A 144,179-nucleotide genomic window follows, 5' to 3' on the forward strand; every position below is an offset into this window, starting at 1 on the left:
GGCAGTAAATGCAGTCCCTGAGGGGTTGATCTGTGTTTGTGTCTTTCCTCCAAGGCTCCAGATCTTCTCTGCAATGAGTAAAAGACAAATATTCCCAGAGTGGGAGAGGTGTGTGGCTGAGCAAACGCTTTGCTGAAAGCACCGAGGAAAGGAGAGAGCTCAGGGAGAAAAGCACTCACAGAACTTAGGGAAACCTCGTGAAAACATGAGCCTTTGTCTCCAAGAGTGTATTCTTCCTTACACTCAAATTGTCCTCTCCATAACTGTAACTGATTGACAGTTAGACATAAAATCTGCAGGAGTCCTGGACATGGCATCTCTCTGCTCCCAGTTTCACTTGTGGGGCAATGAGATATAAGTGCCTTCCTCTGCTCAGAAAGACACCAACTGCCTTAGGTTTTGGGAACCTCTACCCTATGTTTTCCAAACCACAACTTTCTTCACTGTGTTTCTTGAAGCCATTGCTAGCTCAGTTGTACTGAACCTGAGCAGACTGGTGCTATTTCAGAAGAGACTGCAGACAACAAATAGCAGCATTTACTGAATACATGACTGCCCGATTCTACATGGAAGAGTAATAAAATGTGAAGTACATAACTCAGCTCCACATAGCACGGTCTGGCGGCTTGCCCTTTTGCCTCTGAATTGCTTTTTGAATCCCTGCCCTTCCCAATACAAGTGAAATTATTCTAATTATACCGTTTGAAAGAGTCCCTGGTGACATGCTGGATAGTGATCATTTCCTAGTTCACTGCAAAACAATTTCACTTATAATGCAGATTACACAAAAGGGTCATGAGCTCATAGCAACTCTGAAATTGTCTTGTAAGCTTTGTGTTCTCCCTGGGTCTAGGTCACTTTTGGGTATGGATTAAAGAAAGATGCTGAACTGTCTGATTATTTCAAGTAAGCTTCTTGACATTTTATTCTCCATAATTTCAGGCTTCAATCCTGTAGAGAAATAGAAATAGATCTGCTCTTTACTCCAATTTCAGATGCATGATGAATTAAGCAGGTTGTGCTTGTCAACTCTATTTATTAAGATGGATCACAACCAAGCCCTAGAACCCAAACAACACGATAACTAAAGGAAGCTTGAAGTTGGATTTTGTTGGTTGGTTTTTTTTTTGTACCTGTTTTCCCCTTTTGAATGAGCCAAATCCATATTTTAAGGACATTTTCCACAGAACTTAATCTGTGTCTAATGACTAAGAAGAAGACCTGCACAAGAGTCAAAGTTTCTAGATCAGAAAGAGATATAGTACAGATATAAAGGTCTGGCTGTTTTTCAAGAATCTTTTTTTCCAGGCTTTTGCAACAAAAACTTTTTTTTTAATCACTTTTGTGGTTTAAATTAGCAGTCTGTAGAGGCACAGGAAGGTGAAGATAGCATCTTTGGTTATCACTTTCTACCTTTGCCCATGACCTGTCTGAGTGACTCAGACAATAGCAGTGTTCTACAGTAACATTGACCCAACTGCAAGGAACAGTAGGAATGGTGGGTTTTTTTGCTGGCTAGTGTCTTTTAGTCTGATATTCATTAGGACATGAGGTGATGGCCTTAAGTTGCATCAGGGAAGGTTCAGGTTGAATCTTTGGAAAAATTTAGTCTTCAAAAGAGCTGTCAGGCACTGGCACAGCTGCCCAGGGCAGTGGGGGAGTCACCATCCCTGGTGGTGATCCAGAGCTGTGGAGACGTGGCACTAAGGGACGTGGTCAGTGGGCACAGTGAGAATGGATTGGGATTGGACTTGGACATCTTAGGGGTCTTTTCCAACCTGAATGACTCTACGACTCTACACAATTATAACTAAAATTCCATATCAATTATTGCAGTTCATATAATGGAATTATGCAGGCAAATACATAAAATGAGCATTGTTAGTCATATTGGTCTCTCATAGGGTGAAACTGAGATGAACACATGCACTTTACAAATCCCACGTCAAATATTTTTCCAGTTGCTTTCTTATTTTCTGTCATGAATGTTGAATTTTCATCAGAATCTGAAAAACAAAAAACTGTCAGCATGGCCTACCAGCAGATTTAGGCTTCTTTTGGATCCGTAGCTTGGTACCTCTGTTTGTAATACTGAGCTTACAGGCTCTGACTTCAGGCTGATCATCAGTGGCATTAAAATTATGAAGTGAGAAAGAACTACATTCAAAAGAAATTAAGGTCTTTTTCTCTTCCCTTTCCCTGTTCCAAGCTTGATGCATTTCCAAGAGTCAAAAACAAAAGATGTGGTCTTCTGGTGTAATGACTTCACCTGCAAAACACTACACAGAGTCATGCCAGCACAGATTTTTCATGCACATATAATATGCAGCTATCCAGTGCTGTTTTTCAGATCATCCTCTTTTACTCAGTAATTTCATCAACAGAAAAAATAGCCATGCACCGTATAACAGCATGATAATAGTGGGGAAACATTAAAACAAAACATTACCTGTGATGCTAAGGGTAGTGATCTTGAATAGTCAATAAGCAAACCCATTTTTCACACAAACACCTGGACACAAATTCAGTCCTTGTGTCTTGTTCTATCCTCTTCATTCCCTTCTTTTTGAATACTAATTTTTTTTTGCTGATATTTTATTTTTATTCTTTAATTTCCAGTGTAGCAATGGAAACAGAGACGCAGAAACCTATCTTGAGGTAACTCTTTCAGAATACAATGCCTTCTGTGTTTACTGCAGATCAGGAGGGTTCACAGAACGACAGAATCATTAAGGTTGGAAAAGACCTCCAAGATCTCCAACTTCAACTCCAAGCCATCCCCACCATTGCCACTGACTGTGTCCCTCAGTGCCACATCCCCTTGGTTATGGAACACCTCCAGGGATGGTGACTCCACCACCTGCCTGGGCAGCTCATTCCAGTGCCTGGCTACTCTTTTTGGAGAAGAAATTTTTGCTAATATCCAACCTGATGTGCGAAGGTTCAGTGGAAGGTTCAACCCTTCCTACCTGTTTGGGTTTTTCTTCTCTTGGTCCTTTCCAGTCTTAGAAAAAAAATCCCCTCTGCTTATGGTCTGTCCAATACTTTGGAGTGAATGATGTCTTGCCATGCATTGCACAGCTCTGGAAAAAAAGTATGGCCCATGCTCAAAGTTAACCTTTGGGTTTCCAGGTGTAGAATTAAAGGCAAAATCAGCTCTGGATCACAAAAAATGTAGGCACAGCACTTATACAGAAAGCTTAAAACTCTCCAACCTTTGAATCCACAATGCTCCAGCTTATGACTGCTAGCAAAGTTGAGCATGGGACTGAGGATTTTTTTTCTAAATTAAATTTGGACTGGATGTTTTGGTGAACTAGTCTCTTTTTTAATAAATATTTTCCCCCTAAAATTATGGAATTGTCTGCTTCATTTCAAACTGTTTCTTCACCCCAGGATTCAGAAAGAGCAATGTTTTTTTAATGTGGAAATTTCTGCCACAGGTCCTATTGTCCTTCGAGCCAAATCCCATTTTACGTTTCTTAAAGATTTATTTATTGATACTTTTTTGGCCCACGTGATTGGTTACGCAACTGCGTATCGCAGATGGGATGTAACCACCAGTTTAAACACCTTTTTGAAATGTGACTTGAAGCAGCCAGAGACGCTTTATCAATACCACACTGATTTATTTAGCACATACAATGATTTACTACAGCATTTGTGTTTTGCTTAATTTTTTTTTTTTTCTTTTTGGTCTCTTCTGAAAAGTTGACACATCTAACCACTATTGTGTTCTATTCTAATCTTTTCAAACTTTTAGCATTTAGATCATCTCTAATAAATAAAAAAACTTTCAGCTGAAACAGGAGAAGGAAACTTTTTCTTCTTTCCAACTACTCCTGACCATATGGCAAGTGAAAAGTTTTTTTTTCTGTTTTCTGCTTCTGTTTGTTTTGTAATTAAGAGTCCTCTTGAATATATATATATCTTGCCGATCTTGGATCCTTCCTTACTTGTAGAGCCAAACTTCTTTGAAGTTTCTGACAAATCCCATTATTTTTTATCCTATTACATGCTAAGTTTCCAACTCTTAGCTCAAGCTGGAAGTGCTGAAATGGCAGAAGCAGTCAGCATTGCAACTCCCATGAGATTTCCAGTAACGTTTTGGCAGCCAGGAAGGCGAGGCTCTGGGTATTTTGGATAGGTATCTAAATTAATCTTTTCATACCTGTGTCATTCATCAGTGTGGATGGACTAGCCATTAAGCTCTGTCATGCAGGAAGGCATTGCCCAGAGCATAAATGCGTGCACGTTTTAGCATTCCTGCACTGCTGCTGGGAGCCAGCCCCACCGCACGCTGCAGAGTGAAGAGATGCTCCCTAGCCTGGAAGAGCTTACACTGTAACTGTGTTTGTTATTACAACTCCTCTCGTTCTCCCAAACCCTTCTGTCCATGGGGGAAGTGGGGTGAGTCCTAATTTAAGATGGGAAATTAGAGCTCACAAGTGTAAATGATTTGTCAAAGACAATGACGGAGTCAAAAGGAAAATGCAGAGTTCTTGACTTCTTCGTTAGTGCCAAAACCACCAGAGCATCATTCTCTCCCCTTTGCAAGGAAAAATCTTCTGCTTCACATCTGAAGGGACAGATTTTCAAAGGCAGAGACCGTTGGGATTTTCAGAATTACGCAGTTGTGTGGGAGTTTGGTACCTAGGCATGAAGCAGCTATGTCTTTTCCAAACAAGTCCCTCTTACGTTTTGAAAGTTGGACCTTTCACCTGGGCATGGCACATCCCATGGTCTGTACTCCGAAGGTTTCAGATACCTCCAGTTGTCATTTTTGCCCTCTTACTAAAACATTTTCAATGCCAGGCAAGGATTTGACATTTTGCAAGGAAAGACTGTTCCAAGCTCTTCACATGCAGTTCTAATCATTTTCCCAGTTGATAAATACGCCATGGATGACTCCCACACCTTCTTTTCCTTTTCCAAAGACATAAACAAGCTACAGACCATTCTGGGTTTGAATCACAATCAGAGTAGCAAAGTCCTGAAATCCAGCACGTTATCTCATGTTAAATGCACTCCTGCTCTATATGAATAATATGCTTTCCACTTAATTGAAGTGTGACACACAAAGCAAAAAACGTTAATTGAATTTTAGAGCTCAAAAAAGTTGCCAGATTCCTGGGAGATAATTTTGCTGAGAAAGTAACTTATCCTTCTGATTTTTCTTTCTTTTTTATTTTGGAAGCATTGAAGGAGTGTTAGCTTGGAGAGACAATACATTTATTCATTGGCCTCGGTTTCTTGCAGCTAATGACTGTTTTATTTTTCAGAAAACACACCTAGCTTGGCTCTTAACTACAGTTTGTGAAAAATATCATAAAAGAAGAAAACCTCTTCAGCAAACCTCTGAATTTGAGACTAATCTTAGATTTGATCTCAGTTTGAAGTGCAGGCTGGCTCCTCTTTTTCAGTGAAGCACTCCATCACCTGCCAGACTTCTCTTTTGAAACACAACTTTTATGTTCCATGGCAGCTTAGGCTGTGCATATTTTCATAGTAGTCCCTTCTGGGAAAAACTGCCCAAATTTTGCGATTCACCGTGCATGACCAATTAAGACGAGAAAACAGCTCATTAGAGCAAGTGTGGTTGCAATGACTGCTATAAATGATTATGCATGGATTTGGGATGTTTAGGAGTCTGGGTGGTTTTTTTGGTTGTCTTGTTTTGTTTTTTTTTACATACTGAGTAGTGACCATCATATACAAATGAAGAACTTCACAACAGTAGTTGGTCTTTCTGTAGTACCTTTAAAATTCAGTAGCACTAACAATGTGATGCTTTGTAAACACACAGTGTTGATGTAGAGACAGGAATTGAGCTCCAGAGGTGCGTGTACACTTCAGAACACTGAGGTCACTGGTTTGGCCAAATATTTGTGCCATCAGCCTGAATCTTGGCGGTCAGAAAGAAAAGGGAATTTGATGTTTTGAAGGCAAGTCCTCTCTGCAGCCTGTGCCCAGCTTGCTCTGTGCATTGGGAAGATAAATCTAAAATACTAACATGTATATCCTCTGTAGCAATATCACTGATTACTCACAAGCTGTTGAGTAAAAGCACTGCTGGATCTCTGGTTACCTCTGGGCCTACCACAAAGAAAAAAAAAATCACTGCATATGACTTCATATAAAGGTTTGATAAAAATCCTCTGCTGCTGAAATCAAGTGTTGGAGCACTAATGAAGGCACCTCATATTTGGCTCCTACTTCCAAATTATTGAATACTGCTGACTGTGTTCTTGATAACCTGCTCCACTGAACAATCTTCTGGTGTCCCATGTAAGAACAGAATGTACAATACTAATTAGTTACTTTGCCCAATTACTTAAAATATCTTGCACATGCCAGCAAATGTAAATACACAATTAGGATGTATTTAGTTAAAAGGCAAAGCAAGATAGAGTACAGCTATTATTAGCCAGGACAAAAACCTTCACAGTCTTCATCCATATTCAAGTCCAATTAAGTTTTCAAAATGTGCAGATCAGCTCAGCTGGTTAGGGGAGGTTTGGGAAGCAATCCTAGGTTAGAAAGTGGAGTGCTAAGAATGTAGATGCTGCGAGTGACTGTGGTTTGATGACTGTTGTTACAATTAGCTGTTTGTTGTCTACACACATCCTATAAAAAACTCACAAGCCAAGTGCAAAAGTAATTAGCATGAGAATGTTTTGCTAATAGGAATTAGAGAAGTAGTCGCAGGAGATCTTCATTACAGATGAACAGTGTTAAATGTCAGCTGTGTCAGATGTTTTGTGTTGTACGTCTTTCTACTGAAATGTAGGAAGTAAATAAATTTCAGCTCATTGTCAGCTCGGTTTAGTGACAAAAACAAGATTGAGGGGAAAAAATGAAAAAACATGTTCTCTCATTCTTGCTGAGCACTCGCTGATTCCGTATCCAGAAACGTTATGCTCTTAAGTGCTTGAGATTGTCTGGGATTATAAAATGCTGAAAGGTTCGGTGCCAGAGAAGATAAAGAAAGACTTTCTTCCAGAGAATTTGGAACATTCTTCACTGCCGTGGATGTTTTTCTCAGGTTAGAAGTAATTCCCCTCAATCTGCAACAGGAGGTCTTTGTTCCGAGCATTGCCTCCACACAAAGTAGAGCTTTGCAGCAGCCTGACAGCTTTTATCCTTTCAAACTTACATAGGGAAATAATTAAAAGAGAGTTGCCTAATTTCCATTGCAGAGGGTTTCAGCTTGTCTAAAGGCTGACTGAAACTCACTGCTTTGCAAATAGTGCTCCCATGCCCAATTCATGCAAGGTCCACACACATAGAAATGGCAATGTCCTGTGATGAGGTTTTGGTGCAAAACTCACAGCTTTATAAAGCAGGTTGATGGTCAAAACTCCAGCAGGTGATGCACATTATGATAATCTCTCCAGTTGCACTTAGTGCAGTTGCTCTCAGGACTGGTAAGCGAACCCCAAAAATGTGTCCAGCTGAGGTTAATCCCTACCTGTTTTATAAAGATGTTTTTCCTCCTCATGCCGCTCCAGAGCCAAGTGAGTTTCAGCAAAACAAAAGAGAAGCAATTGAGAGCTCATTACTACTGATAACACACCACAAGCTGGCAAGCTTTGTGCTTGTTAAAAGCGTTTGCAAGATCTAGAAAGCCTTTTAAAGCTAAGTCCATCCTTCTCATCTTCCAGGTGCTCCATTTCTGTGGGCTGGAGATACCAAAAATCACTTCTATCTCCCTGGTCTTGTAACAGTGCTGAGCAATGAACCCTAAATGAACTTTGATCTTTCTCGAGGTGTTGCAATGTGCCTCGTGGCCACAGACAGGGAGAAAGTGCGAGGGATTTCTATGGAGATAAGTTTCTTGCCCACTCTTCAGAAATCAGCCCTCTAAGAGTCCGTCATTAGAGGCTGCTGTGACATTTGCTCATGTGTTATGGTTCTTCCAGATGTGTGCATATATTAATATTGCTGCTTCAGGGAATATTTTAGCAAACTGATTTTCCTTGTTCTGAGGCCAGGGCTTTCTGTAACATTCCCAAAGCAGAAGAGATGACAATACAATGTTTGTATTTCCCAGGTCCTTGGTACTTCAGTTCAACTAAGGAAAACTTCCATCCTGGATGGAGTCTGTCTGAGAACTGCTTTCTTATATCTCTATAAAATAACAATAAAACAAAGCAAATAATCCAGTCTCAGGTGAAAATTCGGCAGAGTAAAGCCACAGGTCCTAATGTTCCATCTTCCATTGAATTCCCAGTTTCCTCCTGGGTGGAGAAAGGTGAATTCCTGATAGCCTGAATTCAATTCCTGATAGCCTCAGCTCTACGTGCTCAAACACTCAGGCACTTCCTAATAAAGGGCTTTGGGAAAGTGGATGTGGATTTGGCCTACCCAGATACCCACTTTCTTTTCCTTTTTCTTTTTTCTTTTTTTTTTTTTTAAATTTTCCATTTACTGAGAAGGAAGGAAGTGGTGAGAAAGCTGAGCTCCGTGCCCAGCCACAGAATCCCAGAAGTTTACAATATTCCCATATTCTCAAGGACACTCATATTCTTGGCAGGCTGATGCTAGTGGCAGGCTTACCCCAGTGTGCTTATGGCTGCTGTCAAACCCTTCATAACATGGCAGGGTACATCTTGTTTGTGGATACCCTAGCCTTTTCTTATTCAATTTCCAACTGCTAAATTATCCTGTGCACTCTTGTAACTATATAATCACCGTCAATTCCTGCACTGTTTGGGGTGACTGAATCCAAAGCATTTGGGCTTCTTTGAGTCCTGTGTGCCAGACCTCAAAGTGACCTTAACTTACAATCCCTTGTTTCTTTTCCTCTTTCATGTACTTACTTTCCAGGATCAATCTCTTTCCAAAAATAATATTAACTTTGGCCCCACATCCTACTCTGTTTCTCTCCGCTATATGTCTGGAGCAGTGAGGATAAGAACAAAGCTTTCTGTCTTTAAAACACTTCTCCTTCAGCCACAGTTGGGTCCTTTACATCCACTGCAGTTATAGGAAGAAATATGGAGTTTTTTGCAATAAGAGAACTCCATGCCCAGTGCTAGTGACTCATGCAGCATCTATCAGGGCTGTCTGCTGAGCTAGGTCCCATTGCATCTGAGTATCCTCTGGGCATGAAGGGCAATTCACAACCCAAGGGCACTAATGCACCATCTCTTTCTTCCAGCTTAGAACATTTCTCCAATGCATTCTGCATTGAAAACACAAAATAAAAAAAACAATTACAGAGTAAGTGAAGAAGGTGAACAGTGTAAAGAGACAGAAAGGGCAGGAAAGGCTGAAGCTGGAGTAGTGTGATGTTTTGGTGGCTACAACAAAAGCCAGTAGCTGAAAGTCACTGATTGTAAGGTTATAACAAGAAGCTAGAGCAATGCGTTTAACAGAAGAGTGCTATAATCCTTGGAAAGAAATTCCTGCCAGAGTCAGGGAGACTTTTATCCCTTTGTACAAGGCTGGGTGCCCTTCTGGAAGATACACCAAGCTGAAACTCACACTTCTGTGTGCTGTTAACCAGGGAAGGACATTAAGCAGAAGCAGAGTAGTCTTCACACATCTTAAGCAGCCATGAATCTGTGAAAAACAAATTCCCTCCTTTTGAATGCACAAGATTTCAGCCTTGACAGAATTTCATAGGGCACATACCCATGAAAACTGCAGGGAAGATATGATCCTATCACTGTATTTCCTCCTAGTGAATGGGTTAAAGAGCTCACTCAGGGGAACAGCACCGTTTACATCCTTGCAATGCTGAAGGTGCTGCTTTGCATTTCATTCAGCAGCTGTTAGAAAGATGAGATATTTTTCCCCGTGCAAATTAATGGGGAAGGATGTGGGCTAAAAGCCCGTTGAGTGCTGCAGTTAGTATTGGCAATCAACACTTTTGCCCCATCGCTTTTAGTGCTCTGGGCACCTGGGGATGACATGTCCATGTCACATCAGCAGCAGGCAGGGATGAAAGAAGCTGCTGCCCTTTGTCTGCATCCCCATTTTTGTCAACTCAATAACAGGAACCGATCTGCGAGCAGCACTGCGACTCCAGCAGAGAGCTGTGGGATAGGATGGGCAGCTTAGGAAGAGCAAAAGGATGCAGAGGTGTCTGTTCCATGTTCCATTTGCAAATCGCAGGGCAGGGCAGGAAGGGTGAACTGGAGAAGTGTTAATGCTCCATTAGCTTATCTGATGGGTGGAATTGGGCCCTCTGGGTCTAAAGTTGTTTTTTTTCTGTGTGTGTGGCTGTTTTTTCATGTTTCCTATGGACAAACATTCCTCTTGCCCTTCCTCTCATGGGGAGCAGTTAATTATCATCCCTCCTTCCTCTCCACCCAAGCAGGGCTCTGCTGATGTGATGAGTGGGCACCTGTCCCTGTGCTTCCCTCCATCACACACCATCCCTGCTTTGCATCCTGACTTTTGGGGAGAAATCCCTCTGTTTTCCCATCCGTGCCAATTACCTCAGCAGGCCTGACCTATTTTTACTGCCTGTGGTTCTCTTCTTTCTGGGAGCAATGACACTGGTATACAGTAAAGAAAGGGCTCTATCTGAGCCAAGTACTCTTTATTTAGAAGAAAGACTTTTATGTAGAAGAAAGACTTTTAAGAGAAAACAGATTTCAAGGGCAATAAATCATTCTGTATCTCTCTACCTAGAGCTTATTTATCCCCCTGATGTTAGATTGACATTTTTGAGTTTTCTAGAGTTGGTCCTCTTTTAGGCAGCCCTTGATGCTGAGTGCCCCTGGGACCCAAGGAGGTTGGGTCCTGTGATTCCTTACACCCAGCAGTGGCTCAGCAACTGTTACAGTGTGGCTGGGACCTTGAAATTGGGCCACACTCTTGTAATTGAGTCCTCAGCATTTGCTGAGAGATGGTTTATTGTGTTGTCCTGCCTGTTCCCTTCCCATTCAGACAGGAAAGTCTTATACAATAACTTCACCTCGTGGAAAAGGTCATTCACAGAGTTCACTGTCTCTGTAGTCCCTTGTTTACTGTTTAGTATCCCTATGCCCATCCCATAAGCCACAAAACAGGGAAAGAAGTTTAAAAATAATCTCCAGTTTGGCGCATTCCCCATAATTTGGCAGTATTTGGGTTGAGGCTTTTGGTTTACATTTATCCGAGTGTCAGAAAAATCAGGACAAAGCTCAGCTGGAGTTTCACAATTTTGCTGAGCTTCACAGCGAACCCCCATGCAGAATTGCCGCAGGTTTTATAGGTCTCCATCCAGCCCATAAATCAGTTGAGGTCGTCTTGAATCTCAGCCCAGGTATGCCATGACACCCCAGCGGCCCCGGGACTGATCCAGACAGCTGCACAAAGGCTCGCACAGAGCTCGCCTCTGCTCAGCTCCAGCTCTGCTGCTGCCTTTCTGCATGTCCCGTCCCTTGGCCTCCATGCCTCCTTGCCCAATGTGCCATCATGCAGCCCTTGCGCGTTAGCAGCATCCTCAGGTTGGTGATGTCCCAGTGCAGAGCTGTTATCACTCACTGCAAACTATTCTTTCCGCATATTTGTTTGAGTGTCAGATGTGGAAAACAGGACAGGATGATCACTCAGCACGCACCTCGTCTCTGCTGCCTGCTGGAAAGTCAAGGCAGAAATGAAAAATGAGCAAGGGAAGAATCTAGAAAGCACTGAACGGTTCAAAAGGCAATGGGGCAAATCGAGTCCAACTCTGCTGTGGTTTTGCTGGTATTGATAGAGTTGCACCAAGAGACACATACTCAGATGTTCCACTGATTTGTCAGCAGGCAATTGGTAAAAATCTTTTAGCACTTTTACTTAACCAAGTGATCATTTTTTCTTCCCGCAGAACTCCTGTGGGTAGGATGAGGCATTCCCCAAAGAGCACTGATGATCTCATCCGGGCTGACCCTACACAGAAACCTTTAGCCCAAGTATGAGCACTGATCACTTACACAGCACAATTACCAGCTGATGCTCAGTTTCATCTTGCATCAGTTTACCCACAAAGGTTTCCATGGAAATTAACGTACAGCATCATACCTGTTATATCATGCCCAGATCTGCTGTTTTTCCATGGGCTGTACCACATACCAACCCTATAAATCCTTGAAAAAACCTCTGTTCCAAGGTCTAGTAATTATCCAATGTGCATGGAGCAAATCCAAAGCATATTCAGGCCTTGTGGAGCTGTAATTATGCTGCAGGCTGCATGACTAACAGACTGCAGCTGGTCACAAGGTGTAATGTGACCCCCACGGCCACCACATCTGAACACCTTTGCAAGGATTTCGGGGGTTGAGTGTTAAGTCAGCTGCTGTATACCTAGATTTGGGGTTTAGACCAGATTTACTGCGAGCACGCCTCTATGTGTGCATTGTCAATGTGATACTGCTGTGCCTGTGTTGACAGGACAAGGATCAACATTTGGGGGTCATGCAACGTCTGCATGCCTGTGCCTGAGTTGTGCAATGGAACACACTGTGCTCCATGGCCCAGGCCTCTTCCTCCAGCCTTAAAGAGCTCTTCAGCCCAACAGTCTGAAAAGCAACAGTAGCCAACAACCACCAGCATCACCCATGGAATCCACCTCGAGAAGTGCTGTGAGCATCCCACATGAGCATTTGTGCACAGTGTCCTTGGCAAAGCTGCCAGATCCCTTTGATGGTTTTCTTTGCTGTAAATTCAGACAGGAATTATTTCAGATTTGGAAAAAAATAAGCGAGAGAGAGAGAGAGTAGCATTAATGGAAAACCTTAGGTTACTGATGGCCCAGCAGTGGGATAAAAGGCTGCAACCACACAGTCACATCCAAGCAATTCTTTAATTTTCACCTTGTCTCATTCAAAGGGCCTCTGGTTTCAGCCACCAACCATCAGAAATGCTATTGAATTACCTGTGGAGGGAAACTCAATTGTGTTGATAGTAGGTTATTTTCAGTAGCAGAAGCTCTTTTCTGTGAAATTAACTGCTTTGGAGAGCAAGCCTGCTCATGTTCAGAAGAAGCACGTATGATGTATTCCTTTGTCCACAACCTATCAGTCTGATCTGCACGTTCTGCCATTCTGCCAATTAATTATGTCTTCCAGCATCTACCCACGTTGATGCCGCTGGGACTTGACAGTTATTCAGTGTGTGCTTGGGACAATCTCATTTCATATCCTTCTGAAACCTCAGAAGGGACAATGAGATCCCTGGAGCACAGGTTACTCTGTGAAGTCCTTGTAGGAATACAGATAATCTATTTGCTTTGCCCAGGAGTTAGTTTTGATTCCAAGCACGATTTCATGTGGGATTCTGGAATTTCTGATAGCTTTGATACAATCACTTCTGTGAGTTACTGAGATATTTTATTCCTGTTTACAGCTCAGGTATGTGGCAAAAAGAAGGGATGGAAAGTAGTTGTAATTGAAATAAATTTTTCCTTCCTACCACTAATTCATCAAAGGATAATTTTGCCAGTTAAACCTTTACTTGTAAGATGTGTCTATAGCACAAATTCAGGCAGTGAGTGCTGATATGACATCTCTGATGGGAGATGGGGAAGTAACACTAGCAAGATGGTTAAATTGCATATAATGACTGCCTTTCTACTGTGTTCACCTCCAGCACAATATCTATGTTTTTACCCTCTTCTTTCCCCAAAGCCCATTTATCCCCTCTAATTTTTAAGGACAGCTATTGTAGCTTCCAAGACTTTAATGGCAAGTAAAGTTGTTTTCTCCTTCAGAGACTGATCAAGTGAAACTTATATCTTGCAGCTGCCTTGGTCGCTCTCTTGAAAGCATGCTCACCTCACTCCTCCGGGCAGCAGCATGGACTAGGGCTGCCCTTCCTCTGCCCTCTGCCTTGGGCTGAGCTCATCAGGAATGAGAGAGTCTGGGCTGCTGCTGGAAAGGGGATCGATGCCCTAGCTGCAAAGAAAAGAAACTGACTCACAATAGAGGTTGCTGGAGAGAGGGCTTTTGAAAACATTTTCTGTTTCTAATTTTGGTAAGGAAATAGGAAATTACTGTCTTAAAAAATTAAATGTCATGAAATTTCAAACTCCGTTTGGTTCTGATAAATATCTCGCAACTTGTGACAGAGGTTGCTGGAAATCTCTCCTAATAGCAGTGCCATGTTGGCAGAAGTCTTTGATCTCTGCCGTAGCCTTGTCTTCATGTGGGCTGCACTGGCCTATAGTCAGATAAAACGTCAATCATCTGGTTAGTTAAGTTTTTAAAAATAAATTTGAGTCAGTCCGTTTTCACTTTATAGCAGCTATACCCAAATTATCTGGAGAAGCAGTAAAAGACTTGACACAGGCCATTGTTAAAACACCTTTCACCAACTTACATTCAGACTCGCAGAAGGAGTCTGAAACCTTGATCCAGGCCTTGTTCAGCTTTGGTTGAGCTCTGGCTGTACCCCAGAAACTCAGCCAGATGCCATGTCCTCTGCTGCTCACAAAGCAGGCAGCAGTGTTTATACACGTTGCCATCTTCATTAGGTCATAAGTTCTGATGTAAAACATGAACACTGTGTTGAGTCTCAATGGCCACACAGGTCTTTGGGCATCAGCTTGTCTTTAGTCTTTGCCTTAGAAGGTTTGTTTGGATCTTAACTGGTTTTATATGAACCTTCTGCTCCACATAATGTAGTCTGCACGTGTAATTATTCATTGGAGTTAGGAGAATACCCTCAAGCCCATTGAAAAGACAAGCATCAAAGTTGGATTTTAAGCTGAAGAGCCTAACAATGCAGCCAGTCACCTCATGGGATTTTCTAAAGGACTTCTAGGTCTAAGTCCCATTCATTTAAATGGACACTCTGGCTTCTAACAGGCAATTACTTTCAGAAATTCCGCCTCCTTTGCCTGCTCTGTTGGCCCAAACACTTGTAAGCACTCTCTTCTTTTCTCATCAGATGAACTCACTGGTGATTGCCCAAAAGGTCTTGAGCTGGTCTTCATGCTAATGTGTTCAGCTTCAGAGAATGACAGAAGATGCTTTATTCCTAGAAGTGTGTAAGGCTTCAAGATAGGGCAAGGAAAGTTAAATGTGCCACATTCATTTGGACTGGATTTTCGTTAGGTTTTAATCATCTGTGAGAAAAGTGTCACTATGTGTTGCCTTTACACTGCCCCAGTTGTATCAGAAGCAGCAAAAGCAGAGTACTGTACGTGGTGGGATAAGATGCCAAGTCTAACAGCAGCCTGGGTTTTGACTCACATTTGTGATGGAGCACAGCTCATCTGTCACCACTACTACAGCCTGCCTCAGGCAAGGGGAATTAATTACAAAGCTTGAGAAGAAAATTCAATAACAGAATTGAAATATTCCCATTGGTTTCAGTTGAATTAGATCACTGAGATAACGTCTGTTCATTGTAATACATGATGCAAGGTGAGATAATATTGCTAATTAGAGGGACACTACACCCAGCTCCTGCAAAGCTCCATGGAGTCATGCACAAACAAGCTCCAAGGAGGAAGGCTAGGTATCAATAGGGATGACTTTAATAGATTCGCCTCTGATAAGCACATTCCAGTGAGTCAGTGCAGGATGAGTTGGTGCTAGAATTTGCATTCATGGAGATACAATGTAGTAAAGAGAGATCCAGTAAAGGCCTTTTTTTTTCCTTTTTATTTTTTTTCTCTTTCTTTTTTTTTCTCCACAGATTGTATTTAAAATTCTATCCAGTATCTTTACTGTCATTCCAGGATGCTGTGCTCATGAGGTGGTGCTTAGGAAAATGTTACAGAAGGGTGGGAAGTAAATATACAAAGAATTACTTGCAGTTGGTGCTGAGGTGGGCCCTGAGTGACCCAAACCCCTGTGCTCTGAAACAAATCCAAATCATATTAGCTCTGCAGGCTGGCTTCTGATTCAGTGTGGAATTTGTTTTTCCCATCATGGGAGAGGGAAAACTTGCAGTCCAAAGAGGGAGATGTCAGCTCATACGCAAGTTTGCTCATCAGAGAGAAATGACTGCAAACACTCACTGCAGAGAAGCAGGCTCAGCAACACAATCACTTGCTGCAGTGCCTTGTGGACAGAACTGCCTTTGAAGGATTAATAACAAATTGAAAGCTCACTGGAAATATCTCCCTTGTTTGTTTTGGCTTCCAGAGCATTTCTGAGAGTAATTACGAGCAGTTGAGAAATGGAGAGGACGAAAAATGAGGTTAGTGCACAGAGTGGTGACCCAGGAGATGGAGGTTGATTCCTGACCCCTGCCATGGTCCGGTGTCAGGAGAGGCAAGAAGCCCACTCCCACCCACAGCTCAGCTCTGCTCCCAGCCCTGCAGCCATGCGGAGCTCAGTGGCAGTGATGTCTCTTCCTGAAGGGTCACCAGTGCTTGTATGTAAGCCTTTCTCAAATGCAACACACTGCTTCAGATGGGGGAAAATCCCAGGTTCCCACGTGCAGATGCATATGCTTTTAAGCCAGTGGATATGAATGGATTTGTGCTCCAGGGGAATTAATGTGTTTATTAAGATACGCGTTTGCTGGGCAGTGACAAATCTTTCCTTCCAAACACAGTGATTAAGGTTTAATTTTATGCCGGATTACAGCCAGCTCCGCTTGCAAACCAGCCCTCATCCAACTTTGCACACATATTGCCTGGAAATGAACGTTACTCCCCAACTGCTTAAGCAGCTTTGGATAAGAAATGATGGTTTCAGGCAGATTAGGAGCATAAGAAAGATCTCCAGGCTCAGAGGAAGTTAAGGGAAAGCGTCATCAACAGCTCAGGAAGAAATGCCACCACCTGTGAGAGTTTGAATCTTCCAAATTGCATGAGAGAGCCCAAGAAAGTCAGTGGGAGACTGATGGATTAGTGAAGGGGGTGAAATCAGAGGTGGTGAGCATGAAGCCAGCTTATATGTGCACCTGTATACATATATATCTATACAGATGTATGTGTACGTACACACACATATATATATCAGAAGGAAAAGGTATGATCTTCAGCCTACCTGTAGCAACAAAGCAGAGGTTATGGTGCTTGAGTTTTTGTTAAATTGTGGCACCCAGGAACATCACGGGGCCTGAAGTTATCAGTGCTGCCCTAAACACAGAAAGCATGCTAAAGGCACATTAAATAAACTATTCTTGAGCACACGTATTATGGTTGTACTGCAAGGCTCCACTGAGAGAGGACAGCAGCATACTCGAATGACTGGGCATATCCTGATCTGAGTGCCAAACTTCTGGGTGGACCTAAAAGTTAGCTTTTAAACCAGGAAAAATAACATTGCAGTCTTCCCTAATTAAGTAGATTCTGCTTGTTTATTGTTTTCAAGTATCTGCAGCTCTTCTCATCAATTTTTCACAATATTCTGTGGCTATTTTCTCATGTTCAGCCTCTGCCTGTCTGATGTTTTGTTCTCTGGGGATTTCTTTCATAAATTTTTACTATTTCCTTGGGGAGTTTTTTATTATTGTTTTGTTGGTTTTTGTTTTTTTTTTTTCCTTTCTCAACTGTCTGTTGCCACTGCTGTGCAGTGCAGTGAGAGGAGAAAGCCAGACAGTGGAAACTCCTTTAACTGAATGACATGGAAAAACCCCTCCGGCTTCCAGTTGGCCAAAGAAGGTCAAACGTGGTCCGAGCTATAACTCTGTCAATGGATCCCAAATCCACTATTTAACATTGATCTCTTTGCCATATTGACACCAGTGACATCAGTCCTGATATCAGCATGACGAAATACAACCAGGGCATATAAAAAGGGGCTTCATAGTGCCAGATTTGATCACAGCAACCACTGGAACGTAAATGAAAAGGAGCTGTTGTAAGTCTAACAAGTTATTAGTAATAGGTTATTAGTAATAGGTTATTAGTAATAGGTTATTAGTAATAGTGCTTTGTTAGAGGAGCTGTGAGGGTTGGGTGGGTATTGCTTGCTTGTTCCACATCCGCCTGGGCTGCTCAGGGAGGTTTTGAGGTGATATTGTGAGGAGTGAAGTGCTGGTGTAGCCCAGCGCTAAGCATGGGATGATTCAAAGGCTCCCATTGCTGAAAGCCAGATGTGAACACGACAGCCAGCCTGGGGACATCCTGTCTGAATTTAACACCTACAATCAGCTTTATTAGATCACACAAAGACCACTGGAAGATTTTGCCAAAGGGAGAGTGTGAAGTGGCTGAGATGGTGCATAGGGAAGTGGTTATGAGCTGACAAAAATCACATGGTGACTATTTTTTTTTTAAACAAAATGGAGGGAGAAGGAAGAGAGCAATTCAGATTCTCCCTCGAAAATTTCACAAAACCACTTTTCACATACCTCAGTTATCTTCAGATTCATTATATGTATATGAATATATATATGAATCCATGCCTACAGAGTGAGTCAATAAAAGCCAACAAAAGGAGACCAGTACGAGACAGGTCTTTGGATTGTATAAATAAAGCAGAACTTAGGTGACATCATTGGGGTAACAGTGATTTATACCAGCTGAGGATCTGGCCCATAAAGCAGGAACAACTCCTTCTGTGCTGTGATTTATGTTCTCCAATTATTGACTGCTTAGGAATAAGCCCTCTGTTGTAAACAATCTGGGAAGAGAAGAGGCAATTGTATCTTAATGAGACAGTGGTTCAAAGCACTGCCCCGCTACACTGACCCTTCGATAGATCAGAAAGTCTCCTTGATTTAATTACAGATCCCCAGACTAGACAGCTCCAAAACTCACTTATGGACTGATATATATATGTATATTTGCTTTTTTTTTTGGGGGGGAGGGGGAGTTGCAATTCATAGATATTTACAATTCAGCCAAAGGATGACAGTTAGTTAGAGGGGATCATCGTTTGTGTGCAATCACATTTTTCCTTAAGAAAAAAAACAAGTCCAATTTGAGTCTATACAGGTCTTGACTTCTTTCCCAGGCACAAATAATAAGTGGTTCTGCCTTTTAAGTCTACAGGAGAAAAAAAATCAAGAATAGAATTCTGGGATTTTAAATGAGAGTCAAACACACTGTGCATGTGTGGAAGGTTCCCATGTGGAAATCCCCCATCCGGTCCTGCATGTCGTTTTTAGCAGACAGTTCAGGGTTGTTCCATTAGGATTATTTCATCTTCAAGGAGATCTATTTATTTTTTTTTAATTTTTTTTTTCTTCAAATCTGTGGTATAAAGCAGTGGAAATAATACAGCATGCCATATTGCACGGCACTCCATGTCCAGAGAGGGCTGATGGCCACTAAACCAGCATGGAAGCTGTCTGCGTGCTACCAAAAGCCCTGATAAATATTCCATAACGCCTGCCTCCTCATCAAGCCTTTGAAATATCTCCTCCTTTAGCTTTCCCCTCATCTCTGCAGATTCAAACACTTTCCTGTTGCCAAAAATCCCTGCATGATTTAAAAGCTGAAATCCCATTCCATTTCATGATTTACAGTTGGCTCCCAGAGTGAAAGGCACAATTCCCACTCACCTGACTGCTCATCTCCCTATAGCATCCTATATTCCCTCAGTACCCGCTTGGTACCTCTTCAATCCTTTTCTGGCTCCATCCTTCTGGCACTTCTTGTATCCCTCCTTTGGTTGACCAACCTTTAAAGTCACCACCTGTCCTTGGCACACCAGGTCTCATTCATATACTACCGTTAGTTATCTCATGTCAATCATTACCTCAAACATTCAAAATGCAGCAGAATTTTGGAAGGAAAATGTATTGGATATCAGCATTTTTTAATGCCCTCTGAGTGTAGTTTTGTCTATTTCCAACTCCCTTAAGCAGGAATTTACACTCCCTCCAGGACTGAAGTCTCTTGGGCAAAGTTATGGAATATATTAAAAAGGAAACTTTAGCCTATACTGTAAACCACATATTAATATTTAATAAGCCCTGCCTTCTTATAACGCAAATAAAGTATTATGGCTCTCTGAGCTGAAATACTTTTAAATAGAGCAATGATTTATATTTTTCCAAAATGAACAGTCCTCAAGCAAAGTTCTTCTGAAATTATTTTAGAAATATGTTTGTGAATGAGATGTGTGTCTAAGAATAACTTTGTAGATTAGAAGATCTGAAAACATCAACAGTTATACTGTTGTTATTCAATTCAAGGGACCCTACTTTTCTCTGGGTATCAGGAAATTTTTGCCCTAAAATTGAGGGCGTTTTAATGGATTCTAGTTGAACACTTAAATCTACAGTCATAAACTTGTCTGGAAAATAGAGTGTTGTATTTTTAGGACTGGAAAAGGACATAGGGAACTTGTTTCCTCCTATTAAAATAATCATCAGTGTCTCTCCTAATAGAAGAGGGGAAAAAAAGAAACAGAATAATGTGACAATTGTAATGATCCCACTCTGTCATAAAACAAGTATGTTAATGGTGAGACGCAGCCGTCAGGCAGCAGAGAAGTGCTGACATCTGGATGGCATTACTGGAGCTAGAGCTGTGCTGGGGCCACAGGGCTGGGGCAGGTGGGTGCCCAGCTCCAACCATGAAGGTTGCCACTGCCATGCAGCACCATGAAGGCAGTCCCATCGCTGTACACCAACCCTCTCTGTGCACGGCGTCGATCTGCAGCCCGGAGCAATGCTCCCTCTGGTAACTCCCGTGTCGAAGGACCCCTGTAACAACACCAGGCAATGGGGTGCTTGCACCCACCAAAATAACTTGTGCTGAAACAAATCAAGCAAATGAATCCCAGCAAAATCTCCTTTTTTAGTTATTCTGCTGCAAATGTTTATACTATATGCAAACAGTGTACAAAGGGTAGCAGGATGAGAAGAACCTTTCTAGGAAGAATCTCTTCTCAGAAAGAGAGGTTAGGCATTGGCACAGGCTGCCCAGGAAAGTGGTGGGGTCTCTCTATCCCTGGAGGTGCTTAAGGAAAGGGAAGAAATAGTACCTGGGGACATGCTTTAGAGGGCAGTACTGGTGGTAGGTGGAAAGTTGGACAAGATGATCTTGGAGGTCTTTTCCAGCCATTATGATTCCATGATTCCATCTGTACTGGGACTCCAACAGAAGGAAGCTTTGCTCCATAATACAAGTTTTGCCTGTAGCAGCAGGAGAATCACAGAGTATCCTGAGTTGGAAGGGACCCATGAGGATCACCAAGTCCAAAGGACCAAGTACTACTGTCGTGCCAGTCCCATTCCCTCCATTTGTGCTGCACGGGAAAATGTAAAGGCAGCAGGCTAATGATAGGGCTCCATAAGGCAAAATTTCCAGTGCAAAATGCTGTGCTTCTGGAAAAGAAAAAATTCATCCAAAATAAATAAACTAAGGGAAACTATACTTTTAATGGACAAAACAGATAACCCTATGTAAGGATCACGTCAATTTTATAGACTGTGGTTAGTAAGCTGAGCAAATAGAGTTACACCTTAGTCATTTCAGAACTAGTTGAGCAGAGGTAAAAATGAAGATCTGCATAGGAAAATCATTTGTCTATAAAAGAATGGAGTCAGACTTGTTGATCCTTATGGGACCCTTCCAATTCAAGATGTTCTACGATTCTATGAATTGCCAGTGGAAAAAAAAAATGGAAGGGCTGTTGGTGGAGATCCCAAAAGGATTGACGTAAGGGTTGCCAGTCCTGCTCACGTCACTGCAGCCTTCAGCACAAAGCACAACTGCAGCAAGGCTTGGAAGAGCAGAAGGAGTGGATGTTGACGTGCTTAAGCAGAAATCTGTGACGTAGGGCTGCTAATTATCTTAATAAAGGGACCTAGATTCTTACAGGGTGGTGACATTCAAGGCAGCATAAGGCAGCTGCACCGCCTTAAGCAGCAAAGGGTCTGGCACCTAGTAAGCCATTAGCAACATAGCTCCCACAGGGCAAAATACAAAAGGAAAACAGCTCGATGTGAAAAGAAAAATGACACCAATAACAACATAATGAAGCCTTCCCATGTATCAACTGGCTGAGACAGCTGCAAGCAAATCCTGGGTATTATCTGGCAAAATATGATTAAAATTATGCCTGTAAGCTCTTTAGGGGACAGATATGAAAGCTATATATACTTCAGGGTTTTCCTGTCTCTCTGCATTTAGATTTGCAGTTTTCTTTCACAAGGCACTGGAATGGGCAGCTCTGGTGCCTCACTGGCACAGCCAGACAAGCCAAGCCAGGCTGCTACCTTACCTTACAAATGGGGTGAGAGGAACAAGAATTGTGCTGAAGCACATTATTGACAAAGTGTCCAGGCTTTAGACTAATTGTAAATCAACACCATACCGTGGAGTTTCAGAAAGTAAGATTGGTTTCGGTGTTACTTCAGTGATCTGGAGTTTCTTTAAATATTAACTAAACCCTGCTCTGCAAAACCAGAGATAGTAAAGGGAGAAAGAGCTTCTCGCAAGGCATCCCTTCCCCTGAATTTTGTGCTCAGTGTTCCTAAATACTTTCCTTACCCTGGTTTTTAGTGTTCCCAAGTGATGGGGACTCCTATCCAGGCAGCAGCTGAGCAATCCTGTTTATTTATAAGAATCAACCCAGAACCACACAAAAGGTTATGGCTACAGGCCAAGTGTCTTTGACATCATAGCCTGTCATTAACGGCATAAATCCTCCGTGATTTCATTTCCCAGTCAGCTAACCAGCATCTATCACAGATTATTTTAAAGGAAAAAAATGTCTAAACATTTACCTTCAAACCCCAAACAGATCATATCATTCTATTTTGCCTTTCCGATATTAAATATATTCTCTTGGATATGGCAGTTTTATTACAGGTTGTGACCAGTCATGGAGCTTGTCTCGGAAAGAAACATGTACAGAGAGAAGTTTTCTTATTGCTCCCTAAGGGAAAACACAAAAATGGCATTTTACTTAACAAAACCTTTGCTAAATACAGGGCTTTGCTCTTTTTTATTTTTTATTTTTGTTCCTCTGCTCGTGCACCAGATCTCTATCTGCTTATTCATTTTAAGGGAGAGAAATATCGGAGAGCTTGCTCTTTGTGCTCCAGCTTCCTAAAGCTGGGAACAACTCATGTGGACAGGCCAGAACAGTTTTATTTTACACTGTGACTGTCCTTTCTTTTGCATAAAATCACTGTGGTTATGTGCAAAGCGTTGGCAAATGGCTCAGGGTATGAAAGGATCTAATGCACATGTAATGCCTTTTAAGATAAAACGCCTTGGTATTTCTGGTCTTAGTAACTTTAGTATACTTTATAATGGAAAATATATTGCTTAATAGTATGCCTTGGTATTTTAGCAATCTGTGCTAGTTACATGAGATTGGCCCCAAAAGCACCTCCAAATTTCTTCCAAAGCTTGGCTGCTGCAACAGCCCCAGGGCAGAAAGGGAAATTCTAAGCTTATATGCAAAAGAAGAGTGAGCAGTCGGTTTAAATCTCACCTTTCTTTGCATATAAAACTGGAATTAGCCAGGAGTGCACCAGGTGAGAGCAAAAGAGCCTTCAGGGCTGCCTTCAGCAGAAAAGCCCTGCACCCAGAGCACAGTGTGGCTCTCACTTACCGGCTCCCACCTGCAGGTGCCCTCAGCCTGGGAGGTACACGAGGATTTCCCAACATGTTCCTGTGCCAAAAAAAACAGAGAAGGGCACACACTGGATGCAGCCTCCCCTCTGTTTCTGGCCGTTCTGTAGTGTTCAGAAGAGAAAGGGCAGAACTGGATCTGGACACTGTGGCACAAAGTTCCCATCCCTCTTGCCTTCATCCCACGTTAACTTTGTACCCAAAGCCCTCACCACATGCAAGGAGGAACAGAAGGACCTCACGCATACCTTAGCACATATAAATTAGATGTTTCCTTTTTTTTGTATGGACTGGAATCTCAGGAGACACCTACAAGTAAACGCTACCCAGACGTGCAGACAGCACGGATGTGTCAGAGCACTCATGTGAGAGCCAAAGCTAAAATACGCCTGCAAAGCACCAGTAGCTCCATGCTTATGAGTAACACATCCCCAAGGTGCCATAACATGCACTGATGCATTGAATTCTGGGGCGCTGGAAGGCATACAGGGGAGGAGGATCTGGAGTTTCTTAGGAAAGCCAGCAAATTATTTTTCCACCATTTATCATGCTACTTTTACACTGCAAGTTAGCCTTTTCCTCTGACTGCAGAGATGAAAAGTCACACAATTCCAGCATGGATTAAGCCAGCCAAGGAAAAGAAAAGCAGCTTTCTCTCCTGCCCAGGACGCACACTGTGGCTATTCGTTCACATTTTTGATACATGGAGATGAACTTCAAGGATGGAATGTGGATATCTCCTATCTGAAACAAAATCTGCCCTGTTGGAATGGGCCAGACGTGCTGGGAAGGTGTGTCAGGGGCAGCAATATATCTGAATGGTAACACTAATGTTTTTCAGCACAAGCAATAGTGGTGCTATTATTAAAGCTCCCAGGCTTTGCTTGCTCCCATGGATGAAAAGCTGAGTTTCAAAGGAACTTTATGAGCCTGTAGAGCTGATACAGTCACCTGTGAGAGTGCTGAGAGGCAATGAGCATCTTCTGCATCTTTCCAGGGATGTGGAAATATCTATGAAAGGAGCCCTGCAAGAATTGAAATGAGCAGCCTGAGGCTTTTAAGCAATACATAATTAATTGCATATCAAATACACGCATATAATTTACACGTGGAGCAAAATCTGAATTCTGGAATACGAAAGACTGCCACTGTTTAATCATTTACTGTCAGAGCTGTATTGTCATTAAAAAGGCACCAGGATGCGATTCTTTGCAGCAGATGATGAGGAGGGACAATGCATGCAAATGCTACTTGGTTTTCTTTCCCTGCTCTCCCAGTGGTTTAATTCATATCTGATGAGAGTACGGTTTTGAGAAGGAGAATGGCAGATTAGTCTCACTGGTGATACCGCTTCGGATGAAAGCACTCTCATTATTCCTCTCTGAGAGCTCCAGATTTGCTGAAGCAAGGACTGTCACAACATGCTGAGGTCCAGGGATTCCTCAGAGAAAGAGTCTGACATATCTGAAGCTGATCTGCCTTAATTTATGGATATTACACAGTCTGTTTGTCCAACAGCTCTGAAGATGTTTAGTCAGTGCATACCTTGAGTTAATTCAATAGAAAAACTGTCAGATAATACGCCGAGGGATGGGCACAGCAGTCCTGGCAGCCCCTCCTCATTAGGCGCCAAGCAGAAAGAACAGCAGAAGGATCTCATTGTAGGAGTTAACGAGCTACAAATATTGGAAATTCCAGCTCCATTAAAAAGTTGCAGCTATAAAGGTAAATGCGAAATCTGTGAGCGTCCTTGAGATCAAAGCCTGTCGGAGGGTGTCACCGGGAGACACTGCTCTCCAAAACGGAAACGAGAGAGAAAAAGGATGGGGAAGGAATGAGAAGGGCAGAAATAAACTCCCGGGCCCATTGGGAGAGAGCTTTGGAAAACTTGAGATAACGACTCTAGTGCAACTCAAGTACTGGCTCTAATTAGGATAAGTCAGGGCTTTTAATTGCTTTTAATGCCCCTGGCTTCTCTGAAAGCATCAGTGATGGCACAGCCCCGCTCCGGAGGGGAGCTGCCCTTCGGGTGGAGCTACAGAGCTCGCTGGAACCAGCAACTAGCAACGTTTGCTCGCTCTGCTGCTTTCCCTCCATCACCTTTGAAAAGCAGTGCGAGCATTTGAGCTGCTCCATCGCTTTGTTCACTTTATTTTTCTGTGAAGCTTTTCTTCTTTCAATTAGCCTCTGGGCTTCTTATTAGAGGACAGGCATCTCTTGCCAAACTCTTGCAGAAGGAAAAAAGGAATTCCCACCTTTTCCATTTGTAGATCACAGATGTGTCCTGAGTCAACTGCAGAGAGCCAAAGCACTCTTGCCTAAGGTGTAAACAGAGAAAATACCAACTTTTGATCTACTGCTGCCTTTCCAGTAACATGGACTCACTGCAAGTATCAACATGGCAAGAAGGAAAAAAAAAAAATGATTGGTTGGTCTGTCTTGAATCCTGTCTGTGTGTGGATGGGAGTGCATGCAAAGGGCTCGCACAAAAACAAATACAGAGGTGGAGATGAAAATGTTTTGGCTAAAGGTAGAAGCTCATCCCCCTGGGAGCTCACAGCCACTGTACCATTCAAGAATCTCAAAAGACTTCGAACATAGAACTGAAGTATTGTTTCCCTACGTAATCTCTCTGCCCCAAGATGAGATTCATCTCCTTCCATCAGGACCCTGTGCTATGTAACTTCAGAAGTCTACGTGCCGTGGAATGCAAACATTGCCACAGCTCAGGATTCGCTTCTGCACGATTCCTCAACCAGAGGGACTCAGCAGCTATTTCACATTTTAATGGATGTCATTTCTATGAGTCCCATTGTGGATATTTAAAAGTTTCCAAAGTTTACGTGTTGGAATCCAAGCTAGAAAGGAAGGAAAAGGAAAGAGCAGTAATTTTGGAAAAGACTAATGTAAAATGCATATATTGCTGAAATAGGTGTATTTCTGGTCCCTTCCTGTCCTGCCCATCCAAACCTATAAAAAGCATTGGCTTGCATGGAGCAGCCTACACTTGTATGCTCAGTAACACTGCCAATGGTGGTGCTGGATTTAAGACTGTACTTTAGAGAAAACTTTGCAAGGAGAAGGATGATATATTTGAAACTCGTCATTCATTTCTGTACTCTTGAACTTTCCATAATCCTCACTGCTTTCACTTTTCTGTCCTGTCCCCAAACACTGGCAAACCAGTAGAAGCATCTCAGCATCCTCAGGAGAGGACAAAGTGAAGGCAGTGCTATGGATGAAACAGAGAGAAGGGCTTTCCTGGTTTCAGGTGGCCATGAGGGTGATGAACTGCTTCTAGCTCCTTACAAGATGAGGTCTACCTTATGAGCTGTGGTTCCATCCAACTGCAAACAGCATGGAGCAAAATGCCACAGCTCGGCTCCATGACCATTCAGTTGGTTTTCCTTGTACTTCTTTTGGTGGTTTTCCTTCTACTTTCAGTGGAATATCACTGCAGAGGATGGCCTCCACCTGCCGAGGGTCTAAACCCGTGAAACTTGCTCCCCTGAAGCTGTGAGTTCAGCTTCAGCGTTCTCTGAAAGCATGGGCATTCCTTTAAACATTTTTGGTCAATAGGAAACCTGCAGCCCTCAGCATGAGTTTGGCATGTCAAAACCATCTGCGAGCACTACTCATTCTGTGAGTAGACAGGAAAAAGAGGGAGCAGCTGGTCCATACATCTGCCTCTAGTGCACTTTGCTGTGCCATACCTGTGCTGAATGCACCTGCCTGGATGAGTGTTCAGCGAGAGAAGGGAAGGGCAGCAGCAAGGGAGAGTATGAAGCCCCTGCCCACTGCACACAGAGGCTGGAAGCAGCGAGCCAGGGCTTGGGGCTGCCTGGAGGAGGATTTCAGCAGGGCTGTAAGAGGATCCAGGCTGTGACAGCCAATCTGTGCCTCTAAATCCAGCCCTGCAATTATTATGATCAGCTTTTCGAGAGACCATTAGATTTTGAAAAGAGAATTTGAATTTATAAAAGGAGTTCTTCTAGATAAGGTCAGGGCTCTATCAGAGGCTTCATTTACGAGCTGTATTTAACGAGCATTACAGACTGATGAAAAGCTGGACAATTCAGCAGAGGTCAGAGCCGCGTTGCAGCACTGAACAGCCGTCCCCAGCCTGTGCAGAGCGTTGCATTCCAGTTAGATCAGCATTTTCGAGCTGAGTCACCCTTGCGCAGCTCCAGTGTCTGCCCTGGAGGCCACACACACACACACACACACACACACACACACACACATGCACGCAGAGCAGGCACTGAGCTCCCCAGCCCTCTGGGATGGGCACAGAGCTTCCCAACCCACCAGGATGGGCACACAGCCCCCACTCTGTTACCCCAAGGCCTGTTCCACTGCACCTCCCCGTCCTGCTGCACAAGAACACAGCTCCAAAGGCTCAGGGCTCTGGATAAATTAGGCTTGTATGGAGATGACAGACAATGTGTTTGCACTTCAGCTCAAATGAAGAGCATCATTTCAATAGTGAGATGCTCCAGGGACACATGAAACATGGGGAACTGAGGATGTTTCTTGCTTAATTTTTTAATCCTTTTCCAAACGTTTCAGCACGCTGGCTTATGCTCTGCACATTCACTTCCCCTCTCCCTACGCTTTGTAGTTTATGTAGACTTTGAGCTTTCTTTCTGTTTCAGACAACTTGTAGCTAATGATGTGGAGCTCTGCAGTTTCAGGTACGACCTGAAGAAAGCCAGTCAGTCTCTCTGGGACAGATCTTCTTTTGGTGCAAGCTGCACAGCGTTGTGTTTGTGTTCCCATCTGGCAAATAATGACCGTATCACCTTTCCTCCTGCCTTTTGTCAAGGGAGAGAACGACCTGTCTCTTCCTAAAGGCTTCAGACAATGGCTGTGCTCAGGGACAGGCATAAACACAGCTGTATTATAACGTCCTGTTCGTTCACATGCATGCTGCATACACCACTTCATTCTCAATTATTTTTTTTTTATTTATTTAGAAATAATAAAATAAGACATAATATATAAAAATCTGTACAATCCACAATTTGTGCAGTACATTAGGAAGACTTTGATACAAAAAGACTGCAAACAGGAAAATAGTAATGGACAACTGTCAGATGTCTAGATTGTTCACCTTACAATAGTTGGAGGCCAAAAGTCATTACAAAATCAGTTTCTCATTGGCTGTGGGATGGCAACTACGCAGCACCCTTCTACTTTACAAGGGTCATGAGCAGCCATAATTTAAAGACATTACAGTACTTCTCAGTTTTACCTTGTAATCCATTATGAAAAAGAAGACCTAAGAAAACAAATCAAATGCCTGGACCCTTTGTCTTTCCTGGGAAAAGCAAGTGCTAAACAAACCACACAAGTGTTAGCACGTCTGGGCGAGTATCATTAAGTACAGCCAATAAGGACTTGACTCCTGTTACCTACCAGCAGACAGCTTGCACAGAAGAGACAGAGGAAAGAAGAGATCCCAACCTTCCTCAGACATGCTCTTTGTCACTGTATGCAGTATTGTGTTTCAGACATCAAGTGTCTCGTTCAAGTATTTTCAGGGAAGGGCAGAAATAACATATTCCCCCCAGACCCTAAGCAAAATACAGTATAAACCTTCTGTGCGCCCCAGCTGAGCCAACTTTGTCCTTGGTAAAGAGACCAGCCCTGCAGGAGCCTACGGGTAGAGCTCAGTCAGTCCAAAGGGCCCCTCCTTAAACATCAGCTTAACCCAGGATCATCAGAAATGGACCAAATGCTGTCACCCACTCTGTACTCCTTAAAAATAACATTTTCCAATTGACCAACCCAGCTGCTGCTGTAGAAGTGTGCTACGATAGTCGGTCCTACACTGGGCTCACCAAGGCATGTTGGTAAAAACAGGAATGATGGACGAGGGGAAGGAAGGGTACCACAGCGTGCACATTGCAGGTCAGTTTCTAGCAGCTTCCCAGAGCCAGAGGCCGAGTGCAGCTCTGCAATGTGAGAGTCCATCAGCAAAGACAAAGGGTGGTTAAAAAAAAGAGGAAAAAAGAACTCTGCAGAGAGTGCCACGGATTGCCTCGATGCACACCCTCAGTAAGACTAGCACTGGGAAAGCTGGTAAATTTAAAAATGCCAGTAGCTAGAACATGTTTTCAACTCAAAAGTCCATGCGTAAAAATAAATAAAGAGTTCATAGCATTAGGAATCCTATAAGGCTTGCAATTATTTGCTAAAACTCATGCTAACCGGTAGCATCTAGGTACTAGCTAGCCGAGACTGCCGAGCAGAATTTATACTTCTTGTGGCCTTTTCTTTTTCTTCTTCTCCTTGTCCTCCTTTACAGACTGCTATTTACATTTGGCTTTAAATATGAAAATACTTGATAAACTTTATAAAATGTACATTTTAAAAATAGTTCTGAAAAACCGACTTGAAAAACAACAAAAAAGACCAAAACAAAAAACCACAAAACAAAACAAAACAAAAAAAAAACCCCAACACCCAAACCCCAAACTTCTGCACCAGAAATGTTAAGGGGAGGGGATCTTTGTAGTTTTCTGTTTTTTTGTTTTTTGTTTTTTTTTTTCTTCCCCCTCTGAATTTCTCTTTAGAAAAACAAGCAGAATCCTGCATCCCCTTCTCCCCCATCTCTTCCCTTGGGCATCTCCAGTATCATCCTGCAGAGCACTGTGCTCCTGGGAACACTGACCTGGAGGAGAGGACCCTTTCTTCCTCCTTGGCGTCCCACTTCCATCCCTTCCCCTTTGCATTTTCATGCCCCCTCTGTTTCACTGAATACTCTTTGGTTTAGGTATTTCCTTTTCCAAGTATATCACAATAGCAGCACTGGCAGTACTCAGCTGTTTTCACCAACGTTGACCCAGAAACTGCGACCGAGTCGCATTGCATTCAGCTCTCCATTACTTCCCCCCACCCCAGTCACCGCCTTCTACGTGCACTCAATCATCTGCCCTCTCCAGTCACCAAGTCTACGTTTACAATGTCAAATTCCCACCGTTTCACACCCAGATCCCATCTGACCAGACACCGTTTCATTGCAGGCATTTCTTTCAGGCAGGGCTGGAAGGGGCCAGCAGCCTTCACAGATATCTGTTTGCAGAAGACGTTAGACCTAGAACAAGCTGTTTTTTAATGGCATACAGTGATCCAATACTGTAACAGTGGACTAGAGTTGCTGTCCCCATCACCTCCCCTCTGCAGCAAACAGCCGTGCCACAAAGGCAGTGCATCCTTCAGCTTGGAGACACAGAGGCTCTACAGCCTGGGCAAAGGAGCCAAACACCACAGAGCCAAAGTGTGCTCAGAGCCCAGTGGTGCTTCTCATCCACCGGTCATTGATACTTGTGGAGAACAGGAGGCAGGAACACGCTTTACAGCCCTCACTTTTTCTGACACCTTCACCCTGCTGGAGAGAATCACCTTCACAAATCTTATCACCCCTGTGCCATTCCCAATCATCAGGAAAGTTTTTTTCCCTGTCCACTACCCTCTCACTTCCTCTATGGGAGGTTTATGCATTGGCTCTTTATGCAATGCCCTCTCCAGCCGTGCTGTGTTGCAGCTCTGGCCAGGTGTCACCCCAGCAGCACATCCAGTGGCTCAGGATGCTGGGGCTGAGATGGGGCACTGCTGCAGTGAGCAAGTGCAGGGGATGGGGGTCTGTTGTCTGCCATCACCCCGCTGTGCTTCCCCTTAAACAAGAAGGGGATTTCTTCCATTACAGAGGAGGGGCGTGGGGAGGACCTCTAGCTCACTATAGATCCGAGTCTTAAGCTTTTAGAATAAGGTGCAAAAATAAAAGTTGTAAAAAGAAAAAAAAAAAAAGAAATCAAAACGAACAAACAAAAAAAAAAAAAGTGTCTGAGGTTTGAAATTCTTTGTTTGTTTAAAGCAGCCTGTTCCTTTTTTTTTTTTTCCTTCTCTTTTTTTCTTTTTTTTCCTCTTTTTTTCTTTTTTTTTTCCTTAAATAAACTCCACTGTGCAAAACTGCATTTTCTTTGGTATCCTCGTAGGTAGTTTTAACTTAGTACTTTTCTTATGCGTCTATATAATATTTTATTTCATCGCTTCCTTTAGACAGAGAATTAAATTCTCCCCCCAAAATTCATACTTTTGCTGGAGGTTACTGATTGGCCTGATATTACATAATGCCCCTTATGTAATTGGAAAGAGAGAAATTGATTCTAGCTATCAAACTACTGGCCTCAAAAAAAGAGTTTAGACTTTCTGGCAACGTCGGCCTCTCTGAAGTGATCACGAGCTTTTCAACCCCAAAAAGTTCAACACTGACCTTTTTTTTTTCCTTTTTTTTTTTTTTTTTTTTTTAAATTACTCAAGAGAAAATAAAAACTACACTGCAACAAAAATAACCATTTGTGTTCATGTAGTTAGCAGCAGCTTTTTAAAAAATAATTATAATAATAATAATAAGGCAGATTCTTGCCTTTGTTATGCCATTAAAAACATTCTTGTTCCCTAGAGAGAAGCATTCTGGAAAAAGTTGGAAAAAAAAAAAAAAATAATAATAACCCAACCAAAGCTTGCCTGCAAGTTCAAGTTTTGTAAAAAAATATATACATAATTTATTCTACAACATATGTGCCTTCTGTTCATACTTAGACATGTTTAGTGCTTTGTGTTTAGAGTTCATTCTCTGTCGTCCCTCCTCTGAGGACAGCCCTCAAACCAGCCGGGGTTTCTCAGGTCTGCTTGCCTTCACGCCGCTCTTCAACAGTACCGTTGTCTGAAAACTGTTCTGGGCCAACTTCTCAGGTCAGCGTGCCTTTGACCGATAGCTGTTTATTTATTTTTCTTTCCTTTCAACCGAAAGAGAGAGGAATTGTTCGCCAGTCATATTTCCGATTCACGCCGCAGCGGCCGTGGCTCTAGGGGCACTCCTGCCTGGTTGTGATGGTCCATGTCGGGGTGGGTGTCTGTGCTCGTGCTTTCGGGTACCCCCGTGTCGATCTCGTCCTCCTCCTTGCTGGTGAGGGCCACTTCGTTCTCGTAGCAAAAGGAGTTTGCGTTCGAGAGAATGTACTTCTTTTCTGCTAAGTCTCTGGCACTGCAGATGGGTGTGTTGGGCACTTCGTATGTTTTGTGGAACCTCGAATAGTCCACTTTGTAGTAGTTCTTTTCTTCAAAGAGTACGGGCTCATAGCGGTGGCCCCAGAGGATTTCGTTTGCCAGATATGAGCTGCGGCACTGGGTAGTCATGGCAGTGGCTTCCACCATGCCCTCTAAAATGACTACAATTTCAAAGTCAGCATTGTCCATGTCTTGTTTGCTCAAGTCGTATAAAGGACTGTCTTCATCTATTTCGTGTACTATTGTAATTGGGGAGACTAGGAATATGCGGTCTATCCCACTGTCGAACCCTACATTGATGTCTATTTGATCCAAAGGGATGTACTCCCCTTCTGACGTGATCCTGGACTTGAGGAGCTGTGCTCGTACGTGTGCCTCAACCAAGTGGCTTTTCCTCAGGTTTCCGACACGCCACATCAGGCACAGTTTCCCATCTCTCATGGCCACCACGGCGTTGTGGCTGAAGACAAGAGTTTCGTTTCTCTTTTTTGGTTTAGCCATCTTTGCCATGACGGCACCAATGATGAAGGCATCAATGATGCAGCCCACTATAGACTGGAAAACCACCATGAAAACAGCAATGGGGCACTCGTCTGTGACGCACCTGAAGCCGTAGCCGATTGTGGTCTGGGTCTCAATGGAGAACAGAAAGGCTGCAGTGAAGCTGCTCACTTGAGAGACACAAGGCTTGTTATTTTCTTGGTTCTCCAGATCCCCGTGCAACAGCGCAATCAACCAAAACACACAGCCAAAAAAAAGCCAGGAGAGGATGAATGTCAGGCAGAAGATAACCAGCATCCACCTCCAGCGGATGTCCACGCAAGTGGTGAAGATGTCTGCCAGGTATCGCTGTCCCTTCTCACCCACGTTAATAAACTGGACGTTGCAGTGGCCATCTTTTTTGACAAAGCGGCTCCTGCACTGCTGCCTCGTGTGTACCTTACTTTTTCCATTCCCAAAGCCGTTGGCGACGGCCATGGTTGCCAGCTTCATGCCGTCCTCTTCCGAAGACACGATGCTGTAGCGGTTGGTTCGCACGCTGCCCATCACTACTGCTGTGGACTGAGGTGCTTCTGCTTTAGAAAACAGTCTAAGTTTCTGCAAAACCCTTTGGAGAAACAGTTTTGAAAGTTCTAGAGGAACACACACACACAGAAAAACTGGGGAGAGGCTGGAATCCCCAAAAGCCCTTGGATCAACCAAGGACAGTCTTCTGGCATGCAGAGTTAGCTTAACAAGTAACCGTCATAGAGAGGGCATGGTCTGTAAGAGAAAGAGAAATGGCATATTAGATCCTGGAGGAAAAGGATAATGAATCAAGCCTGTGAGAACCATGTAAAAAAAATCACTCCTCTGGAGTTGCAGGAAGTTTCTTTATTCTTAATGGCAGCATTTTCTGGAATGTGTGAGCTCTCTGAGCACAGTTCTCTATTGACCAAAGTGACATCATTACTGCAGAGCAGCCACTCTTCCCAAATGAGAGCCCTGAAATGATCATGTCAAACAAGTCTCTAAGCAATATTCCACTTCAAAGTTGGGCATGCAAAGAATCTATCTACTGTTTGCAATGGGGCTTTTTGTTTATTTTGCAACAAATAATTAGCATTAGCCTCCCTCTGTTCAAATAATACTGAAGCAGGTTTTTAAACGATGTGCAGTGTCTGTCTCCTGGACTGCTTTACCTATGCCAAACAAGAGAGTGTGCAAAGGGAAGACAACATGTACTGAGAAAAACAATAAAGTTGGAAAATGCAAATATCAGTTATTTCCATGAGATTACACCACATAGAACTTAGATTTTTCTATTAAGTGGGAGTTATAAAAGGAGTTGTGTGTTTTCTGTGAATGGCAGGAAGACAGGCTGCATCAGTGCCTTTAACTCCATCAATTCACTGCGTTTGGGCTGGTTTTTACACTCACATTAGGGTGAGTTGTAGGGAGCAAACTAAACATCATAATGGCCCTCTGTGAATAGGAATGACAGGAGGCTCCAATGGTGGGACTGCATGGGGGTAGGACTGCATGGGGGTAGGACTGCATGGGGGTAGGACTGCATGGGCATCTTCAGAACATCTCAAGGTCTTGGATGCCAGCAACTAAGGCTCAGCATAGAGGCTGCAGAACCTTCTTCCCGAGGGTAGAAGCTACCAGACTTGTTTCAGGGAGGTCTGGCTTAGACCCAGGTTTAGCTTTTAACAAGTGCGTCATCCATTAAGTCATGTACTGTATATCAGGAAATGTAATTGAAGTACTGCAGAGGATAAGAGATGCATTAATGCAACTGCTCCATCCATACATTCACCTCATGGAGGAAATAAAACCAAAACCAAGCAGCGAGGAATGTCTGCTATCCATTTACCCTAGAAGAGGAGACTTAAGTACTGTTTACATTGGTGGGGGATTAAATCACCGTCCTCTTCATAAATCAATATAATCACAACTCATCTGAGTTTGTCCCAAACCCAATACATCTATCGCTGCCAAAGAGCACAACCTCTGCCCATGGCACAGCCTCAGTACCACGGCTGCTCCTCTGACTCAGCCCAACAACTGCAGCAGATAGCAGTCCATCTCCTTCCCCCAGAGCCTCACAGAGGTGTTCCAGCAACTGAAGGGATTTCAAGCAGTTCCTCGGCCCTCCCACATCCTTCCACCGCATTACGAGGGCTTTAGGTCAGCAAACACTTGTTGGGAAAAAGAGCAGGTGATAAACAGAAAACAACGGCGTGCCTGCAGTTGCGTGCAGGATGTTTTTCCCTGGAGGATCTCTTTGAGTTTTACTTTTACCTTCCCTTTTTTCCTCACTTCTGTTTGTTGTGCAATGGGTCCCGCCGCCCACTTGCTGAGATTACTCATCTGTGACTGCAGCAGCAAACAAGACATTTTGGCAGCTTTGGATGGGTTCAGTTATGTCCCATTTGAGTAAAACTCTCAGCAGTTTAATTTATGGGATGGTATAGCCCTTACACAGCGTACGCAAGATAGTCAGATAAGTGTAAGGACTCACTTTTTCCCTCACACCTTTTTAATCCCAGGACTTCTCAAAAATACAAAGGAATTCTTTGAATGCTCACTTAAAAAAAAAAAAAAAAAAAAAAAAAAAAGGACTTGAAAGGACTTAGAGAAACCTGAGCAGAGGGTGCAAGTAAAATTGTTTATGCATTCCACATGCAAACATCCCCGAAAAACCACTGCATTGGTTCACAAATTGATCACTTTTCTAAACCACATCCTATAATTGCAGACATGTTCGAATTCCACATTTGGAGTCTGTTTTGTTCCGAGCTGATGGAAATACACAGCCCAGGAAACAGCTCATTCTGAAGAGTTTTATTTCCCCTCTGCTTTGTCTCTTGGATTTTAGAGGAAAAACTTGCAGCGGAGGGAAAGATAAGCTGTAAAGTCTCAAGTGTCAGAGCAGGCAGCCCCCCCCCCCCCAGCGAAAGTCTTGACCTGGGGACGTTTGTTTGAATTCCATAAATCACTGAAATCCTAACGCCAACTTCCTGCAGCAAGCTGGCTGCATTTACAAGCTTGGGAGCTGAGCGATGCAGCACACGCTGCTGCCATCCCATTCACTTCTACCTGCTGCACATCTGCCCAGCTGTGCTGCCTACAGCTGCGTGCTGCCGGGAGCGGAGCTGCACCCCTGGATGCTGAGATCCTCACAGCAGAGGTGTGACTGGGGACGCGCTTAGCCAAGTGTGCAGGCTGCTCCTTGAAGTTTACACACAACGACGCTCTGGCGTGCTCCTGCTGCTTGTGGGAGAGCTCTTTTATTTCTGCACGGCACAGATTGGCTCTTCCCTGTGAGCGCTCAGCACGGGGAGGATGCGAGATGGGACTGGAGGCAGCGGGTCTGCTCCTGGTCCTGCTCCATCCCCTGTCAGTGCTCACCTTGACTCACAAAGCTATTTCATTAGTTGTCCCCCAAGTCCCACAGATGATCAAGCAAGCTTGAAAATCTAACAGTACTTTTTATTTTGCTAATCCACCTGCTGCTCAAAGGCTAAATGAGCTCGTTCCCCCAGCATACCCCGGCAGCAATGTGTTGGAGGCACCGGAGATGCTCAGCTAGCTTGGGACCAGCTCTGCAATCCTCACCAGGCTAAAGAAACCAAGCCAGAACCCACAAACCAGCCCAGCCCTTTGTGTAATTGGGCCCAGCACACTGCAGCCAGGCACACACGCACGCGTGGAGCTGTGAACTCAATCATCACTAGGTGTGTTATTGTCATTAATGCATGCTACCTTTCCTGCTGGAAGAGAATGTGAGATTAGAGTGATGCAGCTTGTAATTACCAGCACTGGAACTGATGCAGTGTTATCAGGATGGGATGGGATGGGAGAGCTCTGCTGCAAGGGGATGCTTGGAGGAACAGAGGAAAGGGGGGCTGTGCTGTGTCTGCTGCATTTCTGAACTAAATTCAGTGCAACTCCCAAGCCCCCACTTAGCAAGCATCCCCCCTAAACGTTTCCCCAGAGGAAAGACATTTACAATGCACATCTAAACATCACAACCAGCAGCTCGGAGGGAATTTCTGCAGAAGGTCTGATACCCAGCAAAACCCATTAACTGCCAGAAGAGCAGAGGAGAAGAGGAGCACTAATGAGCACTCGGAGCAGCTATTCCCAGGCTGATGCCACGCAGCCCCGCACCGTGAGCCGGGCACATGTTGCTAAGAGAGCAGAAGCGCTACCTTAGCAAAGCCTTCCCCCGCTGCCCTCGGTAAACAGAACAAAGAATGATCGCAAGAGCAGAGCCCGATCCCACAGCCCGTGCTCATTGCTGGGCACGACCGCCCAATTGCGCTCCCCAGCCCCGGGGTCACCTCCAAGGCATTGCCCAGCACTGCTTTACCGGGACAGGACTCAGGTTACACCGAAGCTGTCTTCAAGGAGAAGGATCTGTCCTGCTCCAACAGGCAGTGGGAAGTAAAAATAAAATAAAATGGAAAAAAAAAAAAAAAAAAGAGAAAAAAAAAGCAGATGATGTAGGGAAATGGGTATGAAGAAACAGGAGAAAGGACACAAGTGGCGTTTGCATCTGCTATATCCACAAAGGAGCCGGGTTCGGGATATTTCTAGCTGATGACAAAATAGCTACGAGTGAAATAGCCATCACCAGGGGGTGTACTTGGTGCACCGGCTGGGAGGATGGAAAAGCAAACAAGTGTAAAGGTAAGGCTGGAGCGAGGAACAAGTGCTGCGGGCGGGCACGGTGCGCGGCCCCAACACCTGCAGCCCCGCCGGAAAGGCACAGAGCAGCTCAGCCCCCATCGCTAAATCTGTCGCTTCTTATCGGTATTTTTTTTCCTAGTCACGAACTAAATTGAAACAATGCATCCTCTCCACACACTCCCCAGCTGCAATATGGTTTCTTTCTTCCCATTCTTGGCAGAATGATCGCATATGAAGAAAACCCCACGTTCCCATAAAGCCAGTGAATGAAGCTACAGGTTCCTTTCATGTCCCTCTGAAGTATTTCGGACACTCCTCTATAAATGATGCATCTGATAACTCAGATTTGATAGTTTTGACCTCTGTCTTACACGGGAAACAACAGGCAAGAAGAGCAAAAGGGATGGAGCGGTGCTGCGTCTGCACGACGGAGTTGTCATGCAAACTTCCAGCCCTTCCCCCGAACAAAATATCTCGGGGGGAGCAGCTGGTGCATGGAAAGTTATGAACATAAACAGATGCTGCAAGCAGATGCTCGAGTGTTCCCAGCATACCTATCTAATTATTTGAGGCACCCAGAATAGCTCGTGTATGGTGCACGAGAAACGCAGGAGTTCCCCCTCCGAGCGGTTATGCCGAAGCGTACAGCAGATCCACGAGCACGAAAAGCGCTAACTCGACAATGCTGCATTAAGCCCCGACACATCGCATCGTCCCGACCCCTGATGGCACCTCGGGGCGTCCCGCATAGATGGGGAAAAGAAAGCGCTCCTTACCTGCCGGTGGCTTAAACAGAGGTGCTTAGATAGTTTAAAGGGTGTTAAGATCCGCGGGGACGCAGCAAGCCAAGCCAAGCCAATCCCAAGGTGCCCGCCGGCCGCCGCCGCACCGCTTGCAACTGAGCCACTCAATGAGCCGCTGCCCCCTTTTTGCGGGCTGCCATGTGATGTTTAATAGCGGCCCTGTCGGCCCCGCCCTCGCCGCTACCCCGCACCAATGGCAAACGGGAGGCCGGGCCGCACCGCGGGGCTGCGGGGCTGCGGGAGAACGGCTCCGGATCGGGGGCGGTGCGGGGCTTTGCGCCGGGAGATGCTGGGCTGTGTGCGGGGCGATGCGGGGCTGTGCGCCGGGAGATGCTGGGCTGTGTGCGGGGCGATGCAGGGCGATGCGGGGCGATGTGGGGCTGCCCCCTCTGGGCTCAGTGCCGCGGTAGATGGAGCGCAGCCCGCGGGGAACGGCCCTACCCCAGGACAGCCCCGCAGCTCCGGGCAGCACCTGCCCGCGGCTGTTACCCCTCCGGGGAGGCGTTCGGTGGGTCTGCTTATGAAGATGCCGGGTGAGGCTGCTCGCTCTGGTCTTCTCTTGGGCTCCTGTGTGATGCCTCGTGTAGTAAGGAACAATAGCGGCGTAAAGCAGTTTGGTTTCCTTTGGTAGTCGTGTTCCATCTTCACGAAATGCTGAAATGTGTGGTATCTAATCACAAAGACCCAGCCTTCACACACACCCGGAGCAAGTCCAGCACACTCCACTCCATCACTGCTCCTTAAACTGATATCTGATGTCCCTCTCAAAAGCAAAGTTCTGTCCCCTGGTCTAAGACCTCCTGGAGCAAGCAGAGTATTGGCGTGCTGCAGTGTTTGGGTGCATCTCTTTGTTCCATACATCACTTGTAGAAGGTTGTCCTGTCCGGCCATGGGTGAAAAGTGCAGAAATCAAAGTGGCATTTAATAGCTTGTCCTCTCTATGGTAGATGTGGCCTAAGACATCTGACAAAGAAAACAGGGATGAAATGTTTGGCCGGGAGCCTTGCAGAAACAAAAACAGCCTTGTAAGCATGCTCTGGAGTTTGCCAAACTCCAGCTCTGATGGACAGTGCAGGGGTGTGAGTTTCCGAGGCAGGTGTCCCCTGCACAGTGCTAACAGCTGAGCTGCAACACGGAGCCTTGAGCGGTGGGCTGGAAAAGTCAGAGTGAAGGTGACTGTCGAACGCAGAGCACACGAGGCTGTTGGAGTTGGTGAGGGCTCTGTGAGCTGCACCTGGGACTGCAACAGCAGCATCTGTAGGGACAGACAGATCCTCCCCTCCTTCCCGTGTCCCTGACAGGCTCCAAAGATGATTCCATGTTTCTACAGCAAAGCTTGCAGTCACTATTAGGTTACTTTAAGCTTTGTAAGCGTGCAACTCTGACATGAGCATGTCTTGAAATGCTCAATGAAAATGTTGTCCCCAAATGCTTTCTCGTGTAATGACACTAAGAAAACACTTTTTTTTGCTGTCATTTACAGTATGTGTTGAGTTCCCCATATTCTGAATGAGGAAGCATTGGTGCAGCAACAAACACAATGGCCAAATGCAGCTGCCTTTAGCAGCCCACAGCGTGGTGTGTGCAGGATGCATGGCTGTATGTGGTGTGGGAGCAAAGAAAAGACAAGTGATTGTGTACATTGAGCAACCTGACGTGTTGGGCAATCGTTGTTCCTGCATTGTTTTGGGTGATTCTATCCATGTTTAATAGGAAGAAAAGCTCTCTAACTTGGGCGAGTATCTCGTGATTGAGGAATAATAAAAAATTGCAAGAGGGAAAGACAGCAATTATTTCATCCATCCAGTAAGACTGAAGTCACCCACCAGATTTGAAGTCCGTAGTGGCAAATGCTACAAAGATTCATGGCAAAAAATCCCTTGTGTTTCTGAACGTGTCAGTGCAGCTAAAATAGCAACAATCTGACCCACCTTGATGAAGTATGTGCTCATCTAAATGGAGTGGAAATAAAGGTGCTGTGATACACCGAGGCTCAGAAGCACTCTGCTGAAAATACATGCAGTGTGCTGGAGGGTGGGTTGGACACATCTCTGCACAATGCCCACGAGATATTACCCATTAAAGCCTGACCTTGCAGACTCTTACTCAACCCTTACTCACCAAACTGACTGATTAACACTGCTAACTTACGGGACCCGAGAGCCCAGATCCACTGAGATGAGTAAGACTTATTCACAGCAGCACAGCCCTGCAGACCAGCGTTTCGTATTGAAGAAGACTTGAATGCACACATCAGGGCTGGTTTATAGCTTCCTTAAACTCCAAGCTGCTCTGTCCAGAAAGCTCTCGTTTGAATGAAATATCGATTTGAATCTATTACACAGATTACAGGAACTGTAACAAAGCCACCTCTCGCCTGCCTGAACTTCAGCAGAGGCACTTCCAAAGCCCTCAAATGGGGAAGTTGAAGTTACAAGAAAAGTTTCTAAAAAACTCTTTCCTGTTGCAACGAGCCAGGACAAAGAGGGTGAGGAACAGCTGAAAATTTAACCCTCAAGAGTGAGCGAGGCTTTGTTTGGCTTCCCTCAATGTTTTCTCTTTTAAGGCAGTCTGGGTGCGGGATATTTCACTGCCTCCTTTCTGATGTACTGAAGAGTTATGTGAGATGGCCTGAGGAATTTTCAGGGTAAGATCTGCTCTCTGCAGAAAGAAAAACACTCTCAGGAGATAAGAAGGGCGCTAGGAAAGCAGAATATTTATGTTTCATACGGGTGTAGGAGGTGTAAGAATAGGAGCATCCCAGGGCAGGATGCTTTCTCTGATCCATCTTGCAGCTCAGCCACAGCAGTGGAAGGAGAGGCTTTTCTCCTCACATTTCCTGAGCATCTCCTCAGTCTTGCAGAGATCTGCAGATGCCCCGTGGAAGCAAATTAGAGTTGTGTTGCAGGCACAGTTCTTGCCAATTGAAACCCAGAGGCTCTAACCCCTGTCTTGCTGCATGTTATTAAATTGGTTTTTCTTCTTGGCGGTGAAAGGGCCTAATTATCAGATTGCATTAGTCTTCATCTCTTAAAGTGGCCAAATCTGCTTTGGTTCTCAAGGATTTTATTGCCAGCTGAAAATAGCTTGATTGTATTGTACTTGCAAAGAAAACACAGTCTGGTCAAATCAAAGCCGTCAGTTTCCACTGGATGAGAAGAAATGCTGTAAATAAACTGTTGGGCTTTTTGTTGGTCTCACCATTTCCATGCATGTAAACTGGCACACGTTAGCCTTTCTTCTCTAACCGTTAAGTCAACTGGAAAAAATTCATCAGGAAAAGGTGGTTTTCCCATTCACAGTAAATCTCTGGGGTTTAGACATTAACTGGATCTTTATAGGTCTAATGCTGTGATCTCCAAGGAAAAATGAAGGCATGTTTGCAGTAGAAGGAATCGGTAAATCCAATGTAAATTCTGAAGGGAGATGGTTACATGTTTGATAAGACTTGAGAGAGCAAATAAATACATTTTGAACTTTGCAAGCAAAGAGGATATACAGAAATGCAGCCGGTGACACAGTTATAATGGATAATACTGTGTTTGTTCATGCAAGGAGTGAAATATGACAAAGGAAATTGAATTGTTTTATATCTCTGAGAAGAGTGGAATTCACAGAGCCTTCACATTTTTTCTCTCTTTCCCAGACACTGAGTGCCCAAAATCTTTGCTTAAGATTTCTGTCTGTCTTCTTCAGCCTGATTCTAAAATCAAACCACCAGCTAGTGACTGTAGTTTGAAATATAGGAGTATAGGCTTTCAGTCATTGCTACTGCAGATGGTGGATGTGGGAAGCAAGGTGAAGAAATGTTGAAATAATGAATTACAAAGAGTAATCCATAGCTAATGGTAACTATATAGCTAGAAATCCAAATGCAACCCATGAAGATCTGCCAAGGAAAACTTAACTTCCAGCACCATATTCCATGTGGTTCAATTTTCACTGAATTAAGGTGCCTCATTTAAAGAATCTTTAACTTCCAGCTAAAGTTTTAGACCCGAAAAGATATGGTTAAACACAAAAAAAGAGAATGGAGAGGGGAGCTCTTCCAAACTCTTACCTCTACAGGGTCAAAATCCTGTAATCAAATAAGAAATGTCAGTCTGTTATTTAATGTATGCCTTGCACAGTCTTCATTTACTGGAAGCTGTGCTTTAGCAAGACAGTTATATAAACTTTTAGTTATCTGTTTCCATAATTTAGGATTATGGATTGTCTTTGGGAAATGCAGTGAGCTCCAGGGACAGCTAGAATTATTTGTGATGTTGCAATGTTTTTTAATTCAAATCACTCAGCCCTCAATCACCTGTGGCACTTCGTCCTCCAAGGCAGCATATGTCCTCAAAGGGGAATATATGTTCAGATTAATGAGAGGGGCCTTAGTGTAAGTGATAAAACTGCCCAATGATTTATATTTTAATAAGGATAAAATTTCCCTATGAATCTCAAAGTTGCAAAATGATTTTCTATGGTTCCCATTCTTTGGATGTCTCAAGGGAAAGGGAGTTAATGGTTAATAAACCAGCCAAAGTGGTGAGAACATGCCCACGGAGCCGACATAGGGAACGTGACAATTCCTGGAAGGAAAAGGGTTAAGAGCCAGCAACTTACACATACAAAATGATGTGACCACACTTTCATTCTCTGACTTACAGCTTCAGTTGTTTAGTTTTATTAGTGTGCCAAAATCAGGATAGGCTCAGGCTCAGCTGAACAGAATAGGGCAGGAATATCTTTGCATTTCTCTGGGTTGCACATTTGTAGTTATGCAAATGCTGTGAAGAAGCAGCAGGGCTGTCATGGGAGCAGGTCCTCACTGGGTTTACAGCTCTCACCTTCCCATGGGCTCTGAGCAGCCAAGGCACCTGCTTGCTCAAAAGTCCACGTAGCGTTCAATCAATTTTCCAACCTACCTTTTGGTGCTGTGTACCAGAAAGGAAGGAGCAATGTTACCAGCCTGTATTCCCCCTAATTCCACTTCTGCTGCAAGGGATGAAGCTGAGATCTGCTTTGGTCTCTGTTACATTGTGTGTCGCCACAGGCAGAAATATGATAATAAAGAACAAAAGCAAAAAATGTGGTAGAAAGTGCTAGAAATCTGTAACATACAGTATTCCTTCACCTATCCTACCAACTCATTTATTTTCACCTGTGTGATTCACTTCCCAGGTGATGCTTGGCAATTCCTGAGGGAAAGATGATGTGAATACATGGGTACACACTGCTTCCTGCTTCCAGGAGCAGTAGGATATACTCAGAAGTGACTGAAGTTCTCTGCCTTGCAATGTGCATGTTGTATTTTATGCTGCTGGTCATTCATTATCTACCACTGTGCTTTACTGCCTATCAGTGTGTTCACTCAAGTGAAAACGGCATCGATAAACTCGGAAGCATATGGTTTGTGTTAACAGTGCTCTGTGCATAAGCGACTGCTCTCCTCACTCTCTCACATTTTCTGCTTTAGTGTAGTAGCTGAGATGCAAATGTCCTCAATGTTTTCTATCAGTTTGTACCAGAAGCTTTAAACTCGCCTGCAGTGTGTGGCCGCAATGTAAATGACAATATCAGAGTTTATTTGCTCTCCCGGAGAGCAAATAAACTTTGCTGAAAACAGAGGATTAGATCATTGGCCATTGTGGAAGGAAAAATGGCAGCATACAGTAGCAAACAAGCTCGGATTTCCTGAGGAGCCGACGCTGTGCCGATTTACATCCAATGTGAAACTCCATCTTGACGACCCATATTGGTGCTGCCTGGCCCGGGGCATTGCAGCCTCCAAGCAAATCCTCTCCAGCACAGAACACAGAGGGGCTTGGAAGCGATGCCACCCTGAGCTGGCACATCTCCCTGCCCTGTGCTAAGCCAGGAGTGCTGTGGAGAGCAGGCACAACATGGCAGCCCAACCCTGCTCGTAACGCCCGCGTGGCTGGGAAGGAGGTTGAGAAATGTAATTAGCTGGCACCTTCCTAGATTTCCCTTAAAACTAAAATTGAACAGATGAGTAAAATCGTACCAAGCTCAAACCGTTGGCTAAGCTTCCTGATATTGTTTTTGACTGATTATTTGGACTGGTCCTTCAAGGCCCACCCACTAAAACACCTCTGTCGTTTGAAAAATCTGTCGTCAGAGAGGAAATAATCTTCAGCAAGAAAATACCGCAGTTTCCTTTCTTTTTCTATCGTAATCTTGTGCTGCTTATTTGCTTTTCTGATGTCATTTTGTGCCTCCAGGCTGATTTCTACCTCTGGTCTGTGCAGATGCAGAGGGGAAGAAGGATTCCCCACCCACCCCCGGGCATCCTTCATTAAAACTGCACGTCCTGCACCTTTGGGCCCTGATTAAATCACATAGAGAGAGGGAAAGGGTGGCCACAGAAGGAGCCTTTCCCCTGTTTGGTGCTAGTAGATGTTGTGCCCGTGAAGGCATGAGCCATGCATTTCTTTGTAATCTCTCTAATACTTCAAAAGTTGGCTTTGATCCTCTAATATTATTTGAGCTACTGCCCAAACCCTATTAAGCAACCTTGTGACAGAGACTGGAGGCAAAAGGATTGTGCCGTTTCTCATCAAGTATTAAAAAACATGGAAGTTCATGAAATGTCAGAGTTGCTGCAGCCCACGGTTACATCAAGGCCTGTGGTGGCACTGCAGGTCCTGAGGTCCTGGTGGTTTCCAGGGGCTGTGCTCGCTCTGCCCATGCAGTGGGTGCTGCAAAAGTGGTGTGCGTGGCAGGGCAGGGCTGCTTGCAGGGCCCTCCCTGCCTGCAGGCTGACGCAGCTCAGAGCCGCCTGCACTTCGTTGTTGGCGTGAAGCGATCTGCAGAAATATGCTGTCAGGCTCATGAGGAAGGCGATCTGATCAAGGGAAGGTCACACTGCTGAGTCCTGAGACCAGAAACCCACCTTCACTCAGAGCAGTGCATAGATCTCCGTGTTTTGCTTTAACCTCAGTTCAGCTTCAGAGCCAAATGCCTGCCGAGGACACTCGTGGTGGCTCAGGCAGGAGGGACGTTCAGCACTCAGGTTCTGACCTCATTGTGGCCTTCCAGTATTTGAAAGGAGCGTATAAACAGGAGGGAGAATGACTGTTTATGCGGGTGGATAGTGATAGGACAAGGAGGGAATGGTTTTAAACTGAGACGGGGAGGTTTAGGTTAGATATTAGGAGGAAGTTTTTCACACAGAGGGTGGTGATGCACTGGAACAGGTTACCCAAGGAGGCTGTGGATGCCCCATCCCTGGAGGCATTCAAGGACAGGCTGGATGTGGCTCTGGGCAGCCTGGCCTGCTGGTTGGTGACCCTGCACATAGCAGGGGGCTGGAACTGGATGATTATTGTGGTCCTTTTCAACCCAGGCTGTTCAATGACAGTGACAATCAGAGAGTGAGGGAGACAGCAAGAGAGAGCTGAAGAGAATGAGCAGAGCCTCGCTGTGTTGCTTGCTGTGCTTCTGCAAGGTGCTTGTGTTCTATGACAGCAAAGGTGACACAAAAACCTCCATACAATAGAGCAATAGAACAGGGCTCAGTGGACCAGTTTTGTTCAGCCCTTCCTAATGGGGTGACTCCAGGATGGAGTGCCAGCAGTGCCCATAATTTCTGGGTGCTTTGTTAAGAACTCTCCTGCACATTTTCAGAAGTTGGAAACCACCAACCAGCTCAGCTTTCCTTCATCACCATTCCCAGTTCTGGTCACCAGGTAAAGGCAGGGTGGGAGCACAATAAATATAAACCCTTTGACTTGAAAGCAAAAGTGAGTGCTGCAGAGAGCTGTTTGCTTTTCATTATTCACACTCTTCAGGCTCTGGCAAATTGCTTTTCCTCCAACCATACTTCACTCTAATTTTTTCAAGCTGAACTGGTTTGGATAGAATAAATATCTGCTCTGAATCCTCATTAGACATTTCAATTGACTTTGAATCTTTTTGGAAGGACCAGAGAGAAATAGAAGACTTTCAAGCATCTTTGTGCCTTTGGTGTTTGGAAGTGGCTTCTCTCACAGGGGAGAAAAGAAAAGAAGCAGATCTGTTTGAGTAATTTAATCTGTGTAAGGTAATTTACTACAAGGCAACACTTCAGTGCTCAGTGCTTTTTATTTTCCAGCACACAACTATCCCTGACCTTGCTCTTTTCTAACCCCACTTGTGTGTCAGCTAGCTCTGTAAGAAGAAGCCTCCCCAAGGAGAAAATCTACAAGTCAAAGTCATGATTTCCCATGCTCAAAAAGGATCCAGAAGACTCAGCAATCAGCAATACGCATCTCCTCCCTTCATATGGTTAGGCTGTTCCAGTGTTTTCATCATCTCTGGTAAAATTAGCACTATAGTAATTACCCTGTGCCAAACATCAGCTGGTGAAAGTGCACATATTTCAGAGCGAAGAAACTTGAGATGGAATTGGTAGGCACTGCCCCACTTATTAAGGCTGATATAAGGAAAGTGATGGGAGTTATTTCAGTCCCACATCCACACGTGTAGACATATGCACTCGTATGTGACGGATTTTCCCTGCTAGAGCTTGGCACCCAGCTTCCTGCAAGTTGCCAATGCCAGTGTAAGGCTTTCACAGTCATCCCTGCACATCTTTGGTCTTCTGTCCTACCAGCCAGAGGTTTGCTGGAGGGTTTTGGGAAACAGCTTGTGGCTGTGGGGGATTCGGAAGGGCTAAAGTAGGATTCAGAAGGACTACATTTGATATTTCTCCTGGTGCTCCTCTAAAAAGATGGATAAACTGGAAGGAAAGAGGAATAGTGTCCAGTGAGCTTATGGTTATGTGCCCTCCAAGCAGAGTGGCTGCCAGCTGAGGAGTGACACCGTGCTCTGCCCTTTTACATGACACCAATGGCAAGGGAAAGGTGGACTTTTTGCCTATGGAAAAATGAGATCACTGAGGAGAAAAAGTTTTCAGCAATACGCACAGCAAGTAATGAAACATCTGCAGTGAAGTACTTACCAGAGGACTCCTGCCAGGCTCATATCCCACCACAGGTCACTCTGGAATCTGTCCTATTGAATTTGGTGGGGTCACCTTTACTCAACATGAGTAAGGCCCTTGACCCGGGTGTGCAAGGAAGCCTCCCCTATAGTACACTCACCAGGGGCTGTTCTGATTTCCACTTGAAGACCTGAAATGAGACCTGCCCGCTTATACTCAAGTTATTTTTCACACCCTTCTCAGGGCATGCTTATCTCAATGAAACATTTATCAGTCGAGGTTTTGAAAACTTACAACACACCCAAAAGGCAACCCCACCCAGGAGACACATTTCAAGCCACAGCAAGCAGCAGTGACACTGGGGAAGCTCTGGGACCGTCTCCTCTCTATGCTGCTTTGCACAATGGTCACACAGAGGCTGCCAGCTCATTTTGGCACCTGGGCTGAGCACGAATCATACCGAATGAACATCGGACCAAAAATAGTTCCTGCCCTGTCAGGCAAGTCTGAGAGACACCCTGTGATCAAAGATGGGGAAGCAGACACAATGCCCAGTAGTCGCAGCAGAGCAGCTGCCTGACACTTGTGGAGCTTCTTCCACGCACTGCTGCGAAGGAGAGCCTGAAGAAAGGATGTGAAGGAGGATGATGATATAGATGGCTCAGCAGATGTTTCATTGGAGCTACTCCCATGCGTGAGAGAACGCACGAAGCTGTTCAATGGAAAATGTGCGTTCAGAAGTGGACATGGCACTGAATATGAGATAATTATTAAGGCATTTCTATTTTGGAGCTCTTCTGTGTGTAGTTTTACATAATAAATGTTAGCGTTGCCTTTCTACACGCACACACGATCCCCGGCGCAAACAAACAACAGCTTTTTTGCTTCTTGTCACTGATACCTCTCGAAGTTAAGTATCTTTGGCCACAAATAGATCATTGCCCTATTTGAAAAGTTCCTAGTGGAGTGTAGCCAGTTTTGACTGGCTATATATACCTAAGCTGGCAAATCGAGCAACCTCTCAGCTTTTGCTTCTATATATAAAGAGGAATGATATAGAATAAATCAGCTGGACGGAGCATATGTCATATCAATTTTTATACCAAAATTCTTTGCTTTATGAGTCGGCTTTAGAGCCTGAATGGGCAACTATAGGAAGCCCTAAACTCAGGTTTGGATGGGATGGTCCGGCAGTACTAGGAACGTTAAGTTGCCAACAGGTTTCCACGTGCCATTTAGGGATGGCTGAGGAATCAATTTCCGTGGGCAGCAGCTGTGCCTCCTGAATTATTTTAAGTCTCAGGTAGCACCGTAAAGCTGACCCCTGAACAAGTGCTGGAAAAGCATACAGAGAGATATGTAGGCTTCAGTCGAACTTATGGCCCTCTGCTCGTAGCAGAACCCAGTGGGAAGCCCCGTCGGTGAGCGCAGGGCCGTCCTTTCGTCCCCCTCCATCCACCCCAAGCCACGCACCGCAACAGCGGGACAGGGCCCTGCGCGGGGGGGGGGGGCGATGCGGCAGTTCCACTGGCGGCCACCAGGTGGCGCTCAAGTGCCCCGGCGCGGCCGCGCTATGAGGCAGCAGCGGCGGAACGGGGTGGGCGCTGCCGCGGGGGGTCGGGGCGCGGGGGCTTCCGATAGTGCCGGGTAACTGCGGATTGAGGAGCGTGAAAGGCTGACTGACGGCAGGCAGTGTCACAGCTTCCCAAATCTCCTGGCTTTCTAGGGAGCTTGGAATGACTGGACCCGCTGCAGTTTTTTTCCCGATGTTTGTTTGATTCCCTCTCAACCATTCAGACTGGAAAGATTTAAATTCCAGGAGTGCTGTTACTTTAGGGCCCGTGAAAGCATTGATCCACGCTTTGCAGCCCAGACTGAAGCTATAAATGCTCATTGTTTCATTCGTGTTTCATTTCTGTCCTGCTTCCTGCTGTCTGAGTGGAAGTGAATTTACTGCCAGCTGCCCCCTGGGCCCACCACAGAGACACCAATTCCCTGCTTGCAGGTTCCCAGCTGGAAACCAGTGAAGATTTAAGAGCTAAAAAGGGCTTACAACCAAATGTTGCATCCCACACAAGCGCTTCTGATACGCTGAGTTGTGCCTCTTATCTCCTGAACCGAGTGTAACCGTACCAATGTAATGCTTTTGCTAGACAGGCAGCTCAAGTCAGACCTCCCGTGCAGTGTTTTAGAAACAAGGAATAAATGAAGGGATGTGTATTATGTCCCACATCTGAAAATCAGCTTCACATGAAATATGCACTAAATGATGCATAATGATACATGATAACGGGGAAGGAAATGCCAGCTGCCTTAATGAATGGTGGTAGGCAAATCTGGAAAAATAAATTATAGAATGATCTTGTATTATATTCCCTTTGTCATAAACTTATTCTGACCCAGAACAATACTGCTGCTCTCCAATAGAAAATAACTGAGACACAGCTATAATCATGATACAGGAGTCCAGCGCTCGCTGGTTTGTATTTTCTCTTTGTTGCTCACATTTTGCTTCATCTGGTAAATGCTGTGGACAAGGCAAGAACAGAGTGAACTGCTTCCAGCTAAGGCAGGAGGAACAGCCAACCGCTGCCTCTGGGCGGCTGGGAAGAAGAAGCAGAGCTTCAACCCAACGCTTTGGTTTTCTCTTGAAGGGAGAGCAGGAGGGTGCTCGTGCTTCACTTCAGCTCCCGACCTGTAATGCAGCCAGGCACTTTCTCTGGGACTTTGCTGGGTTGTTTTGTCCATTTCAGTGGGAATGAGTTGAGGATTAGGGCTGTTTTTCTGCCATGACAATGCATGTATTGCTTTTGCTGGGTTTCTGAGAAGCTTGCTTGCTCTGCAAGGGGGATGAATGAAAGAAAGACGGAGAAACCTTGGAGAATATCCTCATCCAGAGCAAGCAGATGAATGTAGAAAATTCTCCCTTCTACTCACCCAAAATAACAGTACAACAGCATACTGCAAGTGTCTTTCCTAGATCCTCCCCTAGACAAAGAGGACTGGCCCTATCTAAACGTACTTAAAGGATTCTCTGCACTTAGTGCTCCTCCATCTCGTTCCCATTTTATCCACCTGGCATTCTCAGATGTCCTTCATCAGGTGAGGATACTGCTTTGCAAGCTCTAGATGCAAATACTATGCACCAGGTGTGCATGTGGATGTCTGTGTGGTGGGCTTTGGGAACTCACATGGAACTCAGAATTTATGTGTGGCTCCTTCCACCAAATAAGCAGAATTCACGTTAAGAAGCTGCAGCAAAACGTGTTTATAACTTTGTGGTTTTGCTCATGGTTTGGCATCTTTTAAAGTCAAAAGCCTACTCTGCACCTTATAACCTTTCCTATGACTTCTGAGTGTATAAGCTGTGGGAGCTTAAAACAGTGACCGAATGGAAGGAAAATAATGTGTGCTCTCACAAGGTGTGTGCGGTAAAGGCATGTTCTTTATTTCTGTTTCTTTATTCACAAAAATGCAACACATGCTTTACTATACATTATAATACATCTTTTTATATACTCTGATAAATGAAATTAAAATATCAAACAGAGAAATCCAGAGAAAGCCAGATGGGTTGAGAGCAGTGGTTCAAAGAGTATCCTGTCTCCAGCACTGGCTGGTATCAGATGCTGCAGATAAAAGTAGGAGAAACTGTATAGTAGCCTGTTACGAATTAACATGCCCAGGAGAAAAGTTTCTTCCTGACCCTCATCAGTTAGTGGTTGACTTATATGCCAAAGCATACATTACTATACACACTCACGTATTTATGTCTATCTATACCAAGAAGCATGTGACCAAATGCCAAATCAGGCTCCTGGTACTTTCACTTACAGGAAAGTCATTCCAAGGAAAGAATTTTCTTCACCGCAAGAGGCTCACACAGTGCATTGCTGGGAGAGGGAAAGCTGCAGTTCACAGCTTGGTAAGGGAAACTGCCTTTACAAACAGCACCTGAACTGTGTCCCTTTTGAAGATAACTGGGCAATTGCGATTGTGTATCTCAAATCTCTTAAGTAGAGTTACCTATATCCACCTGCACCAAGATTACACACCCTCAGCCTGTCCTGCCTTCTTTGCAGCAGTGCTCCCTAACTCCACCTTCCATCTGTTTGGGTTCAGTTTAAGCCCACATCTTTCTGTCCTGTCCACCAGATACGGAGTATCCCTCTCTTTTGATGCTAGTGATGCTTCTGCATATGAAATGGGCCAATTAATGAGCTTAAGAATAACAACCTCCACTCAGGCTTCTTAATACGCTTGGTTTTACCCAAAAGGGATCACGTAGCATCCAGAACTTGTACAAGTGTGAGCAGAAAGAAATGCATGATACATTAAAATAATGCAGTAAGTTCCAGAAAAGGAAAAGGGAAAGGAAGAGGGAGAGGAGAGGAGAGGAGAGGAGAGGAGAGGAGAGGAGAGGAGAGGAGAGGAGAGGAGAGGAGAGGAAAAAGCAATCAGTCTGCTGGTTTTCTTTTCATTAAATGTGATTAGCTCATAAAAACTTTGAGTTAGTCAGCATGATGGGAATGACTCATCAGACCTAATTTTAGCTGCTTAGAGTTAGCCAGCATTTCCAAAACAGTCATCTCATCTCCTTCAACAACAAACAGGGATGGATGAGCACTTCCAGCATAATGCCATCCTATTGCCTTCAGCTCCCCAACCACTCAGGTGGGGATGGAATGGACTCCTCTGTGAAGACAGAGCAAAGTTACAGCACTACAGAGAGCCTTGGCCAGTAGGTGGTACTTCACCTCTTGGTGGCTGAGGTCAAGTGAGATAAATTCCATTTTAGGCAACCATAAATTCAGAGTCAGTAACTTTTACATCAGCAGGATAATGAAACATAACATAAATTAGATGTGATCGTCATCAGGGGGGAAAAAAAGCATGATGAGATATTGTATATCGGATAACAGAGATGTGCAGGGTGTGGAACTTCCATGTCATGGCAACTTCGAAACACTGACGTTTTCTTTCTTTTTCTTTTTGCAAATGGAGCTGACAGCTGAGTGTGTTGAATTTCTCTGCAAAGGATCATTTTTACAGTCATTTCAGATGAATAAACATAGTTCATTTTGACAAAATCATGCCTTTTGGTCTCTAGATTTAACGATTTCTTTCTAAAGCAGTGTAACACAATAAAAGCAAAAGCAAGACTGGCATTCTGAAATGAAAAGGCATTTTGATGTTAAGAATGGCAAAGCTCCCTCTAAAACCAGGCTGCTCTGTCCTGAGGCTTAACACGATTGTGCTGATTTTCACCTCAGGCTCGAGATTCTATTTTGATTTCTGAAGAGTGCAAAGGAGCCCATTTGACCAGCCTTCCTTGCTGACAGAGCCAAGCCTGCATGCAGCACCATAGCATGCAGCTGACAGAGCACATAGATTGAATTGTGAGGCTGTGGCATTACTGGGAGCAGCTCATGACAAAGAAATGAGAAAAGCTCTGCAGGATCTCATTGGGTATCTCAGAGAACTGAGGGTATAAGCAGGTTCTCAAAGCTACTCAGTAACACTGGGTTCCAGTACTGCCAGTTCGCTCCCTCTTACATAGAACAGCCCTGCATGTTCCCCAGTGCAACCCCAGGAAAGGGGCTTCACCTGAGCTACCAGAGAGGGGCAATTGTCACACAAGAGCAATCACTTTCTGTGATAGTAGGGGAAATTCAGAGCCTCCCAGAGGGGCAGGGAACTGAACTCCCAAGTAAGTTAGGCAGTTTTGAAATGTCTGACCTAGAGGGCACGCTGCATTGTTCTAGTTCTCTGCATAGATCTTTATCTCTCTCTGGGTGTCTTCAACATTAGTCCCTCCAGGGTAATAAAGTTTAGAATAAGTTTGCTCAAGCACAGTAGCTGTCTAGTCAACCCAAATATAAGCTGTTTTCTTGTGCCAGCACTAATCTGTTACTGATACCCACACTAACCATTATGAAGCTCCTTTTAGCAGTATTTTAATGTAGGCATGCTGACAGCGTGAGGCTTATAATGTAAATACTTGTGCACATGAGTTCATTGTTTATACTCTAAAAGCTATGCTAGGAGAAATTGTTGGAACTGATTTTAATTGCAGTGAAAAGCTAGATTTGTGACTCCAGCGATAGCCTGCTTAAGGTCACAGCTGCTTTCTGATAAGATGCTTTTCCAGAAGGCTGACTGACAGTTGCCACTGAGTCTTCTGGATCTTCACAACTAGTGATGAGGGCAACTGCACTAAATGATTTCTGGTTTTCACTTAATGATTTGATTTCTGTCACTGATGTCTCTGCTTCTTTTTCCAGCATCTTCTCTGCTCGATTCCATTCTTGCTCCTTCCTGTCCAGCTGCATGGCACTGCAGTGAGGAGCATAAACCTCTGTAGTTTCCTCAAACTGCAAGCAATCCACTTTATAGTATTTCTTCTTTACATGTAAGACATCATTAAACCTATAGCCCCAAAGAATCTCTCTGGGCACGTACGAGCTTCTTGACTGATGTGAAGTCCCTGTTGAATCCCCTGTGTAGACAAATGTGACCAAGATCTCAAAGTTGTCCTTGGCCAAAGCTTTCCGGTCCAGACCATACAAAGGACTCTCACTATTAATTTCATGCACTACTGTCACTGGTGTAACAAGTATGATCTGGTCATTCAGCAGCTTCAAGTCTTTGTATTCCATTGTCATCCTTCCTTCCTTGTCTTCCTTGTAGCGCAGGAGCTGAGCTCGTACAGAGCCCTCCACCATGTGGTTTGGTCGGAAATCGCCGATGCGCCACATCAGGCAAAATTTATCATCCCTCAGGCCTACCACAGCATAGTAGCTGAAACGAATGGTTTGGGCTCTTTTTCGAGCCGTGGCCATTTTAGCCAAGGCTGCTCCGATGATGAAAGTGTCTATAATGCAGCTTAGTACTGACTGCAGGATAACCATCAGGATTGCCACAGAGCACTCCTCTGTAACGCAGCGGTAACCATAACCAATGGTCGTCTGGGTTTCGAGGGAGAACAGGAATGCCCCCATGAAGCTATGGACATTTGCAACACAGGGGGTTGTTTCTTCATCATTCAATAAATCTCCGTGTTGCAATGCTATCAGCCAGAAGACCAGTCCAAAGAACAGCCATGACAGAACGTAGGACAGGGAGAAGATGACAAACATGTGACGCCACTTGATGTCCACCAGGGTGGTAAATATGTCCACCACGTAGCTCTCCCATTCCCCAAAGATGTGTTTGAAGTACACATTGCAGCTGCCATCCTTGTGGAGAAACCGCTTCTGCTGTCTTTTCATCCCCCTTTCTGGGCTTTTTTTGCAAGAGCCTTTGTAACTGATCTTATTTCCCTGTATGTTTACAGGCCTATAGCAACCACTCTGTTCAGTCATCTTTCTCATATCTGCCTCGTGGCATCAGTTTACAAGACACACTTGTGGTCCCAGGGGCTATTTGTTTCCTTTGTTCATTGGAAATCTATGAAATAAAAGAAAAAGTTCATTTTTGTTTTTAATTTCGTATGCCAAACTCTGTAAAACTAAAACTAAATACACTCTCTGGCCATCATGAGCAATTTTCTGAAGAGTACAAACTCTGACACTGATTACGCCATATAGCTCAAAAACTCAGAAATTCAGCTAGAAAATCAACCAGCTAGAAATGTCCACATCAATCTTAAAATCTGTTATTTAGATGTAAGCAGAATCCAAAACTTTTGTGGTGACCCCACTGTATCTCTTCCAGAGTTCTGGTGAAGTAGCAATCAAATCAGGATGGGCTTTCATGAACACTCACAGGGATGGCATGAGCTCTCTGAAAGGTAGCCAAGCATTTAGGCTTGTTCCTTTAGTCAGTTTAGGCATTTAGTCAGTTGTTCCTTTTTGTTCTGTGTTTGTTTTCCCACTCTAGAAGAAATGCCTAGGTAAACGTTCTCATTCAGCCATAGAATACAGTGTCATGGACCGACAAGTTCAGCTTTAACCAGAAAATGTTTCAACCACACATTTGTCATTATTGATATTTCAATATGGCACAGAAAAAAAGATGGGTCAAGCGATTTCTTTTTACTGATCTAGAGCTAAAGAAATACATTTGCAGCCCACGGGAAAAAGAAACCTCTCTGAGGTCCTGCAAACCCTCACAAATAATTCCTTAAAACAACAACAACAAAAATCCAGTTGCCAAGAAGTGTTTAGATTTTTATTAACGAATTTGGAACGAACATGCGCTAACAAAATGTGTGGATGGCACAGCTTTAGAAAGTGATGTGAATTAGGAGATTCCTCTGTCAGATCAGAGAAAAAATTGATGTCTTGGCAGATTGTAACCGTATGAATTTCAGCAGTATGAAGTGCCAGGCTGTGCATTCATTGACTAATAACAAGAGTTTGTGTTAGAAACTGAGACCTCGTCAGTTGAAATCCATTAAAAAGCAAGGACTTAGCTGAAGTGATACAGGATGCTTATGAATTACTTGTAGGATACAGCACTGAAAAAAGCAGATGCCTTTTCCTACAGCTCTCCAACTCATTCTACTATATCCCAACCCCTAACACATATAATGCTGAAAAATCCGAAGCATGTACCACTTTTTGAGGAAAAACTCTCATTTTCCAAAATTGTAAGCTTTCAGTGGAAAAATGGCAAAGACTATTCCCGTTTTTAAGCTGGTTTCATGTGAGAAGAGTTCAGATGTAGGCATACAATGAAGCCAGAGTATTCATGGAAAATGAATTTACAAAAATGATTCCCAGCCGTAGTCTTTTTTTCTCAGCTCTTCATTCACTTTGCAAACGTATAAATGACTGCACACAGTTGCAGAAGAGAGTCAGGCCCATAGAGTGTAATATACATTGGATGGACTAGATTAACAGACTGAGAAAGCTTCTCCCATCCAAGTAACAATGACAAGCATGCATAGACACTATTCCAAAAACACTTAAAAGCCAAACATAGTTTCCATTTCTTTTTTCTTTTCTTTTTTTTTTTTTTCTTTTCAGTACAGAAATGAATGTGACATATGGTGTCGTAGCCTCAGAATGTGGCCTGCATTAAAAAACACAACATTAATGTTTCCAAAAATACTTCTTGGAATACAGTCTTTGGAAACATTCATATGACTTGCTTTACTCATTGCTTTAAACAAACACTTTAGCTTAGTCCATTGACGACTCCTGACCTAACATCTTATAAGTCATAATTAACAACAAACAAAAGCTAGAAACTGTTGTGCAATTGTTTGAAGAAGCTCATGATGTGAGGTGTGAAAATGAAGCACATTGTAAGCAGGAGTCAATATGTCATTATACACAACACATACCAAGGGTTATGCTGTTATTCTTATTGACTGCTTCGGACGAGCGTGCCTTTAAATTACTCACAAACATCTTGCTGCTCTAAACAGAGCTCCGAGTTCATGAAAAAAAGACTACTGAGTTGATTCCACTTGCTGCTGTTGCCTTCAGCAAATAATCTTATTTCAGAAATGGTGTTTTGCTGGTACCATCTTTAAGTACTGATGGTATTGGCAACAGCGATAGACTGTCAGACATGCAACTAAGTGGAAAAGTCCACCCAAATTGTACAGTAGTCCATGATGCACTGGAGAGAACTCTGTGATTCCTCATGCATTAAGACCCCACCCTACTTAGGGTCCTTCTTAAGCACAGGTGGTGGTTATATATATATTCCTGTGAGTGCCTCAGGTGGGGTTCTGACTGGTGTAAATGAAGCCATGCATTCAGATGCTGGACTGGATTTTGCAAAACAATTGTATGAGTATGCCTATAATATATAATAAATATATAACATAATATACAAAATAATATATAACATATATATATAACATACAACATACATAGCATTTAACATATAATATGTAATATATAATATATGATATAGAGAGAGTAGATCTATAAGAAGAAGAAACATGATGCAGAGCCTTTTCAACCAGAACCAAATAATCTACCCCTGGAGCTAGGTGGATTAGAATAGAATCAGTGCAGAGGAAAAGTAACACATATATTGCTCTCAGTTAATCTTTCTCCATCGTGTTGAAAATTGGCTTGCTCAGAGCCATTTGGCATTGTGCAGTGGAGACGTGCCCCAAATGACCTAAAATCCCAAATGTGCTTGAAAGTCTTAGGAAATAGCCTCCTCAGTCACTCAAAAACATCTACAAATGTTGCCCAGTATTTTGGGTGTGCTTAAAGGTGAGCCAAATCTGAACTTTTCCAGGCTACCTCTTCAAGTCTCCTGAGTGCAATAATAATCATGCATCATAATTAATAACTCTTTTATATTGTCTGATGTTGCTCAGAACGTTTTAAGTTTAAAAAAAAAAAACATCCTTCAATGTTCCTGAATTATGTAAGCTTGTATTACGGTCTGCACTTCATTCATGGGGACACTTTTGAAAGTGATTTTCCTATTTCAACCAAGAGGCACTGAGGCCAGATGTTCATCGCTTGCTCTACGGAGACATTCTGCCTTTTGCAGAGCGGTCTGAAGGCTATTATTACTACCTCAGTTTAAAGAGGAGAAGACCACAGACTTATAACCAGACTTCTGCATCTCAATCTGGGAGCCATGTCAAATATCTTATTTTTCAAAACGGACAAAAGATTTTACACATCCCGAGATGCCCGTAGGAATTGCATTAAAGACCCTACTACCTGGTAAAGATTAACAAAGAGTATGGGGGAGGATTTAAAAACATTCCCAACTCACTAAGGCTCATGGATCACTTGCTGTAAATGATTCTCAGATGTTGCCAGGAAGTGTATTCACCTTCCTCTAACAATCACAAACCCTCACCCTTTTTTGTCTTGCTTTTACTTTCTGTATGTGTTTTATTTTCCCCCCTTTGCTTCTGGGCATGTTTGTACACATTATAAGCCTCCTCTTGCATACTATCCTCTTTCAGAGCAAGAAGTGCATGGAAATTTACAGTATTTTTAGTAACCATACATATAGGCATATTTAACCCCTACACACTGGCTTATTAGAGATAAAAATTGAGCAGCAAAGTTAGGCAAGATAGAAGGAAGAGAGTAATTAAGAAATCTCAAAGATTTCATTAGGGTAAATGCCAGAGAGAGTTCAGAAGGTCTTCTTTATGAATCAGTCTCAGAGTTCAGAAAATAAGCAAATACTCTGAGCAAATTATCTGAGCCAAGGCTAGGATCTTGCTGTGTTGTGTACTGCAGCATTGCTGCTGCAGAGAGCTGTGTTCGTAGGGTCAGCACATGGACCCCCAAACTGGTATCTCTGAAATTCCCTCCCTGATTAGATAAAGGTAAGTACATACACTGGTTTAAAAGGCCATAAAGTAGTGCAGTGGCAGAACTAGGAACAAACTCAGCACCCAATTACATCCATTTAAGAGTTACAACAAAGCAAACACTACTAGAATCAAGCCTTTGTATTATATTTATCATCTTAATCTGGTTCCTCTTGAATAGAGCAGTTGTACAAGAAGCACTCTTGATTGTCATCAGCTCTCTCAGAAGCTTTAAGCATCATGTTAAGGCTTAAAGACTTTTAAAGGCTTTCAGTAAGTGTAACCTGCAACTTCGTTGTGATATTTTGAGTTTAGGGTTTAGCGTTTTATGGGGATAATTCCTGTACTGCACCTTAACCTAATACCTAACGAGTTGTTGTTACACCCATTTTATGACTGTGTTTTCCCATTATGTAAACATGTAGAAGCAAATTTTTGTTCAGTGACAACTTCAGTCAACAGTCTGTTTGTAAAGCATTAAGCAAAACAATGTGAAGATCTTGGTTCCAGAATAATTATGTTCTGAATATGAGATTAAATCAAAAATAAGACAATTTCAAAGCTTCCAAATGAAGCTGGGTCCTCTCTGCTCAATTCCACACACGTGGAAGTGGATCCCTCTCTGGCATTGGCTTAGCAATCACCTCAGTTTCCCACTTCATTTTGGAAAAGGTCTGAAAGGTTTTCAATTTTAGTCATTGTTGTGTAACCCTGGAAGTCTTTGAGCTCATAGACCAGAAATGTGACAAGTAGAAGCCTTTTGAGCTGCCTTGGAACTGACTCAAATACTTGTTCCCTAAAAAAAAAATCCAACCAACAACAACAAAAAACCATCACAGAAACTAAATAAATCTATTGTAGAACAGTTGAGACTCTTCTTTTCCTTCCTTCCTTCCTTCCTTCCTTCCTTCCTTCCTTCCTTCCTTCATTCCTTTCTTCCTGCCTGCCTGCCTGCCTGCCTTCCTGCCTCCCTCCCTTCATTTTTAGAAAGGGAACCAACTACCCCTAATACTTGCATCAGAAAAGTCATATTCTTGTTCTGTGACATGGAGAGTAAGAATATTTATATACTTTTGTATTTATCTCCATCTCATCTTAGATTCCCACAGATTACTGAAGGGTATCTCTGCAAGGGGAGGGAAAAAGCAAACTCCCCTAAACTGAGCCTGACATATTCCCAGAGCCAGAGCCCTGGGGATCAGAGCTGAAGGAGAGGAGTCTCCATCCCTGAATACAAACCAGAGCACTGTCAGATCATACATGCTCTTGTGTTGACTTCAATGAGAGGAGCACACCCAAACCATGAGCTTTGATTGCAAAACTCTTAAATTCACAATGATTTATATGCAGCCATTGGAGCAAAGCTTTAAAACAGCTCAAATTTCCCTAAAATTAAAGTTTCCTTGTACTAATCACTTCAGATTAGATGACTGAATGCAGCAGAGGTTGGCTGGGCTGCAGTTCAACCAGCAGTGTGACTGAAATACACAGTTGTGAGAGCATTGTCTTACAAGGAACACCATTCCTCTCCATCATTTTGTGAATATAGGTCTTTCAACTGCAAAGATTCCAAATACAGAACTAAAAGCACACTTTAAATATGCTAAGCTTGGAGAAAAGGATAATTCTTGGACTTCTAATTCAAAACCTCAGTGCAGGAAGAAGACCTGGAATATCAGTGTATAAGTGTTTATTAAACATTTTCTAAGATAGATACAAATAGCACAAAGCAGCAGACATTTGCACGCATTTTAAAGTATTGCAACTGTGCTGCAATCGACACTGAAACAATTCCCAGTAGGAGATATATTGGCATTTAATTCATCTAAGTGAAACCAGATCTCCTTAAAACTAAAGAAAAAAAAAAGAAAGAAAGAAATTTGCCCCTTTAGTTTGAGATGACAGGCTCTGATGGTTACTTCTTGATGAAGAGTGGATACCAGAGCCTTGGGACGGGTTTATAATGAGCAAGGCCCCTGATTACAACTCAGAGAGACTCCCAGAATCTGTAGAAAGCTGAAAATGTCTATTTTAATCTATTCACACCATATGCACTGCTTGGTCGTAGCCAAGAGCAAGCAGTGGAAACACTGAAATACCAAGAGAAATGGAAAGTGCTGGCAACTTGAAACTCTTTATTTCAGGCCTCACTGCCATTCTTTGTCTCAGACAGTTTGGCAGGGGTGAAACCTGAAACTGCTCACACTCAGGACTCTCTTCCCCTTTTCAGCCCTGAGCTCCCAGACACTCCTATACCGGGACAGCTGGGCACAGCATGCTTTTAACAGCTCCAGACCCATGCCAGCATCTCCTGGTGCAGCTGTAGGTGGTAGAAACACATGCGACATGCAGTGCACAGGCAGAGTTCAGCCAGGGAGCAGCCACCTCCCTGCATCAGTGCTGGGACTGCCTTCATATGCTACATCCCCAAGCAAGGAGCACAGCAAACAGGAGGCCAACCCTTAAAGGTGACCCTGCTGTGTGACCAGTGCTGCCCACCCCCCTGCAGAGGAGCAGCAGAGTCCATGAATCATCGTATCATCATTTTCTGCTGCCTGAAAAGCCCTCCTTCTGGTTCTTAGCCCATGAGGTATGAACCCTGTGCATTTCAGGGCTGAGCTGATAGGATCAGAGCTTCTATCTCTGGTGGGGTTCCTGCAGCCTCAGTTCTAGAAAGTGGTAAAGCTGATGCATGTAACAGCTATGCAGATATGGAACTGAAAATATTCATTTTATGTCCAGTTTTCCTCCAGTGCAATTCAGCAGCCAACCTCTCAGTAACTTCAGCAGGCACAGCCCCCTGGGCTTTAATTTTAATCTAAGTTAGCTGTGAGGCAATTGAATATAAGTATTAGGACTAATTACAGTTTCCTTCTTCCTGACACACTCATGTCAAAATCTGCACACACTGAAAGTTAATTTCAATAGCTTGGCAATATTCTCCACACATTGAGCTTTGTGAGTTCTATTCAGCCTACACGAGCACAGAAAAAAATCTTCGAGGAACTTTTCCACTGTATCTTGCTGGCAGGGAATAATAGAACAGTTTGTTGCAGCTCTTAATAGACATGATGTAATAATGTATTCAACAATAGGTAAGTGGCAGGGCATGAACAATGACAGAATGAGATCAGATCATGCCCGCCACTTTCGGTTAACAGGACCAACACCCTCAGCTCTGTTGTTTGCTACAGTTCAGTGTTGCTGTTCCTCTTCTCTAAACACAGGGGGTTGTTAAGAAGGTATGAGTATGGGGGCAGAAAAGAGACAGTATTCTACAGGGGTTCTTCCACTTGCAGGGGCTGTTTTCTTTACTGCTCCTTGAAACAGAAAGCATAATCCTTTTCTTCTGTTTTCTGGAGTACGCTGTAAATCAAATATCCAGGGAAGGGGACATATGAACACAGTCACTTATCTTTCCTGTTGCACTCTTTATTCAAATATGTCTCTAGAATAAGAAAGGAGAGTAGACACCAGGTGCAGTTAGATCCCATGTATTCCAGTGTTCCCAGCTCTGTGTACACATGTCAAAAACAACTGAGAGAAGAAAAGGTTATATGTCTTTAGCCAAAGGCTTACTTGAAGATCAGAGGACTCTTTATATGGCTTGTGCAAATTTTAATCCTGCCAATTCAAAAGGCAGCAGTTTTGACAGTGCAGAGGCTTGTGTTGGTGTCAGTTGAGCTTGGATTAGATGCCTTACTACTGCATTTTGTATATGGATTAGAATAGCCCATAGTCCATCATGGCATCCCAAGGTTTAGGTACTTCATCCAAACCAAGACATGCTTCCACATTTTTTAGACTGTATTTGTCACCACTTTTCAAAAGCTTGTGAAATGTATTGAATGGTTTCAGAGATCAGAGGCCTGATCCGAAGTCTGGAAGTCAGCAAAGTGATTCTCTTCAATGTCTCATTTTGGATCAGGGCTAGCTGTTGGGTTTCTTAGTATCACCACAGGCAGTATCCACCGTCAGAATTGGCTCGGTTTGCTGGAATTAGAGCAATACTTCCTAAGGAACAAGGGCTTTCCTCTAATCTTCATTTTCTTTGGTTCGCATAATTTGGCAGAGTATAGACTTTCCATATTCCTACTTAACTCCACTGAGATCTACATGAAATTTGGGAACAGGAAGATTCTTTCAGAGATGACTTTCAACCCCTTGTAGAGCAGATGGCTGAACCTTTGTGTCTGCATCCTCATGAGCCTTGGTCTCAGCATGGATGCGTGTGATCTGGAAAGGCAGGTTACTACAAATTTCAATAGTTGCTTGTATTTTTTTTCAGAACTTACACTCAGCATGGTGTTGGCTGCTCATTTTCAACTGTTTTTCTCTTCCAGGCTTCAGTAGCCCAAATTACCGTTGAAGTTGTGCAAGAATAATTAATGTGGAAGTGGAAAATCATGTGTGTCAATGCGTGTATGGACCATACATCCAAGAGCCTGATTTTTACCTCAGTGTGTGACTTGCAAAACTTCCTTTTAGATCCCTTAAGCTATCCCAAAGCTTATTCCTGACCACCTGAATAAGGCTGTGAACACAGCAAGTAGTATTTTAAGAAATTCAGAATCTTTGTTTAATTCTTGTCTCTTCTCCCCATCTTTTGAAACACATTTCGCTAAGTTACTCATTCCTTTAAAGATGGGAGCATTCATCTTGAATCAGAGCTGTGTTTTACTTTTGCCAGTGCCTACTCTTTAATAGCAGTCCATATCACATATTTAATGGCACATACCTATGTATAAAACTTGCCTTTAACTATAAATATGAGTTTAGGATTTATTTCATTGGATTTTTGTCTTTCAGTGATTTGCACAGAGGCCGTCTAATGTCTCCCTCAGTGCCCAAAGTCTTTGTCTCTGTGCCTGATCTTCATATGGAACATTTTCACTCCGCAGTACTACTGACTGAAGGAGCTACTTGTGGAAGGTTCATTTCATTTCAAGATATTTGTAATGAACCTGTTCAGTCAGCCGTGTTTTTCCTGTTTTACTTCTCAAAGGCAAACACTGCGAACAAGTGAGCAGATCTTATCACAACGATGTTAACAAAAATACGTCAAATAAAAATGTTACATTACAAATGTCAACACCAAAAAAAGAGAGAGAGAGGGAGATAAAGAGGCCTAAACTGCAATTTAATTTGTTTTATTGCCAAAGGATAATTTTGGGAAACAACTTTTTCTGTTTTACCTCATATGCCTCTATGAAAAGCATCTCTCTCATGTATTACATATTAACTTTGTAGGGCTGTAGTCAGCATGCTGTTGAACCATCCTAAGCAGAATTTCACTCTTTGGTTTGAAATTTTCATTGAGCGACCCCCACAATGTTCTTCAAACTAGTTGGGAGTTAGAAGAGTAATTAATCAGCAAAATTAAATTCAGAAGTGATACACCCTGACTATATGACAGATATTTTGGCTTTTATTTTCCCTGCATCTTTTTTTTTTCCCCTCCTGTTTTCACTGATACAGAGCATCACTTACTCCTGCCACAAAGCCAGAGTCACTCAAAAGATCCACAAATCCGTAGGTTATTAACTAAACCTCAGAACACTACCGAGGCCTGGCAAGCTCCAAATCATGTGAACTTGGACTGGTGGCATTCTTCCTTAGGAACATTTTGTGTAGTGCTAAGCTGTATTCACTTCATACTCAAAAGATCTTCAGGGAATTAAGTCTGTGAAAAACATGAAGTGGTGTTTCCCACAGAAAAAGCAAGTCACACTACTTGGGTGTCTAAGTCTGGGAGCAACTGCAATTCTTATTATGCTCAGGAGGGAAAGTACAGATTAAGGAGACTAAAAAGTAACCTGAAAGGTCCTGGAAAGAAGCCAGAAGAACTGTAACAAAGGCCAAGCAATCTGAAAACAATAATGTCACAAAACATCCCTCAGAAAGAAACAAGAATGAATCTCCAGTCCATATGAATGCTAGATAGATGAAGTTATCTCCCAGCTAACAGCCAGCACAAACATCATTTACAAAGCTTGACAGCTGCACAGCTATTAGGAGAGGAGCTTGTGTTTAAAGGCAGAAGCAGCAAGTGGGTTCCAACAACATTATGACGCGTGTTGGTAATTATGACATTATGACATTGATTTGGTCTCCGAGTGTTTTTCAAATCAGGACTTGAGATCTCTTTGTTCTCCTATGTAAAACCCAGCTTTGAGGTCATTCTTCTCCTTACACACCCTTGGCTGTTTATGAACAACCTCACAAAACTCAAAGCCCATTTCCCATTGAGGAAGACAAGAAACAGGTTGTGTCATTGTCTGGCTCAATTGTTCTCTGTAACTACATAACAATGCCAAAGAGAGCAATACTTACTAGCTTTAAGTTTTATTGTTGTAAAAGCCTCATATCAACAATGAAAGGATATGCATGGGACAGAGGTTTGACTGAGAAGAATCTGTTTTTCATATTGAAGTAAAATGAATGTGACTGACATCTATCTATTTGAAAGGGAAATCAGTTGAAGGTTCAGTGAGGTGCTCATCTATAATGAATGCTAAGGGCCATTTCTACCATTTATCATTAAAACAGATAACTCTAGATGTCTATGTGTGACAGGAGTCCCACACTGACATCCCCAAGGATGCCAAGACAAACTGCTTATGCTTTTGGCTTCAGGGGAGAGTGGAAGACTTTCAAACCCTGATCTGATATTTCCTTAAAACTGCAGCAATGTATTCTCCTCATCTGGTTTTATGCGTTGTTGCTCCTAGCAGTGGCTGTGTTTTATCAGTTTAGAAAGCACTTCAGAGTCTTTCGGAATAAAAAGTTTGTTTGGGGGGAAGTTGGAAAAATGTCAGTAGAAAGGATGAAATATTGTCCCACGCCCTTGCTTTGCTGAACAGAGAGTCTTTTCTTCTAGTGTTGGTTTAGGACTTAATCCCGCAAGGTCCTGTCTGTCAGCAAATAAAATCAGGTTTAAGAGGATGAAAAACCATCCTGGAAATCACCAGAAACTATTTTGTTAGCAAGAAATTGAGGAAGTGCTTAAGTTCTCCAATAGACTGGGACCAGAGTACTCAGCGCCCTGCAGAAATGAGCCTTCAGTTCTTAGAACCATTGTGTCCAGAACAGCCATTCATTAAGGCTTTGTGCAGAGAGGCTGAATTTCACTCACTTGGAAGATATTCTTTATAAGCCCCCGAGACACAGACTCTTTGGTTGATTTGGAAAATAAAATGATTAATAGCATTTTACAAGGTTTTCCACTAAATAGTTTTCACTTAAAGGCTGTCACAAGCTAAAGAAATTGTAGGAATAGTGTCAATCTGATGACATAGTGGCAATAAATCCTATTGTACTGGATTACGTTTTTACTCATTAAAATGCTTTGACCTATTGTCATCCAAGTAGAACCACATTCCACTGGCTGTTCAGAAGGTTCTGATTTCACTCTTGATTGTTACCAGGGCAACTGCACCTCAATCCAAAACTGCTGCACCAATCATTTAACTTGATTTGAATAGACTCTTGTAGATGAAACAAAGACCTAAGTATTCATTCTCATTGAAAAAGTCAAAATCAAATCTTACTGAGATGTGAATAACAGAAACGCAGAGGAGTTATTTCAGCAATGTTTGTTGGAGATTTTTGTGTGTTTGCTTGTTTTGTTTTGTTTTCCAGGAAGCACTAATTGCCTCATTTATTTGGGGAATAGCTAGCTGTGTGATAAAATGCCATGAAAAGATGAATATTCTTAGCCTATCCAATGCAAGATTGCACTAGAAATCTCACCACAGACCACTCCTGGAAAGAGTTCTCACTCAGTTTTGGAAAAGTAAAAGAATTTTCATTAATAGTCAAACAGCTGGTTAATGCTTGTGAGTGGAAATAGGGATGTTTGAATTTTCCCACTGAGATTTCTGGTGGAAAGCAGAAATGTGTTTTATGGCATCTTCTTTTAGAAATATTGAGTTTGTATATCAATTCATTTGAGCTATCTTTGAGTGGGAAATTGCCAGTTTGAAAACATGTACACTCTTCCAGAGCTGTTAAGGATCAGTGCTTCTTGGAGAAAAAAAACCTGACCATCTGGCCATGTCAGAAATCAGACCTGTAATGTTAGATCAGTTCTGATCAGAACCAGGATACAGTCTTGCAGAGAAACAAGATGATGCTGGAGCTGCAACACAAAATCTATGCTCTTAAACTGAGGTACACAGCTCATTCTGATGCCATTCTGAAAACAGCTTGAGAGAGAATATTTTAAAATGAACTAGAGATGTTTTGTGCTCAAAGTTGCCTCACAAGTGGAGATGCCTTTAGTTCTCATATATGGAAAATTTCCAGCTAGTTTTACTCTTTTACCCTAATGAGTCTTCATTTCACATTCTGCAGTCAGACCGTGCCTTGCTTTTCCTTTGGAGTGCAGGAAAACCTGTCTGAAAAATCATTCACTGAAACTACTTCTGCTCAATTTGTTTCCCAGACTGTTGATTTTTATCAAATGTCAATTTTTAGACCTCCTCAGCCTAGCACTTACCTGCCATCCTCTACCATGTTGACAGCAAAGAGAAACCAAAAATGCAATGCTTCCTCAGCTGAATCCTTCCACAGGAAATTAAGGACTGAAACTCTCTTTGCTGTTCCAATTCTCCAATCCAGCATGCCACCACAAATCACATTTGAGTAGCTGAAGCATATTCTCCCGTCTGCACTCTGAAAACAGGACTTTTAGCTGCTTTAGAAACAGGAACCATTGTTACCATCCTGACTGCAAACTACAGAAAATGAACAGTTCCCCAAGAAAAGCAGCTCAATGGTTTTTGGGTTGCAGCATTCCTTCCTGCTAGACAGGATGGTCAAGCAGTTAAAGAATTGGATTAAGTTCCTGTCCCAGTTTAAAAAGCAAATGGAAATCTGAGGTTGTTTTCTGTTTATTTGACTTATTTGTATTTATCATCTGGCATTTTAATTGCACAGCAAGCTATGGAAATGGATATTCTGTTCCCAAGAACGGTTTCATACTCATAGCAAGAATGCTGGGGAGGAAAGGTAATTAATAAGACAAAGAAGGACAAGGCATCAACCCATCTAGAGAATAATCTTCTTACCAGAAGATACAAAATGAAGTGAATCAGCAGTGTCCTGTTGAAAGGCAGAAACTTTCCCAGTGTGAAGTGGTTTCCAACTGATCTTTCCAAGGACTAATCAGAATCCCTTCTGCCAAAAGGGTGTCTCACAGATTTCAGCCCCCTTGTCTAGTAACATTTCATTCGCAAAAGGTTGCATCCTGAGAAACAGCTTCCTGAACAAATGACTGATACATCAGTTCCGGATCTTTCTTCCTCCAGAAGGAAAACATATAGAAATCTTGGTAAGAATTGAACTTGTATTTCTGATATTTCTTTCCTTCACTTGTGGTGCTGAGTCATCATAGCTGCACTGATGAAATATGTCTAACCTATGGATTGCTTGAATATTGCCTGAATTTAGCAAGTGTGCTACTGGTTTACTCTGACTGATCAACTGACATTTGCTAAGCAGTGCTAAGCAATTTAACAAAATGTACTATAATCCTTGCTTTTGGCAGTACATATCTCTAGGGAGCATGCATGACTTAGTGGAAACAGCCTTCTTGTATCAGTCTATTCACACCCTTTTGTAAGAGCAGGGAAACAAGTGTATCAGGATGTTTGCCTGCTCCCATTTCAAAAATGCCCATCAATATTGTAGAATGTGTCATGTAAATGCCTCAAGCCTTCTTTGCATTACTTTAAATCACCTCAGCAAAAGGAAACAAAAGAGAAAGCAAGAGGAAGACGCAAAAGTGCTGGGAGACCAATTAGTACAGTCTCTGCAGATAACGAAAAATAATTAATTTTCCCCCTTTCCTTCTTTCAGTGACTAATTTCTGTTACTGTAATAAGATGTTAGGGATGTGCATCCTCACTTCTTGTCCATCTCCTAAAGTCACTTGAAAAAGCATTCACCTCTGCATTCTGGTTCTGGCAGGAAAGCTTAGAATAAAAATACAGAAAACACAATCTGTAAAACATTTGTTTTGTGCTCAATTAAAAGCTTGCAGTCATTCTGTATGACCACAAGTGTGTCAGAAGTAATATGAAACACCAGTTTGAATGCTCCCAGGAGCTCAGGCAACCAGAGGAAAGGAAAGGAGATGCAATCTAAGGGCTTTTGAAGTATTTTTGCAATATGGCAATGAGGACAAACTGCCCTCAGACCACCCCTAAGATGGATCACCTCTATCTTTTTTCCAGGCTCAGAGCTCTGTGGTGGCTACTTGTCAGAGGAGGAGAGTTTCCTTCCTAACCTATGGCAACAAGCACAAGTATTAGAGGAAGTTTACCAACAGGAGGAAGCTAATGTAATAAAATCCCTGGCATTGCAAGCCATGCAGTGAGTAGCATAACAATTGTATTGTCTTAATAATCTTTCCACCATGTTCTATCCACTGGGTTAGTGTTACTAGACAGCTTATCTTCCAGAGGCACTCCATGAGAGTGGGAATGAAAATAGAGAGGAAAGGAAACCCTACCAACTAGCTTGCCTTCTACATGACCTTCCTAGAGCCTCAACCTACCCAGAAAAACTTTTTTAGTTTTCACTACAGTTTGAAATGTTTATCCAGGATTTAGAAATACAGAAACAGGGTTATATCTCATGGGGATAAAATAATTATTCTTTGCTTACTTTTGCTTGTAGATTCTTATAACAAACCAGCTTCTCTCATCAAACTCATTGCAGATATAGTTTTATGCACAAATTAATACGTGATCTTGCACACAGCTACTCAGCCCTAATAAAATTGTGTGCATTCCTGTATTTCATGCCTTCATATTAGGCCCCTCTTCCCACAATAGCTCTAAAAAACTGGTTGCCCAGACCAGACTCATAAGGCAAGCTTTGGACCAGAACGATTTCTTCTGACTCACACTCATTTTAGCCAACATTTCTCATAGTCTGTAACCTTCAATTTCCTCTGGTATTAGCTGAAAGTGCCTCTGCTGGTCTGCCCTCCTAACTGAAAAATTCCCGCGGTCGGTTCTTCTGCACCTTTGCTTTGTTCCTCCTCTGGTAATGACAAGTTGGAAAAACCCACCAGAAATGGACAGCCAGGAACAGAGGAATGTAGGAATTGCCAATGTGGATCAGACCCACAGTCTGTCTGGTTCTGTATCCTGTCTCCACCACGGGCTAATACCAAATGCTCCAGGAGAAGGTGTAAGAGCCCTGCAATAGGCAGCTTTGGAAGAACTTCCCTCCTCAAACAAGTTCTCATCCTGCTCTTCAGTAATTAGAGGCTGGACTCAGCCCTGAAATTACACGGCTTAATATCCTTCCCAAGCATGTCTCTGTACAAGCACTGTAGGTCTGCCCGTATTTAATATTCAAATGAACACAAAGTCTCCTGAATTTCTGTGTTGTAGAGAACAATGTTTCCAAACAACAGCTAACAAGCTGCCAGGATACAATGCAAAACACACTTCCCGTGGAACAAGATAAACTGTTTATTCGCATACAGGTCGTTTAGTAAGTTTAAAACTCTGTGAGGTAACAATTTCTATTTACATGTATACACACACACAGACAAGCATAATTCAGGAAATCAGAAATGAGTTTTACCTTAATATCTGCTGAGATCTGAAAGAATCTCTGCTTCACTCCCTCCTTTTTTCTCTCTCCCTCTCTTGCATGGCTGGACTGACAGGTTGGCAGAGCTGAGAACGACAGGTTGGGTTTGTTTTTTTAGGCACAACTCCTCCCCCTCTCAAAGAGAGAAAAAAAATGCAAGACAGCTTGGGAAAAGTTCACAGAAAATCCCATCCTTTCAGCACATTAGATCTGACGAGAAATATACTACATTTGGGAGTCCAGCAGTTTTCCTATTATTTTTTTTTTTCAAAAAGGCTCAAAGTCTACTTTGCAATAACTATGAAGCAAGCAGAGGATTTGCATCAGGAACTAATTTGACCCCAGATCTTTCCCATGTCTCTGATAACTGATCCAACAGATAATTACAGCCCCTTTCAGACAGCCTCGACAACAATTTCTGTAGAAGTGGAAATGGATTTTACAAACAGCACAAATGTCTTTGGGCCTCAGACTTTATCTTTGCATAAAAGCCACCGGCAGACATCTGACATCCTCCTTTTCCTCCCAGACTCTTCTGCTCCTGCTAACCTGCCTGCACTTGCAGCAGAAAACAGGTTATTTTAAACTCCTGCTTCACTCTGTCCTTCGTTGCTGGCTTGTCACTGTCTCTTGAAACAGTGATCCCTGCTGGGTATCCCAGAGAGATCTGGGAGAGTCCTTTCGCAGGCCTCACTGGCCATGGAGGTAAGAACAATGTAAAAGAGGGCACGTACAGCACGGGGCAGTGCTATCACAGCTGTGTGCTTCCACTGGCCTTTACCAGTGTTTTGGCCCACCTAGATGTTACATCAATTATTTTTTTAAAGTTAGCTAATTAGAGTGTCACACCCAAGATGCAGATAGTGTTCTTTCCTTGATCCTATTAATATGGCCTTCAGATTAGGGCACTATCAAAGAAGCTCAGCCTGCTCCCATTGCTGTGTGCCTGTATGCTGTGGATGTGGAGATCCATGTGCAGAGACATTTGTTATTAAGTGATAAGAAGAAGGAATCAAGAAGTTTATGGCTGGTGTTGAAACATCCTCTGCATTTCTACTTTCCTGTAATCGATCAAAAGGATTGAGAGGCAAGTCTCTTCTGTGCTATAATGTTTTTCTTAGGATGGCAGTTTTGGCACAAATCTGTAATTTCCACAGCCTGCTCTCTGCAGAGTAGCTGTCACTTCCTTACCCTGCTGTTTCAAGCAGACATACAGTAGACTAATGACAGTCATCTGCATAAATTTGCATCATAGACTCCTCGAATAGAATCCGTATCTCCTCTGGGTCAGATTTGCAGCTGGTTTATAACAATGAAGTCTCCTAGACTTCATTTACCTGCGTCACTACGGCGAGCATTACAGCATTCAGCGTGCTGATAAGCAACAGCTCCACAAAGCCATAAGGCTTCCAAAACTTTTGGGAAATAAAAACAGCCAGTTTAATTCAACATTGCAGTGAACTTGATTATAGGTGAATTCAAAGAGCACACACAAAGTCAGTATGACATCATATGCAAAAATGTCTGGTTGCATGTCTCACTAGCTAAACTTCTTCACTATTTCCTATGCCAGGGAAATGCTATGCTCATCATTCCAGAACCATCTTCTCAGTTCCTCAGTTCCTCTCCTCAGTTTCTTGCAGAATGGATTTTTGTTCAGGATCTGAATCTTTTATCAGGCAACTGCTCTCAATCGTGTTCAGGTCCCTACTTAAGATTTTCAGGGAGATAACATAAATGTAAGAAGTCTTTCCTGACAGTAGAGCAGGCTAACTGAATCCAGGTAGAACTGGCCATAGCCAGCCCCAAAGTTCAGCAATAATGAACCATAACTGAATGCACCAGTGCCTGTTGAGTGCCTCTATGAAGTGGGAAACTGTTCTTAAGGTTACAGCGTTGTGAAGACCTTCATGTTTTTGCCTCAATTTCTGATAGATAGGGTGGAGATAAGAATGTTATCAGCATTAATTGCATACCAGGCTCAGCTTTATAGTATCAAGGGTAGATTTACTAGCAGAGCTATCAAGTTGTAGCTTGCTTTGGCACTCCTACATGACAGCCTTCTCAGTCCTCCCTTCTCAGCATTATGAGGCTAGAGATCTGCATCCTTTGCAACTTGCAGAATGCTTAAGGAAACAGCATAGATCCAAAGAAGTTTATTTTGACTGCCCCAACAGCTTGGTGCCAGGAGCTCAAACATGCCCATTAAAGCACTCCTGCTTTACTTCTGGCATATTGATCCCACATGGTCTGGCCAGCCTGTGGAAGAGGAGAGAATGTGCCAATCTTCAGCTATAGCTTCCTGCTCAGTCCCTGTCCAGTTCCTGCAAGCTGGGAGTGTGATGAAACACTTTGTACGAAACACTTTACAGTCTCCCTATCCCCTCTTTACAAGGCTGTGTTTATCCAGGGAGCTAAGGGTACATGCAATCCAAGAGCTGGCCCACCACTCTTAGCAAACAATACTGCTACAAGAGTTTAAAAACAGTCAATAAATGCACTTCAATTAAATACTAAGTGAGGTCAGATTTCTCGTTTTTCCTGTTTCACTACCAAGTTGCAAGGCAGTCTAATAAAGGGCTCTCAGAGCTCAGTTTATTACAGGATCAGAAAGGCTACAAAATTGCATAAACTTTGGATCATCATTCTCAATTAGTTACACTCCCTTTAAATAGGAAAAAAAAAAAAAAAATAGAGCAAAGAGCATGTCACATAATGTAAGAATCTAATCCAAAATTTCTTGATGCCCATCACGAGATTCCCATGGCTTTATATTGACAATGAATCAACACAACTAATATAATATTACTGTTGATGTTAGAGTACTGTTTCCTGCTGATCTTCAATTTGGTTTCATATGCCCTGCTGCTCTGTGGTGCTCACAAAATATCTGCCTCAACAGACACAAATAGTCCTTTGTTTTTGCAGGTATCTTCATCAGGTATGGCTGAACAGATACCACTGGAGTAAAGGAGCAAAAGGGAAAGAAAAACATTCCAGCTCCCTGCTTTTGGCTTTGGGGAGAGTGGATCACACAAGCAGCAGTGCAGGGCTCACAAATCCATGTCCATTCCCTTAAACTGCAGGCTGCCTATTTTAGAGTAACTCCGTTGTTCTAAATTTCCACTCACTCAAAGATCAGATTCTCTTTTTATAACCTGTAAACTGCAGGTGCTTAAAGTTTGCTGGGAGGGTGTGAAATTTGCTGCAGAAAAGAATAGCATATAGAACAAACATTTAGACTGGTGGTCCTAAATCAGCCCAAAAGTTCCTGTCAACTTAGCATAGATGAAGCCCTGTGGATGTCACAGAGCCACTTGTAGCATTACTCTGACAGGACATTCAGGCTACTGGGAACTAGAGAAGTGGTGTAGTCCTCTCTCATGCTGTTGCACAGGGAGAATATTTCAGTCTGGGGACTGAATAATTCACCAAGAAATCAGCTGGCCAGTGTGGAAATAATTTTAAATGAACTGAGCCCTTAGGTATTAAATTAACTGCATCTCTGGGGAAGGATGTGGATTATTGCAGCTGAATGAAGCCCTTATTTATCAGATGGAAAAGGTTAATGTCATTTCCTTTCCTTTCCTCCATGGTTTTTCTTACCACATCACCATTTATGGATAGCATGAGAGGTGCAGACAGTGAAAGAACATGTGCTTGATTGTTTAAATGACCAGAGCTGTTACTTTAATGGGGGAAGGGGGATAAGAAATTAAGACTTCTTCTGGTTTCCTGGGAGGAATTACAGGCTGGGAAACATATAACACTGAAGAAAGGAAATGGGCTTGTGCAGCACCTGGTCTTTGATTTGACATTCAAGAGTACCTAACTGAATGAGAGAATTTTTGCATTCTCATCTATTGTGCATACATAATAACAACCAGGATCAAACTAATCTAATATCCTTACTTCATACTTTATAAAGAGAGAATTAAGAAAGGTCATTTTTTTTCCCCTCCTTAATTAAGTTTAAATACAGTTAAATTAAGTTCTACTAATAAAGAGTCTATGGTTTTTCTAATTTGCCTCTGGAGTTTCAATAGCTGTTGACCTAAAGATAAATATCATAACAGTTCAGCTATCAATTACATGCTTTACTAATGATATCAACAAGGTAATTCTAATACCAGTTATGGAGACAATTTCCACAGTAATAAGACTGAGAGCACTGAAAGCTTATATTAAGAGAAGAAAACTCGTTTGGTTATAAAAGACTCAAGAGACACAAGTTTATTTCCCTGTCTCAAGCACAATATGCACTTATGCAAGCAAAATTAAGGTTAACTTGTATCTCTTAATAACAAAAGTAACAAAAATGGATCTACAATACACTGTCTGGGGTCAAAGTTCAAGAGAAGGATGAGCATGTGTAACCTCCTTACTACCTGTAGAAGCCTTACTATCCACCAAATGAAATCCAGATTGAGGGCAGAACATCTGTTTATTTGCTGGATAAATCACAGATCAACTTTCTGCCCCAATTTCTCGTATGTGAAATGGAGTCAGTGGCATTACCCTACCTTGCAGAGGTGCCTTAAGGACAAAAAATTAATATTTGTTGGCACTGCAATGGGGATAGCTAATTCCAGCTCTGAATGAAATGAGGAGAAAGATATCCATTGACTTATATGAGATTGAGAGTAAACCCTTATTCATTTTACATTAGCCACTGAACAGCCATTTGAGGATAACATTGAATAACTATTAATACTTGTGTAGTTAAGATCAGCATCTAAGTTATAATGGAGTAAATTAATGTATGTCTCTAAGGCAACAACAGTGTGACTATTGAGCTGGTTTCATGAGGTGAGCAATTGCAGCATGTGAAAAGAAGCATATATAGAAGCTGAGTGCATGTGGTCTGATCTTTTTTTCCTGACCACAAAGGAACGGCTTTACTGGATGACCAAGCAGCAAGATACTACAGCAAATGGTCTTTTGCATAAAGCCAACCTCGACTTTTCTGTAATAGCAGTGTAAATATAATCACACTTACAAATTAAATGCTACTCTCCTGAGCTGGAGCATTATACATGTTCATTGAGATGGAATCCCTGTCAATTCAGTTTGTTAACTCAGTATTCATGCGCATTAGTCTTAGAAAAGAGAATGTGATTGCTTGAATAAATTCAGCCACTACCTTCTGCATCTCTGTATCAGTTGACATGCATCAGTCTGACTGTAATCTGGGTCTAGAAATATGTTGCCATGGAAATCCTAAATATTCAGTTATTGGCAAGGGAATTTGAATGGGATACCTGATAAATAGAAATATCCTAATTCTTGTCAACTGCATAGTTAATACCTAAGGTCTTAAGACGTTACTGAAGATCTACAGTACCTTAGGAAGCAAAAGTCTGGTTTTCTCACTAATGTACACACTTCCAGATCCCAGATTCCACAGTGAGTCACAAGATCTCCCCCAGAGGTTCCTATTGCATAAACACAGTCTCTGCAGTGGGGCTTATTTTTGAGTTGTCTGGATCCAGCTAGTTCCACAGGCCAGAGGGTAATTGTTAATGATCTCTGACCACTTAGGCATTGCTACTCAGCAGTAGCCCTTGCACTCCGGATGACCTATGCTTTCCGTTTCTGTACACCACACGCATAGGGCCAGCCAGTGTCTGACCCCTTGTTTTATGGTTATTGTTCTGTGTGACTGAACAGTCTTAATAATTCAGCATGGTTCTATAGCACTGCTGTTTCCTAAGCAGAGTTGCAAACTTTACAACCCAAAATACAACCTATAAATAGATTTCCCTCTCAGGCAGAATCCAGCAGCTGTTTAACAACGTACAACATCCCCCTGCAGCAGTTTAGCACAAGAAGTAATACGTGTCATACCTAATTAAGCTGGAGGCAATTCAGGCTGGAGACCAATTCGTCGCTCTCCGTTGGTAAAGCAGCACGATAGACCATTACTAAGGGCATTAAATAGTTCTGTAATATTTAAAATGTCAGTAATTCTTACTCGGTAGGAGAAAATAAGTTCCACAGAGCATAGTAAATCAAACTTTGTGGCAGGAGCTCTGCTTTTAGCACTTTTCCTCTAGAAGCCCTGTGTCACCGCCTCTCTTTTCGGTCCACTCGCACAACGAGGAGGGTCCCGGCCGGGTGGGCGCTATCCGTTCAGCACCACGCGCCGAACGCCCGGCAGGCAGGGCTGCACGCAGCCTTGGGAAGGGTGACGGAGAAACTACCGACATCCAGCCAACTGCCCGTGCTCCTTGACAGTGGGAGCTGCCAGTGGTAAAGCTCACCCTGCCCTAGCCGTTATCTCAAAGCTTCGACCTGCTGTGGCTTCCGGAGTTTGGGCTCTGCCTTACGTTGCCCACTCGTGCTGAGTGGGATTAACTTGTTCTTCTACGGCAGGGAGCAAAGTAGAGAAGAAAATGCCTTTCTGGTGTTTTACATTTCGCATGACTTTGTGCTGGAAAACAAATCCCAAAGAGGATTTTCTGAATTTGAGCTAGGAACAAAAGACAAGGTGAAAGTGTCTGAATTTTGGAAATAGGCCAGGCTAGCAAAATCTTTTCCTGAATGTAGTTTTACAAAGACCTTTCAGCACTAAAAGAATATAGAGAAAAACTGTTGTATTTTTCTTTTGAAAGAATTATCTGAATACTATTTTCATTAGTGTATTCATTATGCTTTCTTCTAAACAAACAAACAAACGAAAACAAAACATATTTCCATGTATAGAATTATGCCAAAAGAAAACTAAGCAGCATACAATCTCTGGACTTGATCTCTTAATTTGGATAAAACAATTAATTGGGTTAATGAAACTTAAAACTTGATTAATCAATAACAAACATCTGCCTTTCTCATGAATATCCATAATTTCCTTTTTGGGTAACTCTGCTGCAGACTTCGCTACTGCAAAGTGATCTATGTACCAAAAAAATAAACTTATTGCATCCTAAATTTATTCCTTAAAGTTGGTTTGGGAGGGGGGGAAACAAAGCTTTCTTCAAACTGATCAGATATCAGGGAATCAATTGCCTCCTATGACTGCAAAAATATGAAGTATACTTATATTCAGGTGAGAAATTTTCCATCAGAGATGGAGAATTTTACATTCCTATCAAAATCAGGGTCTCCACAGTATCCCAGTTTTTTGTATTATGTATTTTAAACATATTTATAGCTGACCAGAAGAAATATTGAACAGAAATTATTGTTTCTATTGAGAGAGATAATTTCTAAATACTGTTGGAAAAGTTTACTTACTTTAAGAAGTGGATTTCTCTTCCTTCATTAGTTTGTCATTTATAATTGGCAACGTCCATGCCTTTGTGCTGAACAAAGTGGAGAACTGTGGAGAGCAGAATATTAATAATAATAAAAAATGTGCAACAAGAAAGGCCGTGAAGCATAAGCAGGAAAATAATTTTGTCAGTGTCATCATGTTGATCCCTATTGTGAAGCCAGCTTATATCACCAGTGAAATCACATCATGTACACATACAAGTGAAACATTTTGTATAGAACTATCCAGTGAGCCAGCCTTTTGCATTCTGTAAATTGGAGAAGCTTACAAAAATCTAGTCTGCACTTTGCTGTTTTGTACATTATTTGTGCTTTAAATTTAAGAACATCGTGGCTTGCCGGCTTAGTAGTGAAAATTGATTTGGGCTATCAAGTGAAGTAAAACTCCAGGTTGTGTTTACTGAGCTCTCCTTATGTCTGAACCAGAAATACTGTCTTCTTGATCTCATGCTATCAAGCACAGCCTGTCTGCTTGGTTGCGAAAGTGAATAGATACTATTCAGACTACAGAATCTACTTGTCCTTCCCCATCATCTGTGTAGTTTTTCTGCTTCCCACTGGCCCACAGTTTTCTTCTGTATTTCGTGTTTTGGTTCAAATGAGAAGTACTGCTGTATGACTTAAAGGATTTTTCTGAAAAGCTCTAAGATACTGTGCAGCTCTGGCAGCACAGCAAGAGCTGAATTGCCAGCAGAGGGGGAGAGTTAGAGAGACATTGTGATTTGATCCAACATCCACTCAAGTCAGGGGAAGTATTCTAATTACTGAGTCAATAAAAAGTAGGGAAAACCTTGCACTGGAGTTCTTTTTGTAATATTTTCTCTAATTCACATTTTCTAGATCCTATCATACTCTTTATCTGTAACATCAGTTTACCTTGCTACTAGTAGTAAAGTGTTAATCGCTTTTTGTGTGCAATAAAAAAATCTCTGGAAAATGCAAGGCCACATATGGTCTAGAAATAATAATTAAAATGAAAAAAATCCTCATTGACCAGAACAAAAAGGCACTGAGCAGCTTTGAGCAGAGAATGCCGTATGCCAACCCCTCATGCCCCTAATAAATCTGCATTTGATCGTGCACTGTAAGTCTTTAAGCATATTGTAGAAAAGGGGCAAATCCTCTTTTGGAATTTACTGACTTAAAAAATGAAAAGTAACGTAATTCCATTTATTTTAACATCATTAGTTTCTCAAAAAGGAACCCTGATCACATCATGGAATAACATTACTATTATTTCTGTGATTCCACTACATTTTAACACTTGATACTGTACTTCCTTGCTAGCCAATTTATTCTTTTGCTATGGAGTTACACGAGAGGTGAGAAGCATGTTAAGGGTTGGAATGAAGCAAAAAAGTGAGTTATGGCTTTGCCTTTTTTCCAAAGAAATTGTAATCCATTTATTGTCAGAATAATGCTACTGAGCCTAGATGGGGCAGTTGTGCTGGAGAAGGGTGCTTTTCTGCTTTCTGTTGATACGTAAAATGAAACAAGATAAGGTTCCCTATCATATCCTTTAATATCACCAGAATGTTTTTAGAACTGGCTGTCAGCATTACACTAAAAAGAAAAACAAACAAATAGCAAAGCAGTGAATAGCAACAGGAGAAACTGTGTTGGGCTGGGATTCTTGATGCTGCTTCTGTCACAGCAGCAGGCACAATGAGCTTGTCCACTTTTAATACAGGCAATACATAATTTTGCCAGTTCTCATTTCACACTTTCTCCTCTTGAACAGCCTTCAAGTAAGATTTTAAACCAACTCTGTTGGCCTAAGGAGTTTATCAGAAAAAAGCAGTGAAAAGCTTCCCCAGTTCCTTTTTGGTGCATATTCAGTCTCACCAAACAGGCAGAGCGTCCTTACAGACCTATGGGAATTACAGTCCTCAGTGGCCCATTGGCTCCTTGGCTCCCTGTCAAGCCCTTCATCTTCAAAGCACTCCATCCCCTTTTGATGCCAGCGTCTTTATTTGCATTTTGTAGCACTCAGAATAAGCTAGGCAAATATGTTTAAAGTCCAACACATGCTTTGTAGAATTGCCAGGTTTTAAAAAAGTATATATTGAGGAAATAGAGAAATCCATGAGCCCTTAACAAAGACTCAACTGCTGATGAAGAAGAAGGCATATTTTGTCCTCTGCTGACCTAGGTCACCTTTGAACAAACACAATGTTCTTTATCAACTTGCCAATTCAGCCATTCTTTTAAAGAACAGGCTTGTGTTTTGTTGTGTATTCTTCGCTTGTTTCTCTCTTGATCTTTAAGTAAATTGTGATATCTGAATTCAGCCACTGTAGAAATAGGTTCAGAGCTTCACAATTGACATCCCACTCATTTTATAACCAAGATGCCAGTCTCTTGAAATGAATGCAAATAATTTACCTTCTCTATCTTATGACTCAGATTTTCATAGTCACTTTTGCCCGTGTTCTAACATCCTTCCAATTAATACTAATTTATTTCACCAACACTAGCATTCATTTCAGTATACTTCGATGGGAGTAAATCAATCATAGCTAGATTCTGTCATTCTGTCTGTGATTATCTTCCTTGCATATCCCTTGAGTTTAGTGCCAATGATCTCTAGGGTTATGCAAACAGCTGGATCTCATTGTAACAGGGAATAACAGAATCTTATTCATAATCTATTAGGCTTACAAGAATCAGAGATGTGTGAACTACTCCCAAACAGCTATTTGTACTTTCTTTTGAGGAAGTACAGTGTGTCTTCATACTGCTATTGATCACACACTTTCACATTTCACAATGTGCCCACAAACCTTTCCTCACACATTCCTAAGTACTTACAAGCCAAATACTTTCATTGCCATGCCACGCTGTAATTGTTAGTTTAATAGTTTAATAGTTTAATAGTTTGTTGTTAGTTTAATAGTTTTTGGATGTTACGTTGAGGGACATGGCTTAGTGAGAACTATTGGTGATAGGTGGATGCTTGGACTGGATGATCTTGTAGGTCTTTTCCAACCTTGGTGTTTCTGTGATTCTGTGATATAAAGCAAAATGCTAGCAGTGTATTTGCAGTGTCTGTAGAAATCTCCTTTAAAGTGGCAGTCAGTAATTTGGGAAATGCTCAGCTTCATAAGACACCACATGCACAAATGAGAACAAAGAGGAGATTCTACCTGGATCTTCCTAAAGAATGTATTGGGGCTGAGAGATTGTCTGCTCAGATGGAGCTCAGACCTGACCTGCCGGATACATTCATGGACTTAAATGATATTCCAGGCAGTTGGAGACAAGAAAAAATTGGTACTTTTGATTAAATTTGTTAAATATACTTGTATTAAATTACTTTTGCTAAAAATATGTTATACTTATCTAAGTATACATGCACACATGTATCTAACACAACACAAGCAACAGTATTTTCTGGATGCCTTAGCTTTTTGTTTAAATTGTCATTCTTCTGATCTTCACTCTAGTTTCCACTGATGCATTACTTCAGCTGAAGCTCAGTTATACCATCTTCCATGTAAGTTTATGTCACAGCAAATAAAAATGATTTGAGCAAGTTAAACATTCTCTCTCCAAACCAATTTTGAGCCTCCACATAGCATACACAGGTATTTAAGATTATTTTAAAGCGAGTATTCACACTACTGACATAATAAACAGAACAACTGGGACAAGTGTCCCAGTTATTTCTGTACAGTGTTGCTGGGTGCCTGCCTCACCAAGACACTTTATTATACAGTTCACAGATTACTCAAGAGAAGAGAAAAAAAAAATCAAGGAAGATGCAGAATGCAAACTAAACAAATGGTGCATCTGGTTTTTGTGAGCTTAGTGAAAGCAGTCACGGAAATTCAGATCTCGATAGTGCAGCATTAGGAGAAGAGGCAGATCTTTTCAGACTTCAGCAATACAGAAAACAAGAGGAAAACAGTAGTGACGGAGGTAGGGCTACTAGCTTGAAGAGAAGAGCAATGGAAATACGTGCATGTATCTGAAAAAGCGAATCTCCAAATGAATTTGCTGTTTTTACTCTTAGAATGTATATATGCATTTTTTCACTTTACGTCAAAATAGGATGAAGTCATCTGGATCTATCCAGTTATTTACTTTTAAAATAGCACAAGAAAGCAGTGCTTGTTATTGGCAGGCTGTTCTGCCATAAAGAAAAAGCAAGCAGAAATATGCAATCATTCTCTCCTATGCATAGGTATGGAAGCAATATAAAAGGTACTTTACCTTTACTCATGCAACCATGAGGAAGCTATGTCAAGGGTCCTTTGTTTCTTGTGTGCCAGCAGCTGTGCAACTGTAAAGAAAAACAGGGGTTGGGTTAATAATAAAGAAAGGTGCAAGCCATAGATTCTAAGGACTCAAGTTAAACATTTACCTCAGCTTGTTCCTATGAGCAAACTCAGAGGGTCTGCTTTGATAACGGCTGGCATCTTGAGAAATGGGCGACAGCCAATCTGCTGCTTGCCCCACTTGTTCTCTGTCTGCAGTTCAGACCTGCACAGCAGACAGCTACAGTCACCTGTGCACATCCAGGTTAGGATTTCAAAAACGACAGGCAGGAAATTCTGCCATGTAAGAAAAGCCCTTCACCATTCAAATGGTACTTCAAATATTTACACACAGGATTCGATTTGGAATTATCCACTGAAATACCTCTTAGGAATAAACGGGCTCAAGTCAATACATTCTGTTGTGCTGACAATTTATTTCTACAGAAATAAAGAAAATTCTTTTGTTTCTATATTAACATGAAAGTGCAATTTCCTTTTCTGTCCGAGTCACACAACATGCAGCATTCAACCTCAGGTCCTGCTAAGAAGATACCTGGGACAGAGATGTGTTGGTCTGTAGCCTTTGTCCCTCCTCCAGTATATATTAAAGAAGGCATGGCAACTTTTTGTAGCCAAGTTACATTGTCATGTGCCAAGGTGACATAGTAAGTAATAGGAGCTTCAAAAGACTCAGCATAGTTTCAGGTATCTCTCCCTACCTTCCAGGCTTCATATCTGGAGCCCCAGAGATCTACAGAAGCACAGATGCAGTCCAGACTCTCAAAGTCCTTTAAGTACTCCTTGTAATTTTAGAGGAGCTGACTCAGACAATAGTTTATCAAAGGCTGAGGCCAGCTTGAAGTTCCTTAACAGATTTTGGAGAGCTCCACGAACACTGAAAAAAACCAACAACCACTTTTTTATGCCTAACATTTTCCCCTGAAATCTCAGAGACATGACACAAGGAACTAACCTCTCCACTTTAAAGTAGACACATAAACATCTGCTTGCATGGTGACAATGAACTTCATGAGATCACTCTCATACAATCTCATGTTTGCTTACAAGAAGGCAAGCTCATTTCTTTTAATGACAGTTCTGTTCTCCGGAATAGTTCTTCAGTAGCTGAGGTATAAGCTATGACTCAGGAGAGATAATTCCTAGCTCAACTGCTAAGCAGCTATACAACTCAGGGCAAAGTGCCCTTTGTCTGTCTGCTCTATTTAGACTGTGGGCTCTTTGAGGTAAAACCAGCCTTTAACTGGATATTTGTGCAGCACCTAATACAATGGAAATCCAGTCTCAGCTTGGTAGTTCTGTAATACAAATTAATAACAATAACTAGACTTGACTGCTTGACAAAAAGCAAATAGTTCGGAAAAAGCTGTCTTAAATCTTTCTATCCCACTTCCCTAGACCAAAAAAAATCTACAAGTGTTATTTCTTTTGGCAGCTGAAACCTAATCCTACCTTGGTTAGCATAACAGAGAGAACAGGAAGTGCTGTGAAGGAATTTTTCATTCCCTGGGACGTCTTTGATCCCCCTTCCCTCCCTTTTCCTATCAGGTAATTTTCAAATCTTGATGTTTCCAGTTAGTCTACGTATCTTCTTGTTTTGTCTACTTCAGTCAAGTGTTATTTAACTTCCATTTCATGGATGAAAAACTGGTCTGTATTTAGACTCTGCTGTTGTGTAAGCCGGAACCTGAGAACTTCAGAATCCCAGAAGGGAATACAGCTAAAATTCACAGCCCTTGCCGGTGGAAAACCTATGATTACTTTACTTTAACACAGACAAGGTGCACTCATACAGTACATAAATGCTAAACAAATCATTTAATCATTTTCTGTTGTAGCCACCACTTCTTGTCACTTAGCTCTGATGTCTCAGTTCAGCTTTACAATACATGGAGGAAAATTTTTTTCCAACTATACATATTGATTTACACTCATCTAAAATGTGCAAAGCTCAAAATAAATTAATGTTTGCTTAATATTTGCTGTTCTGAAGGAAGGACCCCTATTTCAGTCCCACATGAGATACAAAACTGCATCTCATGTGGGAAAGCTTTTGACAATGAAATAATAATTAAAATATGCATGACCCTCAAAGGGCTTCATTACCACACACTGCTGAGTGTAGCCTCATGCTTGTAGCAAATACAAGTCTGTAGCACTACAAAGCAGGAGATGACAACACACACGAGATAAAAATGAAAACAAGATCATCTTGGAGTAGGTAATATGACATACCCTTTTCCTGCAAATGACTGTTTCTGTCACACAAGCTGGAGCTTCATAGCATGTGCAAAGCACACCACTTCCAACTGTGGCAGCTGCATATGTAGTCTTTCCATTTTGTCACTTCTTGCATTGAATCAATCACTGTTTGCCTGGCCTGGTGTTTGTACAATGCTGTATTTCTTTTTAGCCTCAATTTATTCAGACAGTCCTTTTTTTACTCACTATCTTCTTTACTCTGCAAAGCCTCAGACGTGCTTTGCAGGTTACCAGCCAGAAGTCTCTCAGAAGTCAGCAGGAGTGAAGGCCACAGCCCATTGTAGAGATTATTCTGACTGTTCAAACAGTGCCATAACAATCTTAGAGCTTCTCATGGTCAAAGTGGCAGTGCTGGGGTAAGCCACAGCAATAAGAGAGTATCTGTCATGCATCCACCAGAATGAAGATGTCATCTATAATCTACTTCAAGGTAGGTTCAAAAAACACCTGTGCCGGAGGAGAAATTTAGCTCTTGACTAACAAAGTATCTTAAAATTCCACAATTCCATGTATTCTACCTTGCAGTAAGAACAGTTGGACCCATTTTGTGCTGAGCAAACTGGGTTGCAAAGCTGACAAACGGCTTCCATTAATATAATTCCACTTGACTCAAAAAAAAAAAGCAAAGCACAATCCAACGGGGAAAGTGCAATTAACTGATTTTTTTTAATACACACAGACACAAATATGTGGTTTCAGGACACTGCTATTTTTATAGTCCTCAGTGTATCCACAATTCTTTGTACTCAGTTCTATAACAAATATGGCTCCATTATGTCTTTCCTTGTTGATGCTTTTTGTTTTGTTTTTCCCCCCCTAGGCCATATTATATAGAACAGTTACTCCTAAATATTGCGCATGGTTCAGATTTTCTGATAGAATGACTCACTGTAATTCTGCTTAGTAGTAATGAAGAAATATGACTTGTTCTGGCAAATAATGCATGATAATCAACAGTGGTTTTGCCACTGATTCCTTTATTTGCAAAACTGTCTATAATTGGAAGCCACTGGAAGATACTGACTTGCTTAAATGATTATTGCCGTTGACTGCAGTACTGTTAAACTTGAAAGATGCCTACAGAACTGAAGTTAGACTCAAGTTTTTTCTTTTTTTTCTCTCCTTTTTCTTCCTCCAGAGATGACAGTATTGCTTCTTCTTTCTCTTCTCTGAGAAAAGTATCAATATAGCTACAAAAAATGACTGGAAGGCAGAGTAAATATATAATTTCCCTTCTCTTTATGACTTGAACTTGTGAAAATCCAGAACCCCTTTTATTATTATTCCATTTTATAATAATCTGCACATGGAGGTATATTCTAGGCCATTATTGACTTCACTGGTCCTGAAACCAGGACATTACTCAGAGCTCCATTTACAAAATGTATATACCACTGTTCTGCAGTCTTGCTTCCAGCTATTTACAACTCCCCAGTGCCTAAGAGCAAACAGCTGGGGAATGAGTTAGGGATTCAATGGCACTCTTAGGACTCAATGGCACTATGCTTTTCTTTTCCATTTTTTTCCCCATTAAAAATTGGAATCTTTTCAGCATTATCAGAATAGAACAGGCAAACAGAAGGTGCACAGAATGAGACAGTACAAAAGCAGTTGATCCCACCAGCCTGATGGTGTTTGTTTGTCACTGCTTGCAAGTGCAGATGCTGTGGAGATGCATGGCCTAAAAAGGAACTTGTGCCTGAAGGATCAATGTGCACTGACAATGCACCAGCCTTTAAGTGCGTGTAATGGGCTGTGACTGGCTGTGACCCACCTTTTTCTCAGGCCCTTCTGGGGTGGTGTTTGCTAATGGAACTTGAACAGGTAGGAACTGCACTTGACTTTGTGAGGGTGACTCTACGTCATCAACCTGTGCAAGAGTGAAGGACGTTAGGTTCATCTAGAAGGGTGGAAGGAGAAATTACGGACCACAACTTCCACTGATATAAGAAGAGGATGGACTTAACTTACTGGAGATAGAGGAAATTAAATGGAGATTGTCTCTCTTCATATTAATCAGTTCATTCGCAGCCATCTAAAAACCATTTTTCCCCATTGTGAAACAGACTTCTCCTTGTGTTTTCCATGCTGTGAGAGAAAGAAAGTTTCTTTATATGTTTAAGTGAATTTGGAACCTGGAAAATAGAATCAGTTCCTCTACTTTCCAACATGTCCAGGACGAAGTGGAGGAGCCCTTTGATGTATGCCATTGTTCTGCAGATCCCAGGATTTCATGTGGCCTTGCAAAAACCTGTCTTTGTTTCGGAACCAGTGTTCCTCTGTCCTTAACAAGGAGATACCTGAACTGGAACTGAAAAGGAAATTAGGAAAAGACAGCATTGTAACCTGCTGTGATGGGAAAATTACAAAAATAGTAAAATTAATAAATTAAACACCAGTCCATAAAGGCTCAATGGGCTCTGGAACAGATTGCCTGAGGGCACAGGCTATATAACGGGATCCTTTTCCACCCAGGATACCTTCAGGAATTCCTCAAACCAGGCCATAGGAGGGATATTTTGTGCTTCGTACACAGTGGTATGACAGCACACGGCCTACACATGTCCCTAAAGTCTCCTCTGCACCCCTTGGGTCTTCATGCAGTCCCTTGGCCCACCCTCCTGCCCAGCATGGCGCCTTGAGGACAGCTGCAAGCTTTGCGCTTATGGAAGCTCTGAGGGAGAACAGGAGGAAGAGGGATGGGAACAGCCCACAGAAACGACGAAGGCAAAGTGTGTGTGATGGAGGCGAAGCAGCCCTTAGCAGCTTGACAGGGCTTCAGACGAGGCCTGAGGAGCAGCTGGGAGCCATCTCCAACGACAGGGCTGCGCGGTTGCCTCCAGCCCAAGTGCAGGGTTCTGTAGAGTTCAGGTGGGGACCGAAAGCGAGAGACTGAGTTAAACAGTGTTCAGCTTTCCTGTGACAGGGCCTACTTTTAGGAAAAACGTAAAAATGAGGGATGATGACAGGTTTGTGTTGTTAGGTGGCTGAGCAAGAGCCAGAAGTCTGTAGCAAGGCATGGGGCACTGTTAGTCTACTGAGTCACCTCAGAAGCTGCTTTGCTTCCATAACCCGAGATGGGGAACTGTGGCATCTGAGGCAAGGCAAATTCCAGCCCAGATTCTGATAGATTTTCTTTAAAGTCAAGGACTGAGGGGGGCTTACTACAAACAGCACGCTGCTGATGAGAGAGTATTTCCAGGGGCTGAACCCATGTTGTTATTACTGACAATGCTGAAAATGGTCAGCTTCCAATTATTGCAACACCAGTGAACATGGTGGTTTGACCACTTCCTTTCACCCCTTTTGCCTCCTTACCCGCAATATTTAAGAGAGCACCATTGACACGGAGAAAGGAATTTGAGAAGGTCATTGGAAAAAAAAAAAAAAAGAATTTGGCGTGGCTGTACAGATAATAAGACTTAATGATTTTATTTTCAATTTCATTTCTGTGCATTCTTATGGAAACAGTCTATTTTAGGGTGATGGTTCTTCATTAAATAAAAAAAGGAACAATTAGTGGAACGAAACTGATGTGACAAACTGTGCTGCATTGTCAAATTCTTTTGTGCAACTATTCTCATAATGAGTTGTAAGCATGTTTTTTCTTGCCTGTGTGCCTTCCTGGCTTTCAGAGTGCTAGTATAGAAATTATTTTGAAAAGCAATGCAGTAAAATTTTATTAGACAGAACAGGCTGGTTCTGTCCTGGTATGGACCAATTGCTGTGTAGGACAGAGGAAGCAACATGCCAAGCACAATAAGGAGTGAAGCACTGGAATGTGACATTGGCATTTTTCTCCAGTTGATTCTTTACCTTACAGGAAAGATTTTACTCCACGGGAAACACTTTCTTCTTATTCATTGACAGCTGGGAAATAATGGAGTCGTTCATCAAACAGTTGTTGTAAAAGACAAAAATAACTCTGAACCCCTACTGTAACCATAGGTCCTCTGTAACCGTAGGAAAGACCTCTGCTAATCCTGTCCTCTCCCCTGCCAAGCCAGGATTGCTTTTTGTGCTGCATTTTCTGGTGCTTTGGCAAATCTAATTTCAACTATTCTAGGAGATGTGGCCTCAATCACTTCTCCTTGCAGAGTGTTGCAGCTTAAGAGATAGCACTGTCAGAAAGTTTTCCCTGCTATCTGGGGCGTTTGTTTCCTTGACCTCATCCCTTTAATTATAGCTGTTTCATATACCCCACTAAACCATCCCTTTCCAATGCTGATGTTATGTTTGGTAAAACAAGATGTACAAATGAGCAGTATTATTTCACTTTTATGAATCAGTCTCTCCAGCTCAGACTCTTGTTGGTCACTTCTGAATGTTGTCCAATCTGTTGATATCATTTTGTTCTGAAATTACTCAAACTAAATTCTCTCATCTCTTTACATAAAGTAGTTGAGGTACTCTTTTTCTTTCATGTGTATCCTTTTAACTTCTTTTTCCAGTTGTTTGGCACATACATTGGGCAGAAAATACTATATTTAGTAAATTCCTTTTCTACCTTGTGTAATGCTAGACAGAGAATGTCTGGGGTCAGTTCCAGGTTTCACATGGCTGTGGCCAAGTCTTTTGTTCACCCACATATAAAATGAAAGTTTTATTTACCTGCTAGGAAGAAATAACACTGAGTAGCTACATTCACTTTTATAAATACTCATAAATGCTGTTTACATCATACATCACGATTCTCAGATTTTTAGCTGTGATTATAATACAATCCTGTAAATTGACTGCTATATAAGATGTTTTGTTGCTGCTTTTTTTCTGTTTAAACAAGGATACAACCCAGCCTTTCCTCTGGCAGGTGGCTGAAGAACAGCACAGCAGTGAGGCAGTTCTGCCTGACCTGCACAAGCTGGCTTTCTGCCGCAGTCCCTCTTTTGGTGCCCTTCTCTGTAGTGCATTCTGAACTCTGTGCAAAGAGACCAAGCACCACTTTCAGACCAGAAAGTTTCAGAAGGTGAAAGCACACAGAGTCAGATCTTTCAGGGATACCACATGAAAGTATTTCCACAGGTCCATATTGGTGTCTTAGTGTTTCACGTAAGGTGCATGTTAGGACTCTTCAGCCCTTCAAGTGGGATAAACGAAATACAAACCTGCATTGAGGAATGAGTGTGCAAGCATTTCTTGCAGAGTCTTGAAGAAGCTGTTTTCTAAATTTAACATGACTTCAGTCGTTGTGCTTCTCATAGAAGTAATTAAAAAGATCTCAAAGGAAAACATTCACATCCAAAAGCATCTCACTTATAGTAACCACTGTTTTCACAGAGGCCACAGCTGACAAACAAGAGAAAGTCTTCACTTAATTTTTTTCTTTGGATGTGATGTATTTGATTTGACAATCATAATGAAACAGTGTTGTTCTTTTCCTCATTAAAACAAAACACTCCCCAAAAAGTTGTAAAAGTTGTAGGCAAAAAATGAAATGTGGGTGTGGAAGAGGGTTTTTGTCTGAACAGGAGGAGATTTTTCAACTGTGCCGTGGTAATAAACATGACCTGAGTTACCTCATCAAGACTGAAATAGCTTCTGTATGTCTGAATGCACGTTTCTGAGAGGTACGAAAAAGCTGAAGACTCTCTTGCCCAGGGATGTCATTTTTGATTAAAGAGAGGGTTAGGCCAAAACCACAGATCCCAAAACATCTTAAACTTTTCCAAAATGTAACTCCTAATCTGAATTTAACATCTGTGTCTGTAATGAGCTGAACTAAAACTTGACCTCCAACACCAATGAACTTTGGAAAGGTTCCGTTTCCCATTTGAAGCTGATTTTTTCTCCCTCTAGATGAGCTATTCCAGGAAATCAGGAATTTGGTGCATTGATAAATCCTCAAGTAAGACTTCTGTGAATTCTATGTAGAAGATATTTGATGCCAAAATATTGTGTGCAGGTGATAGCTATTTAGTGGATAGACGTGTGCGAGACCTCATACACCTCAAAGTATTAACAGCAGTGGAAACTATTTGAAGAATTGCAGGTGAAACATTTCATTGTGCCCAGGGGTATTTGTGACCTGGTTCTAGTAATGACAACAGTGTTTTCACAAGGTCACTAACAGCATTCAAATCTATCCACAGAAAGGCAGCTAGCAAATAGTTGGAATAAAGGAAAAATCAGTAGGGACAACATTATTGTATTACTCCCATCATGGATAAAGTATTTTGGCTCTCTGAAAACAAAAATTTAAGTATAATTAGGGATTATATGGGTGCTGCTGCCCCTGTAGACACAACATGTTTCTCTTGATATGAGATGCTGAGCAGTCATGGTGAGAAGGCTCCCCAGATTCAGGTCTGTCACATCTGGCATCAGAGATGTTTGAGATGTCTCTCAGGGCACCCACATCTGGAGCTGGCATTCAGGATGGATGCAGGGAGAATCATGGGGCTGCTAAGTGCATCTGTAGAAACACATAGCTATGCAGACAAGGAAAATGTTTGTTTTAGCAACCAAATTGAAGTGAATAAATAAAAGACACATTACGAAACAAGCCAATATGTTCCTGTGTTGGCAAGGCATGTGATAAGTACAAAGATTTAAGTCTACCATATGTCACAGATAGCACAGAATAGGAAAACAGGGCACAGTGCAGCCTCTTTGATCCCTGAAATAACTTTATTCCCACTAATAACTGCATAAATATCCTGAGGTGGGCAAAATGGCTAACTCGTCATCCACAGATCAGGTAATCAGCTAATCAGCTACACCTTTTGCTACTCTGTAGTTGAATTGCTGTCAAACTTAAGAAGAGACACTGCATCCCAGTGAAGCAGGGAAAAGGGAAGTGGAAGTTTTTTCTGCAGGTAACTCCAGATGCAGCTGGTACTGCTGAGTGCCCAGTGCTGGTATCATACCTGTGCTAATGATACACAGTGAGTAATCCACAGCTCAGAAGTGCACTACAGTTTCCATACCATAATTGCACAATCAGACACACCAGGCTGTGCATTTCTAAGGGATTATTACACTCCACTGAAATCTGAAGTCACTCGGCCTTTGGCCTCTCAGAATCACCCAGAGCTTTCAGTAATCTCCTGGGCTCTGCTCCCTGTTGTGTCTTTCTCAGACAAATGGAAAACACATTTTCACTTCAAACTAATCCCCATTCAACATCACTGGAATCATGCAAACTCCTGAGCTGATTCTAATAAAATAATAAAAAAAAAAGAACATATACAGAAGCAAATTAGTCTTGTAACTCAAGCACTTTAATATCATTCTGTGAAAACCACTACTGGATAGCTGTGATTATCTGCTTTCTCAGGGCTTTCCTGGGCCTAAATGTCAGCTAGCACATTTCATTCAAACACAGGGATGATCCAAGCACTCTGGAAGCAGTTTAAGTTTTAACCTATGTTGGAATGTGCTTTCCAGCCCCAGGAAATTACACAGCATTATGCTTTTCAGTGAAAGAGAGAGCCAATTTTGCATAAGTCAATTAATTCAAAGAAGGTGAACTCTGTTGCTCCCCCACACGCTGCATGCTTTATGTGAAGCACCTTCAAAGCAAAGTGTGTTATGATTTACTTAAGATAGCGAGCAAAGTATTGTTAATCTCAGCTTGAGTAACTTGCTAGTGAAGCCTCAGTAAGCTATTCCTATAGGAATATGAAGTTCTTTCAGCTAAACATTTTTTCCAGGGCCACCTTCAATATTACACTGATATTGCCTCAACAGATGATACGTAATGGTCTGTCAAGTCTGCTATCCAGCCACCAGCAACACTCGCTGGTTCAAAAAGGTGAAGCATTCCTGTGGTGCACCTTGCCAATACGTTATTGTTCTTCAGGGAAATAAATTTCTTCCTGACCCCTGCAGGGATCAGTTCATGCAGTGAACATTTTCAGATTAGTGTCTCCAGCTGTGGAGCTTGCTTGGATTTGGGATATGGTGTAAAACTCATCTCTCCAGCCAAGCATTGTTTTGAACATCACTTGTGAGGGCTGAATTTTGGTTTTGATTGTGTTATTTTTTCTTCTGTTGTCGGTTTTGTTGTGAGTTAAGGGCTTTGTATGGAAAACTGCTTTGTGAGCTCTGTGTTATGCTCACATTTGAGCTAATGTGTTGTTTATTTTTAATTCTGCATTCAGTACTTTGGTCTCAGTGCGCTGGTTGCATCCAGCAAGCATTTAAGATGTGCAAATGTCTTAGCAGTCTATCCCAAAGCTCACTAAGGCTTTCTGTTTTCTTCAGTTGACTTTGATTGGGCCATGAGTAAATAACCAGAAAACTTTTATTTTAACCTTTGTCCTACCTTTCTGCTTTCATGCACTGAGTATTTTACTTGTCTCTGTTACCTCACATCTACGTGAGAGATACACATTCTTCTCATATTGATCACCATGCCTTTAATTTTTCTTCTACAGATTTTTGATTTATTATTCCTAACCACTTTAAATGGCTTAGAATCAGATTTGTTGTGTAAGTGGAAATGCTGCCAGTGTTCATCTTAGACCCCACATCCTTGCAAAAAAGCCATAAAGACTGGGGAAGATAGATCTCTCAAAGGGCAGTGCCATTTTTCCATTGGTTTGTGATGCAATGCTTTCATTCAACTATTGCTCAGGAGATGGACAACACATCCCCTTTTTATCTCAGCCTCCTTTCTTAGGTTACAGCAGGACAAAGCTGTGATTGAGCAGTGTCTGTGTTCTCCTTGCTGGGATGAGAAGAGGCTTTAATCACCTACTCTGACCCATGGATGTTCTGGGAATTTTTCTGGTGTGTTCTCTGATGTAGCACAATCAAGGCTTCATGTGCCCACTTGCCCACATGAACCGCATGTGAGCCCCACTTACCCATGTGAACCACAACAACTTACCATTCTGTCTGTGCTTGCTGCAGTTCCTTTGCTCATGCCCTGCAGTATCACTGGGCAGCGATAATCAGTTACGCTTTCTGTGCGGTGAGGGCTTTCTGGTTCTCAGAGAGTAGCAATAATGGCAAGGGACAAAAAAATGCAGAGTTCAGCTTGACTCACATGGCCTTTTTATCCAGGAATCTGACAGCTGCCTTGCTTTTTGCTGAGCCAATGCAGTGCATTTTCTGTCTTCTACACAGTGTGCATTGCCACTGATTCAAACACCAGGTTGCCTTGTCTCATGTTTAGTGTGGTAAATCACTACCAAATATTTTACACTGTCTTCATTCATCCTGTAAATAGGAAAATGGCTCACAATCTGTCATGTTACCTTCAGCCTATACGTAATCTTCCCTGTGGCAAAGAAGAATACTCTTATTCTTGCAATAGGCAATCTTCTTCCAAAAAATAGTTTCCATCTCCAGAAGGTTTGTGTGGATCAAAGTCTTTGCTTTGCAATGGATAAATTCAGATCATACTCAGCATTATACCCTGCAGCTACACTGAGGCCAGTTACTTGGTATTTAATGGCTTTTATTATGGATGTAGTTGGCTTGAGCAGGAACAGCTAGCAAATAATAGTTAAAATTCAAACAGCCATTAAAGTCTGGTCCTGACAAGATGCAAGTACTCTGTTACTAATGGACTTTCCCCCACAAGGGCACATTTGTTAAGGGAGAATGTTTGAAATATTTGACCAGTTGACAGTGGAACAAAAGAGGGAGCAAATTCTAAAGTTCTTATGAAGCTGTAGTGACAGTGTCCAGTCTACACACATCAGCAAAACTGATCATGAGAGACAAGTTTGTCTTTATGAATGTTTTCCATAAGTTGTCTTTATTTAAACACATTTGTGCTCCCATTAACTTCATGGAGAGCACTTGGAAGAAAAGTTGTCCAAAGATTCAGACATAATGCTTGACCAGCCAGCTAAGAAAATAAAGCTTCTAGTTTCCGTTGAAGCCTTGAGGAGTTCAGCAGTGCTCTATTACAACTGTGATATTTTGGATTGCCTATGTCAGGAAGAGAAATCTCAGACTTGGGCCTAAAAGTCCTCTGAGATAACACATAGAGCAGCATACAATGTGGTAAACACTATACTGAGCATTTTGGGCAAGAACTTTGAGGCTTTGCATGGACTTTTAGGAGGCTTAAACACCAGCAGAGACTGCAGTCTAGGGGTAAAGACAATCTGGATTCAGTGCTTCATTTAAGGGCACTGATGTTTTGAGCAAGCAGATATTTTGCTTTAAAACAATGTTGATTCTTGGTTTGACCCTGATTTGCTCCACGTTGTTCTAAGTATATGAAATTTAACAAAATACACACTAACTGGAGTGGACTGACACATGAACTCTTCCCATTGATAATCATTGATGAGGGGTTTCATTCATAAGAATTCCTCATCTGAAATGCTAATACAAAGACATATCCCAGAGGTGGTAATACTAAGAAGTTTCCATTCGTCTCCCCCAGCCTTTCAGATCTTTCCAGCTGTCAGAAAGCTTCATTGTGTTAAGTGCATAAAGCGCTGGAGGCAGTTGGGGTTGAAGCACGTGTTGTGCACTACAGCATCACACTTTGTTCAGATCAGATGCGAGTGGAAATAGCATAAGCGACTCCTTTTAAAATTGCACTTACAAAAGAGACAGAAAAAAAAAAAAAACTAAAAATAATTATGCTTTATTTTGTTTCTAATTAGATGCAGGTGCTAGAAACCACTCCAGAGCTACTCTTTACATGGTATTTGCAAGTTCTCTCTACCAAATGTGCTCTTGGAGAGGCAAGTAGAAGCTGTTAAACCTTCTGAATCTCCCATGCCTCTGTAGTGAAAGCACCCAATGCCTGTGATTTGTTGACTGTATTTCTGTACAGGTTTTGTTTTGCTCTGTGCTGGTTAATTCAAAGACACTGTGCATACACTTAACTACTTAACAAGATGTTTGTTAAGAAAGGCCTACTCCCATGGTCCAAGGTCACTTCATTCTTTTATTTAGTGCTGTGCTTGCCCATATTGCATTCACATAAGTAATGCATGATAATAAAAACATCTGTTGAGGCTTTATGCGTTTTGTTTAATGTCAGCTGAAGGAATACAGATAGAATTCAGTCAGGAAGGACCACACTCATGCTTTGTGTTTCTCCTCCCAGAATCACTTTTAACTTCCCCATGATGAAATGTATGTTAGGAGGGGGGAGAAACCTTCATTCTCACCTATAAAAGTTGCAGCTGTTTTCCTGTTTTTATAGAAAGCAGCAGGCAGATTTACTATAAAAGAGTAAATACTCTACAGCAAAGTACTGTTCACCTTGAGGGATGATGTCAGAACCATAAATAACACTGCGGGAATACAGATATGTCCTTAAAGGCCTATTAAGAATGATGTGAAAAGGAAGTGAAAAATAGGCAGGCAAGTGTGCTGTGCACAGCATGTACATGGTGAACATCACTTTATATTTGATTTACTCTTAAATGCAGGAATGGATGGAAACATCAGCGGCAGAAAGAAACATAAGAATCCTGATAAAGTTGCATATGCAAGCTTTCAGAGACAGCTGTGTAACAGAATAACTGGCACTGAATGCTTGTAGTAGAGGGGAAGGGTAGAGGAAGAAGGATATCAGTCTTACACGTGCTCTGTGTGGCTATGCTCTCCTCTCTGTGTTTTTCTTCAAATTGACTTAGGAGCTCAAGCACAATATTTAAAGTCGGTTGCTGAAATTACTATTGTGGGTTTTTTTTTTCTCTTTCATTTTTCTTTATAAGGGAGTGAGAAATCTATAGAATGAGATCTAAGGAGATGCCCTAGCAAAAGTTATCAAGGGCACATGATGTGCAGTTTTTGAAACAGTAAACAGATGAATCAGCCCATTCTTGTGAATTGGTCTCCCCTTTTTGTCTTCAAATCTGTTGAACTTTGAACAAACTTGACAGACTTCTAAAAGCAGTTTAATTCTTGAGGATGGTTATAGAAAAGCAGCGCAAGTATTAAGAGTCAAAAATCAAGAAACTGAAGATGCAAAATTACTGTCAGCAATCTGATGGCATAAAAGTCAATCATAAAATTTTCTAGAAATACCAGGGGGAAAAGAAAATGGAAAAAAAAAAAAAAAAAAAAAAAAGGAGAAAGAAACAATGTAATAACATTGATTCTTCTTTGGTGCTCATTTGCAGATTCCTGCACTTCACAACGAAGCATTTTGAAGGTTTCAGTAGTTGGTTAGAGAACAAACTGTGCACCCTGTTTTTAGCACCAATTTCATGTTTGATTTTCCATGCAATCAAAGATAGAGAAATGTGCAGTGTCAAGGAAATTACCCCAGTTCAGAAGGAAGAAAAAAGAAAAAGAATATGAGAAAAAATTCATAGTCTTTCAATTAAAAATGTAATTACAGTACTACAACTACTCTAATACTTTCCTATCTGCAGTTACCTCCTCTGATACATTGGATTGGATTCATCTTTTTCCACTGTTCATAACCACATCTTCCTCTTCTCTCTTTTTTTTCTATCTGATGTATTCTGAATATATAGCAAAAGTTCTTGCTATGACCACTTGTGGTTTGACACTATGTGTTACTAATTTTCCAGCCCACTTCCATTACTCAGTCCATCGAGACTGCTTGGTTTTCCCCTTTTGGTATTTCCTTCCTCCGGAATCCACATTTCATTCCCAATTTTTTAACACGCCCAAGATTGCTGATGAAAGTTCTAAACTCAGGTTAATTCAGTGACTGATCCAGAGGAAACTCATCATGCATTCCAGTCTCACACGTTTTACCCTTTGACCAAAACACCTTCTCCTTATGTCTATGACACTGGCCTTGATCTTCTTCACCTTAATGCAGTGCACTGAATATCTCTGTTTGTGACAGCTCGGATAGATGTCATCCACTACCACAAGATCAGTAAACAGGTTAACAGTTAACAAAACCAATCAACTATGGAAAAACAGTCACTGATTCTTATCTCCTCCTATTGGACAATCCCAAGCTGGTTCCTGCCAGTAAAACATGTCAGCAAAGCATATTGCATACTGCATGTGCACGTGTTAGGGAAGAAATGAAAGAGTCCATATCAATTGCTATAGCTACAGATTCTCTAATGAAGAATAAGGAGTTGTTTGTGGAATGAGACCCCTTTTCCTCCCTCTACCCCACCGCTGGAATCACCCAGCACGGTGAAACTTTGCTCCCAGCTTCTTTGCCTACAATATCTGAATCTCTGGCAAGGTCAGGTGCTTAGAGAAGTGCAAAAGGAAAACCAGCAGGGAAGGGAGGGGGGTTCTGCTCCTAAACTCTAACAATGTATTCAGAGGAGGTAAGTTCTCTGAACATGGCTTCCAAATGGCCTCATCGGTTCATTCTTGTGGTTTTAGCTTGAAAATGCTTGCCGTTGCACTCAGAGCTGAACAGCTGTATACCAAATGCTCCAAATGTCTCAAATTAGCAACCCAAGAGCACCCATCAGAAAAGAACCATTCTGCTGGCACTCAAGAACGTCAGGCTTTTATGACATCTCATTCATTGCTCTGTCCTCATTCAACCTCACATTGTTTCCCAGGCAGGGCATATCTTCTGAATTAGAGCTAGATTCATTATTGGGAAAATATGGAGACCGTAGTAATTGTATTAGCTTGTGTAACCTTTGCTTAAGTTGGATGGATCTTGCTGCTTTAACACTAAGACACAGTTTTCTCTAAGGCAATGGAAAGAGAAGAACAGAAAGAAAAAGAGGAATCTTCAGTGCTGATTTGACACTTTCTGTTATGTAGTTGATGAAAAAATTTAAATGAGGAGAATAATAGAAATCTATGTCCAAAAGTTTTCTGCAATATTAGCTCCAGTGATTTTAGTGCAGAAGTTTCTCAAGAAAGCAAAGTTTCTGGATCGTAACAAATGTGTGAGGAATGGGATCTTTCCTTCCTTCTTGTGTCCCCCTGGCAGCACTTCTGAGCCAAAATGATATGATACTCAGGTAATGAATTTCATGTGCTGCTTTGTTTTCTAAAAGCTTTCTTTTCTCATTTCTGGGTTTGGTGCCATGAAGTACTTGGAACACTTATTTTAATATTATCACTTTGGGTGAGTAGGAGCAAACTTTTGCACATTCAACACTTCCATTCTCTCTGTGTTTACTGGCAAAGGTTTTGCATCGATTCAGAGCAGACAAATGCTCTGTATTAGAAAGCTCTATAATTCAAATTGATTTTCGTTTGTGAGCTAATTGCAAAATCTTTGTTTGAATAAAGCAGCTCCTCTAGAACACAAAGCCATTGTGACCAGCTGATCTGACAATGTGCAAAACATTGACAAGTGAATTTTGGCCATAATGTGTGTACTAAGCCAATAATTTATGCCTTAGCAGCACATGTTCAGAAATACAGGCAACCTGGATTTAAATACAATTATTTTCTAACTTTTTTTTTTTTTTTTTTTTTTTTTGCACCATTTATCAATATTTGTACACACAAGTGTTTCTTTTACAAGTGTTAAAAAAGGTATTTCCTAAAATTCTTACTTGCAATAAATGTTTCCGGTTCTTCACTCATCTGATCAGTGCTTTAATAACCCAGTAGTTAAGCTGCTGATGTAACAATCTAATGCACTTCAAACTTGAGCTGGCTGCAGTTGAATAGAAAACTTGTTAGAAAACTGAAGCGTTTGTAGAACTGAGGGTATTTTTTTTAGTGAAGAGTACAGACCGCATTTCATCCTTTCATCAGAAAGCTTTGTAAGTAAGGTGCTTTGTCTTTACATGTCTCTAACTTCAGAAATGATAAAAAAAATATAAAGAGGAAAACAATTACCTCAGCTACATCCATGAGCCAAGCTTCATTTCAGCTTTCCTGGAGTGCTGGTAAAGGACAAATCAGCAAAGTAAAGGAGGACAAATACTGCTATCCTTGGGGGTAAAAAAAAAATAAAATCTCTACTGTTGGTTGCTAAAGGCTGTTATCAGCTGCAGGGTGGTGCAATGGTTTAGCTGAGTTCTCATGAGGAATTTCTGGTAGAAATACATTTACTCCTATGTCAAATGCTGGTAGGTAAGCTGGGATTCCTGGAAATCAACTGATTAGTGTGCATATTTACTTCTATTCTTAGTTCTTCCCTCAAGGTGAGGAGGGCAGATAAGTATAATTTATTTTTGCCCTCAGAAATGAGCACTTTGGCTGCTCTGCAAGTTTCCTTGATCTCGGTGGCATTCATGCATGTTCAAGACCGTGCCAGATCTCAGGTAGCACCTTGTCCCAGAGTCTGCTGCTGGCTGCAGGACCGAGCTGTCTCAGCACAGCCAAGCTGGCCCTGCCCACCGCGCTCACCCCAGGACACACAGTAAGGTGACTCTGTGAAACACCATTGTAAAGGGCAATTGGGGATTATCCTTTGTCCCTGGTGTGGTTTAACATCCTGTGCCACCTTCCTGTCCCTGTCAAAAACATGTGCTGCTGTTTTCCTCTCTTTGCCCAAATCATTCTTTCTGAGCTTCATTCTCAAACGATGGGTCTCCGTTTATCCAGATCAGTGTTGACTAAGCAGGATTATAAAACCAGATTTATCCAGGCCATAATACTGTAGTCCCAAGGAGCACTTTCCAGTGGCTGTGAGGTGCTTAATCTTCTAGATTAACTAGAAAGATCTATGGCTTTGAACTGCTGTTTTGCGTCATGTCCTGAAAGCCGCTTTATGAACTGGTTGGGAAACATTAAAACAGTCAGTGATTAAAAAAGTTGTTTCTGATCATGGTTTCTGCACAAAAGATAGAGGACAAAAGCATCAGGTCTCTGTAGTTTACTTGGAGTTTGTTTTGCTGTGTGTGATGCTGGCAGCAGTGCTTTCAATGATCAAGTATTTCCTGAAGACTTGTAAAGAGAAAAGGAAAGCACAGGAGCATGCCCTGGTCATTCAGGGGAATGCTCTCCTCTTGACACTGCACAGCCTTTGGAGTAGCCTAGCACTCATGCTGTGCTGTGATAAAACTTGCTCTTTAAAGCCAAGTACTGGGCAGAAGAAAAAAAGGAGTATAGAAATCAGACATGCACCATCAGTAAGAACTTCACTACAGGCCAGCTCTGGAGTGCAGAACATCTTTTCTGCCTCTGCTAATCTGGAGGATCCCCATCCTCCTACCCACCAGCTTTTCCCATCTCACCTCTTTCACTGTGATCACTCAATCTGTGCCACAAAGGAGCTGGATGCAATCCGTGCCACAAGAATAGCCAATCTGCAGAGCCCAACACAGAGATTTTGATTTGTGCAGAGAACACCATTTTGGAAATTTGGGTGAGAGCAGCTTGCCCTGTTCCTGCAGAAAGCCCTCATCTTGTCATCCCTAAACACATCCCGATCTCCTCCAGACTGAGACTGTGTACAGCAGGTGGGAAAGGGGTGACAAGGCATCTCCTGACAGATGCCTGCATGGGACTGCAATTTTCATGAATTAACAAGGTTGGTCACAAGCACACAGAACTATTTATTGCCTATGTAGCAATTGAGATCACCAGGACAGCAATGAAATCTCTGTGCAGGTAGGAATAGTCTGCAAGTGCTTTTCCTGGTGATAAATTTCTAAAAAAGGAAACAATTGAGAGAAAAACAGCTCAATAAATGTGTTTATAGAACATCCAGTGACCATGAATCATGCTATAAATATACCAGGCTATAGGTTTCAGGGTTTCTTTACTGAATTGGTGCATAGCTGCTAGCAGACCTTGGTAACAGTAGCTTCATGATGATTGTGATAAACTGTTTTTATTCCTTATCTCTGCCTTTGCTCCTTCCTTCCAATTACACTAGGCTTTAACCGTAATGTTTATTCCTCACCTCATGGAAAAATTTTGACCGAGAAAAAGATCACTTCTGTTGAAAAGCCAAAAATGCTCAGCCAAAACCAACGTTTTCGTTGTTTGGCTGAAAATGAGAGGTTTGCCATTTTAAGCTTCAAGTTTTTTTGGTTTGGGACCAAAATATTTTTGCTTTTTGCCCAAAAGTTCTCCAATAGAAGACACTTGTTTTTACATCAACAAGAAAAAAGTAAAAAACCTGATTGCTCACCAAAAGGAGCTTAGACAAGACCAGTTCTACAGAAAACAACCTTTCTCTTTAAGTAGATATTAAACATTAAACAAGACATGTTTCAGTTTGCCTTTGTGTTACATGAACATGGCGGAATTTAAGGACCATGCTTGCCAACATATTCATTACTGGAACAGAAATAGTGCCACATGATCTCCAAGTTAGATTACAACCAAGAAAATCCTTGCTCAGACTTCACCCTCTGCGTAGCAAATCACATCCAGTGTGCAGTTCTGAATTCCTCACAACTGCATTGGAGATGAAGCCTGGAGCAGCTGTGGCTGTTGAAGCACCTGAGCTTTTACATCACCCATTGTGAGCAGACTTTGAAAGCACCAGACTGCACTTACAAACAGGGACTTAGATTGCGTTCTGGAGTCGGATGTTGCCCATTGCCATTCCTGAAGTGACTCTATAGCCACAATAAAGAATTAAATCAGTTAAATCTGTTTTATTTCTGACATTATATCAAGAATTTATGTAAAAAGTGAGGAGAGGAAGTAATTTGCAACTCACAGCACCGTATGGTAGTGGGCCCATGTGAAATTCTGCTAGTCCCTGGGCAGGCTTTCCCAAAACTTAACTGCTCTTTCAGAAAATAATTTTTTCCTAATATCCACCCTAAAAGATTATAACCTCAGTTCTAGCTAAAATCCTGAGTACCTTAACAGGAATTGGGTAGACAGAGCAAGAGCCTAAACGTGGCCTTTTGGATGCAAAGGGCTAGCCCAGTAATTGCCTCATTTTGGAGTGGATATTGTTTTTTGGCTTCTCATGATTATCATCTTGAACTTTAGATACATTCGTGGAAACTTCTATCAGGAAATTATAACATGGAAAATTGGCATATTCTAATGATTCTCATAGCGCAGTTTCCAACTAGATAGACATCCTGTGCAACAGGAGACCAAAAGAAATGACAAAGCACTGATTTTCTTAAGAAGAGAGACCTATATTTGCTACCCTCTATAGAAATATGTCCAGGATTGTGGTTGTTGGGTTGTAATTTGTGCATGTTTCCACAGTATCAAACACCATGCTATTATGCTTGGCTAACACTGGAGGTGAACAGTTCAACAGAGAAGGGAATTGATGCACAACAGCAATAGAATCCATTTAGTGATACATGAGTAAACTTGAGTCACTCTCAGGTAAAACTGCAAAAAGTACCAACACCACCATTGAGTGACTGCAAAGCATTTAGGCTGATCTTTGTTTCTAGATCCTGAGCAGAGCTTGATCTGAAAAATACTGATTTTCATTAGAAGTTCAGGTGAAGTGTTTTGGTTTGGGTTTTGAAGGTCACTTGTGCATTAATGTCTGAAAGACTATTATGTATTTTCAGTTTGAAGGAATATCAGTACCGTACAGAAGAGTGAAGTAATGATAAATGATTGTTCACTGGTTTGAACAGTCATTTCAGTACATCAGTTTCCAGTGAATTTTAGGCATTGTGGCATAGGAGAGCTTTAAGATAGAACATTTTTCCTGAGGAAAAACAAATGTTTTAGGCATCAGTAGACTTGGGATATTTTTTTCTTCTACCCTTGTGTTCTTTCTTGTATCATGTATTTCTCAATGAAGTAATTTTATCCCTGCATTCACATATTAGGAAAAAAAGAGGGAAAAAAATCTGTGGGTTCTCATTTGTAGCACGTTATGGTTTCCTACATGAGTTTTCCATGGAGTTTATTTAGGAAAAAATGTGGAGTTCACCAAAATGAGATGATGATGGGGTTTGGTGTTTGTCAAAGCTCTTTTACCCTCATCATCGAACTGCTAACATCCCTGTCTGGTAAACGAGAGGGTGTTGCACAAGACAGAATGTGAAGCACAGCTGATCCCTTGTGAAGGTTCCCCTGCTAAAGCCAGTGCAGCAAACTGGGATGCTGAGAGGATCTCTGGTTCTAGCACTAACTTCAAATGGGGAAGCTGTGTTGTGATCATGCAATAATGAAAGCTGAATAATTGATCAAATGTCAGACGGAACCCTCACCAAACGCTGCAATGAATCCCATTTCTACTACCTAAATACCCTGTGGTGTGGATACCTCTCAGCCTTAGTGGCTTAGTGGCACTATACTGCACAAGTGAGTGACCCATAAATATTGGCTGTGTTGAAGTATGGCACTTCTTTCATTTTAACCAGGAATTTTCCCATGGCTCTTTGAAGAACAGTCTTTCAGTAAGTTTTGATCACCTTAAATCATCTCAAATGTCGCATCTTAAATATTGCCAGTTTTAAGAGTTTATTTTGTCCTAAAGAATTCCTTGAAAATGCATGTATGTCAGCATAATTTAATCACGAGTGTAATCAAAAAGGGAACTAAATCTCTCTCACCTGTGTTGGATTATTTCCATTCTCCTCTGTTTTGCTTTTCTGTCACTTTTCAAATCCTAGATTCTCACGGAGACATGGTCTTCACACTCTTTCTCCTTTAAAACTCAGTGGATTTCGGAGGCTGGAAGGGTTTGGGTTTTTTTTCAGGGGGGAAAAAAAAGAAAAAAGAGTGTTTTATGCTTTTCCCTCCTTACTGTGGGTAAAATCCTTAAGTGTTATAAATCAGCACAGCTCTCCTGAGGTAGAAGGGCTCTACTTACACTTGGAAGAGTGGAGAAAATCACCTATTGAATCCAATCTTTTTCACCAATTATAATAACTTACAAGCATTTCCAATTCTCTTTTCGTTCATGGATAAAAACTGGTTTTATGTGTGTAACTCCTCGGGTGATAATAGCAGGGAGTAGTTTTACTGCACGCATATAACTTTCCCTTAGGCCAAGGAAAGCAGCCACAGTGTTTCATCTACTCCCAGCAAAAATTAAATAGGATTTAAAAAAAAATAATCTCATTGATGGGAACAGAAATTGCAGGGAGATGAGATGCTGGAGTATGCAAATTAACAACATGAAGCATAGAGAAAGAACACTAACTACTTTGGCCTTTATTTTAAACATTTTTGAGCTTTCCCAAATTAAAGTTTCAATTAAATCATCAGATTCTGAGCCTTTCCCCCTGTAGCTACGTGTGACTAAAATCAAAGGGTGAACAATAGAAGCTTGAATGTTTGTGTTGCTGCTGCTGACTTCTCAAAGCTCAACTTCTGAGCTTCCTGGCTGTTGGGTCAATGACCTCAAAGTCACTCATTGAAGCATCCTTTTCAGGAATGCTCCTAAACTTTACTCTAATAACGTGCATGTGGGGACCTTTGGCATCTGTAGAGGAACTGTCCTGAAAATGGGTCTTAATCTAGAAGAGAGAGAACAGAGGGAAGGTTTGGATGAAAGAAAGACCAGAAACATTCCCCTTTGGAATAGCAAGCACAGATACCTGAAGTGTTTTGTTGGATTCCAGTTGTGAAAGAACTACAAATCCAAGTTTATATATTTTCCACATAGTTTTTGCTAAGAAGAGAAATGGCTTTTCAACTGCTTTGCGCATTTTCATATGAGGAGTGTCATATTATATATCTTACAACCTCTCTGCCCTTTTCCATGGAGCTAATCATTTCGTAGCAGAAAGCAATCAGGTTTTTCAGGTATCATTTGCTGCTGATAAATCTGAGCTGACTTTTGCTGTTTATCCTGTCCTTGTGTGACTGAGAGAGGCCTCCAGGAATGCCCACAGCCTTTACATGACAGCAGTGAGGCTGTCATCCTCATCCCCTCCTAACTGTCCCTTACCACTGCCCTGCATCTCTGTTACCCTTAGTGCAGCATCATTGCAGATGCCATTAGGTGCAGATAAATATGATTAAATCAGAGTTGTTTGCAGAAAGAAACTGTGTTCTGAGGCTGAGAGTTTTTTCCTGCTCTCTTCCAATGAATGCCAACAACAGTGTTAAGAACTGAAACAGAAGAGAGGGGAAGATTCAGAGGTTTCTGTTTTGAAAAGCAAGCTGTATGTTTTAGAGACCTCAGACCTCCTCTTCTCTTTTATGGACAGCAACTAGACCTGAATGCAATAACCCACTTGCTGGTTCCCTTACACTTCTCCCCATTGCAGCCAAGGCAGTTATTAAAGAACATTACAGAAAATGATGAGTTCCACATACAGCATCACCCAGCTCCAATCTGACATGGAAGGGAGGGGCTGGGAGGGGCAATGCTCTGGCTTTGGAAGATCCCAAACCTGGTAAGGGGAAATATGCAACAGGAGGGAATTAAACAGCACCATAATGTCAGCAGGGGATTGGGCACAGAGCTGCTTTCCAGCAGGATCCATGTTTTTGTTCTTGGGTGTGCGCAGATCAATGTCCACTGTGTGAGGGTACTGGAAGAATATAGGGGAAAATACAGGAAAGGAAAAAATGACACAGAAAGCATATGGAAATAATGTAAAATAAATGCATTATTAAGTTGAATGTATGCAAGCCTCCCCGTAATCACTTTAAAAATCCTAAGGAAGCAGAAAATCTCAGCATAAGCACCTACAGTATTAAATTCTTCAGTGTCATATCTGCTGGACTTTAACGTGAAACTTGAGGCAGTCAGATGTCAATCAAAGAGACTCTGTTGAAGAGTTGAAAATATGTTGGTGTTCCAATCCTTTCTGATGGGTGTGCTGTCATTTCCAAGTCCTTACCAAAGAGGATGGGTGGGGAGGATTCAGCTCTAATTGTGCCACTGGTAATAGTGAATGAATCCCAGCAAGGTGCATAAATGTGTTGGCTCCTATGAAAGCCCTGGGGCTTGTTGCTTTTAATCAAGGTCATCAGCACTTTGTCATAGCTCACAGCATTGCCCTTCCTGTGATCATCTCTTCTCTTACATGTGCTCTAGAAGTCTGTTGAAGAAGTTAACTAACTTATGTGGATGTGTACAAGTCTATGGACATGTATATGAGGAATGCATCATATATGCATATAGGTGGGATTTTTTTTTTTAGATTTTTTGTTCAAAAGAATGTAAACTAGATGGTTTACATAAGCTTCCTTCTTCCTAAAAGGCTGAGCTATTTTAACAGTGCATTCCACCAAAATGAATAATATTTGGCTTTTGGAGGCAGATTTTTCTGTGGTTACAACCTCTTTTGCACATCATAAAAGCACAACCCCATCCTCTTGCTTTTCTTTCATTTAAGAAACAAAACCAAAACAATACAAAACAACTAACCTTTGAAAACACCGTATTTGTCATATGCTTGTTTGGGTTTCGACTGAAGTGATTTATGTGCCTATCTTCCAAGTAAATATACTCGTTGAGGAACATAACCATGCCTGTTTCACCAATGAAGTGGAACCGTGGGGTGAGTGTGGGTCGTGGCAGCAGAGGACCTGGCTGCCCTACAGCTGCCTTTGCAGAGGTGCCTTGCTGAGTGTGGGCTGGAACTTGAGTCCCAGCTTTAAACTGGGAAAGCCCAACACATGCAGGTGATCTGTGAATGTCACAGTGAGCTGAAATGGGAGCAGAGCACTCCTGCCTTCACCTGGAAGTGCCATAGTTATGTTCTGTTTCTGGAATGGGTAAAACCAGGCTCCTAAACCTCGAATCCTCTCACATTCTGCAGTGTGGATCACATGAGCAGTTTGACTCTGTTTCACCTCCAGTCATAGACTGGCTGGTGATTAGCACCTTCAATTAGTTGACCAGGCTTTGTTTTCAGCTCTATCAGCGTGAATCACAAGTTGATCCTGCAAAATTAAAAAGCAGGCAACCAAACAGTGCTGACAGAATCTGGCCCAGCACAAAGAAGTTTGTCCCTTGAGTTAACAATGAATATTTTCAGCTAGTGCAGATCTCTCCAGGTCTATTTACAAACGAAGTCTTGTCTTCCCTCTTTACACAAGCAAATGATTGGATCCATATCAAGCAGGACTTCTAGATAGAAGGGGAAAACTATTTGAAAAGGAAGTTGGTTGCACTGTATCATTCCAACTGTTCGAAATTTGTTTTCCCGAGCAACAGAAGAAAGCTACTTTAAACAAATACATAAATAAGTAAATATTTTAATTACAAGTCATTTCAGCTTTCCCTGGAAGAAAGCGAGGAAGAGGCAAACACAATGGCTAAAGAACATGAAAATTTCCCAAAGGCTATGAATGCTCCAAGGAAAATAGTCTTTCAGAGTAAAAATACTCTCTCAATGTAAAATAGTGAGCAGTGGAAATGCTATTTGCACTACTTTCAGTGCTGCTGTTGGTTGCAAAAATCAGCAAAGCCTCTGCAGTTTCCAAGGTCATTTCTTTCCCTGGGAAGGGCACAGGAGAAGAGAAGCATCAGAAGCCCTTCTGCCCTGTTTCCCCAAGAGCTCAGACAGTGCATACAGCTCTGCTGTTCTCCCACCACAAAGGATATGCTCATAGTTCATTTGCAGGTTGAATGAGTAGGCTAATGTGGCAAATTAGGTATTGATAACTTCCAGAAGACTTTCTGTGTTATTCCACTCGTCTGAAAAATCGACAAATATTTGCAGCAAAAAAAGTTCCCTTTCTGGCAAAATCTGTGGCTCCAAAAGAATTAACTTTCAAAACTGATATTTAAAGATGTTTTATTAGACTGTTGGATGTCTTTCCAAGTCTTGCCAGAGCTGTCATGTTGAAAGGCTATAGACCTAGTTATAATAAGAGACATTATTTCTAATTGTTTCCTCTTGGCATTATCATAGAAGGGTAAAGGCAAGTGGAACAGCACTTTCCAGTGTTCCCCTCCGTCTTTCATTCTGCTTCATTCATGCTCTGAGCTCTTAGGGATGGACTGAGCAGATGGTGGTGAGGCAGCTTTGTGCTGTAATGTCTGAGCAGAATGAGGAGAAGTGCCTTCTCTTGGCTTGTTAGTTTTTGTTTTGCTTCTGGTTTATCCTTTATGTTTATTAATCAAGGATGGGATTTTTTTTTTTCTTAAAGAAGGCAAGAATCCAAGCCTTGACTGTTTATATAAACACTGGCAGAGCAGCTTATATGGAAGGAGGCAAACAAAGGCAGTAAGCACAAGATTTTACTTAGGCAATGTGTCAGTTCAGTTAGTCTTGAAGTTATAATGTGTCAACTGCTGGTGTTTCTGTATGAAAAATAAAATTCGGTTTTCCATTTTTGCAGAAGCAAAATTTCCAGCCACATTTTGTTGATTGCCACCACCCCAACCAGGAGGGCAGAAAAAGGAAAAACAAAATTGAATGGAATACAACCTAATCCCTCAGAAGAACCTCTCACAAAGGGCTTTCTATCTGGTGAAAACTTCAGTGCAGAAACTTCAGTCATTTGTAGTGCCCATAGCTGGTGACATCTGCCAGATCTCCACGGTCACATCATTGCTCAGTATCTCATTTAGCACACAGCAAACGTGGCCAAAATCTTCCATACTCACTCCGTGACTTTAATGCACGCTTACAGTGTAAACCCAGGTGAAGAAGTGTGCACAGAACATGCATAGCTGCTCCTCATGCCCTCTTAGTCATTGCATGGGAACCGATGTTTTGCTGAGCAATTTCAGCGCGCTGCCTGAGTGCCATTTCTGACAGCGTGCGGCAAGCGCTTTCAATGCTTGGTTTGCTTCCATTCAGGCTACAAACCAAAGAACCAAACCAGAAACAGAGGAGAAAAAGAAGCAAAAAATCCCTCTGATTTTCAACATAAAGCTAGGATTACCACCAAAGAACAATAAAAATTCTTGTATTACCAACAACAGGAAGAGCAAAGGAGGAAAAAAAACCCACAGAAAATCTTTGTTATAATTTTTCCATAACAAATAAGGTCTTCTCTGGTCATGTTTGGCCTTTTTTTTTTTTTTCCCCCTTAAAATTGTATCTGTTTAGGAAAGAAGACTTGTTTAGAATAAAAACAAAACTGCAGAGGAAAAAGCATAGTACTTATTAAAGAGTTTGACATCATAACCCAACTATTAAATAGTAATATTCCTAAAGGAAAGTAATTTACAAATAAAAGGACGGAAATGAAAGGTTGCATGGGTTCCTGAGCCCATTGTTGAGGCAGCAGAGCACAGAAAACTTCCCCTATCTGTAGTGGCTGAAGTCATGTATTAGCAGGAACAGTGCTGGAGGTTCCCACAGGGAGAAGATCCCTGTGCAGAAGAACGGCTGTGACTTGCTGGTTTCTTTCTTTATTCCCCTGGGGCTGTAGTGTGGGCCACACTTCAGTGTGACTGAGCACAAGTGAAAGGCGGCTCCTGGGTTTTTGAGTGGGATGTGAAATCACGTCCAAGGGCTTTTTTGTGCTCTCTCTGGATTTGAGACTGTTGGGTTTTGTTTTCCCTGGGCTTCTGATCTCCTTTCTCTGGCACACTTCCCTCCCTCGTTCATAGTTTGCTGTGTGTGGCTCTGTTTGAGACAGATTGGGGTTGATAATATGTGGCAGTGAGTTATTACCCTGCGAGACAGCAAAGCCAAAATGGACGTCTTCGACATAAAACAGAGTTAGAGAAATGGAGTTTTTTTCCTTATCTGACTTTGGTCTTGATACCAAAGGCAGCCTGGTAACAAAAGATTTTGTACCCCATTTGTATTCAGGCAGCTCTCTCTTCTATTTCAGAGGTCCTTCTGCTCTGATCCTCTGCCACTGAGCAATCTTTGTGGCTGGATCCCTCATGGGACATCCCAGCAGAACATGGGACACGGCAGCAGAAGGGCAAATTTCCCCTTAGAGAAACAAGGGACATATTTCTCAAAAAGTAGACCAGCATAGGTCAAGGACAAAGCAATAAAGTAGCAAAGTTCAAATCGAGTTTTAATTGGATTGAACCATGATTAGGTTCCGGGTTCTACAATAAAATTTCTTATATAGTAAATAAAGATTAAGACACTGAAAAGAGCCTTCTTATCCTTATCTAGCTCTCTTCAATTCTCTTACTGCTACCCTTCAGCTGCTTCCCAAGTACCTCTTGCTCTCTCTGTTGTGGCTTCTTTTACTTAAGGAAAGTCTGAATTGAGCCAAGATTTGGGAACTGGTTTATCTATAGGCATTTTGCTCACAGATGTTGCCAATTCCTCCTCAAAAGACAATTTGGCATCATGTGTGCATGAAGACCAAAGAACCCTGAGTCACCCTGCAGTAGGATCTGAAGCTTCGTGTTCTTTCAAACAGTTGTGAAGTGGTTGGGGTCCAGACCTCTGACTACCTACATTCTGTTGTTCCCCAGCGTTAACTCCCTGCTCCAGTTAATTTGATAGCCAAAGGGGTCAACAATTTTAGTTTTGACCTGAATACTGATATTTTAACCCAGGAAACATAATCAAATCAATTTACAAAAGAAAAAAAAAAAAGATGCTGTTTCCGTGTAATTATTTCAGATGTAAGTATTCCTTCAATTTAGTATAAATTATTGTAAATTCTTTCAGAGCATTGCTAGGTTTCATTTTGTTTGTTTGTTTACGCTTTCTTATACATTTTGTGGATTTGGAGTCTGTACAAATTGAAGCAATGAGCTAGTTTTTAGAAGACGTCTGTTTTTCCTTGGAAACACTGTGCCTTTCCTCTTCACTTCCACATCATGGGCTTTCTAAGAAAAGAAATGCATTTTCCTATAGTGTGTGAAGAAAGGATTAAGATTCCTATGGCAAAACATTTTATTGGGATACATTTGTGTAAAAGTAGAGGATTTCCCAGGATAAATTCTGTGATACACATTGGGAAGATCTTCCAAAATAGGAATAAGTTGACCTCAGATCTATCCAACCATGCCCTTCCTACTGCCCATCCCCAGGTATGTGAAATACAAAACAAAACCTTGCAGAGAAGGACAGGGATCCATTCTGATTCATTCTTTCCCAAGGACACTTTCTTTTGAGAACAGTGGAAAGTGCCTTTTCTTTTTTCCATGACCATAATTTAATTCCTTATTTTAACCAAGTTGCTACGTTCTTTCTCCTTGATAACTCACGAGTTTGAATGTAAAAAATGTATTATTACAAGAGACAATTACGGGGTTCAAAGCATTCTGAAGCATTCCATGCTCCCAGCTTCTGGTACTGATATAAGTAGAGGAATATTTGTGGTTTTTTTTACTTGCATGAAGTGGAAGAGTTCCAAGAACTGGTGGTAAAAGGCCTAATGAAAGTCTGCCTTCATCAGACACAACAAAGATTCTGCATCTTGGGAGGTTAACTCTTTATATGGACATGATGCCCCAGCACCATAACACAATTCCCTTTCACAAACAAGCCCTTGACCATGTAAACTCCATCATTCCATGCTTAGTCAAAAATAATAATAGCAAAATAAAAAGAAAAAAATCCTGGGTTTATTTGGCTTCATTTTTTCTTTTACTACTTTGGAAGACAAAGGTATGCAGCTCTCTAGTTCATAAACCTCAGTTGGACTGAGGATGTGTCCAGCACCTTTAATGGTATATTTGGATGCAGGAAGGCTATAGAAGTAATATGTATTTTGAAATATGCACAGTTGTTGCACAAACATCTGACTGCTGTGGTGCAGGAGGTTCTTTTCTACTGAATCTTCTGTTTGTCATTTATTTTTCCATTTTATAAATACTGATTGGAAACTTCTTCTTGGAAGGAAGAAGGAAATCTTGTGGATTGTAAACACTGAGAAGAAGATGAATTGTTTAGGATGGTGGAAGGGGTATAAGGACTAAAAGCGTAACGTTAAGTAAAGGAAAGTTTAGGCTACATTACGGGATTAACTTCTAAGTGCTGAAATCTTATTAGACTGTGGAAAATTCTTCCAAAGGATGTGGGAGAAGCTCCGTTATTTGAGCAGTTTGCCATTAGATTGGACAGAGGACTAAAACTATGTATCTTAAACTAGCTTGCACTAGCAAAGAGTATGAGCTGACAAGGCCAAGTCCATGTTCCTAATGCCACCTCCTTCGATTTCACTGATCACAGATCTGTCCATGCAGAGTGAGAGTATCAGTGAGATGTGTATGTCTAAAGATGAATTCACTTACTGTGCGGATGGATTTTCACTCTGTTACCTGCTGAAGAGAAAGTCTACACAGTACAAGAAAGCAAAATCTGCCAGCAGTCTCCAGTCTCAGCTGAAAATACAATAAATTAACAACAAGAAAATGGAAAGTTGTCAAATAGATCCTTAGGATGTGTCTGAAAGCCAGAGCGTATGCTTCTGGCATCGGAGTGCTTGATGGTTGAATTGAGGATGTCAAGAAAGCAAAAATACTGAGTTAAAAACAGAGGTGTGCATTGATGTCGCTTGTCAATTAACAGAAGTAATAACAGCAGTGTAAATGAAGCACTGCAATCAGAGCGCAACTGCGGATTTGCTGCCACACTGGCTAATAATAACATATGATATATAAATATACAGTAAGACACTGACTATAGTCAGTGCAACATTCACAGAAGTGTTTAAGCTTTAAATATACGTGTTTAAGAGGCTAATACAATTAGTGGCAGTGTAGATAACTTGCTATCTGAGATCTAATTAATCTAATTGATTACTTGTTTTAAGTAGTAATGGCAAAGGACGCGGGGCAAGGCGGACACTGCAGGATTTGCTGCTGTAACGATTCACCAGCAAGATTAGCAGTTTCGTATGTTGGTCCACCTGCTGCTTTTTTTCTCTTCTTTTTATAGGTTATTTCATTTTCTTAAAATTTGCTCATGATTTTGATCTGAAGAGATGAGAAATCTGCCCACTGACTGTGCTGGGTCTTTGGATTTTATCAGGCAGCCTAAATTTATTGTGTAAACGTCGTGTTTTCGAACAGTTTACTCGAGGGATTCATTATGAGTCTCCAAAATCTGATCAGAGTTGCTCCACTGTGACTGGTCAGATGGATCACACGGCGGTGTTTCCAGTCCTGAGTGGATGCATGTGTAAGCACATCTGCTGCAAATATTTTCTGGTAGAAACCGAAATGTCAGTTGCTGTAAATATTTCTGTGTGTGATTCTAAAATTTGCTCTCCACTGTGTTTTTGGCCAGTAAAGCCTGATAACTCAAAAGTTCTTAGAAAGCAAGGACAAAGTGATGTGAACATGGCCGAAGTGCTTTGTTGCAAATTTGAATGAGTCTAGTATCAGAGAAAGGAAATGTTAAAACTGGAGTAGAAGAGAACAGTGTACTCAAATCTAGAATAGATTTGAAGATAGAGAGCTTGTGAATCACTGTTAAAGCAGATAGAAACCTCAGGCTTTCTGAAGATATAAGGTCAAGCTAGATTGAGACACTTAAAGTCAAAAGGTTATATACTTTTAATACATAGGGACAAAACTTGCTGTTCTATTGGTTGAGAAGCAATCCCACTTCAGCATAGGTGAATGAAGCTGGTCTCCTGCACATGCCTGTAATTATCACTGAAAATAATAACAATCAGGACTATCAGACTGGAAAGAATGCCTTGGTTGTTTCCTGTCTAAACTAAATACTGTTGTTTTTTTCCCTAAGGAATTGACTGATATCAAAATTAACTTGAATTAGTTCTTAAATTCTCCATACGTGTGGCAATACGTTCCAGTTTGATTTTGGCACCCAAAGTTAGAGGGAATCCTTGCATCCTTTCAAATGAGATGTGTTCTTAATCACTGCACTTAACAAGAGCTTTCTCTCCTTTACTCACCTTCCTTCTAACTCACCTCTGTGCCGCCTCATTTCATTCTCATTTTCATTTTCTCTTCAACCTCTTATTTGCTTCCTTCCTAACTTTGCCCTACACCTTTCCTTAACTCTATCCCAGATCTTTTTCCTTCTCCCACTGTTACGAATCCTCAAGGGCCACAAGAATTTTCCGTTTTCCTGCCCTAAACTCTTCGTATATCTCTCCCCACCTCATTACAATAAAATAATTCTTCCATTTCGCTGTCACCTCACTTTAGCTCTCTCACCCTCCACTCCTCTTTTTCCCCTGGTTTAAAGACCGACCAGCATTTCCTGATTGGAAAAGCCACAATAATATTTTTTCCATCGAAAATACCACAAGTACAGTATTTCCATTGAACATACCACAAGAACAGTGTTTCCATTGAACATACCACAAGGACGGTGCCTTTTGAGGTATCTAAATGCTCAGATGAACGTTCATAACGTTCATCTTGGACTCATTAAACCAGAACCCCTTCTCTTCTCAATAAAAAAATTCATCAGACAGAGAAAGAATTTTTATTCACAGTTTAAAAAGAAAAAAAAAGAAAAAGAAAAAAAAAAATACAATAAAAACAAGACCTAGACAGAGCCAGGACAATTTTGCACTTGCTTTGTGAGTAAAATATAAATAGGTTTTTGCTAGTTAAAAAAAAAAAAAATCCATTAAAGACGCTCAGAGTGGTTGAACAGCTGGAAAAGCAACTTTTTTTTTTTTGATAACATTTAAAGCTGCTTAGCAGCTGGGGAAAAAATCGCCTGTAAAAACACTTAACATTTACAGCCACTCAGTGGCTGGAAAAGCAACTTGTTATAAAATTGATTTAACATTTCAGTGGCTGGAAAAGACATACCCACACATACATATAACTGCAGTGTTTTACTTAGCTATTTATGGGCATTTAGACACAGATAACATTATAAGTAGGTAAACTTGGCATTTCTGCAGGTGCCATTGTGGCAGAGGATAACTTCCATTCAAAGCATTCACAACTCTATTTTATTTTCAGGGAGTTTAGTACAAGGCCATTTAAATTCCCATTGGACTGGAGTCTGGCATGCTTAGATGCTCAGCCATCCCACCCAGCCCCCGTAACATCTTAAATCATTTAGGTTACGAAGCTCTTTATAAAATAATAGCTGAGCAAGGAATCCTGTATCTGATCAGCCCAAATGAAGGCAGCAGAGCCCACGCTGCTCTACAAGTGATTTTGGTAACCAGCAGGGCTGGACAGGGCTGTGTCCATGGGCTCATTGGGGCTGCAGGGGCTCTGTGCTGCACCACAGCCCCACACGCAACCAGAATAATTTTTTTCTTATTGAAAATGCGATGTCAAAAACACAGCTTAAGTAGCAATTAAGCATATTTGTGTGTCTGTGAGATTAGAGTCCTTGGAAATGCAGTTTTGATGGCAGGGGCTTCTGTACATCCCTCAGTCTTCATTCTCTTCCATTTCTATTCCACTACATCTCAGTGACAAAGCCAGCCAGACCCAGCTGTCATGCTTGGGAGACTCTGTCAGACCACAGAGGTGGTTATTGCATGGTTACAGGAAGTGTCTGCCACAAAACAATTCATGTGCTGCATGTTTTGCTGGTGGGGGACAGCCCAGGCAAACCAAGGCCCCATAAACCCCAGCAATCCCTCTCCATCCCAGGGCAGCCACAGGCTGGGGTCCCTCAGCAGTTACTAATTACGTCTTAGAATCACAGAATCATTAAGACTGGGAAAGGCCACCCAGATCATCAAGTCCAACCATCAACTCACCACCAATCGTGCTCACTTTCCACCTGATCTCCTGGGCTGGGGCTGTGTGACCCATTGCTTCTACCAGTACAGGAAAAGCAAATGTTGCCAGGATTGGGTGTCATTTCCCAAAAACAATTGGTCCAAAGCATCCTGTACCATCAAGGGTTGAGCTCAAAGTACCACTTTGCTGGGTTGCATGGAAGCTTTCAGAGCTTCACGAGAAGCTGGATGTGTTGTTACCTCTGCCACTTACTCTGCAAAAGATGAGGCAATATTCTCGAAGCATCTGAGAGAGAGATCTTCTAAATGTAGCTACTTTGTGGCCAGCTACTTGGGAAAGTGGAAAAATAATAATTGCCTATGAAAATGTGAAGACATATATTCCTTAAGGACAGACAGGAATTGTTTGGTGTAGTCTGGGTGAAGGGAGGAGGTGCAAAAAGATGATTTTAAGGAGAGGTTTCCTGCCAGGGAGAGCTATTAGGCACCAGAGTTATTTCCTCAATGAAAACAGAGGAAAGCAATTCCTTCAGACATTTAATAATAGATTGGGCAAAGAATTAGGAAATATAATGAAGAAGCCTGTACTGGCAGGTAATTGAGCTAATCAGAACAAGCAGAACTTAGAGTTTCTTTTTTTTTTTTTTTTTTTTTTTTTTAAGGCTAATTTAAAGTCAGCTGCTATAGATATTTCATTAATTCAAAGCCTTTTGCATCACAGTCCAGTGCCCAGGAATAAGGCAAAACAGCTCTATATTAAAAAGTCAGAACCAGTGAGAGTACACTGGGATGGTGCAGTGCCAGAGGGAAGAGAGTCCATGAGCACACATACAGCACACAGGCAAGTTCGCAGGCAGGCCACAAAAGCCAGTGTGGAAGGGAAGGGGCAGAAGGAGCCAAGGTTAGATCTGGGAAATAAAAAGCAAAAAACAAGGATGGAGAACCAGGGGATTGGACGGGATGGGATGGGGTGGGAGGGGGTCCTGGAGAGGACTCTGTCTTGGCAACAGCTGTGGAAAATCAAAGTGCAGAATGAAAAAGTGTTTTCAGAACAGCCCGTGATCAAATACCAGACTAGCTAATTTGTACTTCGGGGCTAGAGCAGAGGATGCTAGCTGCAGCCCATTCCTCTGTACCTTGCAACACATCCTGTGTTCCTGGACACACAACAAGCACCAAATCATGGGCATCCAGCTCAGACTTGAACTGAGGTGTAAAGGATGAACAGCATCAAACTGAGAAACTAAATCTGGGGCAGGGCAGATGCTTCAGAGCACTGTGGTGTCTGGATTACCCAGTGGGTGACTAAGCCAGGTACTTCTTTCTCTCACTCTTTAACCTGAACAGTATGGTCAGTGCAAGCTTTCTTCTTCTATCCTTTCTCCCTGCTCTTCATTTGTAAAATATAATTTAGAACATGCTTTAAGTATTCCATGTGGGTTTATTAACCAGTTGAGCACATTGCAGGGCATGAGTTCCGGAGGGAACACAGCTCCTTCAGAGATTGGGGGTGATGTTGAGGGCACTGGTAATGCATCTCCACCAGCCCCAGGCAGGGGAATGCGGCCTCCCATGCATCTGGGAGAAAAAGGTTTGCTCCTAAAACAGCTGAAAAGAAAGAAAGAAACAGAAATTCCTCAAAGGAGGTCCTTGCCATAAATTCTGTCAGAGCTGAGTAAATGCAAATCAAGTTTATTGCCTTTTAAACAATGCACTGGCATTTCAGATTATCTCGAGGTCTGACTCAGCAATCCATACCCATTATGAGTAATAATTACTCCCAGCTGTAATCTCACAAAGGCCATTATTGGTTATCAGTATATGGAAAGGTTGCAGTGTTTGTCCCAGAGGTGTCAGAGTCAGACTTTTATGTTCTTTCTGACTGCAGTGGGTGGAGATGCTCGGGCTAGCACACTTGTTCTCCTTTAATAGCCATTTACTCCTGAAGCATCCTCCCTGATCGATGCTATCTATTATCATTAAGCCTCAGCAATGATATCAGAGTCTGGCCCTGTGTTCTATAGCCTGCACTGGGAAAAGTACTCCATCCTCAGTACAAATCTAACCCAGCTTGTTTTAAAGCTGCTCAGAAACCTGGGACATTTGCTATATGCTCACAATCAGGACAGACACTTGAGGACGTGTGGATGAAGCAGCTTTTGTTCTCTTGTCTCTTTGAGGGAAGGAGTATCAAATATGGAAGAAAGAAGGGGGAATATTAACCTTGGGGTTAACGCTTCTTGGGGCATCAGCACAGACTGTGGCATAGTTAGGCATAAGGAAAAAAGAGAGCATGAAGAAAAATAAAGCTAAATCTCCTAATTTGGGCCTCTGCACTAGCAGTAGCAAAGACTTCCTGGAAAAGTCACTAACTTCATACTGTACTGCACAACTCAGATTCCCTAAAATCTAGTTCATACCCTACTAGAAGCTGATACTACCATTAGGTTTAAAATACAGCTAGACTAACATCCATCAGCAAGTTGACCTAGAAACGTATTTATTTAAGAACATAAGTGGTCTGAATGAAAGACTGATTTCAGATGCCAAAAAACAAAAACAAAAACAAGTACAATGGGTTTTGGACCTTGACAATTGTTGGGAACCGTATTGGCAGCCATCAAGTTAGAATATTTGATCTTCACAGCTTGACGTCAAGAATGGCTTTTAAATCTCCTGGCTGGTAAATATATTTGGCTGCTGTGTTGTTTAACATTTGAGGCTCTTATAGATATTGTGGTTACAAAGTTGATCAAACATGCAAGGCATTATTTGTAGGAAAAACATTTACCTTACTGGAGAGGCTTGACATATACAGAAGGCTCAAATGATTTCCCATCTGCTTTAATCCATGAAGTAAAATGGAATTTGCTTTGAGCCTTAAAGAAGGCAATTCTTCAGATGCATACTGCTGTGTCTGGTATGGCTTGTGAATGCCTATGTGTAAGCTCAGCACCATTTTCTTTTGTGAGATTAAACTTGCTCAAGAAGTTGGAAAATTTTTACACTGTAAAGCAAAGCAAAAAGAAAATGATCTGAGATTTGAGCAGTGAGCGTCAAAATTGTGGCTGCTGTTTCTGGTCTCTGCTTTCTCTGTTAATGGAAAAATAAGAAGAGAGGAAGAAGGACTGGAAAAGTAGGGAAAGAAGGAATGAGAAGAGTTGGAAGAGGAATGACATCTTATCTGAAAGATAAACTCGTGATTTTCCATGAAAATGCTGGGAGAAAAAAGAAGAGCTGTGTTGAGGGAGGTGGTTTAGAGTCGAAAAAATGAAGGAGGAGGTTACACGTATTGAGATAAGATCTTGCCTAACAGTGAGATGTGATGCAGATGTCATTAAATGCACTCCTGCCTTCAGTTAGATGATGCTTCACCTACACCAGTATTTCAGAATGCACAGCAGTGTGGGCCAGAGACTGAAACCTGCACTTACCACCAGGAGGATTAAAACAAACGACGGAAGGAAAAAGAAATAATTCTTATCCAGAAATTTACTGAAGCAAAAAGGAGCAGAAAAAGGATGCAGGGGGTCTGCATCTTCCCTTACAGGGAGCACAGTGTCCTTCAAGCTCCTGCCATTTCCATCTGCTTATGTGCTGTGTGGCATGGCATTACAGGATGCTTCCAGGTTTGCTAGCAGCGCCCTGAATGTGCAGAGGTGGTGGGATCAAAATACCAGTTATTCTCAATGGAGCTGAGTCCTTACGTTTGCTCTCTCTCCAGATATAAGTATCCTCACAAGACAGCCTGGTAAGAACCATTCATTTTTCAAGAGGAAAATTTGACTTCCACCCCCTAAACCACTTGATTTTTCAGTTTCTTCTGTTCTTCATGAGGACAGGGGTGTCTGATGTATGCAGGGAGGAGGCTGGTGTGCGTGCGTTCAGCTTAGGGCTGACGCTGCTGTGCTGAACCATAGCTGAGATAAGGATTATCTTCCCATTCAGCTTGAAATACCCAAACTCCTTTCCTGGAAATAGTTTATTTTGAAGTGAACCAGTGCAATTTGAGCACGGCTGCCGTTACTCTGACTGTAAAACCAGCTGTTAGTCAGCCACTCGTATTGGAGGTGGGCAGCCAGTGAGATGCTATCACTGCCTCTGCTGAGGGGTCTGCTCTGGGTGAACTCTGCATCTGAAAAACCCAAAGAGCCAAGGTGGAAGGAAAGCATGAGGAAAAGTCCCAGGTGCTGGAGGAGCATCAGCGGGCACTCACGCTCATATTAGACATCAAAGAATCCAGCTTGTGTTAGACATCAAAGAGTCCATCAAAAACTGAGCTTCAGGAGTTCTGCTGTTCTCAAGAAAGCTTTCATTGCTGACTTTCAAAGCACTGAATTTCTGTGGGAACTGCAGCTCACTTTATTTTGAAGGTTGGTTTCCAAACTGGACTTGAAAATGTGAACCCTAGAGACTCAATAGCAAGAAAGCAAATAAAAAGCACCAAATTTGGTGTTTTTTCCCTAAAAATAATAATATTTTGAAGCCAATCTGGGTTCAAGTTTTGGGTATAGACTCGAATTTTTTAATACTTTGGAAAGAACGTAACACAGGCTCTCCAGTGAAGGAACCAGAACATTACTGCATGAAGTGAATAAGCAACGAATGGCACTTGAGCTGCAAAGGTCTTGCATACCAAGAGCTGCTGCTGAGAAAATTTATGAACAATTTTGAATAACAAATTCATTTGAGAATCTGACAATTTGTGGACAAGCGTTCAACAATAAAGTTCCAAAAACTGAGTCCAAAGTCTCAGGATCAGCAAAGAAAATGTACGAAATTCTCTTTTGTGTTATTATTGGACTGGGCCAGATGTCCGGACACACCAAGTTAGTCAAGCTTACTGTCAGCTACACCATAAATTCATATGGAATTTCAGTGCTATCTCACAGGGGCAATATTGGCTTAAGATATTTCCATTTCAGAAACTTATCCCATGGCAGATTGGTATTTTTTTTGCCCAGTTTTGCCTGGTGTTGGGCTTCCTGAATGGCTTTGGCCTCACAAATCTTTATTGGCTACGTATTCCTCTCCCAGCTGCTCCAGCCTGGCTCCTGTCGGTCAGACCTAACACTACTCCACCATCAGTGGATGCTACCATGCTATTTATAAACCCTCTGCTACACACAGGTATTTATGGCACTGACGAGGGTCAGGAAGAACAGAAAAAAAAGAAGGAAAAAAAGAAAAAAGTTTTCTCCATTTTTATTAGTCAAGTTCACAGCCAACCACATGGCCACAAACTGGAAACCGCCAGCTCAGACAACTGGAACAACATCACCCTTTGAATCCTGCAAAAGCCATTATACTACACTGTGCCATACTATACTGTACAGTACTATACTAATTATATCCTATCGTATCATACCATTTATCTGTGTTTATATATGGGCATATATATACATACTTCTTATCACAGTGGTGTCAGAAATGTGATAAATGATCCAAGTTTTCTCCTGAAGACCTCTGTCTCCTGTACCTGCAGGAGCAGCAGTCCTATCAATGTATTGGTATGAATACCTCCCATGTCAGCAGCCTGGCTGATGCTTCCCTCCCATCCTGAAATGTCCTTAGCCTTGCAGAGATCCTAGTTCACATCCCAAAGGGACGATAGGCAAGTTTGTGTCATTCAAGTAAACTGGTAACCATTGTCCCTTAGCACATCTCCTTAGCTCGAGCATACCTGGATGCTGATAAACAGAGAAGCACCAGGGCTGCACTTTTCAGCCTTGTGCCTATGTCTCTGCTGTGGGCTGTCCTGCTCCAAGGGCTGCCATTAGCTTTGCCCCATGGTGGCTTTCACAAGGTCACTCTCATTCTTTCTGCATCAGTTTCCCTATCTGTAAGATAAGGGTTCCCAATACCCGCCTCCCTCAGTGACTGGTGTGAAAGTTTAATGAACAAACTGAAGCCTCTGTGGGAGTAACAAAGAGGAGGAAGGACTGGGGGAGGGAGAAACAGGGTAACAGTGGTAGGAAACACATGGTCACTGCAGAAATTCCCATCAGGGAACAATGCTGCTCCAGCTGGGAGGCTGCGTAGGTGACCTCAGGGCTTTGCCTCTCCGAGCTCTGTGAGCCTATTGTTCTATTGTATCCTTTGCAGGGAGTTCAAGGGGATAAACAGTGATTTCCAACCAATCTCAGCCTCTGAGATTACTTTCTTCCTTTCAGGCTTTATCTGAGCAAAGAAATCAAGGATTGATGCTCTCTGCACCTGTCAGGGCATGCATTCAGCATGTGGTTTGTAGAGATGCTTGCAGAGCCTGTGCTGGAGGCTGGAAGGTTGCAGCAGCGAGCTGGGAGCCCATTGCAGTGAAAAGCAATGTCATCAAGGCTCCTCAGGGGTCTGCAGGCTGATAAACAGCACAGCTGGGAATGCAGCAACCTCCTTGCACCACATATCATGCTGGAGGCAACACTGGTCTAATGCAACTGGCCGTAAGAGCAGTTGGAAATGTGGCACTGAGGGACACAGTCAGTGGGCATGGTGTGGGTGGGTTGGGCTTGGGGATCTTAGAGGTCTTCTCCAACCTTAATGATTCAATGGCTCTATGATGTGTGAGCAGCCATGCTGGAGAACATCACAGGGGCCAGCAGAGATGGGAAAGGATTGAACCCAGAGCCTGCGGGGCTCAGTGGACTTCTCTTAAATATGGTCCCTACTCCTAGTCCACGTTAATTTTATAAAGGCCAGCCCCTTGTTGGAGCAGGTGGAACAAGAGGTAATTTGGCAACTGATAATACGGGGTGGAGGAAGAGATAAAAGAATGAGAAAAGGACCAGGGAACATCAGAGGGAAGTGGGGAGCATGAAGGGAGCAGGAGAGCAGAAGAAAAACTGCAGCCAAGGGGTGCATGGAACAGAAACAGGGAGCCCCAGCCTCAGCAGAGCCTTGTACGTTCTGCCAGCCCAAATAGCAGCAAGTCTGAAATCGGTTAAGAACTGTTTATTTGTTCATACCACAGGATGTAAACTAATATAGTTAAACTCCCCTGGGAAAATAAAGCTGAGTCTTTTTCAGGTTTTTGGTGGTTTGGGTTTTTTTTTTGTTTTGTTTTGTTTTGTTTTGTTTTTCTGGTTGTTTTTTTGTTTTGTTTTTGTTTTGTTTTTTGGTAAGTTAAGGAATATATTCATCCTTCTTTCCCCTGTTTCCTAAAGTTTAAAAGATTTCATGCACACAAAAAGACATGCTACCGAGCTACCATGACTTTCCAAGGGGAGCAGCTGTTGGCACATGGAGGAGCAAGAGGTTGGCACGGTCGTGTCAGCCAGTACGTCAGGCAGAACATCTTCTTGTGATGCATCACAGCTTGCATTCAGTGACTCTTCTCTGAGCCTTAACCATAGAATGTGAAGATTTGCTGGGCAGTAGATGTGACTGACATTCATGTGAAATTAATCCCTCTGTGCAGGAGGCTCAACACTCTTGGCTCAGTTGAAATGTGTTTTTAGTACGAGTTAATTGGGGAAAGAGTATTTATTTTTAGCTCAGGTTTTGGTTCCTTGGGTTCCATTTAGAAGTGTCAAAGGTTTTACCTTCCCAAGACAAAAATAAAATGGAAACAACAAGATCCTAAACTGCTCCCTTTGAATAATCAGAACGGAGCTCTATGTGATATACAAATATTTCAGGAGGAAAAACAGAACCTGAAGCTGAAAAGCAACGGCTGCAGGCCTGGGGAAGATAAGCACCCCGTGGGGCCGGGCATTCCTCCGGCACTGCATTCCCAAGCAAAAGAAAATGAAAAAAAAAAAAAAAAAGAGAGGCTTAATTGACCAAAGGCCTGATTGTCTTTTCAGACACCCTTCTTGATGTGGTTGGAGATCGGAACCCTTCTGGAAAGCGCCTTGACATTTCATAGCTTAGATATTTCCTCCATTGCTTTTGACTTTCAGGTCTCAATTATTTCCACCAGGAGAACGTTTGCCAAGCTGATGAAATTGGAAACAGAGTGGATGTTATAAAACACAGGTAGCTCGGGCGGCTGTGCGTGATGCTGCCTCGTGTGGTTTTTTCATTTGAGTTCTCCTGACGCCCTGCAAGGGCTGCAGAGGGGCAGCTCTTGGAGGCAGCAGCTTGCAAGACGGCCGTGCACGTGTGTGTGCACACGTGAGGCCAGGTATTGATTTTAGCTGGGTTTCTAATCTGGAAAATTCCTTATAGTCTTTGCAGAGATTAATTATTCTTCCCGGTTGTGGAAGGAAAGGAGGGAAACTGTTCTTGTCCCTCAACAGGTTTTGATGGAAATTATATTCCGGTGCCAAATGGTCATTGAAAACATTTTTAAAGAACATTTATGGGGAAAATATCACAATTCTCTGGCTTTTTGTGCCCTGTTTAACTGTTTTGTGGGGATGGAAACCTGTAAACTTTCAGTTTACTGCAGCCATCCTGTTTTACAGCTTAGAAAAACACCTCCAGAACTGCTCTCTTTCAGGGACTTTGCTGTCATACCTGGGCAAGGCAACTGCATTAACGCAGCCAGAGCTGCCGGTGCTCAGTGCATCGGAAAATTTGGCCTGAATCAGGATGCTTAAATATGATGGCCTCTAAATATAGACTTCTAGCAGTGCTGAGTGATGTGTTGGGTGTCGGACCATCTGGATGTAAGTAAAACCAAGCAAATCCTCCTGTTGTTTGCCCTCTGAACAGGAGCTGATGAAGGATCCACCTTGCACAGCCCTGCTCCCCAACCCACGGCCCCAGATGAGTTTAAGCCAAACTCATTATACAAAGAGGTCTCAGACGAATTAAAGGTCTGGCTCTGGAGAAGAGGAGGCTCAGGGAAGACCCTATCACTCCTTACAACTCCATAAAAAGAAGTTGGAGCAAGGTTGGGGTTGGCCTCTGCTCCCAGATAACAGTGACAGGACAGGAGGTGATGGCCTCACATTGCCCCAGGGGAAGTTCAGGTTGGATATTAGGAAGAAATCCTTCTCAGAAAAAGTGGTGAGGCACTGGCACAGGCTGCTCAGGAAGGCAATGGAATAACCATCCCTGGAGGTGTTCAAGAACTGTGGAGAACTGGCACTGAGGGATGTGGTCAGTGGACATGGTGGGAATGGGTTGAGGTGGGGGGATCTTAAAGATATTTTTCCAACCTTAATGATTGTGTAATTCTATGATTTCATTAATCTTCAAAAAGTCAGCTGTGTTGAACAAGTGCCTGGTTCCCTGCAGAAGCCCATGGGCTGGAGGTGCCCAGGGGCTAAAGCTCCTGTTCATCACTGCGCAGCCCAAATTGCCATCTGGGATAACAAGGTGCAGCTGCCCTGAAGCAGGAATGGTTTGTTCAGAGCTGGAGGAGGTGGTTACAGGCCTGAAGGTGCTGAGACGGGCAGTATCCATCCTTTCTCTCCTGGGAGGAGATGTGGGGAGCAGTTTGTCTCTGCCAGCACTTGAAGTTTGAGGGCATTTCTGTAGGAAGAAACAGCAGTAAAACATCCTCTGTAGCATGTAAACAGATTTTCCCTATTCAGTATGGTTAAAAATAAAGAAGGGAGTTGTGTGAGCATCTTGGAGGTGTTCTTGCTTGTCTTTCACTTGCAAGCAGAAAGCTGCAACATCCTGATCTGTGATCCAGTACAAACAGAAAACTAAATCATATTTCCATGTAATCCATCCATGTTCTTAGAGAGGAAAAGTGTCCTTAACAGCTGACTAGGAGACCCTGAAGTTCAACTGAGCTCTCAAAACACACAGGTGTGTCAAAATACTTCACCAACAGCATGTGAGAAAGTATTCACGTTGTTCCCAAACCATGGGAAAAACATATCCTGTTCCCATTTCTGAAATGTGCCATTTGTAAGGCTCTACATTCTGCTCAGTGCTGGAACATGTGTTGTCTCCTTGTGACCATCCCTGCTTGAGGGGCTAGCGATAAACTTTCGCTAGCTTCCGTGCATTGTGCTTTGCTACACGGGGCAGGAGAGGCTGTGCTGGTGGCCTTGCTCCTGCTCAGACAGGGAATTAACCCACCAAGACTGCACATCATGCATCATACTGCCTTTGGGCTGCCTTGCATCAGGGAAACTATTGGAGGAAGAGGCTGTTTGATGCTGTTATATTCTTCCTCGTGCTTCTTACTTGCACGCATGGTGTTTCCTCCGGCGGTTGTGAGCAATCAAAGAGTTAGAAAAGTAAATGAAGATCCCTCAGTGATGAAAGAGGGAAATGAGATGGACCAGAACAAACTCTGATGATAGGAAACTTGGATGTCATTGCCTTTAAATGAGCAGTGTAGTAAGGGAAACAGAATTGACTGCAGAGAGGAATGACAGATATTTATTGCTTTATAGTAGTGAAATGCTTTTTACATTTTTGGCTAACGTGAGAGTGTGTCTGCAATTTCCACTTGAAATGTCTTGGAGATATGAGTAGCTTTTCTTCTAATCAGGAAAACTTCTATGCAATTTTTTTTCATTAAAAGTAACAGCAGCAACTGAGGAACAAAACAGGTTTTTGCTTTCATATTTTCTGTTAAAAATCACTTAATTTTGATATTTTGACCACGCTGCATGTTTGACAACTCATGACTTTCTTCTTCCTCTGGATGTCTGAGATAGAAGCAATGTGATTCCTCTTCTGAGCCACCCTCAAGTACTCAGAACATTTCTGATGTTCTGATATGTGCCATTTTTAATAAGAATAATTTAAAGTGTTTGAATTGGAATGTGCAGGCTACCTCCAACGTGCCCTCTGCCTCCTCTAAAGGAGTTTTACGACTTCAGATCAATTCACAGACAGCTTCCAGCTCCCAGACTTTCCATAAAGGAAGCAAGGATACACCAGAAAGGAAAAAAAATCTGAAGTTTTTCAGATAATTGCTGATGTGGCATCTATGCATTAGCAGACCACCCAGTGCTGGTGCATAAAGACCCAGCCCAGGATGGGAGCAGGACAGAGCGTTGGGTGTGCGCTGTCGTGGGGTTTTGATCTACTGCTGTGAGTTCTTGCAGCAGATTTATTGTAACTTGAGCCTTAGGTGAAGCTCTCAGAAAGTGGCTCTCACTTCCTGGATGAGGAAAGGCATCTCCCAACACTTAGCAGCCCGTCTGGCCCTGTTCGAGTTTAATCATTCAGCCACAATGAGTTCCAGCTATGCAGAGTTCAACGGAGGTTCAGGGCGCTCAAGCCATGAATTAATTCCCACCATCACCAGAACTTCCTTAATTTTACAGAGATTGGAAAAATGTTGTAGTAAATAGAACATGGGTATGAATAAGAATCTATTCTGTAGTACCAAGGGGGCTGTGCAGATGCTGGAGCAGTTCGTGGCATTGCTTGCAGCTGATTGAAGCTCTGTTTTTATACTGCAGTTGTGTTTCACAGACTGGCTTTTCCACCCTGAAACAGCAATTATTGTACTATTGACCATGCATTTCCAGGGATCTAACTGGAAATGTATGATGGTACAGCAGCCATTTTCACCAATCAACAATTTTGGTTGTGTTTTCAGTGCATCCAGTCATTTCCAGACCCACCACCCACCCCTTGGGATGAGGTGACAGTGGAAATCCCCACCTTGGTGATATTTTTACACTCCAGCCCAATGTGGTGGTACCTTAGGAGATGCTCTAGGGCATGTGGCAGGGGTGGCTAACTGGGTTAAGGGTTGGGGTCACCATCCTCTGCTCAGTTGCCCAATACCTCAGCCCCCAAATTATCTTGAAGCTCAGCTTAGCAAAAGCTTTTTTTCTTGTACAGAAAAGTGACATCAACACTCAGGACAATTATGAGCAGAGTGACGAGACGATTCCAAAGCTGAGCTCATGCCCCACAGTTTGCAGACCCCAAAGCATCCAACACTGACTTCAGCACCCTGATCTCTCCCAGCCACTTCTCCCCACCTCATCCACCCATGTTGCATGATCCAAAGCCTGCAGCACGAGGAGTCTTTAAGAAATAACCTAAAAAATACATACATATGTTGTTTTCATACATGAGAAGTGAAAGCAGCGACTTCTTTTGCTTCGTTTTGTTTTAAACCAACAAAAGTTAACGTTTATAGCAGTCTAGGAGCTGGAAACCCAACTTAAGAAACACTTAATGTTTAGATCTACTTAGTGGTTGGAAAAAACAACTTCTTTAATGCACCAGCAAGTGGAAACAGCCACCCCTTGTAAACAAACCTTTAGCATTAAGATATTTCTTAGCAGCGGAAAACCTTAACTGCATGGAGACTTATTTCTGAGACGTTTCGGAGTGATCATAGGCGGCCGGTATAACCACACTGTGTCAGCAGATACGTCAATGATCAATGAAGATGAAAGAAGAAAGAGTTTCCATACAGGATACTTGCTGGATGTTTGTTTCACAATAATTTACTGTATTACACACATAATTCATATCCATATAGGGAACCGGTTCAACACTACGCTACTCTAAGTTTGTGTTTTAGGGTCAGTGAAGTTAAACCAACACAGACAGCTAAGAGTTGGGCACCAGAATAAAAAATATTGGTTGTTTTCTGCAAGTACAGTAAAATTTCCCAGCCGGGGGATAAGCCTGCCAGATATTTTAGTGGTGACCTTGAAAAAATAATACTTCAACCTGCTCAGTCGGTGTTTTGCCTTCAAAACCTCATCTCAACCCTGGCCACGTGCTTTGCAGTGGCTTGTCCTGACCGTGGGGTGAAGCGTCCCTGAAGCAGGCTGCGGATGGGAACTTTTTTCCCAAAGAAAAAGTGGAAGTCCCATCATTGAGACAATGAAATGCATCCGACTGCTACTGGCAGGGAAGTGGCAGGGATGAACTAATAGATTTCTCCATCCTTTGTGCTTTAAATCCAGTGCCTGTCTCGGTCATTACACACACCCTCTGCTGCAGTTTGCTGAGCTGGATCACATTTCCCTTCCCTTATATCTTAAATCCGTTGCTTCACCCATGCACATTCACTCCGCAGCACACTTGCAGTGGTCACTTGGGCTGCCCTCCCACTGTTCTCTCCTGCCACTGCATCAGGGCTGTGTGTCCCTTTCCTACTACAAAGAGAAAAGCAGCTGAGGACCAGAAAAGCATCCCAGAGGCGTAGAATTAAAGGGGATCTGGGGGATGCTGTCCCACCAAAGAAGGGAACAAGCAGTGCGACCACTAGGCTAGATGCCCACGTGCCCAAATCCATCTCCAGAGCCGTTTGGAGGCTGAGAGCAAACAGCAGTGCCCGCCATGCTCCTCCCACTGGGTCATTTCCTTCGAAACAATTGGGAGCTTTGATCCCGTTATGTGAGCGAAAATCTGCTGCTGTTCTCACTGGGTGCCTTCGTTGGGGCTAAAAAAAGCCGTGCGCTGCGAGCGGCTGAACCACGCTGCCTCTGACTAAGCCTCTGTCCTGAGGTTAGGTAATTTCCTCGCATAAATCTCTTTTCAAGAAGGATTTTAAACAGACTTTAACTAGTACCAGACTTCTCTCCTCTGGATTTGATCCTGAGGAAATACCTGATAATAAACAAATACCTTGACCGGGATCCTCAGCCTTGCCAGAAATGACAGTTGATTTAAAAATCTTTCTCTTTTTTTGTTTTTTAACACTCTTCGCCCCCCCCCCCCCCCCCCCCCCCCCCCCCCCCTTTTCTGACTTTACCCCTTTTTTTTTAGGTTAAAAAAATGCAAGCTAAATTGTAACCATACAGAGCAAGAAAGGTGCTGCAGAACAAACAAGTCCGAGCAAGGTTCGTGTCCGCAGAGGGAGAGTGTTTCACTGAACACATCCGTGCTTCCAAAACACCTACGCCATATTCTCTCCTAATGTAAGATTTTCATTTAGGTTCGGATCAGTGTCTGTATGTTTCCAGTGATATGATTAAAACAGTGGGGCTCACCCAGCTCCAGCACCACAGTGCTGGGAGAAGCTCAGGTCCCCACAGAGGACCCTTGAGCTCTCAAACCCTGTTCTCTAAGGAAACATAAGGCAGAGGTTCATTTATTTGTTTCCATATCCCAGATGTTGTCTTGGGAGAAGGGGATCGTTTTCCACAGATCATGTTGCTGCTGCTGAGCCTTTCCTAGGGATCAGCAAAAACTTCCAACTGGGCTCATTGACTCCTCCATGGCTACCTGAAATGTTTATCAGCCCTTGTGCCGATCAGAGAGGTAGGGTCTGCATCACTTCAGCTGAAGATCAGTATAACATCTAAATATGTGCTTTAACATTGTAAATTTTAGTGCGACTTCCTCCTCTTAGCTCTCTTATCACTTGGGGCATTTCATGTTGCAGGCACGTCTGTCCACGTGTGAAAGATAAAGTTTAATCTACCAAGACCGTTACCATTGACTTGCCTCTGGTAAGAAAAAAGAGAGGATTTTTTTTCATAACAATTTAACTTCCAGCAGTATTTATTTATTCAAGAATTTTTCCTGACTGTATGTAAAAGAAGGATCGTTTAGAAAAGAAAAAAAGGATCAGTAATGTAAGTCCTCATTTGGGACTGTGTCTCAAATTATATCTTTTTGAATCTGACTTTCTGCCCAGGTTCCAGTGGAAACTTTTTTTTCACTTAAAAAGCAAATTTCTTTCTTTGAAGGCAACCAATCTAGCAGTGTTCTTTTTTTTATTTCCTCTTATCCAGCCATACGTCCACCATCATCATTACTTAATTGCTTTTCTCTCTTAATCCAGTTTTGTATTTTCATTCAAAAATCAGTTGTTACACATGTGAAAAAAGTTGAGCTTTTGGGGGGAATGTGGCCACTCTGTATCAGCTGCACTTCTGAAGAAGTATTCTTTTGTCTTAAATGATCATAGAATCATGGAATCATTCAGGTTGGGAAAGATCTCTAAGATCAGCAAGTGAAGCCATCAACCCATCACCACAACACCCACTAAACCACATCCCTAAGCCATGTGTAGCTCCTCACAAGTAAGTCCTTCTCATATGCTGGAAGTTAAGGTTGCAGACAGCACAGTGTGAACTGCAGAGAAACTCCCATGGCAATGATGTAACACTGGTCCATGGCCTTGTGGGCCATAAGGTGGGCTTGATGGCACTGCGAGTCACTTGTGTCAGTGCCCAGCCATTGTTTTGTTCCCCCTTTGTCCACCACAGCTCTATCCTCAATCCCGTCATTTTTGGAGGTGTTTGCAGGCATGCTCATGTCTTTCCTCTTCCTGAGTTAATGATGGTAAAGAGTGGTCTAGCATTGGTACAGGCTGTCCAGGGAGGTGGTGGAGTCACGGAGGTGGCCAGGAACCACGATTCTATGGGCTCAGAATGATGCTTGTGCTTTTTGGGTCCAGCAAGTACAGAATTTTATGAGACCTTACACTTACATTATTTCTTTAATGCTTAAAAAAATAAAAGCTCCCATTCAGGCTGCTTACCATGGGGGTCTCACATAATCATTAAAATGGTTTCAGAGGTCAAGGAAGCACGAAGCAATTGCTGCAGGGCTGACAGACCTTGTCTGCACTGAGCATGTGGGTGCCCACTGCGGGGGGCTGTGGGGAACAGCCCATCCACACCCCATCTCAGCAGCCAAGGCAAATAATCAAGAAGGAAGAAATGAATATCTTTGCTGTTGCTTTTCATTATGTCTTTTTGAAGATGTGATACACTAAGCTTTCCTGTAATTACATGTAATAGCTGGAGGGGGGAAGAAGGGAAGACAGTAAATGAAAGTCATAGAATTAGTTCATTTAAATCTGTCACTAAGGCTTCATCGAGCCAACCTGTAAATAACTCCACTGCTAATGTAACTTTGTTTGTGTAACTCAGCTCAAACCCCTCAGAGGTGAGGGACCCAGTGTTTTTCCCCTCACTTCCTGCACATGAAGTGCTATTTGGGACAGCAATAGTCTGTAAATCTGACTCTGTGGCAGTGCACCAGATTTGAGTGGATGAAACAAGCCCCTCATGCCAGCACACATGCCTAAAATTAGCACCAAAGATATTGGATTCTCAAGTACTTTATTCCTTTCTTTTCCTCTCACAAGAGGGCCAGGTTTTTGGCGTGCTGCTGAGGACCTGTTCATAATAGTAGTCTGAGATTGCTGCACCATCCAACCAAACCAGAGTTGAGTGCTTTTCGTTCATGAGATGAATGATACCAGCTCCTGCCCTGCCAGCACACCACAGCAGATTAGCCTACTGGGATAACTGGACTGGGCTGCTCAGGAGCTGGTGGTCTCCGAGCTTTGCAATAATCATCTGCAGATGGCAGGAAAATGCAAGCCTGAGAAGTATGAAGTGGCTGAATGGCATCTGTCCAAGAGTCATTGAGGCTCCAGGACCCCATTCAAAGCATGGGGATGTAATGTTCTGGTGAGCCCCATCCCATCAGGTGCAGAGCGGGAGTGCTGCCTGCACCATCCATCAGTGGGACATGCTGGGAGAGCTGGGAACTGCACAGGAGCAAAGCAAGAATGTTGCATGCCCATGCCCGGGAGCAATGCAGTGTTGACAGTGAGCTTCACCCAATGGGACATCATCATGTAGAGGGAGCTTGAGCAAAGAGATGACTTTGGGGTCAAGGAAAATGAGATCCAGATAATAGAATAAACTGAAGAATAGAGGCAAAATGCCACCAACTTTTTGTAACCCAATCCAAAGGGCTCCAACAGCAGATGATGTTTTATACCAAGATTTCAAAAGGAAAAAGTCAACATAGGCAGCACAGGTATTGGAGGAACACCCAGAGCAAATTCGCTCTTGTACTTAGCCCATGGAAAATATTAGTAATGCTTCGTGCCCCGGGAGAATGAACTGACCCTGACTGGCCCAGCCTGTCTGGAGGTGTTTCTGAGAGCCTGACCTATTAAATATTCTCTTTCTATTATTTCACAACAAACACTTCCCTCCCTCCTCTCTAATGAGATGTTTGGCTGAGTAGCGTTTGGAGAATGGAGAAATTCCATGACATCATTTGCAGGTGGGCCAGGCAGAGGTATCTTTACCGACAGGTTTTTATGTTATTAGATATTACCACAAAAAAAATAACTTTGAAAATAAAATCTAACTGAACTCCAGCCCAACAGGAGCAAAATTTCACATAGCCATCTATTCTGGTAGATTAGCAGCCTTTAGAAGAGGAAGCCAAATGACCTGTTTTCTTTAGAGAGCATTTTAAAAATCTCTAAATCCCTTAGATTTTTTTCAATCCCAGAATAACTTTGGAAATATAAGACTGTTTTTCTTCTTTAATCTTGTCAATAGTTCCAAGCAGAGATTTGTTCTGGAGAAAACTGCAACTCTGCCTTAGGTTCTGAGAATTGTAGAAGAGTTTGTCCTGCTAAAATAGTCTCCAAATTCAGTTTAACCATGGAAATACAGAGGGTGGTGATGCACTGGAACAGGTTGCCTAAGGAGGCTGTGGATGCCCCATCCCTGGAGGCATTCAAAGCCAGGCTGGATGTGGCTCTGGGCAGCTTGGTCTGGTGGTTGGTGACCCTGCACACAGCAGGGGGTTGGAACTGGATGAGCACTGTGCTCCTTTGCAACCCAGGTCATTCTATGATGCTATACAACTCATAAGTTCCATCAGACAGATGAGAAACATGCATCTCGAAGGGAGCAGGTATTCTGATTCCCATATTTCCACTCTTAGTTTTAATTCAAAATTAGTCTTAACATTTCTCACCATTTGTACCACGGTGCTTTTTAAGGATCGTGTCTTTTCTATTCAAAAAGAAATAGAAAACAAGTTTTTCTTGCATCCCAAAGAAATCAGACAAAAAATGTTTTAGCAACAGCAGCATTCATTGCAAGGTAATTTCTGCTGATAACATAGTGGTAAACTGTTTTTCTTATAAAATCTGTTTCCAGAGGTTGGCTTTCCATAGGAAAAAGTTACTATATGCCTGAATGCATTAAGTCCTGAATGTCGTATTCACTCTTTGCAAGGATAGAGAATGATCAATATTTTAGAAAATGTGAAGTCTATTTCAACTTAGGAGAAATGTGTTTGGAGTGGTGTGTTTCTGAGTCAGTGTACAATGAGGATGCAGACTAAAAGGCCTCCAGGCAGCTTCAAATTGTTATTAAAGGGAGGAAAATATATAGAGGGAAAATCTATCATCTTCATTTTCCACGTGATTTCAAAGAAAAAAAAGAAATCGTTTTGAGGGAAAGCTCTGAGAAAAAGATCACCTCTAATGCCATAAGTTATGGTTCTATAAATCAGCCAGATGATATAGGGCTGGCCACAAGGCAAATATATCTTCCAGTATCAAGAACTACAAGGGAAATTCTCTCATTCAAGAGTTGTTCATAATTCACTATAATTGGTGGGAAAGTGAGGGCAGTGACAATTTAATTCATTCACAACTGGCAATGTTATTATTTCGGAACAAAAATACCATGTTAGATGAAAACCATCTGGGGTCAACAAAAACCATCTTCGTGGTCAAGCAACAGCTTGGGACAAGTGGATGTTGTTTGAAAAGTCACTGGGCCAAAAGCAGGGTTGATTCCAGCCCCTGTAATAAGAAAGGTGCCACCCAAACGTGCAGAGTCCCGCTTGTCTAAAGTTAAGATGACTTTACACTTTTTTCTGTTTTCTGAGGGTTTGGAAGACTTGGTCATCAGCAGACCCTGGAGGTTGGCAATCGGGTTTGGGCAAAGGATTCCTGAAGCTCCAGGAGCAAAAACGCATCTGGTTTAAGCAGCTTTGGGTGGACAGAGAGTTGGAGGAGAGTTTTCAGCAGTGCTGAACCATGTGGCTCTCTATTAACCCTCAGGGTATTCCTATGTAAGGAGAGAAGGCAAACCCCAGATCGGTGCAGCCCTGAGCGCCCAGCAAAGACAGAAGAGCTTTCTTCTCACTGCTTTGAACGCTGCTGTAGAGGGCTGTGATCTTTCCTGGGAGAGGCTCTCAGGAGATAACAAGCTTTAAATCCCTTGTTGCCTCCATCTCTGTGCGCTCCTGGGCATTTTTGCTCAGCTGAGTTTTCACAAAGGTTCAGCTCAATTCCCTGCAAACCAACCTTTCCCCAGTCATCCACCAGGCCTTAGGGAGGGGCTCTGCTTCAGTTTCTTGACACCACGCGTTTTAATCTCCAGCCAGAACAGGAACCAAAGTGGAAAAAAACAGCGATTGCACAGGGGCCTCTGTGGCAGGTGCCTGCGGGAGCCTGTTCCTGCCAGCCCTCGGGCGCTGGGATTTGCAGATTTTGGCAGTTCCGGGCTCTTGGATGCTCTTGTGGACAAGTTTGTGAACGTGGGAGTGTTTGTGTGAACTCCAACCCTTCCTCAGAACTGGGCTGTCAGTCAGCAGCGCTGGCATCAAACGCGCATCCCCACATCAAAGCCCTGCTGACTTCCGACGAAGGGAAACAAGGGAAAACAGATTCTTGGTGTGTGTTGTTTATTTTAACGTGTTTTTAGTGTTTGATTGATTTCTTTTTTTTTTCTTTTTTTTTTTTTTCTAGCAGCAAGCCTGAAGGGGGATGGTTTGCTTTATCAGGAAATGAGAATAAACTTACCCAAGCAAGCTCAGGCTATGCAGGCAGGTGTTGTCTCCATGTGAAATGTCCCCTAGCAAAGGCTGAGGCTGGGGTCAAGCCCTGAGGCTGCACTCTGCTGCCATCACAGAGACATAGAATACCCTGAGTGGGAAGGGAGCCATAAGGATCACAAAGTCCAACTCCTGACTCCACACAGAACCATCCAAAGCTCAGACCCTATGTCTGAGAGCAGTGTCCAAACACTTCCTGAGCTCCAACAACTCGGTGCCATGACCACTGCTGGGCTGTTCCATACCTACCGCCAGAGGTGCAGCTGAACACAAAGCCCCCAGTTAGTCACAGAAGGTGAAACAGTCTTTCAGGAGAATTAAGTTGGTGCAAAGCAGTGAATCACAGCAGAGATAATATCCAGGGCAACTTTAAATGAAAAGAGACAGTCAAGGAGCGTAAATCACTCCGTGAGCACAGCCTGGCTGAATTGATCACAGCTGCTATACAATGCAGGGTGGCAATAAGAACTTTTCCAGGGCTGTGCTCTGTGTCTGCTGGAGCAAAGCTGGGGCAGGGCAATGGGCAGGAAGGGAGCTGCTGGGACCAAAGAACACAGCAGTATGCAGGGGGCCAGAGAGGTGTCCTCATCCCGGGGGAACCTCACTTCTCATCTCTAGGGCTTCATTCTCAGAGGACATCAGCCCTGGGACATAGCAATCCACCCAAGCTATGTGCTTTTCTTGTAAGTGCATAGGAAAAAGGCTTTCTAATCAATTGTGATAAAGCTGGAGTATTTTGTGTGTGTGCATATCCATAAACCTCTATGCTGGCATCAGTTCTTTAACTTACAGAATTCACAGAATCATAGAATATCCTGAGCGGGAAGGGCTCCATAAGGATCATTGAATCCAACTCCTTGAATGGTGCATTAAATTCAAAAGATGCCCATCATGCCAGCACTTTGCACTTTGCTTTCCTTTTTTTTCCCATGGACTATGGTGATAAGGACTACAGAGTCTGAATTCTACATTTGGAGAGAGGCTTTCCCAGAGATCTTGGAGGTGGGGAAAAAGAGAAAAACAATTTGCTGGGGGGTGAAGAGTTAAGGAACCCATAGCTTGAGCTGCTCTCGAGGGAGACAGGAAAGCCGTGGAGATTTGGCAACTACATGCAGATCCCAAAAATTAGATCATAGCACATAATTATCCTCCAAACCAGTCCCGATGCCAAAATCTTAATATCTGGGATTGTTATAATTTGAAGTCATGTAGGAAATCCAGAGTTCCAATCAATTGCATTCCCATGCCCAGTCGCTCCCTGTCCTTGCCTGTTTTACAATAAAACGTACCTGGCATTGTGTGCAGAGTGAGTAACGATTCCTGTGCAGAAAGGGAAGAGAGAGAAACATGGAGAACTCTCCCAGGCACTGCAGGCAGCAGGCAGGCAGTGCTGGCATGATGAGGCTGTGACTCAGCCCTGCGTTCCTCTGCCAGTGGCTGCTGCCTCTTCCACCCTGTCCTGCTCCTTTCGGGACACAGTTTGCAACGTGCATGCAAAATCTTCTAGAATTCTTATTAGCTCAGCTTGTGCCTTTCTGTCAGGATGTACCTGGCTCTTCTAAAATCACAACGTTTGCACAGGGCTGAATTCAGTGCAATCATTCCTAAAAAAAGATCAATGCACAGTGGCCCTCAGACTCCCAGGAATCCAACCAGAAAGGAACGTGAGCTTTGCAACACAGTGCCGGGAGGACAACAATGCTTTCTTTGGGCAATAAATGGGAGCAGGATGGGGTCCATCACCTCTGGAATGGCACAGGCAGCGGGCACAAGGCTTTTTCCAGCACTAAGCACCACACTTCTCTACATGCACACACAGTTTGGCATGCCACCACCACAATGAGCAGCTCTGCAGTCTGGTGGCACCAAACCATCTTTTCTATAGCTGGGGGTGGAAGATGTTCTCCAGGCAGAGGTGCTGTTATCTGTGAATTGGCTGCTGCTAGGACTAGGAAACTCAGCCAAGGACGAGCTACCAGAGCCTCCAGTGAGGAAAACAGCAGTGCAGGGGCAGCTGAGCCCACAGTGATTAAGGGCAGGACATGCCTTGCGATCTGGGCTTTTTTTTGTTCACTTCCTGTTTATAGGTTGACTGCATTTCCCTAGCGTTTGAACTTCTCCGTCACGCTGCTTCTCCGCTGTTGCTGACACTGAGTGAGAATTAATAAGCTTCCTCTGAGCAAATACCTTTATTTAAACAAGCTGCTGTCCTGCCAGCAGCCCGCTGGTCAAAGGCATTTTGCAGCAGGCAGGATGCGGGCAGAGTTCCCCAGCAGCACCAGCAACAATCCCAGGTGCTCTCAGCATTGCAATAGAAACGCCTGTGCTGAAAGAATATTTGCAGGCTTGCTTTCTTTTTCACCTCCTCTCCATAGAAGGAGGCTGAGCATGACTGAGAATCTGGCTCCAGTCTCTGGTACTACAGAGTTGACCTCAAGCCTGGTGAATTCTTCCAAAAACCTGGCCTGCCTTGCCCCTCAGCCCTCCAAATGTTGTGAGCGGTGGAGCAAGGAGGTGGCAGCTGTGTTTTTGGCTTTTCCTGCATTTAATTATACTGCAGCGATCTCCAAACAAGATGTTTCTCAATCAGACATGAAACGTTTGTTTTGCTGGTTAAAAAAAAAAAAAAAAAAATCAATCTGCTGCCTGTGGTATGCATGGCATCTCACATATTTCTTTCCCTAGTCACTGTCAAGTGACTTGATATTCCAACTGAAATTGCCACAAAAGCGGGAAGTCAGACGGTCTGCAAGTTAATTAATCAATCAGTTTACTATATTAGCAAACTTAAAGGAATTCTGATGCAGACCCAGTGCTTAAATCTGCTGTAGCAACTGCAGTCAATCATGCTTACATTACCCATTAATGAATTACATCTGTGCTAAGTAAGATACCCTGTGGTTCCAGCATGCAGGGAGCTGGAGGATCACGGGCACCAGGACAAGCAAGGCACAGAAGAGCAAGGCTATAGCAGAACAGGTTTATCTCATGCTTGTTCTAGCTGTTGCGTGGGCTCGATGTGTGCTGAAGGATCAGCTCAGGAGACAGGAATATAAAGGCTATGTGAGCAGATAGTCTTTCTGTTGTAAGGGCTGATGGGTTTGCCCAGTACCGAGCATAGGGCCAGCTTGGGTGCTGTGCTGCTGCCTCTTGAAGGTGATCTGGGGGCAGCTGGGACAATTTGGGCACCCCCTGAGTGACACACCTGAGGGTAATGGGTGGGATGTGGCCTTGCTATTGCTACTAGCCACATCCCACAGATGCATGGACTCTGGAAGCAAGGAGATAACGCCAGTGCTGCTATAATTACACCTAGGATCTAAATGCACTCCTCTTCAAAAGCATGCCTGTTCTGTTCCGTATAAGTGAACAGGTGTTTTATTTCCTCCATTCGTTTCCAAGAAATGCTTCCCTCAAATGCAGAGCTGAGTGGTGCTTCAGTTTCTTTTTGCTGAGTGGCTTCCAACCCTGGAGTGGCTCGAGCCTGCTGTGCGCTTGTCCTCCCTCCACGCTCACAAACCATCAGCAGGGCAGCTGCTTTGCAAACAGCATTAAAGATCCGCTGCTACCAGTGAGTTTGAGTGCTGTGGAAGGACAGCCAGGGCTCGTGGAACACCATGTACCATCACCAGTGTATGACTCTCCTGCTTTTATATTTTTCAAGCCTTCATCTTTAGGTGAATTACTTCCCCCCGCTACATGTTGTTTTTAGTTTTTATTGCTGCATGGTGAAGCAAGATGACAGCATCAGCAGGGGATGAGCTGTTAGCAAGTATCATTGCCTGCATCCTGCAGCTGTGCCATCAATGGAGCATGGGCAGCCTGGCCCCAGCCAAGTGCACAGCTCAGGCTGTGTGCAGTGCTGCACATCCTAATTCAGCATCAAACATCTGAATTCCCGTACATGTGCCGTGAACAGGCCAAGAGGAGGAGCCTCTAGGAGAAACAAAAGCAAAGAATGGGGGAAAAAAGTGAAAAGGAAGGTCACAAAGCAGGAGCCAAGGTTGGCTTAGTCCCCGGTGAGTTGCGGACCTCGTGTGCGCAGCCCTGTGTGCAGAATGCAAATTGTGCAAAGTTATTTTTCTCTTAAGGGTGACAGGAAAAGCCTGGCTTCTGAGTGCTGGGAATCCTCTCGCAAGGATTAAACTTCTAAATGTTATCACATGAGAAATATCGTGTGCTTTGGATGTAATGCAAGTAATTGGATGCAACCCTGTACAGAACAAAAAAAAAAGCCAGCTGGTACCTCTGTCAGCACAAGCACACAGAAGCAAATTTGGTGAATTTGCTATGATTTGGATTCTATCCTTAATACCTAGCCCCAGATTAAGTTATATTTTCATGATAGGATTAGCAGTTTAGCCCTTTATTCTCCTATCATTCAATCTTCCAAAGCTGCTCAGTTCCTGTCCCCGAGCACCGTTTCTTTGGTCAATACAGAATATGCTTTTCACTCAAGGCCAATGACTTTCCCATTGACATGGACAAATTTGTCTACTTTATTGCATTCTGGAGATTTGATCCTCCTCTGGAGTCCGCTGGGCAATTTCCAAAGGATACAGTTGGATTCCTCACCATTATGTTTCTCCTTCCAAGATGGAAAGGACTTTTATGGTGATTATAAAATTAAAAAACAAGCTGTCACTCGTGATTGCTACACTGCTCTTTCTGTGCATTGTAAGAAGCACTCTCAGTGTTTCGAAGCCTGCTGTATTACGTGTGGGATGATGAAATGGTGGTGACAAGCAGGCTGGTGAGATTGGGGTGAAGTGCAGGAGCATGCTGCGAGGAGGTGACTTGCCTGCTCCAAACGCCCTGAGAAGCAAAGGCGAGAGCCATCATGCTGCCTGTGTCTTCCCCATCCCTGCTACCTGCATCCCTCCTGGCCCAACCTGGCTTACAGGGTGACTGATGTCCCCATCAAGGAACAGCTTGTGACAAATGCATACATCTTCCATGAGGAGAAGGAGGATGACCAGGAGTTGGAAGAAGAAACTGAACTTTTAGAAACGCTGGTTGCATCTGGAAAATAAAGAAGTGCTTCTTGAAGAGAGACAGAGTATTTCTGCCCTGCTCGGGGATGTGTTCTTAGTTCATAAATAACCCAAGGAACACACACCTTATTATGTACCTGGCCTTTGTGGTGAGGCCAGGACTGGATGCTAGCCATGCAAACAGTATAACGCACAGTGCAGGTCTGAGGTAGAAGCAAGTGCCAGGGAGAAAACTCATCTGGGAAAACCAAAGTCCATCAAGTACTTAAAGTCAGTACAAGCTGAGTGCTGGAGCTCCCTGTAATCCCTGCCAGAATTCCCTGAGCACCCATCTATCCCTCTACAGAGGCTGTACCGTGTGAGCAGCACCAATTCTGCACGAGGAAGAGGTGAACAGGGGCTGAAGACACACAAATGATAAAAGCAAAGCTCCAAAATGTCTTTGGTCTTCAATCTGTGTTTGGCGTAAGGGAGCTTGGCCCATAGTGTTCAGGTAACATCAGTTGTGCTGGAGTGGGCAAGCAGTCCATCCCGAGGGCAGCTGCAAAACAACATGAGCTGCAGAAAACATCTCCTGCCTCAGCTCTGGGCTCCCAAACCAGAGACATTGCTGCCTGGAAGTAATTTGGAGGAACTCTACCAACAAGTGTGAAATGAATGCAAATGTGCAGCTTCTTTAGACTTAATTGCAGAAGAGCATCTGTTTATATTTCATTTCAGTACCACAGTGAACTCTCATCTATTGGGAAGTTTGCAGCCTGCAAAGATAGCATGTTGTTGAGTGATTTTGAAAAGAATATCCCATCATTCACCAGGTTCATGCTGCTGCCTCTATTCAGCCACTCGTCAGAGCCACTATCGAAACTACAACTGTGGATGTAAGCATCTCTGAGAGCTGTAATTGAACTCCCCATCACAACCTTTAAAGCAATCATTTTGATTACTCTTAGCTTAGCAATTATGGCTGAGTGACACATTTTCAGCTATGGAAAATGATATGCCTAGCCTAGCTTCCCTATGCGTAAGTGTCTCATATACATATATCCACATAGATATACATATTTACCAGCTTTCATGTGCTAAATGGTTTCTAAGCTCCTGCCTGCCAAGGAGCTGGCTGATCCATGAGCAGGATTCCTGTTTGATGGCCGCGTGATGTGTGCCAACAGCTCCCTCTGGGTTTTTTGTCTGAGATTTACTTCAGTTGCAGAAAAATCAGGGAACGTCTTTGTTCCCAGAAGTACTCCTGGCAGCCGACCGTGGAGCATGACCCATCATCGCAGCCCAGTTGCACAGTCTCTAGACAGCAACTCCTCGGGGCCAGCACAACCTGGGGTGATGAGACAAGCTCTGTAATGGAAACGATTGTGCCTTTGTGTCTGGGCAGCCAGCAAGTGTCGTTCTTTGAAACACAGAGGCTATTTCAGAAAGAGCATCTCTAGCAGAGATGCAGCAGTTTTCCAGGGCACCATAGAGACATCCAGTTGCATAACCCTGACAGTCACTGGGAGACAGTCTGCTGGCAAGCACTGCTGATCCCCCCATTCCTGCTCAGCACGAAGTCCCAATGAGCTCAGCCCTTGGCTGCCTTGTCCACCTCCAACGAGAGAACATCTCAGGAGCCCCTCCCATAAGCTATGAACCAAAGCGCCTAATTTTACAGCTACTAAAATATACCGAGGTTTAACACAATAGCTTTTGAAGTTGACTAACTGGGAGCCAAAACGCAGGAGCCACGTGGATTTATAATCTTGTTACAGGGAACTGGGACGAGTGTTAGGCAGAGGATGAACTGGAGACCCGAGCCCAGAGCTGAAGGCAACAGCCTTATGATGAGTTTTGCCATCTGAAAGCCTGGTGCTGTGCATTGCAACAACCAGCGTTGAGCTCATCAGATCTCAGATTTGCAGCAGGCTGCTTTGCTTCTTTGTTCATCAAAATGGAGAAGAAATAGCAGAGCACTTTGGAAAAATCCTGGAGAATCTGGTAGAGATGGAATTTGAGGGTGCTTAAGAAATTTTATAGAGTCCAAGGCAGAAATTACTGTAAATACTTGTAGAATTTAATAAGTGATTTTATGCTTCCTGTTGGGTTATTTTTAACACTCTTGCAGGATTCCATAGCGGGGTATGATTATGCATTAAATTTTAATGGTTGTTTTAAAAATAAAAGCTGTTGAATGCTATCATTTTCTATTTGGTAATACAGAGTGCCTCCGTAAGGAGTGTTTTTCTCCTTCCAAACAAAGCCTGGGCAGGCTTGAGCAACAGTCATGAGCAAAATAATCCCAGCTTGGGGAAGATATTAATAAAATCCAGGTTTCAAAATATGCAGGAAGCTGCTCTAATGTTTCTATTTCCAATTTCTGTTCACACAGGTGAGCTCAAGAGCAAACCAAGGTTCACCACATCCTAATTGCATTTGGGGGCACTGCTGAAAACTTCAACTTTGAGATTTTCCTTAAGGAATTCTCCTTGATTCGTATCTTCTTTTGTGATCAAGGAGAAGTTTTCCTGCAATTTGAAGAGCCTGTATACATTTCATGCCTTTTCTAATCTAACCCCATGTGGCACAGATCAAAGGCCTTCATGAAGTTCAGAGCATGAAGCTTAGTAATCTTGTGTCCTGAATGAATTATCTGTCAGGAAGACATTTAAGTCTCATGTGAAGATGTCATTGGCTTCTGTCATCATCTTTGGTCCTTTGACTGTATGATTAATTGCCATGATTTCTGTAGGACTAACATGGTCTTGTATCATTAGCTGTCTTTGGCCACGATGCATTCATCAGTCAGGCATCATCAGGACATCTTTGGTTTTTAAGATTCTACTAGATTTTCACAAATCATGCCCAAATTTTATTGGAGTGCTTGTGAATTCTGGTTGAATTCAAACCCCACTGGGCAAGGGATGAAGTGTTCCCTGCAAGCTCATGAACTGAGTGGGCCAAGATGAAGAAAGACTGGGGAGAATGTGGTCAGCTGTAAATACCATCTGAGTGTTCCCAGTATTTGGGGTCATTAACTTTGGTTTGGCGGGATTTCAGTGGGAGGAAATTTGCCAGAGGAAGATGAGAAGATCACCAGACAAGGATGCCACATCACTGTGCTCAGGATACGATATGTCAGGAGCTGAACTTCTGCCCTGCAAGGCCTTCTCCAGTGTTGGCAGCAGAACACCTGAGCAGCCCCTTCCAGCTATATTTCTGAGCCATGCACATGTGCCATGGCCGTGTTGAGTGCACAACCCTCAGCAGCATGGCAGGGGCTGTGTCCCAAAGGCACAGGGCTGGACACCATTTTCATCCCAAAGGGAGAGGACATCCCAAGTGAGAGGGGCCAATGCAAGGGCAGGGTTTTGCAGCAGCCAGCTTACAGTGGCATGGCAGTGCGAATGTCTGCAAGGAGCAGAGCTTTTTGTGCTGTGGATTCTGTCTCCTTTTATTTCTTGTGTAGGCAGTATTCCTTCTGACTCCATTTACTTATCAAGATCCGTTGTGTGCTTACTAATAGAGACAGCATGTTCTCCTTTTTTTTAAGCTTGAGAAGTTGAGAAGGAAAGTCTCATGAAATATGTTGCCAGTCTAAATTATTCCATGACTTGCCTACATTTCAAATTAACTGGTGGAATATCAACAAACAGAATGGCAATTCTTTTCCAACCCCATCTCCTCCAGTCAGTCTTTAGCCCACTTATCAGACACTTATTATTACAAAAATAATCAGGAGAGGAAAATACACCAGTGCTGAATCAACACTACTGTACTTCTTATTTTTTTTCTTCCCTCCTTCTGAACTCGTCTAACTTGCTTGGTTTCTGTTGGCCATGCACCAGCCTGAAATTGTAGAAACACAGCTGGCTAAATCCATCACATCTTACTACAGGTTATCAATTTTCCCCTGCAATAAACACGTCTGACAATTAGCAGGGAATTGATGAGTGAGTCAGTTTGATTGCTGCTATTTCTTTACTGCTTTGTACCTGACAGAGAGGTTCACAATGCAAACTTAATTTGCAGAAAACGCAAGAAGCTGGTAAAGCCATTAGCATTTCTTATACCCAAAATGACAAATGGTCTTTACATTAATCTCAAATCACTTCTTTAAAGCAAGGATCAGGAAAGAATTTTCCTCGAAAGGATATTGCTGCCCAGCTGGGGAGGTGCTCTAATAGGGTTTTCTCACATTCTGGGGGATCGATACCATGGGGCTGCCAGGCTGCATTGCTGGGCTCCATAAAGCCATTGGTGTAATTTGTTTTGATGAACCTTCTGCTTAAAATAATAACAATAATAATAAAAATTGCAAACTCTGCATAGACAGAAGATCAAACCACACCATGACTCACATCATACAGTAAACCATTTAGGAGTAATACTACAGTAATTGAGATTTAACTCATTCCGTTCCATATCTCTCTGCAATTAAT

The 144,179-nt window shown here is 42.5% G+C and overlaps 2 protein-coding genes and 1 long non-coding RNA gene across 12 annotated transcripts; all 3 read right to left on the reverse strand.

Moving 5' to 3' along the window:
* Nucleotides 1-31,346: 31,346 nt before the first annotated feature.
* On the reverse strand, nt 31,347-38,555 carry KCNJ2 (potassium inwardly rectifying channel subfamily J member 2). The gene is made up of 2 exons (XM_042832997.1): nt 38,452-38,555; nt 31,347-33,757 (listed from the first exon to the last, which is right to left on the reverse strand). The coding sequence occupies exon 2, from the start codon at nt 33,539-33,541 to the stop codon at nt 32,258-32,260; it is 1,284 nt and encodes a 427-aa protein (XP_042688931.1). The 5' UTR covers nt 33,542-33,757; nt 38,452-38,555; the 3' UTR covers nt 31,347-32,257.
* A 13,271-nt stretch (nt 38,556-51,826) lies between these two features.
* KCNJ16 (potassium inwardly rectifying channel subfamily J member 16) lies at nt 51,827-82,595 on the reverse strand. Of its 10 annotated transcripts, none has more exons than XM_042833032.1 (7): nt 82,534-82,595; nt 81,768-81,837; nt 77,514-77,598; nt 70,269-70,363; nt 67,736-67,969; nt 67,165-67,362; nt 51,827-54,859 (listed from the first exon to the last, which is right to left on the reverse strand). In XM_042833032.1, the coding sequence occupies exon 7, from the start codon at nt 54,781-54,783 to the stop codon at nt 53,494-53,496; it is 1,290 nt and encodes a 429-aa protein (XP_042688966.1). In that variant the 5' UTR covers nt 54,784-54,859; nt 67,165-67,362; nt 67,736-67,969; nt 70,269-70,363; nt 77,514-77,598; nt 81,768-81,837; nt 82,534-82,595; the 3' UTR covers nt 51,827-53,493. The 10 variants fall into 10 exon arrangements, with proteins under 10 accessions (XP_042688966.1, XP_042688964.1, XP_042688963.1 ...); XM_042833030.1 differs by lacking the exons at nt 67,165-67,362; nt 67,736-67,969 and adding exons at nt 75,622-75,712; nt 76,125-76,220; XM_042833029.1 differs by lacking the exons at nt 67,165-67,362; nt 67,736-67,969 and adding an exon at nt 76,125-76,220.
* A 6,839-nt stretch (nt 82,596-89,434) lies between these two features.
* Nucleotides 89,435-100,281, reverse strand: LOC122168032. Its single transcript, XR_006171144.1, has 3 exons — nt 100,120-100,281; nt 98,777-98,823; nt 89,435-90,506 (listed from the first exon to the last, which is right to left on the reverse strand). It is a non-coding gene; the product is annotated as an uncharacterized LOC122168032 (long non-coding RNA).
* Between the last annotated feature and the right edge of the window lie 43,898 nt (nt 100,282-144,179).

Source organism: Centrocercus urophasianus, unplaced genomic scaffold (assembly GCF_019232065.1).
Source record: "Centrocercus urophasianus isolate 14NV4802_14NV808 unplaced genomic scaffold, USGS_Curo_1.0 seq_40, whole genome shotgun sequence".
NCBI lineage: Eukaryota > Metazoa > Chordata > Aves > Galliformes > Phasianidae > Centrocercus > Centrocercus urophasianus.

What these genes read in the sequence shown, in the direction of transcription:
- KCNJ16 (XM_042833033.1), bottom strand. Translation starts at nt 54,783, where the DNA reads ATGAGAAAGATGACTGAACAGAGTGGTTGCTATAGGCCTGTAAACATA.
- KCNJ2 (XM_042832997.1), bottom strand. Translation starts at nt 33,541, where the DNA reads ATGGGCAGCGTGCGAACCAACCGCTACAGCATCGTGTCTTCGGAAGAG.